Source organism: Xyrauchen texanus, chromosome 10 (assembly GCF_025860055.1).
Source record: "Xyrauchen texanus isolate HMW12.3.18 chromosome 10, RBS_HiC_50CHRs, whole genome shotgun sequence".
Taxonomy (NCBI): Eukaryota; Metazoa; Chordata; class Actinopteri; order Cypriniformes; family Catostomidae; genus Xyrauchen; species Xyrauchen texanus.
In genome coordinates, this window is record NC_068285.1 from 42,944,431 (window position 1) to 43,088,609 (window position 144,179).

The 144,179-nt window shown below is 39.8% G+C and overlaps 3 protein-coding genes and 1 pseudogene across 3 annotated transcripts; 2 read left to right on the forward strand and 2 right to left on the reverse strand.

Annotated features, from left to right (window-relative positions):
- Positions 1-6,519: 6,519 nt before the first annotated feature.
- On the reverse strand, positions 6,520-24,881 carry LOC127650214 (serine incorporator 1-like; annotated as a pseudogene).
- Positions 24,882-37,621: 12,740 nt separating this feature from the next.
- Positions 37,622-48,537, reverse strand: LOC127650216 (glycoprotein endo-alpha-1,2-mannosidase-like protein). Its single transcript, XM_052135511.1, has 4 exons — positions 47,489-48,537; positions 45,060-45,169; positions 41,617-41,693; positions 37,622-39,697 (listed from the first exon to the last, which is right to left on the reverse strand). Exons 1-4 carry the CDS (start codon positions 47,988-47,990, stop codon positions 39,061-39,063), a joined length of 1,326 nt encoding a protein of 441 aa, XP_051991471.1. The 5' UTR covers positions 47,991-48,537; the 3' UTR covers positions 37,622-39,060.
- A 3,382-nt stretch (positions 48,538-51,919) lies between these two features.
- On the forward strand, positions 51,920-79,002 carry LOC127650218 (cAMP-dependent protein kinase inhibitor beta-like). The gene is made up of 3 exons (XM_052135513.1): positions 51,920-52,034; positions 73,714-73,862; positions 75,933-79,002. Exons 2-3 carry the CDS (start codon positions 73,721-73,723, stop codon positions 76,013-76,015), a joined length of 225 nt encoding a protein of 74 aa, XP_051991473.1. The 5' UTR covers positions 51,920-52,034; positions 73,714-73,720; the 3' UTR covers positions 76,016-79,002.
- Positions 79,003-89,331: 10,329 nt separating this feature from the next.
- On the forward strand, positions 89,332-92,275 carry LOC127650217 (stathmin-like). Its single transcript, XM_052135512.1, has 5 exons — positions 89,332-89,403; positions 90,763-90,809; positions 90,941-91,113; positions 91,452-91,643; positions 91,724-92,275. The coding sequence occupies exons 2-5, from the start codon at positions 90,794-90,796 to the stop codon at positions 91,790-91,792; spliced, it is 450 nt and encodes a 149-aa protein (XP_051991472.1). The 5' UTR covers positions 89,332-89,403; positions 90,763-90,793; the 3' UTR covers positions 91,793-92,275.
- Positions 92,276-144,179: the final 51,904 nt, after the last annotated feature.

Consider the following 144,179-nt stretch of genomic DNA (forward strand, 5'->3'; position numbering starts at 1 on the left):
TTCTTGAGATAAGGGACAAAACATGTCTTACATACAAAAGTAATCTTTATTTAAAAAAAATCAATAACAATTAAATCATAACTATTAAAATGCTGGAAAAGTTTAATCTAAAGGAAATGTGTATACTCAGGTCATTTTTTACTTATATATTTTAAGTTTTATTTTTAAATGACACATACTTGGAAGCACATGTAACTTAACCTGTCCTCAGTAAGAGGTCACAATGTTAAACTGCTAAACAAAGTGTTAAAAAATGCAATTCATAAATATAAATATCAAATGAAAAGTAGGGATCTGTAAGACATCAAACAATACATTTTTATACAATAAAATTATACAAACAGTATATTTTTATACAATAAAATTATACAAACAGTATATTTTTATACAATAAAATTATACAAACAATACATTTTTTTTAAATATTTTAAAATAATAAAAAAAACTGCAACTGCATCAAAGTTGTGTCCTCAGTTTTTGAAAATGTCCTGACCAGCTTTATCTCCGAGTACCCCTTTCCCACTTCCTGCTCATGGTGGATGCAACAGTAGGACACGTGGTCCGGTATGTTTTATATTTTTCATATTTTAAACAAACCATGTCTAAGTCTCTGCAGTCACAGCTTCAACTTGTCAACTCCGTCATTCTCATTATTATAATTTCTAAGATTGTGGGATCAATTTTGGGATTTTAGTTTAGTTTATAGAGGCATCTTCAACTGAGGGGAAACAATAATGGCTCCAGTGTACAACACATGGTTAAGAATTCAAATGTTATATATAACATTTTGACAGTATTAAACAAATGATGTAAGATGCAAGTTATGAAGTGAATAAATGTCAATTTTCAGAAAGAAAAAGCATTTTTATAAAAACCTGTTCCCTTACATCATTCATTAGCTGAGACCTTTGTCTACAAATATATCCATTTAAAAATAAATTTTGTATTAAAAAAATAAAAACTCTTATCCCTTATCTCAAGAATCAGTAATTTACTAACAATAGTAAGCCAGTAATTAAGGATAATTAGTTTTGGCTTTACAAATTTGTTACTAATAAATTATTAAAATCATGACCACACATTCTAAAGTGAAAGCTTAACCTACTCAAATTATTGATTTATTTTGCATATAAACTTGGTATTCAAGTTTATTTAAATATATTAGAAAGATATTAGGAAGAGATAGTTCACCTAAATATTACAATTCTCTCATTATTTACTCACCCTCATGATATCCCAGGTGTGCATGACTTTATTTCTTCAGCAGATCACATTTGAAGAAAATTAGTCAAATATCTCAGCTCAGTCGGTCCTTAAAATACAAGTGAATGGAGATTTCTCTTTTAAAGCTCTAAAAATCACAGACAGTCAGCATAAATGTCAACCATACTACTCCAGCTGTTAAATTGATGTCTTCGAAAGCGACATAATCGCTTTAGGTGCGAAAAAGATCAATATTTAAGTACTTTTTAACTATAAAGCAATGCTTCCATTAAGCTTCAAGAGAGTGCTGAGCGTGTTGGCATGTTCCGGACATTATCTCAAGTTCTTCTCTCGGTTGACACATCTATGATGAGCACATAAACACAAAATTGTGAGTAAACAATCAGATACAAATACAGATCTAAACCAAAACCAACCAAGCTTCTGGTTAGTGTTCTTCCTTCTCACTTGTAAACAGCGCTGCTCTTCCGGCTGTGACTCATGTGCGTCAGTTCTCGCGTGTCTCACGTGCCAACGCAATTATGTTACACACGCATAACACTGCAGACCGGAAGCATTGGTTTATAATGAAAAATGATTGATCTTTTTCGCACCAAAAGTGATCGTGTCGCTTTAGAAGACATTAATTTAACAGCTGGAGTCGTATCGATGACGTTTATGCTGACTGTGTGTGATTTTTAGAGCTTAAAAAGAGAAATCTCCATTCACTTGTATTTTAAGGACCTACTGAGCTGAGATATTTCACTATTTTTCTTCAAATGTGTTTTGGTGAAAAAGGAAAGTCATACACACCTGGGATATCATGAGGGTGAGTAAATGATGAGAGGATCCCTTTAAGACAGTAATTATGATAAATTATGTGTTTTTACAAAAAAAAATACTTATCAATTGCTTAAAATAAAAACAATTACACTAAAGTGAAACATCTACTTACACAAGTTATTATTTGTATTATTTAGATATACAATATTTGGTGTTTACAGTATTTGCTGTAAATGTAAACATGTTCAGAGAGTTTTAGTGCAATTGAAATGTGTAAAACAAACAAACTTGAATAGGTAAAACTTCCACTTTAGAACAGAGGATCAAGTTGTCTTTAATAGAAGATGTTAGTCATTTATTAGTAACAGCTTTGTTAATTAACAATACTAATTAGCATTCATTACTGCCTTTGATTGTTTAGTAAACTTGATATATGATCTCTGAAATAGAGTATTCATTACATTACTTTCTACACAAAAACAAGACATTTCATTATGTTTATTTCATTTGCAAATTATGGCTATAATATCGTGGTCGTGGACCCTTAAAATAAAGTGTTGCCAATTTTATTATTATTGTTATTATTTATTTATTACATTGTGTGGACCAGTTTTGTTTGGCAACTAAAGTGGCCAAAATACGCTATCTTTATTTTAAAAAACAATTATTAAAAATCTATTACATGGAAATTTTAAACCTAACAAACATTTTATCAAATGTTTTGCTTGACAAGTGTGCTTGTGCTCTCTCTTTAAAATAATAATTATTACAAGTATGTAACTTTTTATGCAAGTGAAAACCATATGAATATATATATATCTGTGTGTGTGTGTGTGTTTTCATATATTTCCATATATCAGATTTCTGTATGGGTCATTGTTTATTCAGATGTTCTATTCCATCCCATGCTTTTTTATATATAAAATATAACAATATATGTCAAGTTGATAGTAACCTAATATAAAAAAGAAATGCATAAGGGACACTGAGTTTGAGTCTGTGTAAAAGAGGGCCACTAAACATCATTTATAAAACCATTTCCATGCCGAATGCTTTTTTCGTCTCTCCCCTGGTAGTCAAACCACACTGTAGAGCCTAAAATGAGTTCCAATGGACAACACAATGAACAACATTAGGAGCAATTACTGTTGTTATGGAGCAGGTGTAAACGGTTGCTGTTTTTCCAGTTATATAACCATGGCAGCCTCCCTAAACACCACGCTTGAATCTCAGAGGCAGGGCAGCTGAATCTTTAATTACCCTGACAGCTAATTCACGCATCTGAGGAGGGGTAATAGTGTCCCTAACCTGTGCATCACCCCCCCACCCCTGTCTGCTGTGTTGGGCCATCAAAATGGTTTTTTTTCCAAATCAAAATGATTTTTAGGATCTTCAGATATATTTACTGGAAACAAGATGAAAATACTGATAAAGAATTATGACTGTTTTTATGTTTGTTTGTTTTTTGCCACATATACACAATCTCTCTCTATTTAGACTATGTTGTGATGCAGTTACTTGTTATATAACAGAATTAGATGTGCCTTCTGCTCCCTGGAGAGAGGGAGAGAGCGAGAGAGAGAGAGAGAGAGAGAGAGAGAGAGAGAGAGAGAGAGAGGAGAGACCGAGACCGAGAGAGAGGTAGAGAGAGAGAGAGCACTGTTTACATGAACCCATCAGGAGTAACAACAAGGCAGAGAGTTAGTACCCACAGAGGGACAGCCAGCGGGTTGAAAGTGAGATAGACAGCATGAGGTCACCGTGAAATGATGCATAAATGAAAGAGGATTCCTTGGTGTAGAAGCAGAAGTGATACATGGGTTGGGAAACTCCATGGCAGCAGAGGCAGCTGAAGACTTGTGTTTGTACTTGCCAAATAATGAGCCATGTTAACTTACACTGCGTGCACAATTATACGCATGGAGAAGAAAAGGCGCAAATTAACTACAAAAGACTTGAGAAGAATTAAACGTGAATCTACCAGGAACCCATTATCCTCCAGTGCCACCATATTCCAGAACTGCAACCTACCTGGAGATCCAGAAGTACAAGGTGTCAAGTGCTCCGAGACATGGCCAAGGTCAAGATGGCTAAAACACGACCATCACTGAATATATTCACAAGATGAAGCGTCAAGATTGGGCAAAGAAACACAAAGACAGATATTTTCAAAGGTTTTATGGACAGATGAAATGAGAGTGACTCTTGATGGACCAGATGGATGGGCCCGTGGCTAGATCACTAATGGACACAAGGCACCACTTCGAGTCAGGTGCCAGCATGGTGGAGGAGGGATACTGGTATGGGCTGCTATCAATAAGGATGTTTTAAGGAGTTGAAGATGGACTGAAAATCAACTCTCAATCCTTCTGCCAGTTTCTGGAAAGTACTTTCTTCAAGCAGTGGTACAGGAAGACGTCCTCAGCATTCAAGAAGGCCATGATCTCTATGCAGGACAATGCTCCATCACATGCATCCAAGTACTCCTCTGCTTGGCTAGCCAGCAAGGACCTGAAAGATGCCCAAATAATGAGCTGGCCCCCTTCCTCACCTGACTTAAATCCTACTGAGATCTTGTGGGCCCTTCTTTACAGTGAGGGAAGACAATACACCTCTTTGAGCAGCATTTGGGAGGTTGTGGCTTCTGCTTCAATGAAAGTTGATTGAGAACAGATCGAGAAACTGACAGACTGCATGGATGAACTCATGGCAGTTATTGAAAAGAAGGGTGGCTATATTGGTCACTGAATATTTTTAAAAGGCCAAAATGGTTATTTAATTGTCATTTTGTGTTACTTATTTGTTGCACCAACTCTAAAAATTGAGAATAAACAATTGAGTTGGGAGAATTTAGTTTTGTAATTTAGTCGCCTAATAATTGTGCACATTTATATATTCCCCTGAGAAAGACAAAACTCACTTTTTCTTTGTTAAACTTTCAGGTTTGAGGTTCAATAACATTTTGGATTGACTGAGAGCATTGTGTCTGTTCAACAAAAAAATGAATCCTGAGGAATACAACTTGCCTAATAATTGTGCATGTAGTGTACTTGTTGTAAATGCTTAATAATCACTTATTTACATTATTATCAATCAAAAAATAAAATGTCCTAATTAATAATTCATATCACAATGAAGCAAAAATATATTATAGCTAGAATAAAAGGAGAGATTATGTCATTCTGTGTTTATATTCATGACTGTAATGTCTTGACTCACTTGTGTTGTCACTTTTCTTGTCACGTTGATGTCAAAAGAATGGTGCTACTCCGAGTGCTGTCCAAAATTAACTAGTTCTAGTGACCTAAAGTCCTCTATAAAAACACTTTTCAGATCTTCATTGTCATTCACAGCAGATATCATATAAGAAATCCTGATTAAACCTACTGAACTTTATGTATATAGGTTTTTAAAGTTGGCAACTCCTTAATTAATACTTTATATGTGTCCACTTTATATTATGGGATATTTGCATGGGTTTCTAATGTTGAATAATTGTCCTTATGCATTTATTACATGAAAGGTAAAACTTCTCAATATTTGGCAGAAATTACATGGAAGTCATCTTTTTATGCAAGTTGTTATAACTGCATATCAATGATTTATAATGCATTTGTATATTAATTATTACTCCTTATGAACCCCTTTATAAACTCTTAACGAAGGGAGCATTCATGTAGTGTTACTGTTTTATCCAACAGGATGAAATATACAATACTGTCACAACACAAACATTATTCACATTAACATGATTTTAGTGTGATAAAATGGCTCACAGGGTGATTTTATCACACTAAAATCATGTAAACAATATTATGTTTATGTCTTTTGAAACAGTGAGTATTTTAATGTTTATGGATTGGCCTCAATGAACTGTGATTGCTTCTTTATTTAATTTTGGTTTTACGAGGGACAAGTCAAAATATTATTATCAACATTTTGTGGTTATCAAAATTATGCCACAAATAATGTTGATTTTGCTAATCTTGTATTGAACATGGAACATTCCATTACAATATTAGATTTTATTTATTTATTTAAAGCTGGAAATAAAAAGCAAGCACTGATAATACAATACATTTATTTTTTCCATTAGAGCAATTCAACGTGTTTTTATGCTTCAAAGACTTTAGTCATGAATTTAGCTCCATACAGCTCATTGATCAGATCTGATTTTCCACAACTCGTGTTGTTTGGAGTTCTTTGTATAATTAATGTTCTTGGAAAGATAGTTTCAATGTTTTGTCTGGATTAAAAAAAACAAAACACAGAACAGCCCATTGAAGAGACTAGCGTCAATCCCTCACAGCCTCAGTGTCTTTACCGTAAAATAAATCAAAGATGGCGCTGTTGTGAATTCACTTCATTCACTTCCATTGCAAGTGCCTCACAGTCACTGTAACCCAGATTTGAGCTTTTTCTAAAGTAAATGAGGGACATGTTGTGGTCATCAACATTATGCCAAGTCCTTATAACAAGAAAAGTTTGATGCAACAATTAATGAATAAATAAAACGTAGCCACAAAACATGTTTAAAATGTTTAATAATCATTTTTAGAAGAATGAATAAAAGTACAAGTACAAAAGATTTACATTTTCTGATGCTAACAGATCAAACTAAAAAGTGTCAAAGTAAAGCTCCAAAAATAAAGCTTCAAAAAGGCAGTTCTATCTTTATCGAAATAAAAATATTGAGGATATGTATAAGCAAATCTTCATCAGTTTCCACTGAACAATTAATATTGATTTGATCAAACTTAGTGCAATTTGGAACAAATCTGGACCCCAGACAGTAATAAAATGCCATAAAATATCCAAAAACTGATGTGAACTTGATGTCAGCACATGTGAAGTAAAGTGCACTACATTACACAAAAGAAGTGTCCTGAATATACGTTGTCTAGTTTATTACATTGTATGTTGAAGGATTTCTGAGGTGAATTGCAGGTAGATCCAATGATGTCGGTTCAGAGTTTAAGACTATATAACAAAATAAAAAATATATTAAAAGTGTCTTGTGAAGGCTTACTAGGGTTCATAGAAGAATAACAATAACTGCTGTAATGTGCTGTATGAATAAGCTCAGCATATGACAGAAACTTGGGCTGCTTCCTTCAAAATAAGACTCCTTATGGAGGCTTATTGGCATTTAGCTGAAGTCTCGGTCAGTCAGGATTAGTGGAGCCACAAGAGTCCATAGGTACAGCCCCAGTCCCAGCCAGCTTGAGCAAATCTTCACCCACACTGATGGCATACTGGTTTTCATGGCAGCGTAGTCAATTTCAGGTCTGAGAGGGTGAGAGGAAAGGGGAGGGTAAAAAAGACATGTTTATGTTCATGGGGGAATAAAAACAACAACATTTTATTGGCCATTAGAGCAGCACAATTTATTGAAATGAATCAAATTACAATTACAACTGTCACATCTAACTAATTGTAACTAATTAGTGCTATTAACTAATAGCCTACATGAAGAATTTGGCATGAAGATGCTTCACACAAAATAAGTATTTTAATGTAAATCTATTCATCAAAATCAATCGCAATTACAATATAAAGGGACATAATTAACAGTTACGATGTTTGTCATAACCGTGTAAAAGTTAATGCCTGTAACAACAATAAAATGCCACATAACCTGCAAAAAACTACATTACCAATAATGCTGAAGAGAGATCCAATGATCAGAAAGTCACTGTTGCCAGAGAAAAATACTTGAAATCTTGTAAAAGTGTTCAATATTGTCGTTTTGGATTTGATTACATCACTTGCACTGCTTTATATTAGACTTTTTTATTTTCAAATAGTTTTATGCCTCAAATCAAATTTTGTCTGTAATTCTAATGTTTGGTCCTTAGATAGAAGAGCTTCTTTAAATCCCTATAGAGAAAATAGGGAAAAAAAACAAGAACCAATGTGGCTGAAAAATTGCACAGCCACTGTGGCGCTCGATTTGGACATTCAGACACTCACTGGTACCAGTTGGTCAGGGTCATCATGATGTAGAGGGAAGCAAGGAAGAGTGAGAAATGGAAGAATGAGTAGCTGTATGTCACTCCATCCTCTTCATTATCCACCGCTCGTCTCACGCCATCCTCCGAGAAGCCATCGTTGGGGTCATCAGCCATCAGACCCTGAACTTCCTCTGTCTGCATGAGCTTATTCACCTGACTGTTGTTAGAGGAGCGGATACTACAAAGAGAGAAGCAAAAGGTCTGAGCTGCTGTATATATATATATATATATATATATATATAGTTTACTTTATGAAATAATCTGAAGATATTTACTTACAGTACTCAATATTATTTTGTAATATAATACAAATATATGTATTAAACGACATTGTGAATATCTCGATTTTTGTGTTTTTTTATATCTTATAAACCATGGCAGTAGTCTCCCGAGTTTATGGGCACCAAAACAAATACATTTTAATAGTGTCTCTGATTTAAATCTCAGTTGCAAAATCTTTCAAACTATCGGTTTAAATAAATCGGCCCACTCGTTTCTCCTGTATACATGCGGTTCGGTCAGTAAGCTTTCTACACTTTATTATTATTTTGATAATAGATTAATCTAACGATTATTCTGCATATATTGCGATGATTATTCATTAGCTCTTAACCGATTATTCTTGTGCCCGATTTAAAAGGTTGCATTAAATGAGCTTGCTAACAATAAAGCAGACAAAACGATCTTTTAAAAATACCTCTAAATGACATTCACTGAATTAAAGGGGAAAACACTTTTTATTAAGTTTAATTCAGTCAAAAAACAATAAAAAAATCAATCACTGCAAAAGAATCCTATTGTTATCAAGTTTTTTTTGTTTTGTTTTCCATAAAAAAAAAAAAAAAAAGGTCTAAAAATCCTTAAAACAAGATACATTTCTTTGAGAAGCAACATATAAGATATATTTAGACTTGCTTTAAGAGAATGTTTCTTAAATGTAAAAGTGTTGTGGCAGCGGGGGCGTGGTCAAGCGCCCGTCCGGGAGAGAAAAGCGGTAAGGGCGCTCACACCTGAGCTAAATGATAACTAACACCTGTGTCTAATTTCAGTAACGTGAGGAGAGCGGCATAAAAGGGCAGGAGCGACGGAGCATGAGAGAGAACCAAGGAAGACTGTCTCTGATGTGTTATAAAAAACTTAAGAATTAAAAACTTACCCCTTAAGTTGGCGTTTGTTTCCGTCCGTCCTTGAGCTATTTCACAGTGGTGCAGAAACCGGGACTATTTTTTTTTTTGGTTACGTAATGGAACCAAGTAAGCCCATAGAGTCCTCCCAGCTGGCGGAAATCCTCCAGTCCTCAGCTAATCTCCATCAGGGCCACCAACAAACCCTGCTTGAGCTCCGGCAGGATCAAGATCGGCGGTTCTTCGAGGTCATGCGGGCTCAGGCAGAGGACCGACTTCGCTATCCGGAGCCTCCTCAGCCAGGAGGCTGCGTCAGCCCCAGCCGCGACCCCGGACACCACGCTACGCTGCCCCGCCCATGTTACAGAAGATGGGGGTGGCAGATGATCCTGAGGCCTTCCTCGACCTCTTTGAGAGGGCGGCTGAAATCTGGGGCTGGCCGCCTGAACAATGGGCAGCCCGGCTAATTCCTCTCCTGTCGGGGAAGCACAGCTCGCGGCACAACAACTGCCAGCGGCGAGCCTCCTGGCTTATTCTGACCTGAAGAGGGCCATTCTGCAGCGGGTTGGTCGGAGCCGGAAGAGAATCGCCAGCTCTTCCGGAGCATGAAGCTGGAAAAATCCGACCGCCCGTTTGCGTTTGTTCAGCGGCTCCGGGGCGCTTGTCGGCGGTGGCTGCTCGTGAGGGACCGCGACGTCGAGGAGTTATCGATCAGGTGGTACTGGAGCAATTTATGCAAAGACTGCCCAGGAGAGCGGCGGAATGGGTCCAGTGCCACCGCCCGGCGTCGCTGGAGGCAGCTGTGCAGCTTCATGGAGGACCACCTGGCGGCGATCCGAGGGCAGATGAGCCCTCCCCTCTCTCTCTCTCCCCTTCCCTGTGTCTTCCCCTGTTTCCCCCTGTTCCCTCTCGCTCTGCTCTCTCCCCAGGACCCGTTCCTGCCCCGCATGGCGTGGAGGATACAGTCGACCAGCTTCCGGTGCGTGGGAGAACCCGCCCAACCCTTCCCGTCTTTCAGTGGCTCTCCTCCTCAGGTGGTGGCGCCCGCCAGCGCAGGTGCGGCCGTGGCGCCTGGGCGGTCTGCTGGAGGTGCGGGGACCCGGACCACTTCGGGATCAGTGTCGCTGATGGAGGTGGGGGCGGTGGTCGTGGTCTCCGATGTCCCGCAGGCTGCCCCGGTCGGGCTGGGCGTGCGGATCCGGTAAGGATCAGGGGGTACATACCAAGCTTTGATGGATACCGGCTGTAATCAGACCACCATCCACCAGCGCTTGGTTCAACCGAGGCTTTGGGCACAGCTAAGCGGGTGAGGGTGAGGTGTGTGCATGGGGATATTCACAAGTATCCCATGGTGACTCTGGCAATTAAATTCGGGGAGAAAAGCATAGTGTGGAGGCAGCGGTTAGTTCCGCCTCACCCATCCGCTAATCTTGGGTACTGATTGGCCAAATTTTAGAAATGTATTAGAGGAGTCTGTGCGGATGGGTCCTGCATGAAAGTAAAGAGATGTGTGATGTCGCGATGCTTTGGCGGGAGGCGGGCAGGGGCCGTCCTCGGCTGCTCCAGGTGATGAGGGAAGGGCGAGGGGACACCCCTCCTCTCAGGGAGTTCCTTGAGGGGATTTTCCCTTGGAGCAGTCAGCGGGATGAAACCCTTAAGCACGCCTTTGACCAAGTGAGAGTGATCGATGGTCAACAACTCCGGCCGGTGTCGCCGTTTCATATCCGTATTTCTCAGTTATTAAAGATGGGTTGTATAGAGTGGCGCTGGGGCGGCTCAAACAAAGGAGGAGGTGACACAATTGTTGATTCCGCAGAGCGCCCGGAAATGGTTTTCCAAGCGGCTCACTATAATCCTATGGCGGTCACCTGGGGAGCGGAAAACACTTTTCCGTCTAATAGCCCGTTTCTATTGGCGGGCATTGGCGGCGATCCGCAGGTGGTGTCGCGGCGTGCGCGAATGTCAGCTGGTAAACCCACGGCCACCCCAAAAGCGCCTTTCGCCCCCTTCCATTGATCGAGGTTCCCTCGAGAGAGTGGAATGGACCTCGTCGGGCCATTAGAGCGGACGTCACGCGGACATCGCTTTGTGTTAGTCCTGGTGGATTACGCAGCGGTATCCGGAAGCAGTGCCTCTGAGCAACATCTCAGCGCGCGGTGTTGCAGGGGCACTCTTCAAGATAATCTCCGGGTGGGGGTTCGAAGGAAATCCTCACCGACCAAAGCACTACTTTTATGTCACGAACACTTGCGAACTTCACGAATTATTGGGCATTAAATCGATTAGCACTAGCGTGTACCACCCTCAGGCGGATGGACTGGTGGAGCGATTTAATAAAACACTCAAAAATATGATTAAGTAAATTAGGTACCGCAAGCGCTAGGAATTGGGATAAGTGGCTGGACCCCTGTTGTTACGCAGTGCGAGAGGTTCCATAAGCCTCCACAGGGTTTTCCCCATTTGAGCTACTGTCGCGGACGGCCCGCGAGGTCCTCGGCGTCATCCGTGAAACTTGGGAGGAGGGACCTTCTAGTGCCAAAAATGAAATTCAATCGTTCTTGATCTTGAGCAAAACTCCACACGCTGGGGCAATTAACACAGGAGAATTTGCTCCAGGCTCAAGAACATAGCGCCGGCTGTATGACAGGGGTGCTCAGCTCACGAGAATTTGCACGGGAGATAAAGTGCTTGTATTACTCCCAACATCAAGCTCAAAATTACTACGCCAAGTGGCAAGGACCGTTTGAGGTCACACGACGAGTAGGGGACCTCGATTATGAAGTCAAGCGTGCCGATAGAGGCGGCGTCAAATATATCACCTCAACCTCCTGAAATTGTGGAGGAAGAGGCGGCCTCTGTGGCGTTGGCAGCGGTAGTTCGAGAAGCGGAGCTTCGGACGGAGGTAAACAAAGCCTGCGATCCTAACACCCGGTTCTGTGTGGAGACCACCTCTCACTGCGCCAACTTCGCAGAGGTTTCCGAACTGCAAAAGGAGTTTCTTGGGCGTGTTCTCTCCTCTACCGGGCCGTACAGACCTCATACAACACCACATCGAGACCGAACGGGCGTGAGTGGTGCGTTGCCGCCCTTATCAGCTTGCCCGAACATAAAAAAAATAGTTCGGGAAGAATTGGACGCGATGCTGGACATGGGAGTAATAGAAGAATCTCACAGCGATTGGTCCAGTCCGGTCAGTCCTTGTTCCCAAAAGCGGCGGGTCTGTCCGTTTCTGTGTGGATTATAGAAAAGTCAATCGCGGTGTCTAAATTTGGCGCGTACCCAATGCCCGTGTTGATGAACTGCTTTCGATCGGTTAGGTTCTGCTTCGGTTTTATTCGACCTTGGATCTAACGAAGGGTTATTGGCAGATCCCTTGACACCAATATCCCGTGAAAAAGCGGCCTTCACCACGCCGTTCGGATTACACCAATTCGTGGCGCTTCCTTTCGGTTTGTTCGGGGCACCAGCCGCGTTTCAGCGCCTCATGGATAGGATCCTCAGACCGCATACTGCTTACGCGCTGCGTATCTAGATGATATCATCATTTATAGCAATGATTGGCAGCGGCACTTGCAACATCTGAGGGCCGTCCTGAGATCGCTGAGGCGGGCGAGGCTCCACGGCAAACCGAAAAAGTCTTGTGATTGGAGCGTGTGGAGATGCGGTATCTGGGGTTCCACTTGGGTCATGGCCAGGTGCGACCCCAAATTGACAAGACCACGGCGATTGCGACTTGCCCTAGACCCAAGACCAAAAAGGGGGTGAGGCAGTTCCTGGGGCTGGCTGGCTATTATAGGCGGTTTGTTCCTAATTATTCGGATGTCACCAGCCCGCTGACTGACCTTACTAAAAGGGAGCTCGGATCCGGTCCAGTGGTCGAGCAGTGCCAACAGGCGTTTACAGACATTAAAGCTGCACTTTGTGGGGGCGGCTTTTGCATGCACCTGACTTCTCTCTCCCTTTTGTTTTGCAGGCGGGCGCTTCAGACAGAGGGCTGGGGGCGTACTCTGCTAGGTGGTGGAGGGAGAGGCGCCGGTGCTGTACATTAGCCGGAAGCTCTCCTTGAGGGAGACTAAGTACAGCACCGTGGAGAAGGAGTGTCTGGCCATCAAGTGGGCGGTTCTCACCCTCCGATACTATCTGCTGGGGCGGGCCTTCACCCTCTGCTCGGATCATGCCCCACTGCAGTGGCTCCACCGCATGAAAGACACTAACGCCCGGATCACCCGTTGGTATCTGGCCCTCCAGCCTTTTAAGTTCAAGGTGGTCCACAGACCGGGGGTGCAGATGGCTGCCGCTGACTTCCTCTCCAGGAATGGGGGGGGAGTGGTAGGCAGGCCGGATGACGCCCCGGCCTGAGTCGGGCGGTGGGGGTATTAAAAGAATTAAAAACTTACCCCTTAAGTTGACGTTTGTTTCCGTCCCGTCCTTGAGCTATTTCACAAGTGTATTTTGTATATGTGTATTTTTTCACTTGGTTATAATTTTGCCAGTGCAGTAAAGACTGAATATATTCATATTCAAGATCTATTCTCTAAAAGCATTTATAAATATCTTATATGCTGCTTCTGAGGTGAATGAATCTTTTAATAAATGATTTTGATATATTTTAAATTATTTGTATTTTTTATATTATGTTCAACATTCTCAGATAATTTTTCCTTCTGCAGTATAGCTGCTAAAGTAAATGTACGTTGTTTTAAAGGAGTTTTAGATATTTATATTGGAAAACAAGCCAAAACAAAATCAATTCAAAAACGTATTTTGTTGCAGTGTATAAGGGGTTGAAGACTTCCTCTCTCACCTTTCTGTTTAATTTAATTTATCTTTAACTCACAACTACAAATTCTCTTTTATTAATAAGCTACGTATTGACAATTTTCTACACAATAAGAAATGCACAGTGACATACAGTATTGTGCGAAGTTTTAGGCACTCGTGAAAAATTTAGCATAGTGAGAATTGTTTTTAAAATAATAACATCAATTGTTGTCATTCATCAATTAACATCATACAAAGTTCAGTAAACATAAAAAAGTTAAACCAATATTTGGTGTGACCACCTTTGCCTTCAAACGGCATCAATTCTCTTAGGTGCACATTTTTCTTGGTTGTTGGCAGATAGGATGTTCCAAGTTTGTGGCATAAGGAAATCAGTGTTCTAGTTTACATGATGTTTCAGAATGCTGCTTTCTGCTAAAACCCTGGAATGAACCGTTTCTTAAGTGCATGTAAACGTGGTCACTGATTACATTTAGTGTTATAGACCTTATTCACATAAGCTGCCATCTTTGATTTTTGACAGTTATAACAACGAGGCTGTGAGGATAGACTTCTAGTCTCTTCAATGGGCTGTAATGCAGTTTAAAGGGTTTTTGGATCATTCCACTGAAAAACCTTTCAAGAACACTCCGTAGACAAAAACCTTGAGAGAACAAGAGTTTTCTTTACAGCTTTATACCTTTTGTGCTATTGAAGAGACTGTTGGTCTATCCCTCACAGCCTCGAATAAAAATCAAAGATGGCGTAACTGTGAATAAGGTCTATTAAGTAAGAATTTTTATAGAAAGAAGATTTTTTCACGCTTACATTTTCAACATTCAAATATTTTGCAATATATACTTTGTAATTATACTGTATGGTTGGACAATATGACGATATATATCATGGCGATGAAATAAAGTACCAACTGATAGAGATATATTGCTATATCGTGTATATCGCGTAAATGTCCATGTGCACAGCGGCGTGTATCTATCAGTGGCCGTGCTTCACGTGAGACTGAAACCAGACTTGAGTAGGGAATGAGTTGCAGCCGGTAAAATTTGCACGTTGGTTTAGGGGCAGATTCACTGAAGGAATTATGCAGATCAGGCAACGGCCCAAACGCGCCAACAAACTTGTTGCTGATTCTTTGCAATTCTGATTTTGCGGGCCGATTGTGAGCACTCTATAGCGGAGGATGCAGCAGTCCACCGAGACACACTCTCTGCGATTCCAGACACCTGAATCATCTCTTTCACATGTAGAGGTTCTCTTAACTACACTGCACATCTCCATCATTTGATGAATTATTGCTGATATGATCAATAGAAAAGTTAAGAAAATGAATATGACTGCATATATTTTTCTGGCCATCTGAGACAACTCTGGAGTCCTGTTCAAAGTGCAGATTTTAAGCTTCAAATAATACCACATTAGACTTTAGTTATTTCACACTCCTGGCTCCACTCACAGAGTTTATGGGGATAATTAATTTGCATTCATGGAAGTGTTTTGATATTAAATGTTAACACAGCTCACCTGGCATACAGAGTGCACAGGAAGAAGATAACCAACCCCACAATGCCCTGGGCGCCCCACCACTGAGTATGGATCCCGGGGCACTGGTGGGAGTGGGAGCGGTTGGCCCACTCTTGACAAGACTCAACAGACTGGGGTTACACTTACGATCTGTGTGCAAAGAGAGAGGTACCACACATGGGAAATATTTTATTCATGAGCACAACAATAGTGTAATTCACCAAAATAGGTACTGATTCTGTGAATTTTGATTTAACACACATTACAGGGTCTATAATGTGGTGGATGCGAGTGGCCTATAAATGGACACAGAACTTCCATACTGTGCTACACAGGAGAATGCTCCTTAAAAGTTTAATTGCATTACATCATATTGCAGTTGGCTTGGAGTTTACTGAAGTACAGTGAGGAAAATAAGTATTTGAACACCCTGAAATTTTGCAAGTTCTCCCACTTAGAAATCATGGAGGGGTCTGAAATTGTCATCGTAGGTGCATGTCCACTGTGAGAGACATAGTCTAAAAAAAAAAATCCAGAAATCACAATGTATGATTTTTTAACTATTTATTTGTATGATACAGCTGCAAATAAGTATTTGAACACCTGTCTATCAGCTAGAATTCTGACCCTCAAAGACCTGTTAGTCTGCCTTTAAAATGTCCACCTCCACTCCATTTATTATCCTAAATTAGATGCACCTGTTTGAGGTCGTTAGCTGCATAAAGACACCTGTCCACCCCATACAATCAGTAAGAATCCAACTACTAACATGGCCAAGACCAAAGAGCTGTCCAAAGACACTAGAGACAAAATTGTACACCTCCACAAGGCTGGAAAGGGCTACGGGGAAATTGCCAAGCAGCTTGGTGAAAAAAGGTCCACTGTTGGAGCAATCATTAGAAAATGGAAGAAGCTAAACATGACTGTCAATCTCCCTCGGACTGGGGCTCCATGCAAGATCTCACCTCGTGGGGTCTCAATGATCCTAAGAAAGGTGAGAAATCAGCCCAGAACTACACAGGAGGAGCTGGTCAATGACCTGAAAAGAGCTGGGACCACCGTTTCCAAGGTTACTGTTGGTAATACACTAAGGCGTCATGGTTTGAAATCATGCATGGCACGGAAGGTTCCCCTGCTTAAACCAGCACATGTCAAGGCCCGTCTTAAGTTTGCCAATGACCATTTGGATGATCCAGAGGAGTCATGGGAGAAAGTCATGTGGTCAGATGAGACCAAAATAGAACTTTTTGGTCATAATTCCACTAACCGTGTTTGGAGGAAGAAGAATGATGAGTACCATCCCAAGAACACCATCCCTACTGTGAAGCATGGGGGTGGTAGCATCATGCTTTAGGGGTGTTTTTCTGCACATGGGACAGGGCTGACTGCACTGTATTAAGGAGAGGATGACAGGGGCCATGTATTGCGAGATTTTGGGGAACAACCTCCTTCCCTCAGTTAGAGCATTGAAGATGGGTCGAGGCTGGGTCTTCCAACATGACAATGACCCGAAGCACACAGCCAGGATAACCAAGGAGTGGCTCTGTAAGAAGCATATCAAGGTTCTGGCGTGGCCTAGCCAGTCTCCAGACCTAAACCCAATAGAGAATCTTTGGAGGGAGCTCAAACTCCGTGTTTCTCAGTGACAGCCCAGAAACCTGACTGATCTAGAGAAGATCTGTGTGGAGGAGTGGGCCAAAATCCCTCCTGCAGTGTGTGCAAACCTGGTGAAAAACTACAGGAAACGTTTGACCTCTGTAATTGCAAACAAAGGCTACTGTACCAAATATTAACATTGATTTTCTCAGGTGTTCAAATACTTATTTGCAGCTGTATCATACAAATAAATAGTTAAAAATCATACATTGTGATTTCTGGATTTTTTTTTTAGATTATGTCTCTCACAGTGGACATGCACCTACGATGACAATTTCAGACCCCTCCATGATTTCTAAATGGGAGAACTTGCAAAATAGCAGGGTGTTCAAATACTTATTTTCCTCACTGTATGTCATTTGTTCAGTTCAACCAACTCGTCACCTCATTTCCCAGCATTACCTTATGTAAACAAACAACTGCCTTACGTGAATTTTCCAATGTCTTTCTGAGAATTACTTTGTTGCAGGACATTTTTTATGAAGCTTCACCTAAACAGTTTTGGTGATGATTGTGTAGTTTATTGCCAGACCAACTGATCAACTTAGGTAATACATAAAATTTTTGGTAAACAAACAATATGTTAGACAAGACCAATTGTTTGTTCTCATTTAGTCCGTTTACATGCACAATTATGCACTAATTATACACAGATGAGCCAAAACATTAAAACCACCCATCTAATATGCAGTTGGGCTTCCGTGTGCCTCCAGAACAGTACCGACCCATCGATGCATGGACTCTACAAGAAGGTGAAGGTTTCATGTGGTATCTGGCAGCAAGACATTAGCAGCAGAGTTTTCAAGCCCTGTAAGTTGCGAGGTGGAGCCGCCATGTATCGGACTTGTTAGTCCAGCACATCCAACATATACTCAGCTGAATTGAGATAAGGGGAATTTGGAGGCCAGGGCAACACCTTCAACTCTTTATGTTCCTCCAACCATTCCCCAACAATGTGTGTAGTGTGGCAGGGTGCATTATCCTGCTGAAAGAGGCCACTGCCATCAGGGAATACCATTGCCACGAAGGGGTGTACCTGGTCTGCAACAATGTTTAGGTAGGTGGCACGTGTCAAATTGACATCCACATGAATGGCCGCTCCTAGAGTTTCCCAGTCGAACATTGCCATGAGCATTATACTCCCTCCACTGGCTTGTCGTCTTTCCACAGTGCATCCTGGTGCCATCACTTCCCCAGCTAAACGGCACACACATACACGGCTGTCTACGTGATGTAAAAGGAAACGTGGTGACCTTCTTCCACTGCTCCAAGATCAAGTTCTGACACTCATGTGTAGGCACTTTCCACGGTGGACATGGGTCATTATGGGCACTCTGACCGGTCTCGCGGCTATGCAGCTCCATATGCAGCAGGCTGCGATGCACTGTGTGTTGTGACACATTCCTCCTGTAACATCATTAAAAATCTAAATTGCCTTTGTTACCCTCGTGCATCAATGAGCCTTGGCCGCCCAACAACCGGTCACTGGTTTGTGGTTTGTCCGTCTTCGGACCACTGTTGGTAGGTACTCACCACTACTGACCGGGAGCACCCCACAAGCCTTGCCATTTCAGAGATCCTCTGACCCAGTCGTCTTGCCCTAACAATTTGGCACTTAGGTCTTTACTCCTGGCCATTTCTCCTGCATCTAACACGTTGACTACGAAAACAGATTGTTCGCTTACCATCTAACTACCCAGACCTTAACATGTGGCCTTGTTGGGAGATAATCAATGTTATTCGCTTCACCTGTGAGAGGTCATAATGTTTTGGCTCCTCAGTGTATATAATGTCAGCATGGATGCGTAATCTGGTTGTTTGTTTGAGACTTACTAGGGTTGTTACTCATAGCAGACCATGTGAGATACATTGTGTAGAGAGAGATGAGAGATGCCTGCAGCAGACCAGAGCTTGGTTGAGCTTCCTGTAACAAAAACACATGCAATATATATACAAACATATGTTAATATATATATATATATATATATATATATATATATATATATATATATATATATATATATATATAATGTACATAATATTTAAAAGGGTTATGATGTTTTAATTGAGGTTTTAATCAGAATATAGTCATGACTAAAACTAAAGACCAACGCCGCCTTTTCACTGCATCCAGCAAACGACAGATGATAGACCATAAGTCAGTAGTTTCATAAGGTTGAAATACTTAAACTTGTGTGACAACAGAAGTCCTCCAGAATGGATGAGAGTGCATAGTAAGAGAAATCAGCAGTTTTTGTCCTGAAAGTTATTCTAAAGGCCTGCGACTTCGAAAACTCTTTTTTATAAAACAGTAATGTGTAATATGTAAGGTCATGCAAAAAACCTTAAACAATGCTCTTTTATTGGGGTAATGTCCACAAGCTCCGGTTTAAGCAAAAACCAATTGCCCAAATTTGTATTGCATGTCAGCTTAATCAGTGTGCACATGTCCGATGACACACAGATCTTTATGTTTGTAATCAAGACTAAAGAATACCTGATAATCTCACAGCTTCGTAAAGTTTTCTTGTTTTGCCGCTTGATGATTTACATATAGACCCTTAATACAGGTTTATCCTGTCCCTTGCGTGTTTGTTTAGCCTTCAGCAACGAGTAGGATACCACATTTAAATCCATCTCCCAGAATTGTTTCCCCAAAATCAGTCTGCAGATTCTGTCTGGGCCTGGTTATCAGTGTGTTGTTGAAGATGTAAAAGCACATGTTCTTTGAGAGTGCAAAAGATGAGCGCAGAGCATGAGTGTAGGAATAACCTGCACTTTGGGGAGTATGGCCACCACTGAGATGATGATGCAGAAGATGAGGTTGAGACTGATGAAGACCTTGTGCTCAGTGCAGTCATCCGGCTGTGTGTAGAATATGTAGAACAAAACCACAGCAGCAAAGGCACATATATAGTGCACAAACGTGAAAGAGAGCAGGGCTGTGGAAAAAACATGCTAATATTCAAGAGAAAGCATTCAATGAGCATTACAAACGATTGTCTGATCCTGAAAAATGTAATAACAATGAATGCCCCACATAAAAGGAATAATCTAGACACATTTCCAGAAAAAATATTCAAAACTATAGAGTGGCATGCTGAAAGTGAAAAAGTGATTTCATTTTTAATATACAGTGCCATCAGATTAACATGAGATAGCTTTCTTTGCATCACACCTAGTTAGGACCCTGATTAACAATCTTAAGAATCAATCATGATTTTCCAAATGACTTGCATGCTTCTGATGCAATCCGCTCTCACCTCTGTCAGTTTGAAAGTTTACGGTGCTGGTGGGATGTTCTTGAGCGTACCTGCATACCAACATTTATTGTTCCCGTTTTCTGCATTCTCCACCCACATCTGGTTCCAGGTGTGAGCTGAAGTCCACCAGCAGAATGAGCTGGATCAAGATGAAGATGAATGACCCAACCACACCAAAGTAGTACCACACTGCAATGGAAAACATTTAGACCAAGATTAGAAATGTATCAAATGTTGGAAGTGGCCATGCAGATTAGTGCCCGACCAATTCATTGTTCGGCCGATATTATCATTTCGCAGATATATCGGTATCGGCATATATGCACAGATAAGAAAACTTTTTTCATAAAATATAATGCAGAAAACAATGCTTGGGGTGATTTAGAATTGGTGTCATAACATAGTTATGCAGAGAGCAGAGTGCGCTACGACTCCACTGTTTACAGAGCTGACCTGACAGACAGTGCAGAGTTAAGCGGTGTCTTCACGGTAAGTTGCTAACTAGTTCAGTGAAATACATACTGGAAAGTTAAACAATGACCCCATCATTTTCCCTTTTCAATATTTACATTTTACATTTATGCATTTGGCAGACGCTTTTATCCAAAGCGACTTGCAGTGCACTTATTACAGGGACAATCCCCGGAGCAACCTGGAGTTAAGTGCCTTGCTCAAGGACACAATGGTGGTGGCTGTGGGGATCGAACCAGCGACCTTCTGATTAACAGTTTACTAGTTATGTACATTAGACCACTACACCACCACCACTCCATAGACAGTGGACATTAACCCTCTCCTGACAACCTTGTCACTCATGTTTATCCCATCTGTTTGCTGTTAGCCAGCTATAGTTTGTCAGTCAGTAATGTAGCAGATTGAAAGGTAAGCATTGGAGCATCTTTTTGCAGCTCAGCAGACAGCAATTCTGTAAAGTAAATAAACAACGTCCGTCTTTTACTCTCAGATGCAGATGTAGGAGCCTGTTTATATGTGGTTTTAAAGGGATAGTTCATTCATCAATTACTACTGCATGCAAAAAAAATCAGAAATTTCAAGCAGAATGCTATTTGTTATTAAAGGGATAGTTCACCCAAAAATGAAATTTCTCTCATCATTTATTCACCCTCGTGACATCCCAGATGTGTATGACTTGATGACAAAAATGACGATTTTTAGAAGAAAAGATCAGCTTTTTTGCTCAATGGTGAACAGAACTTTGAAGATCCAAAAATCACATAAATGCAGCATAAACGTTTTAATCCTTGTCTTCAGAAGCAATATGATAGGTGTGGGTGAGAAACCGAACAATATTTAAGTCCATTTTTACTATGAATCTACTTTCACACAACCTTCATATGCACGTTCAAGAGAGTTTTTCTTCTGTTTTTTGCGGATTCACATTCTTTGTGCATATCACTACCTACAAGGCTGTTACACAAATATGATTTATTTATTCATTTCCTTTCCCTTATCCCTTCCATTTTTTTATTTCTCCTCCCTGCCCAGCAGGTGGCGATATGCAAAAAGAATGTGAATTGGCAAAAAACAGAAGAACTCTTTTGAAAGTGCATATGAGAGCTGTGTGAAAGTAGATTTATAGTAAAAATGGTCTAAATATTTAACTATTTCTTACCCACACCTATCATATTGCTTCTGAAGACATAGATTTAACCACTGGAGTGTTATGGATTACTTTTATACTGCATTTATGTGCTTTTTGACCTTCAAATTTCTGATCACCATTCACTTGCTTTGTATGGACCTACAGAGCTGACATATTCTCCTAAAATCTCTGTTTGTGTTCTGCAGAAGAATGTCATACACATCTGGGATGGCCTGAGGGCGAGTAAATGATGAATTATTTTTCATTTTTGGGTGAACTATCGCTTTAAATGAAAATTGCATGTGCGTGCGGCACATGTTCTAAGATAATGTCAGGCATACTGATTAAGTTCCATTAAGTTATGTGTCTGTATATCAAGGATCTCACTCCTTTTGACCAAATCAAATTCCTTGCACTTTTCCAGTCATTCATGATAACTGACTGGACACACATTTTTCTACAGAGATTGCATTCATAAAGGACAACTTACTTCCATTTAAATATATTAGATGCATACTATAAAAACAAACTCTATTCACTAAAGACATTTCCATTGCTTTTAAGAATGCATTAATTTCCACAACTATTCCAGTTCTGAAAATCACAATTTTAAAAATCCATAAAGCAGTTTTCCATAATTGAGGGAAGCCTAGTGTCTGTATTAGTCATTAGTCTGCATTGAAGTTCATTAAAAAATATTTTTGTTTAATAGCAGCATTTCTGGTGAGGAACTCCACTACCCATGATCCTGAAGGGAAACAATCCACCAATCAGTGAATCACAGCAAACGTAGAACGGCAAAAATCTCTGCTGTGAATGATGCAACGGAGTGTCTTCCTACACTCTCAAACTACTTGTATATTTTGCTGTTAAACCTAAAATATACTTGTGACTTGAGGAGGGTGTGGCCGGGCCGTGATGATGCAAGGCTGGTGCTGAATCTGCTGATTAGCGGGATAGCGAGATAAACAGTTGTGGTCTGGTTGTTTTATGGCTTACAACTCTTATGAAGAGATAATGAAAACCTTATGAATGAAATTAATGGAAAAAATACTTCCGGAACCAAGACAGCTAAAAAAGTGGGCAGGTCCTGTTCCGCTCTATAACTTCTAAAGGTTTAAAGAAAATGTGTTGAAATTAGTAAACCAAAAGAAGATATCAAAATCAAAAATACATTTGATTTGATTGAGTTATTCCTTATTTTCATGACTTGCTGAAAGTACAGCAATGTACCTGAATTGAATGTTCCATCTGGAATGAAGAACGCTCCCACAGTGAGAGCGACCAGTACCAAGAACTTGAAGAACCAGAAACTGAAAAACACGCAGTCACATTGGCATGAGTCATTACATAAGGATTCATCTTATGACTTCTTTAGGACAACTTCTTGTGTGAAAACATTTTCCACATTTAGAAAACACTTCCAACTTCCACCAGCAGATGGCAGGACTGATGTAAAAAAACAGAACTAATGTAAGAGCCCATCTGTCCATGATTTCAGTAGAAAGGTGTTTTTTTTTATTTTTTACCTAAGATTACAGCTGTTACAGCTCCCAGTAAAAACACACACCCGTTTTGAATTGCAGCTCGTGGATCTTTGCTGCTCCTCACACGGATCATGATGATGGAGAACAGGAAGAAGAAACAGGCCATGGCTGAAACACATCCTGTAGACCGATTTATAGCCAACGATGACATCACAGTTCACTTTCCCCTTGATGCCAGGAATAGACGAACCTCCTTCACAGAAACCAGGAATCTGTTCACAAAATAGGCTGCTGTTTAACACTGAGGCCTAAACAAATATATATATATATATATACTTCATTACAAGTGACAAAAATGTCCCTGACATATAAAATATGGTGGCATTTTTTTTATTTTATTTTTTTTTTATGTTCATTAGGTGCTACTAGATACAAATCAAAAAGGGACATGGCAAATGCACACAGCTGTCATATTCGTGTCTCAGGAGGATCGTTTGTTCAATACCTGATCATTTTTATGGGGAAACAAGGTTGGTGGTATACATCCCAGGCCACAATAATGCCTGCACCCCATGAGAACCACCGCTGTTTAAATACCTTTTTCAGCTGTGTTTCCATGCCGGGCAGGATCATGATGATGGACACTATAGTGCCCAGCAGCAGGAAGAAGGAGAAGGCCAGGCGGGTCACAGTGGAGTTGAACGATGATGAGCAACATCTTGATAAAATACAGGGCGCAGATCCGCAGAGACAAGATGCCTGCAGGATGAGAAATTACATTAAACCACATACTAACACAGCAAATATACACATTTACCTGCCTTAAACGGGGAACAACCCGACTAGATCTGTAACTATAGTGACTTTAACCATCACTTAGCTTATACATAAACTAAGTTTTTGAGAATCCTAGAAGTAAATAATAATCAATAATAATTATAATCAACAGGAATATCTGTTAAACTGAACTGGTTAAAATAAATGTTTTCAGTTTCGAATAATCAGAAGCGTGAATTGTCGTCACAAAATACAGATACGATTTACAGATGGATATTGTTTACAAACACGACATTAATAATCACACATAGCATACTTCTACGCCTTAAACGTAGCAAAGTCATGCTTTAAATCATTTCCCTTGTGTTTTCTCAAAACGGTCTGTACATAACCAAAGTCACTACGTAAACAAAACGAGGAAACGCCCCCAATTCAAAGTTGTGAAAATGTATTGATGTTTTACAAGACTTTAACCAACATAAAGAGAGAAAAAAGTTCAGTGTAAAAGAATATTATTTTGGACTTACGCAGCTCGCCAGAGAGCACAAGGCCATACAAGCACCCATGATGACGGAGAAAACACCGAAACTAAAGTCAAAACACGGAAGTCAATCCACTGGCATGAAGCTGGTTTGACGTTGGACGTTCGATATTCGCGTATTTAGGGACCGTCTCTAAAGTTACATGCGACACTGGTATAAACGTTTTGTAACTTCAATAGCGTTTGAAGACAATGACCTACAGTCATAAAACCTACTGTACATTGTTCACCCAGGTCTCAGGTATGATGCACACCTTTTACATTTTTGATATGTATGACAATAAACTGTTAAATCATATGCAAATATTCATACGTATTTCACTACTGTATGGGATCATATACAAAATATGGCAATATTTAAAGCTCAATAGCGTTTGAAGACAATGACTTACAGTCATAAAACCTACTGTACATTGTTCACCCAGGTCTCAGGTATGATGCACACCTTTTACATTTTTGATATGTATGACAATAAACTGTTAAATCATATGCAAATATTCATATGTATTTCACTACTGTATGGGATCATATACAAAATATGGCAATATTTAAAGCTCAATAGCGTTTGAAGACAATGACCTACAGTCATAAAACCTACTGTACATTGTTCACCCAGGTCTCAAAAAATTATGATACAAAATATCTTAATATATCAAACATGTTTATTTGTATTTCTTCATTTTATGTCAGTCGGCTGCCAACAAGACTCTTTCTTGGCCTTTGACACTTTTTTGGTAATTGTAGGGAACTGTACAAATTACCAATGACCAATCCACAATTATTTGCATAGGCAGCACTTCCAGTCAACCTTATGAACTCTCTTGAACTCCTTTTGTGACATAGAAAGGCATGCCACATGGAACCACCTCTTGCAACGGTGACATTCAATCTGTCAAAATATAATAATAACCTTATCAAATTGCTCAGTAATCAAGTAGTTGATCACTCAATTCCAATTAAATTTTCCAGTGTTCTGTGACCTAATCTAAAGTGAACAATTTACTCCTAAATAATTATCAATTATTCTTTTTACTATGAGCTGATTAAACAATAATAATTGTGTAACAGTGACAACGAATCGAGAACTCACGATTTTGTATACAGCCTATTAAATATTAACAATGTAGTACTGTATACTCATTATAAAGTGTTACCAAAATTGTATAATCAGTGCTACGCTACCTACCCAAAATGTTTTTGCACCACCACTGGGGGTTTTGAGGCAGCACATAATGAGCAACAATGTCCCTCTTGAATACTGAAAACAGTTAGAGTTACAGTATATGTTAGCTGTGTTGACAAATGGTACATACTGTAAATAGCATAACATACATTACCATATGTTTACTACTTAAATTTTATTGATCTTGCATTCCTCATGTATGAAAGAATAGTATGGTGTTACAAAGTGTGTGGTTTAATGTGATAAAACAAATTACACTTTATGACAGGCGTTTTTGTACAATAAATAAAATACCTGAGCCTTTCAGAAGTTCCTCTGCCATCGTCAGTCGCAGATGTGTCATGTGCTCCCTGGCTGAGTTTATTGCAAAATGGCAAGGGATACTTGGAAAAGCACCAACAACTTCTTTTGCCATCTACATAATTCAAGATAAGTTAAGGTTTTTTTTTTTTCCAGGGAGATTGTTTCACCACATCAGCAATACATACAACAACAAAAAATACATACTGTACATCTAAGTCCATAAATCATATTCAGTAGACTATTTGGATCATCTTCATGTACAGTGACTAAATTACTAAATGTAAAAAAAATGACAAAATTTACAGTATTTAGCCTCAATTTACCATTTCCATTCTGCTTTATTGTCTTGGTGCACTCAATGGTTAATTTAAGACTGAACCAAATCAACATTTTGCACCACAAATTTATAAAAAATGTGTTAGAGTTTATTATAAGCATTTTTTTTCACAGTTTAATGAGGAAAACCAACCTGCATTACAAACACTCCACAGCTGTACCCGTCACGTTGTTTGGAATGGTTAATTAGTCCTCCATTCCATTTTATGTCCACCCAGTCATTTTTACTGAGACAGATTCGTCTCATCTTGAAGAACTCTCTAGGCAGTGTAAATAAAGACAATCATTAACATACTAAATGTAAACAATCTTTGAGTTTGTTACTACTTTGTTGAGTCTAAATGTAGAGAAAAGTTACAGTATATAACAAGCAAAAATCTAACCGAAATCTATTGGCTGCATGCATGGATTTTTCTTCTTCGTCATGTCCCTTTGGGTCTATCACAAACACCTGGCTGGATGCTGCATGGAGATACTGTGCAAGATAATAAAAAAAGATGAAACTAAATAGATAATAGATAATTAACAGATAATAGATAACTAAATAACTAAATTTCATACATTAAACTAAACTTGATTCCTTCCTTCATTCATTCATTCATTCATTCATTAATTCATTCATTCATTCAACTACACCAGACAGCCTTTGTTTGTTTATATTTGAATTTTGATGGTTGGTATTTGAAGTCTTGGTTCATTTGAATGTATCTGAATTATGAACATCATATATAGAATAGAGTAACTATATCTAATGTATTAAAAAGGACCATAAAATGTATTCACCAAAAACATCCAATGATTCTCGTTGACATTCAGGAAACTTGTAATTCCCTCAGTAGTCATGAAAGTCCACCTGCAATTTCATTGATACATTTCATTGTTATATAACTGTCTTAAATGATTAAAGATAATAAAAGATAAAGATTATGTTTACCTTTGAGAGAATGTTTCAGCCGTACTTTGTCTCTTTCGGTCATTAATTATGACATCTGCTGTGTATTGATCTAGTACATAAATCCTATGTCCCTGGTCACTGTTATTCACTAACACATGCAAATAACATTGCATTGTCTAAGATCAAAAGAGAAAAAATAAATGATAGTTGCTTCATTTAGTGTTTCATTGACATTGATAACATTGTCATCTTTACATTTCTATATTCCTGTATGTTCACAGATTATTTTTCAGTTGCAAAGCATTTCCCAAAGATATGAATATTTTTTTTCTTACCTCTCCCATCAGCCATTTATGTGGCTGGAGTGTTTTCAACTCTGAATGATGCAGGATATAAGACCTTTTTTTGTCTTTTGACTGTATGATGGCAACAACTATCTCACATGCTTTCTTAGACCACAGAGCTTTGACCTGAAATGAGATATTTGAATAAAATACAAAAGATGGTATGAGTTACTGTAATGTAAGCAAGTTTTATTTTAAAATATAGAATGAAAGATCCACACTCGCTTGTGTCTTTTTAATAAATTACAAATTAGTATTAACAAATCTTTCGTTCTTAATTTCGTTCTAAATTTAGATCAATTACAAAACAATTACAATTGCAAAAAGAAAAAGGTTAAGTGCAGTGATTTGATCTTTTTTTATTTGTTGAACAAAAGCTTTATGGCATGATTGAGAATTTCATAATACCTGGGCTGATGTGACCTCTGAATGACCCTCAGATGTTTTCTTTGTTTTGCGTCTTTTTGGTTGTGGCACTACTTCTGGTGGATCAAAATACTTTGAATGATGTTTGGCTGATCTTTCGGATAGGGATCTCTTGGCCCATTGCTCCTCTTGTTGGTCAATGGTCTGTTGCTTTGGAGATGCAACTTGGGACAAACTACCAAGATTATGCATCATCTGATGTTGTGTATACCTTCCTTGCAGAGAGTTAAACATCTTTGTAATGAAATCAGCTGGCCGCAGGAACCTCTTTCGATGTAATATGTGATTCTTCACGATTGAGAACCACTGCTCCACATGGCAATTTGGCTCCCTTGTTTTTATTTCTTTGGGTCTCTCTTTGGAGAATCTGCTCAGGTCCCCAAGCAACATGCCACTCCAAAGGGGAAAATGCCCATGTAGTTGCTCAGGAGGAAATTGATGATCCCTGGGCAGTAGAATTCATTCTTTGTGTCGCTCTCTGTCTGTGTGCACCTGGTCTTCTCTAGAACACCATTGAATAAATGTGTGAAGGGAGATGTGCCACATATCGTCTTGATGTTACTGCTCCTCTCCATGTCTTCTATGTATGGTGGAAGTGTTTCATCCATAGTAGTAGGCTTGGACTTCAGGATTTTTTGGTCTAGTGTGTTCTTTGCTGCCATAACTGCATTGGACTCGTTTGCTGACATGAACAACATAGCCATATCCTGAAAGTGGTTAAGTGCTTCTTGTAGGGTGGTGCTGTTAAGAAGAAGGCCAAAACAATAGGTGGCATATTCCTTTACAGCATACTCGCCAGTTTTCTTAGAAAATCCTTGAGTTACAGCCTTTATTATATGAGCAGAACAAAGATGGAGCAGTGTGAAATTGAATGAATCTGCACTTTTCACTTTTTGGCTGACAATTAAATGTGCTCTGTTTAAGTAGGATGAGACACTTTCTTTATTGAAGGCCAGGAGGACACTACCAATGAGTGCCCAGCTAAAATCAGTCTCAACCTGGTGGACCTTCCGTGTTGTTATCTGGCCCAGTTGTCTCAGTGTTTCCATCTGCCAAAACGTGAGAGTTGGTATGGAGTGCTCATTTGATATGAACTCAGACACAGGAAGAGGTGGCTTATCCTTACCCTTTCCAGGGAGAACAAGAGCATAATAGAGGATCCTTTTGGTTTGATTGGGGATGCGTGACATGACACTGCCTGTAGCATCTAGATGCAATGTGACTGGGGGTGAGTTTTTTAAATGATCTGCCAGTATTCAGTAGGCCACAATCTGTGTACAAGTGGACACCAAATGGGTCCACTTGTAAGTGTTGAATATAGCCTGCCACTTGAGAAGCAGTACCACTGCACTCCTTCATTATCTTCTGACAGAGCATCATCTCCATGATAACATCATCGTGGAGTCTGGTGCTTTTCCTGACTTCACTAGATATTACCCTTAAGACGTCCAAAGAAAGGCATCTGGAGATGTTGCCAGCCAAGATCTCGTCTGGTGGTGTGTTTCTCAGTGATTTATAGTAGTGCTGACTTACTCCTTTTTCTAATGCTGCAGCAATTTTTCCTCTTTTGGTGAATTTGGCATTTCTGAATTTTAAATCTTTTTCTTTGTGGGTGACTTCGCCAATTCAGTAAAACATGGATATCAATATGCTTCTGGCATGGTTTGGGCTTTGTATGAATGGTAAATTTGTATTTTGCTGAGCAATCTTCAAAAATACAGATGGCAAGTGCCTGGAAATAAGGTGCTCTTTTTTACGACTTTTCCTGCATTTTACATGCTGATACTTAAATGCCAATACACAGCAGGGATTTACTTTTGTGAATGCTTCATACAAGACATACATATGAATATTTGCATATGATTTAACAGTTTATTGTCATACATATCAAAAATGTAAAAGGTGTGCATCATACCTGAGACCTGGGTGAACAATGTACAGTAGGTTTTATGACTGTAAGTCATTGTCTTCAAACGCTATTGAGCTTTAAATATTGCCATATTTTGTATATGATCCCATACAGTAGTGAAATACATATGAATATTTGCATATGATTTAACAGTTTATTGTCATACATATCAAAAATGTAAAAGGTGTGCATCATACCTGAGACCTGGGTGAACAATGTACAGTAGGTTTTATGACTGTAGGTCATTGTCTTCAAACGCTATTGAAGTTACAAAACGTTTATACCAGTGTCGCATGTAACTTTAGAGACGGTCCCTAAATACGCGAATATCGAACGTCCAACGTCAAACCAACTTCCTCTTCCCTCTAGACGCTTACGAACTGAAACAACATTGACTGTGCAATGATTGGCTGAGAGACTAATCGCTGAATTCATACACCAATCATATGAAAGGAAAGACTAATCGCTGAATTCATACACCAATCATATGAAAGGAAAGACTAATCGCTGAATTCATACACCAATCAGACGAAGGAGCAGATTTCTCAAGCGTAAGGGTGGCGGTACAGACTGTTTATTTAAAAGTTTACCTGCGTCTGTTATCCACAGGTCGATTTCTATTGAAATACATTACATTAATGTTCTTATCAAAGCAAATTTTCAAACCAAGCGATCTGTGAAAACATTAAGCTTTTACTGTCATGAAGAACACTAGATGCCGCAAATCACCGGTATGTACCCTACTTAAAACTTAAAAATGTGTGGAGGCTATAAACATTTTCCTGGATTTTGTTTTCACAAATTGGTTCTAACTGAGACAAAAGCAAAGACTCATACAGCTTTCTTACTAATGTTATTGTGAATTGAAGACTAATTCTTACTATTATATTGCATAGTTCAAAGTAACACTTAATTATTTATTTTAATTAGAATTAAGAAAAATACATTAAGAAAATTATAATTTCTGAATATTTTATAGTGCAGGTAATGGTACATACAACATTTTAACTTTTCAAATATTTATCATGAATTAAATGCTGATATGTGAGTAAAAATGAACTATTTACAAAGCAATCAAAATAATGTATATATATATATATATATATATTATAAGCAAGGTTGGCCCTAGCATTTTGGGGGAACACATCTTAAACAGTGACTGGGTGGTGTTTTACATCAGCGTCTGTCTGATTTGGCAGCAAAGAGGATTTTCTGCTTGAGTCCAGTGATATTCTTTTAACCATCTACATATAAATTCTAGATTATATTCTAGAATTGAGATTATTTACCTTTAAATAGGTATTAACTTCCCATTAATATGCATATAATACATTTTAACACAAAATACTTCTGTATTAAACATTTCAGACAGTTCTATTAACTACACCACGTGACAGAAGGATTGTGCCAAACTGAGAACTCTTAATTAACTTCAATAACGAGCATACAGTATACAGATTGCAACATTGGCATGACAAAACATAGGGTTAGAAACCTCATCTAATGGCAACTGAAGCTTTATAAGTACACTGAAACATTTGGGAGTGCACACAAATCACCAATACCAAGAAAATTCACAAATAAAATGGTCTCTACACTTAATACAGTGATATATTTAAAGTATCCATCAGCTTTACATTGTTTTGTAAGTTATTTTTCACATTCATACTTGCAAAAACAGGAAAGGAGAGATTGCCTTACGTCTAATGAATATATAAGTTATATGACCATTACCCTGATGGGGTGGTTCCTCTTGAACGATCTGACCAGCTTAAAAACTGGCAAATCTCGTCTCATATTTATTCGATATGGCAAACTTAATTTCATTTTTAAATACAGGACAATCCCACATTTGACAGGAAAATCCCATATTTTACGGGACAGGTGTCCACCCTAATGTGGAGCCTTTACATTTGCAATTCTTTGAGTGGCAGTTATTTCTTCTTCCATTAGATTTGTACCTTTCTTGGAGAAAGTTTGAATTGACTTTTCTCTCAAACATCCCTTTTGGTGAACCTTATGTCTGCCAATTACTAAATCTCCGGATATGTAGAACTTCAAGATTCCCGAGTCCATGATAATGAATTTATCACTGCAGTGCCCACCGTATGCCGCAGAGAACAACACTTGGGGCCACAGCAACAAGATATTTTACTATAATAGCTGGATGACTCTCCTCTTTAATTCCTGTTCCTGGGATTTCATTTAATTTGTTGGATATTGGGACATTTAACAGTCAAAAAACAGTCTCAACACATTAACAGAAACCCTGATTTGAGTAGTCTTTTTACTAGTCAAACTTTTAAAGCTTAACGAGTACTAGATTAACCATTTACTCGGCAGCTCCATCCCTAATAATTTAATTAACAGCCCTAGTCCAAATATTTTCTGTAAATGCTGTGATATTCTGGAGTCATCCCTGTCTCTGTGATGTTTGTGTGGTGTCTCTCTTTTATGCTGTGATGTACTTTCATGACAGTTATTGTGTTTAGAGGTCATTTCAGTTTGTCCATTGACAGAGTCATCTCTATATTCAAGCTTTGCCTTTGTTAACAAGCATGTTTGGCCTTCACTATGTGTGGGTGTCTGTGTGTGGGAAATCAATGCAGGTAGAATGGGTTCCTTCAATTAGTTTTCTCCTTTTCTTGTAGGAAATCAAGCGCTTTCTTTAAAAAGAGATCTTGATTTGAAAAAGAACATTTCTGTGCCAAAAAGAAAGTCCAGGGGCCTCATCTTCATGTATAAAACTTGGCATAGATTTTATTCTAAAAGTGTGCGTACACACAGAAGTCAGATTTTGCATATGCACAAAAGCTTTCAGATGAAAAATGGTATGTACACCAGAAACTGTGCAAAATCCCTTTATAAATTGCGAATATTGTGTGTATATGCACATGCTTTATTCCCCACCCTGTCTCCTCCCTTATATAACCATATATGGAACATACACCTGTTTTTACTATGCATAACAGAGTTCACCACAGATTGGGTTGTCATTGCGTTTCGCAATCCCAATGGAATTGCATTGGGATTACTAGTAACTACTGCCCCAGTTAGTGTGAAACGCAGGACATGCTATGCCAATGCTGTCCAGTGCTGCACCTGTGTGTGGCTTTACAGCACCAGTCTTTGCAATGGTCGTGTTGACTTCTGAATACATCTGTTGTTCTAGGCCATTCTACCTGAATCAGAGTCAAGTGCGCATCAAAGATCATCTTTATCTGAATGTTGTCTTTTACCTCAAAAAGTGATTTCTGTAATACAACCCCTATTCCCAAAAAGTGGGACAGAATGCAAAATAACAGTAAAAACAAATATTTGATTAAATTCACCCTTTGCTATATGAAAAGCACTACAAATAAACATTATATGATGGTTTACCTTGTGAATTTCATTTTTTTTTATGTACAGTCAATTCAAATCAGATGATTGCAACATGATACAAAAAAGTTGAGACAGGGGCAATTTAAGACTAATAACAATTTGTCGAGTGAAAATGAAAAGGTGATGTGAAACAGGAGATGTTACAGTTGAGGCAATTGTGTAATAGTATATAAGGAGCCTCCAAAAACAGCCGAGATATTCAAGAGCAAGGATCATTCAAGACTTGTAAATAATCCAGCACTTTGAGAACAATGTTCCCCAAAAACAAATAGGAAGGAGTGTGGGCATTTCACCCTCTACAGTGCACAATATAGTTAAAAGATTCAAGGAATCTGGTCAAATCTGAGTGTGTAAAGGGCAAGATGAAACCCACTTCTGAATGTGCGTGATCTCTGATCCCTCAGACATCACTGTCTTAAAAAACATCATCTATCTGTAATGGATATCATCAACATGGGATTGGGATTACTTTAGTAAACCTTTGTTAGTCAACACCATTCATTGTTGCATCCACAGATGCAAGTTAAGACTTTACTATGTAAAGGAGAAGCCATACATCAACACTGTCCAGAAGTGCTGCTGACTTCTCTGGTCTCGGTCTCATCTTAGATGAAAAGTAGAACAGTGGAACCATGTTTTTCGATGAGTAAAAAAAAAAGTTGCAATGAAGACCCCGTACAGTTGTGCAGTGTAAGACCTGAATAAAGGATGAATGGGGAAAATTCCACTTTCTAAACTTATCAAACTTGTGTCTTCAGGTAAAACATCATATAATGTGTAGCTGTAGTGCTTTCAATATAGCAAAGGGTGAATAACATTTACAAATCACTAATTTATGTTTTTATTAGCATTTTTCATACTGTCCCAACTTTTTTGGAATTGGGGTTGTAGAACACAATTTCAAGCGGATGGTCTTATTCAAGTACTTATTCAGTACTTATTCAAGTGCTTAACTCCTTACTTTGGACATTGATTATGTGCAATGTTTTTAAAGTATAGCCAAAAGAATGAAACTTTATGAAATCCCAAACCTATGTTTGGGAGGAGCTTGTTCATATAGGTTTGCCAATCATATTTCAAGAATATATAGGCAGCTGCTTCCCTCACATCAGTGACAAATTTTCTGGTATTGCTTCCACTGACAATTTTACCCCACACACTTACCTGCTGCACGCTTTCATGGCTGTCTACTCAACGCTCAAACTGTTCCTTATCTCACGTAACATTGCTGTCGAAGCAGCTCAGAGTTCAAATTATTTCAGTTTTAGCGACCACTGATTTTGACATCTCAGTCTTTCTTATCCCAGAGCAGTCCATAGTTTAGGATTCCTCTGCACCTGCCAGCTCCTCTGGACTTTCTACCTGTGCTAGTTACTTTTCTCTGTTCAGCCTCTCTCCTCATAACTTTTCCCAGTGCAGTCTTGAGCTCAATGAGGCTGCCTCTGCAATGGTGTCTGCTCAAGCTTGACTCCACTCAATCCTTATTTTAACACAAGGATATCAATGATTATGGAATTCTAATTTAGATTTCTAGTCATTCTAAAACCTTATGTTCCCGAATCTAAACCCGGTTCTCCAGCACAAATGCCACTGAGATACATCGGGGACTCTTTCTCCAAACTATTTTATATCCTCTTACACTATGAACTCAACTCTCCCATCGCAGCTCTGAACAAACCCTTAAAGTGCAACCCTTTCGAAACCATCTTAATTCTGCTCGCACAGAACATTCTTCCTGTACTCGTATATTCAAAATAAGAGCAAAAAGCACACAAGGTCACCAAATTACATTACAATAAGTTGCCATACTTGACATGACCGATGAGATGCAGTATTTCATTTGAAGATGATTTGGTTTATTTCCATATCTGTTATGTTACTCAGACATAAGGACTTTTATGGTCTTGTTTCACATACTTTATAACCACAAACACTTACGCTGAGTTATAATGTAAGATACACCAAATAAAATGAGAATTCCTGTCAGAATATACACAACAAAATGAGTCCTCTCAGACTAAATCAGACCTTCAGGGTTCTTTTTTGCTTTCTTTATAGGTGTCTTTCCATAATGTTTTTGTTCCCTCCAAAAGGAGCCCACAGATGCCAGGCATTCTAATTGTTCCACATTGCATATGTATGCCCTTACACTGTATTCTGTTTTCTTATCAGATGTTTGCAGACGTTTTTTTGCCCCCTACTGGCATCAGTTTTACTCCCTGTATTCTTTAAAGTAGCCATTAATCCATCGAAACCTCCCTTTTTCAGGACACTGTATTTTAAAGATAATTTTGTAAAAATACAAATCCAATTAATGAACATGCACCTGTGGTGTTTTTCAGACTCTGAAAAACACCAAAAAAAGATGCCCAGGGTCCCTGCTCATCTGCGTGAACGTGCCTTAGGCATGCTGCATGGAGAAATGAGGACTGCAGATGTGGCCAGGGCAATAAATTGCAATGTATGTACTGTGAGATGCATGAGACAGCGCTACAGGGAGACAGGAAGGACAGCTGATCATCCTCGCAGTGGCAGACCACGTGTAACAACACCTGCACAGGATCAGTACATCCGAATATCACACCTGCGGGACAGGTACAGGATGACAACAACAACTGCCCGAGTTACACCAGGAATGCACAATCCCTCCATCAGTGCTCAGACTGCCCACAATAGGCTGAGAGAGGCTGGACTGAGGGCTTGTAGGCCTGTTGTAAGGCAGGTCCTTACCAGACATCACCGGCAACAACGTTGCCTGTGGGCACAAACCCACCTTCGCTGGACTAGACAGGACAGGCAAAAAGTGTTCTTCACTGAAGAGTCATGGTTTTGTCTCACCAGGGGTCATGGTCGGATTCGCATTTATCATTGAAGGAGTGAATGTTACATCGAGGCCTGTACTCTGGAGCAGGATCGATTTGGAGGTGGAGGGTCCGTCATGGTCTGGGGTGGTGTCTCACAGCATCATCGGCCTGAGCTTGTTGTCATTACAGGCAATCTCAACGCTGTGTGTTACAGGGAAATCATTCTCCTCCCTCGTGTGGTACCTTTCCTGCAGGCTCATCCTGACATGATCCTCCAGCATCACAATGCCACCAGCCATACTACTTGTTCTGTGCATGATTTCCTGCAAGACAGGAATGTCAGTGTTCTGCCATGGTCAGCGAAGAGCCCGGATCTCAATCCCATTGAGCACGTCTGGGACCTCTTGGGTCGGAGGGTGAGGGCTAGGGCCATTCCCCCCAGAAATGTCTGAGAACTTGTAAGTGTCTTGGTGTAAGTGTGGGGTAACATCTCACAGCAAGAACTGGCAAATCTGGTGCAGTCCATGAGGAAGAGATGCACTGCAGTACTTAATGCAGCTGGTGGCCACACCAGATACTGATTAATTTTGACCCATCTGCTCTCTGCTGGCATCACTGCAGTTCTTCTGTAGCCACAGAAAACCCCTCAGTCTGCTAATACTGCCGCAGGAGTATTTTACCATGCTTTTGCGGAAGCCCTTTTGTCTATGCTTCACCACAGCCTCAATGAGCCCCGACTGCAAATGCAAGTTCCTGCAAGTCCCATTCTTCTCACCAACGCATACATAATTCCCTGGTGCCACAACTGTGAAATCCTCAAGTCTCCTGGCATGGCAGCCATGGTGCTATTGGCAAAATACACTGTAAAAGTGCTGCAACTGTGGCGTGTCTTCTACTTAACCGTTCAATATTTTGACATCCCCTATGCCCCCAAGAGGTCAGGGAGTGTATTTCTTTAAATAGTTTTGTGTTTAATTCCCTTGCAATTAATTTGGGTTTTCCTATATTATTACTTTGGTTGTACAATGAATATCATGGTGAAAATATTATTACTAAATTAAAATTGTACATTTTGTGACTACTATTGTAGTCACCCTTTCACATAGAAGTCCCCCTTTCTGTTATGTATGCTATTTGCTTTCAATTTAGTTAGTAGCCTACCTCTAATCAAAGTTCAAAGTCAATTTAAAGGTAATTTTACTACATTCTATACTGCTCTACACAAATTTGTTCTGCTTGCTCTGTTAGTCTCTATATCAAAACACCATTATGTCAAAGTACTTTTTTATTTTATTTTATATATTAAACATGAATTACAATATGCATGATTCTCCAATAGGATTTACATAATATAATGAATCCAACCATTACCTAAACAAACCATATCCACCACCAACCACAAGAACATTTAAAAATGTTATTCAAACACAAAGTAAGACATAGTCTTTTAAAAACGGGCCATAAAACTCAAATTCAATGCCCAAAAGAAAAGGGATAGTTCACCCACAAATGAAAAATGAATCATTGTTTACTCACCCTCACCCTAAAGACTTTCGATCTTATGTCTTAAAATACCATTGGTTTTCGCATGTCTGGTTACCGATCTCGTTGCGCCAAGGTTTAAAAAGTGCCAATGGTTCTTGTGTGTCTCAGTAGTGACCCCAATGCATCAAGGTTTTCAAATGCCATTGGTCTTGCGTGTTATATTGCCAATCATGTTGCGGGCATAGTTTCTTAAAAATCAAAGTCTTGTTAAAAATCGCATTGCGCCACGTCCTAAATTGCCATTGGTTCTTTACTGTCTCGTTAACAGTTGAATTGCACCAAAATTCATAAATGCCATTGGTTCATATCTCATTGCCAATCACGTTGTGCCAGTGATTTAAAATGTCATTGTTCTTGCATGACATGTACGAATCGTGTTACGCTAAGGTTTCAAATGCCATTGGTTCTCGTGTATCTTGTTACCAATCATGTTATGCCAATGCTTTAAATACCATTAGTTCTTGTTATGCCAATGCTTTAAATACCATTAGTTCTTGTGTGTCTCATTACCAAATGCATTATGCCAAGGTTTAAAAATGCCATTGTTTTTTGCATGTCTTGGTTGCGATTGCAATGTGCAATGGTTTTAAAAAGCCAATGGTTCTTGTGTGTCTTGTTACCAATCGAGTTATGCCAAGGTTTTAAAATGCCATTGGTTCTCCTTACCAATCATATTGTGCCAGGGTTTTGAAATATCATTGGTTCTTTCATGTCTCGTTACTAGTCGTGTTACTGCATTTCAAAATGCCATTTGTTCTTACGTTTCGCTTTACCATGGTTTGAATTTGTGTAAGTTAGCTGCCGCAGAGGGATGTTCTGCGAATAATGGCTTTTTGGAGCTCAATAGTCCCCATTCACTTTCATTGTAAAGAAAAAAGCATTTTGACCTGATAAACTTCTGCTTATATGTTACACAAAATAAATACATAAAGTAACACAAGTTTAGAGCGACATGAGGAGGATGACAAAATAATAATCTTTTGGCAGAATTACCCCTTTAAATATTTCCACCGGGAAATCTGTCAGCATGGAAATGTATATCTAAATCAATAGCAAATAACAAAGAGAGAGAGAATGTTGCTAGTCCTTGCTGTTGTGCTGCCTTTATAAATTATGCATGAATTGAAGAATATTTCTAAAGCAAAACTCAACAATGCTGAGCTGTTATGAGGTACAATCACATAAGCCACTGCTCTTTTTCTTTACTAAAATGCTCCGCCCACTTCCTGGTGAGCTCCAGGTAATAGTCTGGCTGATGAGGTTTATAGTCCAAATACAGACGAGCCACAGTCTTCTTAGGTATGGCCCTTTCAATCTGAGTTCCCTCGTGCCACTCATTAAATGATGTTATTGTGATGATATCAGGCCTTACAGACATTGCCGCTAGCAAAGAGGTCTCGTAATATCGTCCATTCACTCTGTTGCGTGTGTTGTGGTTATTCCATGGCCGAATAGCGGTGTCCATATAACCAGGTCCAGCGCTTGGCACAAACAGCAAGTTGTTCTTGTCGCAGAAATCCTTGATTGCTTTCCAGTTCTGGTGAGAAGATCCAAAGGAGAAACCATTGGAAGCAAAGTAGGTGTACATGCCGTCAAAGCCACCGGACAGGATGTCGTGCTTATGAAGCTCTTCCACTATGAGAGCGATGAAGATGCCATCATACAAAGTTCCACGGAGACTGTGAGACCCTTGAGCTGTAAGTAGCTCAGCCCAGGCCTCAGGAGGTGTCAGGTATGAGTCGTACACGTAGAAGAGTGGAAGAACCTTGCCAGTGCTGGACTTGAATCTGTAGAAAGCACCATGTTTGCCATATCTATGAGGAGATTTCAGATATGATTAATTATACAGCGTTACTGAAACAGTTGTACACAATAAAACAATGTTATTGCCATTTGTTAAGTAAGGAAAGACAACATATTTGCTGCTGCTCAGGTGAAAGAGGATGAGTGTGGAGGACTGCGGGATGTTTACCAAAAGTTTTGTACCAAAAGAAATAAAAAGTAGGGGAGGCAGGGGGCAATGGACCCTTTTTTTCACTGTGATGATGTATTTTCACCTTAAACATCAGCATAAATCTAGCAAACTTTTTTATATTTGCAATTTTCAATTATTTATTGTAAATTTATAACATTACATGTTATATTACCCTGGAATTAGTAAAAAACCACAGATGCAATGAGGTTTCTAATACATCTGCTAAGGGAGTGACAGAATATTTGTCTTGTCTTACTGCTGTAATCCTGCGCTCTCTATTTTGTTTCTTCATTTGGAATGTTGCGGAAACTTAATAGTTGCGTTTTTATGTTGTTTTTGGAGCAAATGGGTAAGCAAAAATTATATTTAGCACGGACTCCTGTTTACTGCTATAGAAGTTTACCCTACAGTCTTTCCGTCCATGTTTTAAAACCTGTAAGTGTTCCAAAAGGGTCCATTGAAATATATATATATATATTGTTTCCTTAACATTTCACATGCTACTACAAATCTAACAGCTGTCTTTTGATATAAATAACATACTGTACATGGGTGTTTCTTCATATCCGTGCACTTTTAGCACTGTGGATTTCTAGAAGTAACAGTTATTTGTTATTTTTCTGCAAACAGTGTATGTACGTATATGCATCATAGAAGATTTATGGCATTCTTTTTCCAAAAGTCATGAAAATTCTCACCACAGTGTCATTTCCAGCACATCTTAAATTCTGTTTAGTGTTTTAAAGAAAGCTGTAGTGGAAATGACACTGTTAACGTTTAAAATAACAATAATAAAATGGCTGACTCTTTTATCTTACTAAAGCTAACTTCATAGCTAATATTTTGAGTATCCAAATACACACAATAAAATATTCTCAAACTTTTTGTGTAATTTGGCTAAATTTGAGCTTGATTGGAAATGACGGCCAATAAAAATATTCAGCTGACATATGATATTTACCTTCAAACAACCTTTATTATATATATATATATATATATATATATATATATATATATATATATATATATATATATATGAGCCAAAATTGTTTGGTGTGGTTGAAATGATGCCACAGAACTGACTGATAATTTTCATATTGAAATAGTTTTTTTATTATTTACATATCTATCTTTTACAAGATACTTGAATAAATAAAATAAAAATAATGCATACAAAGGATGTATTCTACATATGAGAGGACTCCTCAGAACATAATGGTTTGAACCACGGAGTGCAGTACAGCTGTCTGTATTACCTGATACTCAACCCATGTAAACCTACACTTTACTTCGCTTGTCCTTACATAACATCATTCTTCATTAGCCATTCCAACTGCTAGAAGAGAACAATTCAAGGCTAAACAACTTTAATGAGTCCTTTTATGATGCTTTCATTAACACTTAACTCAACACGTTACAGTCAAGAGGTTGTTCTAGTATTATAGATTAACATGTTTCATGTTAACATGCCATTGCTCTCATGAACCTGTATCCTGATTGGGTTAGCTGCAAGACCATCAGGTCATGTTATTCTTTCTGTTTCATGAATCATTTATGGAAGAAAAGTACTCTATTTTTAAAACACCACTCTCTCTTTTCTTCAGGCTGGGTTGAATTTCACCCGCAGCTCTTGAGTACAAAGCAAGCCTGTTCATCAATATGAAGAGAGGCTATGACTTTAGGTCAGCAGGAAGGAAGCCTCTTTAGCGTTGGAAAGATGTAAGAGGTATGGACACGGTTTGAGGAGGTGCTACCTACTTGTCAATGATGTATTTGATGTTATCATGCACGGTGAGGTCTGTCCGGCCTTTGTAGGGCTGAAGGTGGAACGCAACCTGGAAAAGATTGAAGGTTATGAAGTAGGGACTAAAACATTACTACAGCGGAATCAACTCTTCTGAATTTATCTTTCAGACACACAGCACCAGCATTATGTATGCCAGCAATACATCATACATATCTTGAACTGACACTGGGCATCTTTTCATAAACACTTGTTTACTATGCTGTAAACCAATTATTTTACATTTTAACAAAGCACAAGATAAATCCTTGTAGGGGCTCTTAGTGTTTAGCATAATCTCTTGGCTTTGATTAAGACTTCTCCATGGTTTAGTAGATTGCTCCAGTATTTTATGTTGCTTCTTAAAGCCTGTTTTATAAAATGTTGTGATGATAAATAGCTTTATAGTGCATTTCCAAAGTGTGAATTGTAAAAAGACTTATACTAAGCACTTGCTACATAGCACTGCTTCGCTTACACAGGCAGTGAATGTTGTAATCTGTTAATACTGGCTCCAATAACATTTATTCTATAATTTACTGAGGTAGCTGTTCCTTAAATACAGATGTGATGAATTAAGCAACCTTCTATCGCACTATAATCCATCATGTTCACTACTTTTCAAACTTCTGGCCTGTTGAAAGTACCTAGAATATTAAAATCCACTAAGGGGAGCAGATCTTTTCCTTTTTGTCTCCTAAACTATGGAATAGTCTTCCAAGCATTGTTCGGTACTCAGACACACTCTCTCAATTTAAGTCAAGACTAAAGACAAATCTCTTCTGTAATGACTGCAAACATGAGGTTTCAAAGATTTCAATATCAGTTATACATACTCCAACAATGAAAATTATTATAAATATATACTGTACAGCCTAATATACAGAGTGTCTATTTGCACCCTGGCCTAAGAGCAGTTTATTTGACACAAATTTGTACATTCCTCTGAGCAGGAGATGTCTTTAATATTTTTGGTCCAAGACTTGCATAAATCTGTTTAAACTAAGAAATTTGGTTAACTTTTAAGAGAACATTATCATAAAGATGGCCTTAAAACAAATGACTAAAAGCCAGAAAAAAGTCCCTGTGACGAGGAGGACGACGTGGGCAGGCTGTGTTCCATCAAGGCCTGACCATGCCCTCCTCCTCGTCACATTCCCATTTTGATTTCATGGGGTCTTTGGCAGGTTAAGATAATAATTTACGTGAGGGATAATTGACGATGGACCGAGGAGGTAATGCGGTCATGACATGCGGCGAATTGACCGTTGCACCTCGGTTATGCATTATTTTTAAACAATTCAACAGCCAGAGTCAATTATTCCACTTATACCACATTTAACACACATTAAGACATAGTTCAGGGTTTTATCTCATGACATTTTTGGGTTTTTGTCCCTAAAATGCTCTTATGAGGGGAACTACTTTCTATCGCCGCGGATTCAGCGTCTTGCTTTGATACAGTCTGAGCCTTCGTTGCTAGTTCGAAAACGTCACTTTAGAACTAGCAATGGAGGATAGTGAGGCTTGCTCTGCTTTACTCAAGGACTTACTGGATAATGCAGCAGTGCGTTTGTGCATATGTGTGTGTGAGTTTGTGTTTGAGGGATCGAAAGAGAGCAACTCACGAAATGAGAGAGCTCACTTCTGGGATTACCTTTTTTGTTGCAGCTCTCTTCAGAAGTAGTTATCGCTTCAAAATCACCAAGATGTAACTTTAAGCAATTTTCAGCAGCAGCGAATGTCGCCACATTTAAAAGGTGCTGACTTTGCTACCAAAAGAGTTTGTGTGAGAGTGAAAGAGAGGGGGAGAGGTAGCGCAGTGCTTTTTTCCACTATAGCTATGTGATGCTGTCTAGGGTAAAATACATTGAAACATTAAAATGTATTTATGACAATAGAAACTTTATTGATCAAGTCGCATGGATGCCCGAGTCTTAGTGTGTGTGTGTGTGTGTGTGTGTGTGTGTGTGTGTGTGTGTGTGTGTGTGTGTGTGTGTGCACCACCCTCCTCTATATCTGTGAAGCTTGGGCACTTCCATATCAGATGCCTTCAGCGCATTCTAGGAATTACATGGCGTGAGCGTATGCCTCAAACTGAAATACTTGTAAAGACCAACTGCAGAAGTATTGAGGCCATGATCACCCAGCGCCAGCTGCAGTGGCTGGGCCACGTAATAAGGATACCTCCATGCCGACTACCCCGCAGAGTGCTATATGGCCAGCTACATAATGGTCGACGCTCAGCTGGAGGGCCGAAGAAGCGCTATAAGGATCAAATGAAGATTGCTATGAGAAAGTGTAAGATCAGACCCGAGGACCTGGAGTATGTTGCTGTTGATCGTAACATCTGGCGATGGCTTTGTAGGGATGAGGCACATATGCTGGAGATGGAGAGGACAACCAAAAGACAACAGGAGAGAGCCAGGAGACACACAGCCATGGCTGCCATCAATACCACCACTACTACCGCATATATATGCCCCACCTGTAATAGAGCTTGTGGGTCCAGGATAGGACTGTTCAGCCATCAGAGATCTCACCGTTAAACGAGTGGACGTCATCGGATAACGATGGACAACCGAAGAAGAAGAAGAAGAAGTGTGTGCATACGTGTGCATACATGTATGTATGTGTGTGAGCGTGTTTAAGTGCAAAATGTATTACAATTTTAATAAATGTATTATATTTTAGACATTGTTTGACATTCTTACCTGATCTACTTTAACCAATGTCTTTGTTTTAATTGGTTATTTTGTTGTGGTGACCTGTAGGGCTCTTTGAAATAACTGAAATCATTTGCTGAAGTGGTATGGAACTGTTATGCGGTCAAGACCTGGAACTACTTTATAGCCATACCTTTATTTGAAAAATAATTGCACACCTTACCATGCGTTCAGACCAGAGGAGGCGAGAGCATCAAAATTCGCTCTGGCTGCCCTGCCAACAACGCTAATGAAGATTCGTGGATGCTCTGATGTAGTTGAAATAGGCGGCAACGTTCATTCAGAATGCTTGGTTTTGTGAACTATATTTAAAGGGGCCGCAAAACATCCAGACACATCGACCGGTATCTTTTTGCCGACCTATCACAAGTAGCGTATATCCTCATGAAATCTTTTAAATGTGAAAGTAAGAAATCGATCAATGGCAGAAAGTATGACGCTGGCTGTCATAGAAAACGAAAGACTTCCGGTCGATTTGACGCTCTCGATGCCTCTGGTCTGAACGCACTATTAGAATGTCTGTGAACCAATCAAAATCAAGCCGTGATATAATTTTCATTAACTAGTACAACCAAGAACTGTGAAATATTTACAAGTTTAGAACTAGTTTAAAAAACAATAAGATAACATGCAACTATATACCCAAAGTGTCTGTGTATGTAGATACGTTTTTGGAATCTCTCACCAGTTACCTTGATACTGTGTCTATGGGCAGCATCCATAACAGCTGGAACTAGATCTTCAGAGGGTTTGCCATGTTCATCTGCCACACCAGGAGGGTACCAGGACAGAACCACCACACCTGCCAGTGGAAATATACTTGTTTAAAAGCAGCAGAATGTGCCTCTTTTAATGACTCCTAATTCATTTGTTACAATTCTGATCCATTTGTTGCACATTATACAGTGACCTTGAAAAGTATGTGAACACTTATGTCATTTTATGAAATCAAGTGTCATTTATTTTAACATTTAAAAGCAAACTTTGGGTCTTTAGTGACCCGTGACCCGTGACCTCATTCCACCACCCTTTGGATGGTGTAACAATAAAAAATGATACAAATATATAAAAATATATTGCCAAAAGTGTATAAGGTTGTTAGTAACCAGTGATTTATAATAGTGTTACAATAAATATATTCACTTCCATAAATCACATTTTTATAATTGATTCATATATGCAATAACAGGATATCTTTTTTGCTTGTTTATTACAAGACAAATGAGTACTATATTCATAATAATGACTACTGTATAATATAAATTATACTTACTATTTGTTCCTCAAGGTGGCTCTGTGGTATCAGTGATTGATTTGATTTAAATTTGACATTGCTATTTGACGCAGAAGCAATGTGGTAGTAAACTATAGCAAGTACAACACATGAACAGCATAATATGGCTATTGACATTTGGGTGTACTGCTGCAATTCTGTTTTCAGTGGTGAATTGTACATCTATTTAGGCTCAATATGTGCCTGAGAAAATACATATACACCGATCAGCCACAACATTAAAACCACCTGCCTAATGTTGTGTAGTTCCCCCTCATGCAGCCAAAACAGCTCTGACCCATCGAAGCATGGACTCCACAAGACCTCTGAAGGTTTCATGTGTAATCTGGCACAAGACATTAGCAGCAGATCCTTCAAGTCCTGTAAGTTGCGAGGTGGGGCCTCCATGAATCAGACTTTTTGGTCCAGCACTTCCCATAGATTCTCAATTGGATTGATATCTGGGGAATTTGGAGGTCAAGTCAACACCTTGAACTCTTTGTCATGTTCCTCAAACCTTTCCCGAACAGTTTTTGCATTGTGGCAGGGTGCATTATCCTGCTGAAAGAGGCCACTGCCATCAGGGAATACCGTTGCTATGAAGGGGTGTACGTGGTCTGCAACAATCTTTAGGTAGGTGGTACGTGTCAAAGTAACACCCACGTGAATGCCAGGACACAAGGTTTCCCAGCAGAACTTTTCCCAGAGCATCATACTACATCCACCGGCCTGCCTTCATCCCATAGTGCATCCTGCTGCCATCTCTTCCCCAGATAAATGAAGCACACGCACCCGGCTGTCCACATGATCTAAAAGAAACGTGATTAATCAGATCAAGACACCTTCTTTCATAGCTACATAGTCCAGTTCTGATGCTCACATGCCCATTGTAGGTGCTTTCAGCAGTGGACAGAGGTCAGAATGGGCATTCTAACTGTTCTGCGGCTATGCAGCCCCATATGCAGCAAGCAATGCACTGTGTGTTCTGAGACCTTTCTGTCACGGCCAGCATTACGTTTTTTAGTAATGTGTACTACAGTCGCTCTTCTGTGGGATCGGACCAGATGGGCTAGCCTTCACTCCCCACACGCATCAATGAGCCTTGGACGCCCATGAACCTGTCGCTGGTTCACCGCTTGTCATGCCTTGGACCACAATTGGTAGGTACAAACCACCGCATACTTGGAACCCAGTCATCTAGCCATCACAATTTGACTCTTGTCAAAGTTGCTCAGATCCTTACACTTGTCCATTTTTCCTGCTTCCAACACGTGAAATTCAAGAACTGACTGTTCACTTGATGCCTAATATATCCCACCCCTTGACAGGTGCCATTGTAATGAGATAATAAATGTTATTCACTTCACCTGACAGTGATTTGAATGTCCTGGCTGATCAGTGTATGTAGCTTATGTGTTATGTGTAACTCAATACGGCTTACAAAATGTCAGACTAGAAGTAATGAATCCTGTTCTAATATTTGTTGCTTTATCTCTTTCACATATAAAAATAAATAAATAAAACATTACAGAATATGTTCTAGTCCACAATTTTGTCATGAAAATGCTTAGAAATTTTTTCAGTATCTGGGATTTTGTAGATTCTTTCCTGTTCGATATACATGCTGTAAAGTTCTTAGACATGTAAAAATGTTTGGCGAAGCACAAGTGCATTTAAGGGCTCAAGACAAATAGCATGCACACTTTTCAAACAGAACACTCACAAGATTGTAAGGGCTTGAAATGATCAAATAAACAGATATCTATCTATCCATCCATCTATATAATATATATGTTAGTGACACTAAAAGAATCAGCATGACTAATGATTTGTATTTTTGCTGTAAACCTGCAGCTGCAGCTTCGATTTGTGCCATGTGAGACTCAATAACATCTGGATCCTTGGAGCTATAGGGTCCAAGTTCAGGGAAATAACTGGACGCCATGTCGTCTGGCGGATTGTGTCGTCCTTTAGGGTGACTGGCAGCTATTTTGGGGTCCCAATGTGGTACCAGTACGTGGTCCCAGTGCACATAACTCCCGTCCATCTGTGGCGAGCCATACCATAAATAATAGAAGATGTGAATGTCATAGAATATGCTGTGGTCAGGACCAGAGTTGGAGAAGACTATCTTGGTGTCCCGCCCAACACCAATTTGACCTGCTGATTCGATTCCAGGTTTGGGTCTCTGGTCCATTCTGTCTCCCACTAAAGGCATCAACTCCATTCCTGGAGCAAGATCGGAAAATCCGTCAGTGGGCTTGAGGGTTCGTAGGCCCATCATGGTGCCAAAAATAAACAGGGTGAACAATAGAAGAGCCACGCACGCTTTCTTGCGTAACCTGTTCATGGTCGCTCTCCGTGGTGCTGGAAATGCAGTTCACATAGAGGATTACACGGCTCAGGCCGCCGAAAGTGGCCTGTGAAATTGTTTCTTGTATTCCATCTTGCACAGCCTATCAGACCTCATTTTGGCACTCGTGATAAGTCCTTTGTGGCAACCATTATTTCCACATTAGCAAATTATGAAGCATTTGCATTGATGATATTAAGCTTCACTCCTCATCATTCACGACCCAGCCAACATTATTTATAACTGCATTGTGACATTCTGACAGCACATGCTATATTTGCTTAAAAGAACTCAAATAAACCTCAAACAGCCTGTGAGCTGAAAGCTTCTGGTCCAGACGTCTGTCTGTTCCCCAATGTGATGTCGCACGCGTCCGCATTAAATCATGTAATTATGCACATGCACGAGTACTTCCGTCTCCATCATTTCAATTCTGTTGCGTCCGACTCTCCCACGTGTCCATCTTTACTCTACAATGTACAAAATATATTCACATCAGATGCACTGGCCTAACAAAAGATTCCTGCGTATCTGTCGCCAGTGTGCTCATGATAAATCATCTTGCTACTGGAAGGTGGAGCCTCGAGGGTGTCACTGTGCGCGCATGCTCAAGCAAGGACACTGGCTGTGTCTCATATGGCACACAAGCATACTGCATACCGAATAGTGTAAACTGAAAACTGTAATAGTAAGGGGCGTTCACACCGAACGTGTTAATTATTTTTATTTTTTTTTATTTTAGCACAAGAACACATGTGAAGAGCCCCTAAAACAGTTGCCTACGTCTTATGTAATGACAAAACTACATTACAAAAAGCAGTATGCTACAATGTTGTCACACAACCTCACTATCATTGTTTAATTCAGCATGTGGTGTCCAGTTATCAACTTTTGTTATTGTTAAACTATAACCATTTTATTTAAACTGCCTTAACTCTTGGCAGTCTGATCAAATAATGATTATAAAAATCATCAAAGAAAAAAGGTGTAAAAATGAAGTCAAAATGAATGAAAGTGCAAATGAATATTTTAACCAAAGTACTAACAAACCCAAAAAACAACGTGCCAACCAACCCCACTCACACTCTTTTCATAAATAATGTTAGCCAGCTAGCATACTGTACTTTTACAGGCTTGCAAACCTTATTTCTAAATATATCTGATATTCATCAATATGAACTAAATTAAGAGATATATATAAACTTGTCTTCATTTTAACATATTTTTACATTCAAAGGTCCAGAAAGAATCAGTCGGTGTGTGGTACAAGAAGGTGAACATTTAGATGTTACGCTTTGGTAAAATTCATCAAAAAAAATTACCAAAAATCAACTGTGCCAATCAACCTCTGCCATGCACAGAGTGTCACAGTATAGTGGTCTGGCTGTACACATAGGTGGAAATTGCGGGGGGGTCAGGACCCCCCCCATCTGAGGGTTGTCCCCCCCCCAAAAAAATATCATTAAAATATGTGTATTAAAAATAATATAATGATATATTCTTAAAATAATTGTTTAAGAAATAAAATAATACAAATGCAAACGGGGCAACAGCAAAAAAACCCTTGGTGTCCCCTTCAAAAATTGCTCTTGAGAATTGTTATGTTTATTGTCCCCCCCAACATTTTGATGAAATTTTTGCCCCTGGCTGTACACAGCAAATTTAGGCAAATATAGTAAGGCATCCATGTATTCTGTGCAATACACACACACACACACACACACAACTGTATAACACACTGTTTACACGCTGCAGAATTTGTGTAGCAGACCTGTGTGATTCTAAAATATACGTATATGTGCAAGATGTCGCTTTTTTGTGGTTATAATTATATGATTATTATTAACCCTGGATAATCTAGAGTGGTGTAACAATAATCAAATGTAACAGAAGAGTAAAGAGAGTTTGTAAATGCACAGGCTATATTCATGGCATGATCTTGGATGTATGTAAAACATCTCTTGACATTTGTTCAAATCAGCTGTGTTCCCCTCATAAAACGGGGAACACAGCATTATGATTAAAGTTATCAATATAAAATAGTTGTATTAAATAATAGGGCAAAGTAATCATCAGAATACACATTGCCATATGAAAGGTTTTTACAGGAACACATTGTTTAGTTTAACTGGAGTAAATGTAATGTCCTGCAGGGACATCTAGTGGAGATGAATGTAAAGATGAGTGCTGCTGTCCTGCAGGTGGTGAATTGGTTCAAACCCCCTTCATGCAACAAAATGTATTTTGATCTCTCAGTTAGCATGTTTGATGCTGATTCCTCAAGTGCCAAATTTGGACAGAGAAAAACAAAAGTGATAAGATGTTTATTTACAGTATATTAATTACCAGAAGTCTGGATGAAAGGTAGAAATCAAGGTGTAAATGTGTAAAATGTTGTTGGACACTCTTAAAGGAACATATCACCCAAAAAACAAAATACCATCATTATTTACCAACCCTAAATGTGTTCCAAACTCATATGTTGTTTCTGTGGTATAACAACTGGGGGCACTCTCTCAACGCAACCCATACAACTACAAGTTTTATTTTTATTATATTATTATTAATAAACATGAACATAAGCATGATTGCAAATACACTAAAATACACTATTTCCATTAAAATAGTGTACATAACTACACAGTAAATGAACACATGGAATGTTTGTTGGGACTGTGTTTCTAATGGACATATAATGTTTTCAACACAGTGATTCACTTTAACGCTTAATAAAGCACTCAAAAATGGCATTCAAATTAAACGTATAGTAAAAGCATAAAAGTGAACACTATTAATAATCCATGCATCATATTCAAAACGTATTGTTTCTTGCATACCTTTTGACCAAATGCCATGATGTCATGTCACAAGAACCAATGAGGTTTCTTGTTATTAACAAATTGCTATATGTGGGTCTGTATAGATAAGTTGATCACTCGTTTGCTTTGACGTGAATGTGAAAAACAACTTATCCGTTTATCATACAAAGTGAATAGATGCTTTCAGAAGACTTAGAATATGATGTATAAACTATTTACGACACTTCTGGGTGTATTATTATGTGTTAAAGTTAGTCATGTACTGCCATTGTATTAAATTCAGCCAACACTTCTGCACTATATTATCATTGAAAGATCTTATTATTATTCATATAATTACTGATATACCCTGCCTGGCCAAAAACTAATTTGTATACTCTATTATTTCGTTGGGACGCCTTTAGCTTTGTTTCCGGCTTGCATTCGTCAACCTTTTGCAACGTCACAACATTGATTTCCATCCAGAGTTGTATACATTTTGGGCCGAAATCTTGTATTGATGATGGGAGAGTCGAACCAATCCGTAAAGCCTTCTCCAGCACATCCCAAAGACTTTCAATGAGGTTAAGGTCAGGACACAGTGGAGGCCAATTCATGTATGAAAATGATTCCTCATGCTCCCTGAACCATTCTTTCACAATTTGTGCCCGATGAATCTTGGCATTGTCATCCTGGAATATGCCCAGGGATATGTCAGGGAAAAAAACAATCCATCGATGGGATAATCTGGTCATTTATTACATTCATGTAGTCAGCTGACTTCATTTTATTGCCGCATAACGTTGCTGAGCCTCGACCTGACCAATTAAAGCAACCCCAGATAAAAACACTGCCTTAAATCCAAACGGCAACTTTTTATGTATTTATTGGCCAGGCAGTGTATAATCCCTGTTACAAATTCCCCATATGAGAACAAGTCTCAGTCTCTCTACCACAGATCTGTACTCTGATTGGGTGCTGTTTGCACTTTGCTCAAGTAGGTGGAGCTCTGAGCATAATAAACCAATCTGATTTATTTCTGTCCTCCCCCTCATTGTGCTGAAGTTGGTGTAGTCTATTACTTGCCTCCATGCTGTGTGAACTGAATGACACACACACACACGCACACACACACATGCATGCGCGCACACTGTAGATTTCCTAATACACACCTGTTCTGTTCAAGAGAAACATGATGCATAGAAGCATGGAAACCATCTCTCTGTAGTGCTGTCCATTATTGGTAAGTGATGTGGGAATTGTAAATATTATATTGAATATATACATTGCTATGGATATGCTTTATGCACTTGAGAAGCAAACATATGAATTTGCTTTTGCTTTTCAAATATATTACAAACAAGTTTTATATTATTCGAAAATCAGTTGACACAAACAGACAACCATGTTAGAATGTCAAATATTACTGCAGTATTAGAGCCAGTTGACAAGTGTGTTTATTATTACATTCATAGACACTGTCATATGTCATTGTTTTTGAGAGTATGAAGTGAATTGATGCACATTAGGCGGAAAAGCTACCTTTAAAAAAATCATAATTTTCCTGTCGGTTTAACTATTGCACAATATTTTTTTTTATTATTAATTTAATAAGAAAATCTACACTGTAATTCTGATGTGCCAAAGTTCAGTCTGTTCAAGAGTGAGAGCACTTTATCAGTTGTAAAACCATTATCATTAACATTAAACTTGATCAGTAAACAAATATTACTTTGCTAACATTTCTTAACTGATGCATGAGATTCAATGTTTATTTGATCTATAAAACACTGTATACCTCATGGCATTAGACGCATTATCTATTATGCAAAGTAACTTTTTTTCAGCCATGCTATAAGGTCTGTTTGGTTTGCAGTGTACTTGCCTTATAGAAATGTCATCATGACTCATGACAGGATGCTGTTTGTATTTTGTCATGTTTGAGTACAGGAGACCTAAAATGGGGAAGTTGTCACAAGGCCTATATCTCAGTAAAGATAAGGTTTCGAGTTAAAAGTCCAGTCACTCAGATGTTTGTTTTCTCTAGCAGTGATCTTTTACCTTGGTTTAAAACACATATTTACAATTAGAGTAATCGTTTTTTAATTATAATTGTTACATTCCAATATCATGATATTTTTGTAAAAGAATAGCTGTTGGTCAAGTGAGCACATTAAAAGCACACTAGAATACATTGAGTCGAGCCAACTATATAATAAAGGTCGATTTTAACTGACATGTTAATCTGTGTTCAAAGAAGAAGTGCATGTTATCTCAGGTCGGGGCATGTTGTCACATTTTTCTTGGGTCAAGTTGTTACATGAGTTTTAAATGTTTATACTACCTATCAATGACCTGTTTTCCTTCACATTTGTGCTGTTTCATGAATTATTTGCATGAATGTTTAAATTGTAATGTCAGGGTCCCACTGTGACAATTTACTCCATGTAGTGTGACAACATGCCTCTCTATAGGTTAGCATGTGTCAGATGAACTGTAGCTTTTATTCCTGGGCAATAACAGAGGAAATATTCTGTAGCATATCTGTAGCCAGTATTTTAAGGTTTGTGTCTATTCTGAAACAGACTCTCAAAAATAAACCTACCTACATTGAATAATATTCACTCGAGCAAAATGTGTGACAAGTAACCCCGGTTTCCCATATTTTACATTATTGTTCTCTTTGTTAAGGGTTTATAAATGACTAATAAGTCATTTACAAATGCATTATAAATCATTGATATACAGTTATAACAACTTGCATAATAAGTGTGACTTTCATGCAATTTCTTTCCAGCAAGTAATCATTTTAACTTAACATGTTATAAATACTTAATAAATACACTTATTCATACATATATTAATCAAAAACATAAAAATCCCTAATTCATGATTTATGTCACAATGCAGCAAAAATAGACTTATAGTGAGATTAAAAGGAGGGATAATGTCATTTTATTTTTGTATTCATGACTGTAATGTCTTGATTCACTTGTGTTGTCACGTTACTAGTTAGCTGGTGTCTATGTAGTTATCAAAAGTCATCTGCAAGGGGGCCTGGGTAGCTCAGTGAATAAAGACGCTGTCTACCACCCCTGGAGTTGCAAGTTTGAATCCAGGGTGTGCTGAGTGACTCCGGCCAGATATCCTAAACAACCAAATTGGCCCGGTTGCTAGGGAGTGTAGAGTTACTTGAGATAACCTCCTTGTTGTCACCATAATGTGGTTCTCACTCTCGGTTGGGCATGTGGTGAGTTGTGTGTGGATGCCGCGTGAAACCTCTACGTGCGCTATGTCTCCGCCACCACACCACCACAAGGAATTAGAGTGCATTGGAATTGGGCGTTCCACATTGGGGAGAAAAGAGAGAGAAAAAAATGTAATCTGCAAAAATACAGATGACAGGTATTACATGAAAGTCACCTTTTTTTGCATTTGGTTGTAACTGCATATTATTGATTTATAATGCATTTGTAAATGAATAATTAGTCATTAATGAACCCTTTATAACCCCTTAACAAATGGAATCTTAATATAAGTATTACCTGATATTTAAATATTCCCTGGGAAAAATGTAAGCCTGGGATGATCTCCTTAACCTACAGAGTCACTGTAGAGCAAAATCCCATCATTTATTGGTTCAGTCTCATCTCATTACACCCCGCACTGTGTTCCAGGATGCATAGCTATTATGCTGTGCATTGGAGAGTAGCGAGATGCATAAATGTGTTGTTTGTACGTTAAATTCCCTGCAACATGGGCAGTTGTGTAAGATGTCTCAGAATGGTATTCTGGGTAATTCAGCTCAGTCAGCCCACGCTTTTCCCTGCTTTCGAGCTGACTAGAGTCACTCCATGTTTACTGGCTTTTGTGGTCACACTGACTAAACATTTAATAATATTTCAGTCAGGCTCTCTCGCTCTTTCTTCTTCAATTTGCTGTCAGCTAATGCACAGTGGCTTAAAGAGAGCAGCTGTATGTTGAATATCTTATGTGAATGTTTGTAATTATAAGCTATTTGTCGAATTTTCTCATCAGACTCATTTGGGCAGCAATCACTCTAAACAAACAAGCAAGAAGACGTCTACATGTGATTCATCATAGAACACAAAACCATGGCAACACAGGCAGATGTTTATATTTGATGAGTTACGTGCCATAGTTTAATTTGTAGGATAAGGGGTGTTTAAATCATGAGCAACAATGATTGTGAGCACCACAAATAGTAAATATATGTAAAGTTTGACTAGGTAAACTCTCATGTTGGCTTGACAAAAGCCTTGTCTGAAAGTTGAAACTACAGTATTTTTATCATTTTGAAGTTTGATGAAAAATATTACATTACAGTAAGACAAACAACCAGCTAGCTAGATTATCAGACAGACTGTCAAATAGATAGATAAACAAATAAACATTCAGATAGACAGACAGACAGACAGATGGAGAAAAAGTGGAAAAAATAGAATTAACATTCAGTTGACCTGTTTGAACATTCTGTCAATGTTAGTATATGGGATTTTTCAGATTTTTCATTGTCCACTGTGTGAAAACTATTAATCCGATCAGTTAGAAAAAACATAGCATGCTGCTCCAGAACATTCTGGAGGTCTGAACCAGGTTTTGTAGATAGAAAGCTCTAGGAGCTAAAGGTTGACCTGGGAAGGCAGCTCAAATTCCCAGAAAGCATCACCAACAACTACACTTAGGCCTGACATGGTCCTCCTTTCAGAATCATCAAGGCAAATGGTCCTACTGGAATTGACTGTACCCTGGGAAGACCGAATGGAAGAGGCGTTTGAACGGAAGAGGGCCAAGTATGAGGAATTGGCTGGTGAATGCTGTAGCAGGGGATGGAAGACCCGCTGCCTCCTCATCGAGGTTGGCTGCCGAGGGTTTACCAGCCAGTCACTCTACAGGGCCCTCAAGCTCCTGGGAATAAGGGGACTGCACAACAAGAAAGCCATCAGTAACATCACAGATGCTGCTGAGAAGGCATCTAGATGGCTGTTGATCAAAAGGGGTGATCCATGGATCACACATGCTACCTAGTCACAAGTCGGGGACTGATCACCCCTAGCTGGGTCGCCTGGGCGAGGGTGTATGATGTTGAAAGACCCAAAACACCCGATGACTTCAGGTTATATCACTGATTATTTGTCTAGGTCGCACCCGCAAGGTGTATGTTAAATAAATTAAGAGGAGTTAGTGGTAGAAATTTTGGTCTCAGATTAGGGATTTTGAAATAAATACATAATTATTTTACACATTTGCACATTTACACACAATCATAATCATATGCTCACATTATACACAAACTGTTCAAGTTTTTTTACACTGTCAGAATGGCAGACAGTCTTTAGAGCGACAGAGCCACTTTTAATTCACTAAAACATCTATCCACGGATCAATGGGTCACTCTTTTAGCATATTACACAAGATGAGATGTTTACTTATATGAAGGCTATGACAAACTAGAGATATCACAAGTTTATTATATAAGTGTCAGTAAAGTATATCATTATATAGGTTTTAAAAGGCTGATACTGATATCTAGGTGGCCAACTACAATATTATGAGCATGTTTACTTTCTCTTTGCAACGACAGGAAGCACATTGCTGCAGCAGCATGGGAGATACAGGTTTGAATCTTGTGATGGCCAAACAGGCATGACGAAGACTGGTGATCTATAGATGATCTGTACTGGCTGAAACAAAACAGGCTCCCATGACAGATGTACATATTTAGCAACAATTATAACACCAACCGCATATTTCCTTCTTATATTTCATAACAAACATTTATTGCTTGTAGACCCTATTAATCTACGAGGTGATTAATAGGTGCTTTTGGCAGTTTAACAATGGAAGAATAAAAATCTGCGTACAGTTCTGCTGACCAATCCTAATAATTTTTATTGAGAAAAATCAACATATATGATTATGATCATATATGGATATGAGAGTGTGATGTCCAGCCGAAGAGGTTGACCATCAATCACTTTCACTTGGTTGAAGGGTTTCATCTCAGGTCTGCTCCAGAGGGAAATCCCCTGCAGGGAATCCTCTAAGGGCTAGGGACACTGAGACTTCCCCCTCCCTTACGTCATCTTGCCCTGGAGCTGATGTAGACGGCACTAGCTCCACCTCCCCAGCCAATGCATCGCAAACCACACACCGAGGTGCTTTGTTACAAGATTATCGGATGCGTGAGGCGAGGACTTACCGCCACCTCAACACTATGCTTTTGTCCCTGGAATTGAATAGTCAGGGTCACCACAGGATAACTGTGGACATCACCATGCACACATCTCACATTCACCCTGTAACTAGTACCCAAAGCCTTGTCTTGAACCAGGCATTGATGGATGGAGGTTTGCTATATCCCGAATCCACCAAGGCCTGGTCTGTACCCCCCCAATACACACAGGTATGTGGCACATTCCTGCTTGATTGGGGGCGGCCTGTGGAACATCAGGAACCTAAACCAATGTCCCTAACTCCATCACCGAACATTGGTCCTGGAAATACCAGGGCTCCCCGCAGCTCCAGCATACTGGCCCAGACTTGCCGCCAGCACCTGTGGATTTACTGACCTGGGCGTGAGAGCAGAGAGGGACAGGAGAAACCTTGTTTACGTGTTAACAATGCCCTTGTGTATACATAACATGCCCTAACATCTCTGTAATTTCATCAATTATGCTATCAGTTCATTTTTAATCGATATTAATAGTCAAACAAATTGTTAATGCCAGTTAATCGATTAACCGTCTACATCTCTAACTCCACTAATGGTTAGGTTTAGGTCTGGGGATTGGATTGGGAGTACATTCTGTACAGCTTAAAACAACTTGCTTTTGTCAAATTATTTTCTCTCCACATGAATGCTTATTTCAAATCTTTTGCCCTTTGATTTTAGAAAAAGAGGCTCAAAGGGAAATTGTTTTTGTGCTACAGGGCAAGCACAGCCCTTCTGGCCATTACTGTGCATATTTCTGGAGCTGTGCCAGAGGCAGTGGCAGTGCTTTGAGCCAGATGGCCTCTGATTGCTGGCACACATATGATATCTGACCTTGTTGTTGATCAGGTTCACACACACTCGCTGTTTGTGTTTGGACTGAACTTTTGAAGACCTTGCAATTCTCAGTGAACTCTTTGAGCTATGTGTGTAGTATGAGTGTGTTTGTTTCCAGTTGCATAAACTTGTCTCTTTTGTGAGCTAATACTCATTTGTTCTACTGTGGTTAAAACAATTGTTGACATTTCGCTCCACAATTTGGGTGCAAATATTTGGGGAAACGAAAACAATAATAGCTGTATTACCATTTTTTCTTTGCTTGCGTGACCGCTTATCGTGGCCCATTCGGCCAGTTTTGTGGCCGACCCACCAGCCCGCTTGGTTCTCCCACTGTTAACAGCCAGTCCACCTGATCGGCCCCAAAGTGTGTCAGCCCACCGGGAAAATGCCCTTTATGCAAGTTTACCAGTCCAGCCCTATATCTGGTCTTCGTGAATACAATCAGAGACAATGGTAACTGACAGTAAGCATTTTCGGGTGTGCATTCTGAAGTGCTAATTATTAGAACAATTGAAAATGTTTGCGCTACCATGCAGAAATCAAAATTCTGTGGATTTTTCCCCATTTGTTGAGGTATTGAGTTCATACAATTTGCTTTACACTTGCAAGTCAAATTTATGGTATGAAAAATAGGCAAAAAGAAACACATTTCTCCTGAAATTCAATTTTCTCCTAAAGTTTATTGTTTTAGAGAGATGAAGGCTATTCAACACATTACTTTTTTGAATCTCGAACCAGGATAGAGAGGGAAGTGCACGGCCCGATGCACAACATAAAGACAAGTAAATCACAGTCTCTATTTGGATAAACAGACTCCTCACAGGTCCAATAGCAGCATCTAAATGCCAAAGTCCTGCATTGCTGCAAGATGATTCTTTGACAAACCAAACATTTTAATAATACAACATTTATTTAAATAGAAAAAGCCATTTGTAACTGTCACGAATGTGGAAAGGAGAAGGCAGACAGGGAATTCGGATCCAAAAGCGGTTTAATAGATAAACAATAGGATGAACACAAAACACTGGAACAAATAAAAGGGTCCACAATGGGAAAATTAAACTCAACACAAACTCACACACGGGTGAACACGAGTTGACAAACATCCATGAACAGCAGGGTAATCCTCGAACGAACACGAAAAGAGATAGCACACACTGACAAAGGCATGAACATGAAACGGTAACGATCGACAACGGAGAGAGGAAACGACGGGGTTTAAGTAGACAGACACAGTGATAACAAAATAAGCGACAGGTGCGGACAATAACGCTGTGACAGTGGTGATGAGGAGTGAGGAAGAAGGGAAGTGTAGTTTTAACAGAGACAGTGAAACACAGGCGGACAACAAGGAAGAAATGACAGGGAGCATGTTAGGAGAAACAGAAACCACGGGACGGATAACAAGGAAGAGTGACATGGAACGTGACTGGCGAGGGTGAAACAGAAAACACGGGACGGACCACATGGAAACGTGACATGAACGTGACTAGAGAAACAGAGGACACAGTGAGGACAACAGGGGATCGTGACAGAATCCCCCCTCAAAAGGACCGGATTCCAGACGGTCTTACGAAACAGAAAAGGAAAAATAGCAGGGATAAACAAATGTTCAAGGAGAGAGGGGCTAGAAAAGGGGAAAAACAGACAGACCAAAGGGGGCACAAGGGACACGGAGACAGACCAAGGGGGCACAAGGGACATGGAGACAGACCACGGGGGCACAAGGGGAAATTAGGCAGTCCAAGGAGGCAAAAGGGGCACACAGGCAGTCCAGGGGGCAACAAGGGACAGACAAGAGGTCCAGGGGGGCACAATGGGCAGGCAGGAAGTCCAGGGAGGCCGAGAGGGCAGGTAAGCAGTCTCTGGTGGTGTGTGCAGGGAACCGGGTCAGGTGGCCCGGGGAACGTCCACTGGGTAGGGACAGGTTTAGGAGGCCTGGGAGGTGGCCATAGAGCAGAGGCCTGTTCAGGGGGCCTGGGAGGTGGCCACAGGACAGAGGCCGGTTTAGATGGCCTGGGGGCTGGCCACTTGGCAAGGACCGGTTCAGGGGACCTGGGAGGTGGCCACAGGACATGGACAGTTCGAGGAGGCCTGGGAGGCGGCCACAAGACAGGGACAGGTCCAGGGGGCCTGGGAGGCGGCCTCAGGACAGGGACAGGTCCAGGAGGCCTGGGAGGCGGCCTCAGGACAGGGACAGTTCCCGGGGGCGAAGCTGCGAGGGGCTCTGGAGACGAAGCTGAGGGAGGCTCTGATGGCTCAGGAGGCAGAGCTGAGGGAGGCTCTGAAGGCTCAGGAGGCAGAGCTGAGGGAGGCTCTGAAGGCTCAGGAGGCGGAGCTGAGGGAGGCTCTTGAGGCTGAGCTGAGGGAGGCTCTTGAGGCTCAGGAGGCGGAGCTGAGGGAGGCGGAACCATGGACACCTCTGGAGGATCAGGAGGCGGAGCCGTGGGAGGCTCAGGAGGCAGAGCCGAGGGAGGCTCAGGAGAGGGAGCCGAGGCAGGTGGCGCCGTAGGAGGCTCTAGAGGCAAAGCTCTGGAAGGCTCTGGAGGCGGAGCCGATGGAGTTGGCGCCGTAGGAGGCTCTAGAGGCGGAGGCCTGGAAGGCTCTGGAGGTGGAGCCGAGGGAGGCTCAGGAGGTGGAGCCGAGGGAGGCTCAGGAGGTGGAGCCGAGGAAGGTGGCGCCGTAGGGGCCTTTAGGGGCGGAGCCGTAGGCGGCTCGGGAGGCAGAGCCGTAGGAGGCTCAGGAGTCTCTGGGAGCAGAGCTGGGGGAGGCTCGAGAGGTGGAGCCGTAGGTTGCTCGAGAGGCGGAGCCCTAGAAAGCTCTGGAGTCACTGGGAGCAGAGCCGTAGGAGGCACGGGAGGCGGAGCCGTATGAGGCTCGAGAGGTGGAGCCGTAGGAGGCTCGAGAGGCAGAGCCCTAGAAAGCTCTGGAGTCTCTGGGTGCAGAGCCGTAGGAGGCTCAGGAGGCGGAGCCGTAGGAGGCTCTGGAGGTGGAGCCGTAGGAGGCTCGGGGAGAAGGGCCGTGGAAGACTCGAGAGGCTCTGGAGGCGGAGCCCTGGAAGGCTCGAGAGGCGGAGCCCTGGAAGGCTTGAGAGGCTTGAGGGGCGGAGCCCTAGAAGACTCGAGTGACTTAAGGGGCGGAGCTCCGGGAGGCTCGGGAGGAGGAGCCTGGGAGGCTTGAGAGGAGGAGCCCTGGGAGGCTCGGCAGGCGGAGCCCTGGAAAGCTCGGGAGGCGGAGCCCTGGAAAGCTCGGGAGGCGGAGCCCTGGAAAGCTCGGGAGGCAGAGCTCTGGAAAGCTCGGGAGGCAGAGCTCTGGAAGCTCGAGGCGGCTTGGACGGTCATGGCTACAGACGCTGGCTCAGGGACGGTCGAGGCTACAGGCGCGGGCTCAGGGACGGTCGAGGCTACAGGCGCGGGCTCAGAGACGGTCGAGGCTACAGGCGCGGGCTCAGGGACGGTCGAGGCTACAGGCGCGGGCTCACTGACGTCTGAGGCTATCGGCACTGGCTCACTGACGTCTGAGGCTACAGGCATGGGCTGGTTGACTGTGGTATACGCGAGCTTGGGTTCGCTGGACGCTGGGGGCCGAGCCACGGGGGGTTCTGGGGACGGAGCTGCGGTAGACGGAGGCTGGAGAGCAGAGACCCTTCCTTTTCTCCTCTTCCTCCGGGCAGATGAGGCTGACAACGCTGGAACGCTGTTCGTGGTTGGCGTGGCCTCAGGCTCGCTGACCGGGGCTGGCGTGGGCTCAGGCTCGCTCACCGTGACAGGCGTGGGCTCAGGCTCGCTCACCGTGACAGGCGTGGGCACCGGCTCGCAGACCGGGGGAGGCGTATAGAGCCCAGAGGCGGGAGCCGGGATCGAGAGAGGAGGTTCCCCGGCAGCGAATTCCTCCACGACGAGACTCACGTATTCCTGCCAGGTGTAGTCTCCAATCTCCGGCAAAACACAACACCGGTGTGTAGGTACCCCAATCCTGTAGACGGTCTTCAGGAGGTTGTCATCCCAACCGGTGTAGCTGGCCATGCAGGAGAAAAAAATGGGAGAACTCACGGATGTTTAGCTCCATATGCGTCAGTCCCACGAAGAAAGCCGCTGGATCCATTGTGGTCGATCGTTCTGTCACGAATGTGGAAAGGAGAAGGCAGTCAGGGAATTCGGATCCAAAAGCGGTTTAATAGATAAACAATAGGATGAACACAAAACACTGGAACAAATAAAAGGGTCCACAATGGGAAAAGTAAACTCAACACAAACTCACACATGGGTGAACACGAGTTGACAAACATCCATGAACAGCAGGGTAATCCTCGAACGAACGAACACGAAAAGAGATAGCACACACTGACAAAGGCATGAACATGAAACGGTAACGATCGACAACGGAGAGAGGAAACGACGGGGTTTAAGTAGACAGACACAGTGATAACAAAATAAGCGACAGGTGCGGACAATAACGCTGTGACAGTGGTGATAAGGAGTGAGGAAGAAGGGAAGTGTAGTTTTAACAGAGACAGTGAAACACAGGCGGACAACAAGGAAGAAATGACAGGGAGCGTGTTAGGAGAAACAGAAACCACGGGACGGATAACAAGGAAGAGTGACATGGAACGTGACTGGCGAGGGTGAAACAGAAAACACGGGACGGCCCACATGGAAACGTGACATGAACGTGACTAGAGAAACAGAGGACACAGTGAGGACAACAGGGGATCGTGACAGTAACATTCTAAATGTCTCTAATCATCTCTAAACTACATAATGTTCATAGTGACTGAAACACATTCCTATTTCAGGTTTATTCTCATTCACATTTGTCAAAGTGTTTTGGCTATTATAGTTAACATACTGTACAAAACTAATATAACGCAAGATCATAGAGGAGGAAATGTATTCCTCTATTGCAGCAATTATCCAGATATGGAATGAGATGATTAAGCAATCTGTAATCAACTCCTTTATGCCAACTGCAAAAAATAAGGCAAAAAAAACAATTTCACACAATGTTTAGTGAGAGATTTGTTTCATTCAAACACTATTATTACTATATTGTATTACAGTTGTAATAATAAAGTCTTAATTAGCATTATGGTTATTTAACATTTTGAGATATTATTAATAAAACATGGGATCTTGTTGTGTGGGCATTCTTTTTGCCCCCATATTTTGAATTTTAGGGATATTTTTGTCAATTTGGGTGGCATTTTTGCGCAGAGTCCCCGTCAATTTCCGACACTATTGGCATTGTATCTTTCTAAGGAATTTAAAGTAGCATATAGTAGCAAGTAAACAAGATATCCCACACGTTTGTCAAACTACTGTACATTGTGTTTATGTTTGATACCGTTAAAGCATATCCTACCTTAAGTTTGTTCAGTGGTTAAACGTGTTCAGACATTTCCCTTGTACCTGAATGAAAGACTTTCCAGAATAAAATGACATATGCAGAAAATCACCGTATTACAGTTCTTGTATAGTGACAGAAAGTCTTGGAGAAGCTAGAGAAAAGAGGACACCGGCAGCAGTTTATGAGAGCTGCTGTGCTCATGATGTTGTGCCCTGCGGGCTTCCGTCCTGCCGCGCTCAGCGCAGTTTAGTTTATAAACAGATTTAGCGCTTATAACTTTCTTCTTCCCAAAAATGCAGAAATATGATGTATTTTTTGGTACTTTGTAATTGTGGTAAAAAACTATTGTAATGAAGTTGAATTCTTATTTTTAAATCAACTCAAGTAAAAGTAAAAGTACTATTAATCATATATACTTAAAAAGTAGTATTTTTTTTTTTTTTACAAATTTACTCAAGTACTGTAACGAGAGTAGTTGTAATTCGTTACTTTCCATCTTTGGTAATATGTAGAATTAGGTACGTAAAACTTTAACTATGAGACCGGTTTGAAAAAAGAGGGGAAAAAAATCCCCTCTGAAAATTCATAACTAAAACCATTTAATCATATAAACAGGTGTCCGTGAAGAAGTGCTAGTGATGCATCCAAGAATGAAAAAGATATCAGATAAAATCTGAAAGATAAAAGCAGAAAAAATAACAGCTATATGAATGGATATGAAATCCTCAAGCACAAAGCACATTTGTAAATGGTTAGCTGACCATAATCAGTAATATACAGTGTCCATTACTGTTTTATTATAATTATTATTATTATTATTAACATCAAGACTTTAAATTAAAATGTATGTGAATGTATAAGGGAAAATGTATTGGTGACTTTTCAACATTTTCTAACACTGTTTTGACCATTTTAAATGTTCAGTGTGACAATTTTTGTACAAGAAGTGCAAGTGTTGTCTCTCAATAAATATGAGCTCATAACCGTTTTAATACCAAATCTTCCCCAGCTAAATAGGCATTTGGAGCTTAATCCTTGGAATACCCAGTGAAACAAACTGCATTCGTTTCTGTTTTCTTTTTAAGTTAATAAAATATGTGCTTTATTCTTGGTCACAATTGTAACCAGTGGGAAAACCAAGTCAAATTTTGTACAGTTCCCAACAAGACCCAATAGAAAATTTGAAACAATAAAGTAACAATTATGAATCACTGCATGCATAATAAGAATTAAAGAACTAGCAAAATGCAGTTGGAATTTCATTTTAAGCCAACTACACAAAAGTATGTTTTGATTGTGATTGTTTTATCATTGTATGCATAAATTAAAATGCAAAGAAAGGAAGTTTTCATGTAAATGGCCAGTTAAGTCAGAGCTAAACATTTCCGCTCCTGTGGATGATAATGAGGCGGTTGCCATGGAAGTGGCAATGTCTATTAATAGAGAGACAGTAATTACCTTTCAATGAACCATTTTCACATCATGTAATTCTGAAGCAGTTAATAATCGAGTTACAATTAAATTCCTACATTTGAAATGCATTGGAATTATGGTAGCAAACAGGATGCAGAATTGCATCTATCTGATTTTTCATTTTGTTTGTTTTTTGGGGGATTAGACCACTGGACAATTTTACTTTGACTACAGTTTATAGATTAATAACACACTTTGCAAAATCAAAGCACAGACATTGTTACAATTTGGAACAAAAGGGGGGTCTAGTTGTCATCTGTCGAGAGAGTATCAGAACTGTTGTGACTGAATTTAATAATGTTACATCCTTGAATATCTGGTTTACAAGATTGTTGGTCAAACTCGATATTTATTTACCGACCTCCAAAATCTCAGTCCCATTTTTCCCTAAAATCTTTAAATTGATCACTCTTGCTTGTACCATGTCTTCCCATGTACTCCTGCTTGGTGATTTTAATATTCATGTTGACACTGACTGTACCAATGCAACTGAACTCATGTCTGTCCTTAATTGCTTCAATTTAATTCAGAATGTGTATTTTCCCACCCATAACCGTGGTCTTCACAATGTCTCTATAACAGGTTCAGATTGGCATTTCTGATCACAAACTCTTAGAAATTATTTTCAGTTTTCCAATCTGTAGGTCACACAAGAAACCCATGATATCATATTGCAACCTCAAAGCTGTTGATCCTTCATCTTTCTCTGCCTCCATCTGTCCTCTCACACTTTCTGAATCCATTCAAATTTCATGTCCTTCTGAGATTCTCTCGATTTATAATTCTGTCATCTCAGATGATGTTGAAGAGAACACCTCCACTAAGACTCAGCTGGTCCCCTCCTCTCACTCATTCCCTTGGTTCAATTCTTAGCTTCTTGCAATGAAGAGAAGTGGTCGTCGCCTTGAGCGACTTTGCAGAAAAACAGCTGTTGCTGTTCTCTCTTTAGCTCTTTCTGAACATCTGCTTAAATATAGAGCTACTCTTAATGCAGCACGTCCAATGTATCTTTCCTCTATCATAAATAATGCAAGCTGCAGACCTAAAGCTCTTTTAATTTTCCCACTGGAAGAAGTTTCAGGCTCTGATGAACTAATGTTGCTCCTTTTTGTTTTTATCTTCTCCCAATTTGGAAAACCCAATTCCCAATGCACTCTAAGGCCTCATGGTGGCATAGTGACTCACCTCAGTCTGGGTGGCGGAGGACGATTCTCAGTTGCCTCCGCATCTGAGACCGTGAATCCACAAATCTTATCACATGGCTTGTTGAGTGCGTTACCACGGAGACGTAGCACGTGTGGAGGCCCACGCTATTCTGTGGAGTGGTGGTGGCGTAGTAGGCTAAAGCACTAAACTGTTAAGCAGAAGGCTGTTGCTTCGATCCCCACAGCCACTATTGTGTCCTTGAGCTAGGCACTTAACTCCAGGTTGCTCCGGGGGGATTTGGTTGCTTAGGAGACCTGGCTGGAGTCACTCAGCTTTCATCTAGATTATTAAAAGTTTTCTCATTTTAACACCTTGGACAACCATATTTGTCAATGACCCCCATTCATAATAACAATTATTATACATTTATCACAAGGCTTTAACTTTAATAATATGTCCATCTTGGCCTCTGTGGTGAACACTAGTGCAGAAAAATCAAAAGGGTTCAAATATAAACAGTCTTTGAGAGTGCAGTTATGCTTTTAAAGTATATTTGACGCTCTGTGGTGCAGCATTACCATCCACAGCAGGCTTACAAGTGTCATGTGTGAGCAGCAGTCAAAATGAACAGACACTTTATTAAAGGTAACATTGAAAATACATAAGTGATTATGGAGAAGTTGAAAGTTTTAAGGTGGCTAATTTAAAACAATGAACGTGAACTATATACATTTACCTCAGATTTGAGCTCAGGCCGCCTCACGAAAAACTGCCAGTGAGAAAAATTATCAAATTACATTAATGTCAAATTACATTCAAAAAGTATCTTCCACTCACAAGGTAAAATAATAGGAATAATCACCATTTACTTAAGTAAAATAAAACAGAAAAATAATGTCCCACAAACATTGTGATTTAGACTGGTTGTATTTTGGTATTTTCATGATGTATTTAAAAAAAATTCTAAACGTATGTAGCCAAGTGAAGAAATGTCATGCCATTTATCTAGTATCATAATCTAGTTATAAATTGGACATGGCCCCTTTAAGACCAGAGGTTTGTGACACCTGCTTTCTGGCACTCTCTTGTGTTGGAGACGTGAGAACATAAGTTGTGTAAGAGAGCTCCCAGTTTTGTTCATCGTTTGATAATTCGAAAATAAATATAAACTTTTACACAAAATGCTTATAAATTGCATTAAATATGTGTTCACAAGAGTCGTAGGTTAAAATTTAAAGTGTTTGTTATGGGTTATTTTTGAAGGTTGCATATGGATTGCATGTGTGGAGTCTGACCTTGTTTTGTGCACATGCGAGGACGTCGATTTGGAGTTGATCTTGTCTTATTTTTGATTTAGCCCAAGGTGTTTTCCAATTAAGTGAGCATGTGTAATGAGAATTTAATTGTTTTAAATTTGTGTACATGTCCTTAAAGTCTGGTTAAAAAATAAGCTAAATGATTTGAGTGATTTAAGCATGTGTTAAATGCATAAAATACTGTGAGTGTTTGAGCATATAAAGCGCATGTGTTAAAGAATATGGGTAGGCTATGTTTGTATTTTCGTTTGACATTAGCCTCTACCGTATTTCATTTTCGTATTTCATTTTTTATTACATTTTAGTTTTCCATTGCACCGTATTTCTTTATACTGAATGTCATTGTGCCAAAATTCATTAAATATATAGTCTTGTGTATATTTTGTACATCTTAGAGAATCTCTTCAGGAAAAAATAAGCACACATTTTCTACAATGACTGCTCCATTACTGAAGAAAAGCCATGCTCTTGCCTCAAGAGCTCTTTTGCCAGACTTGGCTTTCTTAGCCTCCACAAGCTTAACATTTTACAACATGTGCAATTATGCAATTAGCAGATGCTTTTATTCAACATACATTCAAAAATATTCAAGAACACAAACGATTATCCTGAGAACAGTAAAAAGTTACAAAGTTAACTTAGTACAGAGATGAAGGACTAAGTTAAAGACTAAGGAATAGTTCACCCGAAATTGAAGATTTTAATTTACTCTCATTATCCTCATGTTGTTTCAAAATGGTATGACTTTTTCTTCCACAAAATAAGATGTTTAGCAGAAAATCAGCCCTTCCACCATAGGGCACATGAAGATGCCACGTCCGGTTTTAAATGCATGATGCCAAATGCTACTGGTTCTTGCGTGGCTTGTAAACAAAAGTAACAGGCCAGTTTCAATAAAGGGTGTGTGCACAAAGCTATCCAATTGTTTTTTTAAGACTTGGAATACAGCCAGTGGTCATATGGACTATGTTTATGACACTTTTATGGTGTTTTGTTGTCATTTTTGGAGCTTAACATCATGAGTTCACATTCACTTTGTTGTTTGGGAATGAGCAGTCTGAGCATTCTGCTTAACTTCTTTTTATGTGCGTGCGTGCCTTTTTAGAATGACACAAGGACAAGTAAATGATGACAGAATTGGGCAAACTAGTTCTTTAATGATTGTGAATCAAGTACTCATGGTAGAGTTGTGTTTTTAAATGTTTCTTCAGGATTGTGAGCTGCCCGGGTGAAGTTGTTTGGAAGATCATTCTACCATTGAAAGTTCTGGAAAGTGATTTTGTGCCTGCTTGTGCTTGTTTTTGTTTTGTTTTTTGTTTTTTTTATTCAGTCCATCCAGTCTGATATGATGCAGGTTTTGGCCCTACTGTCTGAAGCCGCTATAAATGTTAACAGTGGATAATTGCAACAAGTTTTGACTGATTCAACAGTCAAGACTATCAAGAGACATGAAATCTCTGCCTGCTCCTTACAATGCTAAATATAGCATCTCTCTCTCTAGCCTATGAACCAAACTGGAACTGCACTGTCAGTAATCCTTGAGGAAGTTTTGTCTGCTGATGTGCCACTGAGCTGTGGTGTGTGAAATCCCTTTTGCAATTAGAGGAAAAAAGAAAACATATTTCTGTTTGAGGGGTCAAGTCAGTAGCTTATCTTGGGTTTTAGGTGCTGGTCCTCCAGGTTGCTGGTGTCCCCACCAGGTATTTAAACTAGCTTAACCAGCTTCAACAGAAAGACCATGATAGTTACCACGCTTCACCAGCTAGAGTGAAAAGAATGGCTGCATTGGTTCACCATCAAAACCAGCACCAAACCAGCACCACCAAACATAAACCAGCCTAGGCTAGCATGGTAATTGCCAGCTGGTTTAGATAGTCTATTGTACCTAGTGATAATAGACTGTTATCATTTAGATAGTCATCATTTACTCAATGTTTACCAATTTACTCACTCAATGCAAGTGGATAGTGATCAGCACAGCACTATTAAAGCTATAAAAAGCACAGACAATCAAATTAAAAGTAATCCATTCGACTCCAGTGGTAAAATGAATGTCTTCTAGAGAAATATGATCAATTTGGGTGAGATCAAATCATTATTTAAGTCCTATAATTGCTTATTTCCAGTAGCTCTCCAATGCGTGTCCATGAGAGGAATCAGTTCACACTGCCGCTAGTGTAACTTATATTCAAATGAAAGCAAAACCAGTGAAGCTTCTGAACAGTGTTCTGTTGTAAACAAATAGAGCGGCACTTCCAGTTGTATTGCGTCAGTTCTCGCACGCACATGCCAACATACTCATGTCACTCGGGAGGCAGCATGAACTGATTCCACTCATGGACACACATTGGAGAGCAATCAGATGTCTGTGCTATTGTCTGTGCATTTGCTTTTGAATAAATGATGATAGAATTTTATTTTTGGGTGAACTATACCTTTAATTGCTACTAAGTGCAAATAAGTCAATGCCACAAACAGGACCAAAAACAGAACAACTGGATGCAGGAAAATCTCCCACCACTGATTTTCCTGCAATGGTGCATGCAGTCAAAGCTGTTAGAGTTAGGGACCACAGGCTATCACAGCACAGCTTGATTGATCAATTCCTTAAGGGTGCTAAAATATGCTGAACCTGCTGAATAAGACCTACTGTGCCCCAGTGGGACTTAAACAGGGTCCTGGGGGCACTGCATCACCCTCCCTTTGAACCCATAGAATCTATGGAACTGAAATGGCCATCCCTTCCTGGTATTGACCTTTGCTAAGAGAATCGTAGAACTCCAGGTTATTTCTGTAATCCAGCATTCCTGATTAAAGTTCTGTCTCAAATGTTGAACCAATCAACTGAGCTTTGTCTTTTCTCCTCTCACAATAAGGCGAAGGAGCTGAACAGCAGCAATCACTGCTTTGTTTTTGTCATTTATACAGTCTGGCCAGCTGTTTGTATGTTTTAAGACCACCACTAACAGAATTGAAGGCCCACTCAACAAGAGGGGTTGTAACCTTTGGGCTTTGCTGCATGTCTGAAGGAGATTTGTCAAGCTACCACGTGGTCAGTGGCGGCTGCTGGTCTTTCAAAGAGGGGAAGCTCATTTTCGGCCTACATTATAAACTTATTTACCCTATTTTTTGCACTAAATCAATCTTAGGTGTTGATCTGCCCTGCTGTTTAATTCTAATTTTTTCCTCGTAAGGAAGACTTTCAAATGGCTTTGCCAAAATCAGGTCGACAATATTAGCACCGTCTGCCATCGTGCGCAGTTTCACCCGTACGACGCTAGCCTAGCCTACTGTATGAATGAATGAATGAACGAACGAACGAACGAACGCTCTAAAACAAAATATATTAAACTTGGTAAAACTGAAACAAGGAATGTGGTGTATAATTGTGTGAAATGTATTATGCAAATTGACTAGCAATTTCAGCCAAACAAATATAAAGAAATAGGTTGCAGCAGTTTGTCTTTCGACTACACTTGAGAAATCAGCGATGGGACTGGCGAAATAGCTTCAGTGACTTCTTATAGTACAGATTCGCTGTCAATCAAAAGGAGATGCAGTCTTTCGACAGATCCTCCAATCATCACGCTGAAGCCCGGAGTCCGGGCCAGCCCACTCCTCATTCACCCCCAGAGACGCTGAGCGTCCGTGGGCGGGACATAATCGCAGCATTTATCCAATGACCGTCTATTTTCGAGCACTGAAAAAAACTGTTCAGAGCAGCCCCATTGAAGTCAATGGACGCTCGGCTTCAACAGGGAAATGCACTGACGCTACGGGAATGTATGAGAAGTAAATCGAGTCAGTCGACCTGCTATATGTAATGTTGCTGATTCTGAACGAACTCGTCTTCGAGATGAACGTGTTCTAACGCATTTTTAGTCAATAAATTGTTTACACAATAGTACATATTTGACCATTATTTTTTTGACATTATAGGGGAAGCTGAGCTTCCCTTGCAGTCTTAAAGAAATCCCCACTGCACGTGGTCATCTCCATCTAAATTCTATCAATTTATTGTTTCAGCCAGCCACATTTTTAGGGAATTTGTGCTGGGAGAAACTAGAATTTAGCTCAGTCATCCTGGTTGGGACTCATCCCGGCTGCTTTGTCTCTTGTCAGCTTTGCATCTGGTGGACTGATAATAGTCTCTCCATCTGATGAGCCCTTGATAGCATCTGGCGTCATGGCACAAGGCAGAAGTATTGCATCTGCCAGTATTGATAGCTGAGGGAAATGTAAATAGTGTACATAGTTTGGCTGGTTGGTACCTATTATTTTGTGTCTATCCCCGTTCATATGGAATATGTAACGGAATGGAGAGACAGTCTCTTTACAAAAGAGAATGTTCGGTTACAATGTAACCTTTGTTCCCTGTGTGAAGAACTATCTCTCCACCTTGAGGAGACATGTCCCAATCTGTAGATAGCAGTGACTCATGGGAAAATCAAAAGAAATCAGCTCAGAAAAACAATTCTGAGCTCCACAAGTCTGGTTCATCATTGGGAGCAATTTCCAAACACCTGAAGGTACCACATTAATCAGTTCAAACATAGTATGCAAGTATAACACCATGGGACCACACAGCCATCATATTGCTCAGGAAGTAGACACATTCTGTCTCCTAGAGATTAATTTATTTTGGTGCGAAAAGTGCAAATCAATCCCAGAACAACAGCAAAGGACCTTGTGAAGATGCTGGAGGAAACAGGTAGACAAGTATGTATATCCACAGTAAAAAAAAGTCCAATATCGACATCAACTGAAAGGCTTTTCAGCAAGAAAGAAGCCAGTGCTCCAAAACCGCCATAAAAAAAGCCAGACTACAGTTTGCAAGTGTGCATGGGTAAAAATATCGTACTTTACTTTTTGGCCATAATGACCATCCTTACGTTTGGAGGCCTGCAAGCCGAAGAACACCGTCCCAACTGTGAAGCATGATGGTGGCAGCATCATGATGTGGGGGGCTTTGCTGCAGGAGAGACTGGTGCACTTCACAAAATAGATGGCATCATGAGGAAGGAAAATTATGTGGATATATTGAAGCAACATCTCAAGACATCAGCCATGAAGTTAAAGCTTGGTCGCAAATGGGTTTTCCAAATGGACAATGAACCCAAGCATACCTCCTGAGTTTTGGCAACATGGCTAAAGGACAACAAAGTCAAAGTATTGGAGTGACCATCACAAAACCCTGACCTCAATCCTCAATCAGTTCTTCTTGGCATACCTGAAAAAGCTTGTGTGAGCTAGGAGGCCTACAAACCTGACTCATTTACACCATTTCTGTCTGGAAGAATGGGTAAAAATTCCAGCAACTTATTGTGAGAAGCTTGTGGAAGCCTTCCAAAAAATGTTTCACCCAAGTTAAACAATTTAAAGGCAATGCTACCAAATACTAACAAATTGTATGTAAACTTCTTACCCACTGTGAATGTGATGAAAGTAATTAAAGCTGAAATAAATAATTCTCTCTGCTATTATTCTGATATTTCACATTCTTAAAATACAATAGTAATCCTAACTGACCTAAGACAGGGAACATTTTCTACAATTAAATGTCAGGAATTGTGAAAAACTGAGTTTAAATGTATTTGGCTAAGGTGTATGTAAACTTCTGACTTCAAATGTAGTCTCTTCATTCCAAAAACAAAGGTTATATTATAACTGAACATTCTGCCCAAAGATTTGTTATTGCTACTAAGAAGGACATTTTGACAAAGGATGATGATGGGAATTATGCCCTCCAGACCTGAAACTCTTATGTGAGAGGCCAGAGCGGTAACAGATGGTTTGCTATCAAATTAGGTGTCGGAGTGTGTACTGTATGTGTTCATCTTTCTGCTCTTCTTAAAGGCGTATTATGTATTTTTATGTTAAAAACGTTCCCTATCCCAGCTATACAGCCAGAGATAATAATAACAATAATAATGATTGTTCCTAACATCCTGTAAATGTAGCACTTTTCAGGACACTTAAATCATGTACATGCTTTTACATGAATAACACCCTTCTCTATCATTTGGTTATTATTTAAAGAATTACTGCTGCCGTCATTGATTTCATGAGTGTTAATCGCAGTAGTGCATGAGGTGCTTCTGATTATGGAGAGTTAATAAAGATCACCAAACAGAAAGAGAGGAAAAGAACAGAATGACCACATATTTGTCCAGCAGTGGTTATTTTTACCCATTACCATAGAAACAGCATGGCTGCTTTGATTGTTTCTTCTATTATTCAAGTAAGAAATGCTCTCTAATACTATCTGTAGGGATTAGGGTGTGCACATTCTGATAACACCTTATGCAATTAAACATAAAACAAAAGTAAATCATTTCCATACGCACTTCACTTTGTGCACAGGCCTTACTACTACAATTGTTTGTCTAAGGAGTTTACATTTTTATTTACTTTATTTAATGCACCTTCTATTAATGGGTGTTGCTGAAAAAAACAACACCTGTTATTGTAGGGGGTTTCCACACACAGATGTCCTTCCTGTTGAAGTAGCTCTTTGTCTTTGTTTTATTTAATTATTAAATGTTTCTTTCTCGGTATCAATGCAGTGGTGAGATGACGGAGGTGGAGCCGGTTTTGGATTTTTCTTCATCGCGTCGATCAGGCCGACGGAATGCTCTGCCTGACATCCTGGGCTCTCCGGCTGGTGTGAACCCCTCCAACCTGCCACTCAAACTAGCTGAACTCTCCCTCACAGGTCTGTAAAGTACTAGTTTCACCGCTCACCACAGTCTGTTCACTGTGTAATGCATATTGTACACAAAACGTCTTCGTTTCTGTCGTAACCTCCGTTCCCTGACGGGGCTCTCAAGGTCACTCTTGAGAGCCCCGAACACCTCTATTAATTTGAGAAAAGGCCAATGAGAATTGGTTAGGAAATTTGCATGCCACTCCCACGAACATATGGGTATAAAAGGAGAAGGAATGCCCACACTCATTCAGGTTTTGTGCTGAGGAGCCGAGACAAGGTCCAGCCATTTCAGCGGCTAATACAGCGTTATGGCAAGAGGGACACAACATTTCATTCCCTCCATCAGGGAACAGGTTACGACAGTAACCAAAACATTTCCCTTCTGTCACTCACTCGACGCTGTGTCGATGTAGTGACACTAGGGGTCCCTATAGATAAACTCCACAAAAGCTGAACCATGTTACGTAAACTACTGATGTTGCGTGATAGCTATGCGATGTGTGCCGTGACACCATGCCTAGGCGTTCTCACCCTGCACTGAAGTGAATCAGATGCCGCTGAACCTTGGCGGGCACCTGGCGAACTGAATCGCGTAGCCGAGTCGGATGGTACTGGCCAGCCACCACGATGGGTTGGAAAGCGTTAGCCACACATCCAAGTTCCGGGCAAGGGGCACTAGAGGGACGATCGCGTCTGATGTACCTGGAGGTGGGGCCTCATGGCCGGGAAGATCTGGTGATGCCAAGTCGAGGAGCGTTGCTTTGTCCCGAGGTGGCTTCATTGAGGGGAACTCAAAGCACTTACCTTTCTCTGCGCATCCGGCATTAGTGACTGAGGAGGAGGACCTCTCTGGTCATTCTGGAGACTCGTCACAACCAGTCGGTCGTAGGCATGGCGCTGCCGTGAACACCATTATGTGACCCAAAAAGTAAGGAAACTGCTCTTTTTTGGACAATTTGGGTACCTTTTTTGGAGTGCTGCAAATAAAAAAGAGAAGGAAAAAATAGATCTACCTCCCAGCCCTCCTCCCGTTCTGGATACCAGCTCCATAGTGGACGTCTCGCTTCCGGGTCCTCATGCAGGCCCGTGAGATGGAGGGCGTCAGCTTCCTGCGGGGGACTACCCACATGCAGTTCTTTTAGTGTCATTGTGTACCTGCAGGAGGGCCATGGCATGCAGGGCCGAGGCTGCCTGTCCAGCGGCACTGTAGCCTTTGGTCGCCAGAGATGACATAGTCCTACAGGCTCTGGAGAGGAGCGTTGGACGATCCCGCCAGGTGGCGCTTTTTGCGGGCACAGGTGCATCGCAACCAACTTGTGCACCAGAGGGACCTCCGTGTACCCATGGATCGCCCCGCTGTCGAGGGTAGTGAGTGCGGACGAACCCGGAAGTCTGTTTTGGGCAGCAAAAGGTGCCCTCCACGACCTCGTCAGTTCGTTGTGCACCTCTGGGAAGAAAGGAACCGGGGGGTAAACCGGGAACCAATCAACAAGCGTGAGCGCTCAGGGGAGGGTGGAGGGTTCCAGCCCAACATGATACTCGCGGCGGCCCGGGCAAGCATGGTGGTCAGCTCTGCGTCATCCTCAGGCTGGGTGGGCAGACCCGAAGGTGGCAGCCCAGTCGAGTCCTCAGCATCCAACATCTGTAAAGACATGTCTTTAAAAAGACGCTTCATCGTCAATGTGTGTGCTCTAATAGAGAATATATACTCTTTAGCAGGAAAATACACTCTTTTAGCACCGTCGAAGTGCCCAGGGGTGAAATCTGCACTCGTCGTGCAGAAGGAGGGAAAGCTGCTGGAAATGCGCCGTATATCTAACAGAATACACTTCTTAAGAGGTGAATGGACAAGCAATAGTATTCAGCTTGTTGATTGTGCAACCACTCGGCTCCAAAAAAAAATCTGAAAGAGGTTTGTGGTTAGGGTCTGGATTGGGAGACGAGGTAAATTTATCATTAACAGCTAAAAACACAAATCACTCTTGGCACCACTCTGTAGACATTTCACCCAGAAACTAATGCTAACATGATCCCAGATGTTCTGTGTTACCCCTTGTCTCTGTTATATTTCTTCAGATGGTCCTGGAGAGGCACAGTCTCCAACAATACAGGAAGTCCCGTCCCATGCAGAAAGCTCAGAGGAGAACCAGGGAACCTGAAAACTCTCTCCACATCACAAAATGAACAGCTGCTTTGCATCACCGATGTACAGAAACAGAATGAGAAAGGGATGGAGAGAGAAATAGAAATGTAAAGGTGGCAGTTCAATTAGCCTGTGGTACTGAGATTGAACTTCAGTGATGGCTGTGCAGACTAACTTTGGCCTTTCACACACACACATTCTCTCTCTTCCTCTTTCACACACATGCATTCATAAACACATACTTACATTCATAAAGGCCACAGACTACGAATCTCTGAAGTGAAGGGACTAATAATCCCATTTATCTGCTGATTTACTCAAAAACTGTTAACACTGTCTCTTTGGCGCTACAAAAATAGCTTTGTTTGTTTGAGCTGCCCAACTGCCCAAAACAGCAGCACTGACAACCAATAGTGTGGGTTTGGAACGGGACTATCTGTTTGTTTGACCATTGGCAAACAGCTTTTCAAAGCTAATGGAACAATTTTGAAGTAATGAAAGTGCACATTTTTTTTTCAAGTGTGTTCATTTTTGTATTTTTATTTGTGTTAAAAAAAATTTGCCTTCATTTTCATTTTTTGCTTAAATTAACATTAATTGCACTCTTTGTTAGAGCAGCCCAAACAATGGAAGAAGCGGGGAGTGTTTGAAAGCTATATGAAAACAATCATTATTTCTGGTGCATAAAAGGGAATGAAGATAGAGAATGTAAGAATCGGACTGTCGTGTGAAAGAGGAGGGTTACCTCTAACATACAAGTCTTTAAAGTATTTGTGCAGTGATTGCTTCGTTTGGGGATATGGACTCATGTAATATATAATAATTCACAGCATCAGTAGCATGTGTTATTAGCATATGTTGGGGGAGCTGGCACTTTCACATGTGTTGCAAACACACAAGCACACTTCTGCAAACACAGCTTTCAATGTCACCTTCTGCCACCCAACAGCTTGAAATGCGTCATCTGTTCACAGCTATTAGCACATTGGCTGACATGCTACAGAGACAACAGCATCAAAGATTGCCAAAATGACCTCAGATGATTGAAAAAGATTGTGAGCTCCACACTTTTGACCACAAGTGTACTTCTAAATAGTACTGAAACTGTGGTTTGATGTGCATGTTATTTCAAGACTTGATATTTCTAAGTATTAAACTATGTTTAACTTGACACAGCGACCTATAAATAGTATGTTTGTGATGCGACGCAACCAAAGTGAGATGTTCCAAAAGCGTTGAAAGTAGGTTGAAAGCATTTGTTTCTAAAGGGGAAAATGTCAAAACATAAGTACAAAAGTACAAATTCGGATTTATGTATTTTTCAGAAAATGCATAAAACATCATTTATGTATGCAAACAGTTGAATCTATCAAAGATTCGGACTAAGTTTTATACTGTCCTTTATATTGAAATATTGTGATGTATTTAGTAATGTGAAGTTATAAGGTGAGCATCACTATTGTTATTGCTTATAATTAGGGCTAGTGATTTGAACAAAGCCTAACCAAAGACTTACTTTTGCCAGATTTTCTGTCGCCTTGCAGACAATAAAATGAGCAGGAAAACGTCCATCCATCCATCCATCCATCCATCCATCCATCGTCAACCGCTTATCCTGTGTACAGGGTCGCGGGGGGCTGGAGCCTATCCCAGCTAACATTGGGCGAAAGGCGGGGGAAACCCTGGACATGTCGCCAGTCCATCGCAGGGCCGGAAAACGTCCATAGACAGAAAAATGCAATAAGCAACTGATTAACAACACACTGGCAAACAACCGATTTATAATGACAAAATGTGATTGGTGTGGTGATGATGCCTTTATGTATTTCCCCTATTTGTACTCTAGATGGAGACTTTAGTCTTTCTAACGCACCAAACCATGTAAGCACATGCTAAATTAGCAGTGCAAGAAATGCTATGGAGGAGATAATGTGACAGCTTTATCAGTCAAATGAAATTTGCATAGATTAAAAAAATAACATTCTAACACACCCAGGAGTGTGTACTTTAATGTATTCTGAAGTGTGTGTGTGTGTGTGTGTGTGTGTGTTGGAACAGTGGATGATTCGGAGAGTCACTCCAGCTGTCTTTTTAGAATAGTCTTGTCTAGACATTAGTCTCTTGTGACATCTCAAAGACACTGAAATCCTGTTTCAGTAAGTGAATAATGCAAATCACAAATCAAATCACTGCTCATAGGAGGACTACCCTAAATCACAAATGCAATCACTTTGAAATAAAAAATCTCAGTACCAAGACTTAGAAGATGGAAATAATGTAAATGATAGCAAATGGAGAAAAATGGAGAAGTAATCTCACATGTCTCTTCTAGAGTTTCAGAAGAGATCTCAAACATTTCTCATCAAATTCTTTCAACACTAAAAGGCCTGATCTATCATATCCACATTAATTGTATCATTACACTCTCTGTGTTTCTCTTTGTCAACAAATTACCAATTTCAGACTATTTATAGTCATGTTTTCCATTTAATGAATAAACAGCTATATGCTCTGTCCCAATAGACTGCAGTCAGGCAACAGCAAAAAAGGAATAGTTCACGCAAAAATGAAAACTCTTTCATCATTTACTCCCCCTCTTGTCGCACTAACCCTGTATGTTTGTCTTTAGTAGTATGTTTACATATTACTGCTCTATTACAATGAGAACATGTAATGACTATGGTCTGTCAAGCTACAAAAAGGGGGAAAAAGCACCATAAACTTATCATAAATGTAGATCATACGGCTTGTGCGTAATATTCCAAGTCTTCTGAAGTCATATGATAGCTACTGTAAGAAACAGGCTGAAATTTAAAGGGATAGTTCACCCAAAAATGTGTTTGAATTATTAGAACGTTCTCTCATCATTTATTCACCATCATGACATCCAAGAGGCTATGACATTGTTTCTTCTGCAGAACACAAATGAAGATTTTTAGAATAATTTCTCAGCAGGCCCATAGTCTCCATACAATACAAGTGAATGGGTGCCGACATTTTAAAGCTCCAAAATCCACATAAGGGCAATATAATTGTATTCCAGATGATTCAAGTGGTTTAATCCATTTAATCCAATCTTCAGAATTGATATGATAGTTGTGGCTGAGAAAAGATATTTAAGTCCTTTTTTAATATAAATTTCCCTCCCTGCTTAGTCAATCTCCTTATCTCACTTTCACATGCTTCTTTTGTTTTTGGTGATTCACATTGTTCGTGCATATCGCCCGTTATTGGGCAGGGAGGAGAATTTATGATAGGTGTCTCTTTGAGAAAATTATCTGTAACACTTTACAATAAGTTTATATATACAACAGTTAGTTCAGGTCCTGGAGTCTGATTGGACGAGAGACGTTCCATGAGCACTGATGGTCTGACATCATCAGCACTCGGTCGATTCACTGTGTGTATCACTCCGCTTGTGTTCATGCTGTTCTAAACTAAAGCGTAAGAGCAGTGCATATGTGTTAAGAGTTACTGTATACTGTCTCTTACATGTATTTTTTATTTTATTTTTTGACATTACATATGTTAGCCAGCTTGTGGTGGCAAAAGATCATTTTTGTGTGAACGTATATGAGCAGTTGGTGACATGAAGTGAATCCATCAGTCATTGTTTACATAGAACTGTGCTCCGTGATCGCTGGTATTTCTACTACACGACTACAGCTACAAAATAGCTTTAAAGGGCTTTAAACTAACAACTTCAGCATTAAGGCTCATCACAGCTGAGAGACACAACAGACAGATTAATTACACAACTCATTACTTACCTTACTGGAGTTTCAACATAGGAGAAAAAGTACTGTTCAAAATGGCGGAGGACATTACGGTTTCAATAGTGAAAGACTCCTTTACCAGCTACCGTGAATTAGGGAGAATTACCCCCACTTGGACGGCTTTTTTTCCACTGAGAAAGCTGATCTTCAGAAAGCTGACAGCATCTCTGCTTGGGTGTGGCAAAAGGTGATCGCACACACTCGTGCACTCTCTCTCTCTCTCTCTCTCTCTCCCTCACACACAAACACACACATACACACACATACACACACACACACACACACACACACACGATATTGGTTAATTATTTACTTTTTTACATTTAAATAAATACATTAGATATCATGACATCATGCTTGATGCTAATTTCTAAATATGCAATTGTTTATTGTTGGTTCATGTTAATGCATGTACTAATGTTAACATAAATAAATATTTTTTTAATATTAAGAATGTGTTAGTTGAAATTAACATTAACCTCGACTATTAAATGCTGAATAAAGTATCATTGCAAAGTGTTTTTTTTTTTTTCATTTTAAAGCTGTAGTTAATGTCTGACCTAAATGTTCTGTACTAAAACTTGATAATTACTTTACAAATAAATAGTTGCAGCCTTATGCTAAAATGCTTAAAATGTTATTTTTTTCAATCTACACCCATATACCATAATGAAAAAGTATTTTTACATTTATTGAAAGTATTCACATTGACAAAGTATACAGACCCTTTGCTATGACACATGACATTTAGATCTGGTGCATCCCATTTCTCTGGACCATCTTTGAAATGTTTCTACACTTTGATTGGAGTCCACCTGTCGCAAATTCAATGTATTGGACATGATTTGTAAAGACACACACCTGTCTATATAAGGTCTAGGGGTGTAACGGCTGTTCGGTCTGTATCATGGTTTTAATGGTTACAGTTTCAGTATGGTTCTGTATTTGCTATGTTCAAGGGAAAAAAATATATTACTGCCAAACGCAAAGTAAGAGTACTGGTAAACACTTCAAAAGGTTTGCCCTTAAAAGAAAATATCAGGCTTCACGCTATTCTCCGCGGCATCCAAGCACAACTCACCACACGCCCCACCGAGAGCGAACCACTTATTAGCGACCATGAGGATGTTATTCCATGTGACTCTATCCTCCCTAGCAACTAATCATGAATTGGGGTTTTGCTTTGTCATTATGGTGTATGGAGTGTAGATTGATTAAAGCATTTTAGCATAAGGCTACAACCAAATAAATGTGAAAAAAATGAATGGGTCTGAATACTTTCTGAATGCAATGTATATGATGTTATATCTGTATTTTTTTTTCTTTACAGTAATGAGAAATCATTAAATAATAATGATGAAAACAATAGGCTTAATCTTCTTTCTAAATCTCAGATCTACATAGGCTTCATTTTATTTATGCAAATATGATTTATTTATGTTTATTTAGGGCTCAAACTTGACAAGTTTGAGGAAAGACAACACAATCTTTCCAGCAATGATAACCTTGCCATTCATCTCGCTTCTCTTCTTACTGGACAGTAATAATGCAATGCTGTGGTTTCCTCACCACTCCTCATCCTAATATCCCTCCATTTTGTTGGAGACATCATATTCCCAGGGTTGAGGTGTAATGGTAAAATTGCCAGATTCAGCAGCATCCATCCTCCTTGGCCCCACCCCATTGCTGACTGTTTGTATGATAGTATTGATTTGTTAACAACCTACTTTCATCAACTTCAAGAGGCATTCCAGGGAAATTCTGCCATACATTCTTCTTCATTAAATGTAGAACACAAGTAAAAATGAGAGTACATTACTTAAGGCCTTACTAGCATTTTTCAAAAAAGAAATATGCTAGCCCAATTTGAATTCTACAGACATAAATTGTGTAGCTATTTGCCCAATGTTTTGTGTTGTTCCAACTGAACAGGTCAGACTCTGCTTTTGGAAAGAAAAAGAAAACAAGATTCGTATTCACCCTGTCGAGCAGCACATAAGAAGATAGTGTTGCTGTGTTGATCTGACTGCACTGAGAGAACTCTGAGACAATGAGCAATTGCTAGGAAGCCAATGTGTTTCATAAATCCATGTGAAACAGCACTGCGGTTCATGCTCAGACAGTATATGTATCTACACCTGAGCTCTGAACATTACCAGCTGTATACGAGTAAAATATAGGAAACACTCATGAAAGTCAACTGTATTCACATATGCGTTTAAGAGCCCCCTTCATCACATCTGTTTAGATTCATGTAATTTGTGTAAAAACACCAGAAAATAATTGATACATGAAATGGCTCTTGCTTACATCCATTGACTTGAAGCAAATGTATTAAGCAAATAACAGGTGCTATTAGATGAGCATATTAAATATAATCGAGAGTGTGATGTATGACATGATAACTTTTTAGGAAAGCTGGAGAATTGTTTGACCAGTGACCAGGCCAGACAGGATGTGAAGACTGCAAAAATAATTTTACTAATAATTTGATGAATATTAAAATGTGTGCTGTCCAGCAGTGATCCAATTATTTTATACAGATTATAAATCTAATAAACCTTGAAAACACAAAGTTTGCCAGTGTTTCCCAACCACTAGTGTTCCGTGAATGATTGTCAGTTGTACTGTGGAAAATTATGAAATTCCACAATATAAATGAATAAATAAATAAATAATAAAAAACGTATTTGCTGTGGCATTGCAAGAATTAATTTGCAAGAAAAAATCTACAAAATAGAAAAAAAGCAAATAGTTATTTTTTTAATACAAATGTTGTTTTTTTAATTACACAATTAGCGCTCTTGCCACCTGTGTAGGGAAGGGAGATTCCGCCAATTTTAAATAAATTATTAAAAGCATAAAAATGAAAAAGAAAACCTGATTAACCATTTCATTATTAAAAAGTGTCCCCAAATTATGTGCAAAAATTGAAAATAAAATAATTTATTTTTCATTTTCACTTTAAAAATGTATCATCCGTCAAGTTAAGATATATATATATATATATTATTATTATTATTTATTTTTTTATTTTTTAAGATTTGACATTTGAGATTTTCATTACAATCTCTCTACACATTTAAAAATGAAAAGACAAATGTGAATAATATTTATTTTTTACAAACATTTTTTTTTTTTAATGCTCACGCAACAGTAATGACAGAATTTAAATTAAAATGCAAAGTCCAGTTATAATTGTATTTTTAATTTTGTCTTTTATTTTTCATTTTCATTCTATGTTAATGAGTGTGTGGTGCTCGAGAGAGGATATTTTAATACAGTGGTTCTCACACTAGAGGGCGCATCTAGCACATTAAAACCCCAGTACCCCCTCTACCACAGTATCAAACTTAGAGAAGGCATATGTAGAGAGTGATTTGTTTTATTGGTATAAAAGCAAGGTTAATAAGTAATATCTGTCTTTCCTAACACAGTAACATGAAAATTAAATGTTTGATCTGCTTGGATCTGGCATATCACTTACATGACAGTGGATATATGAAATACTGTGTTAACTTATCGTAAGGTTATGTCACCTAGATAATATTTATAAGCCAAGATGAGAAGGTTTAGAATTTGCTAGTCAATTTTGGGTTTTACTATCCTTATGGGGACATTTGGTCCCCACAAAGTGATAAATACACGCTCACACACACACACACACACACACACACACTAATTTTGGTGCGGCTATGGTGCGGCTATGACTCTCCATAGACATAATGATTTTTATACTGTACAAACTATAGATTCTGTTCCCTAACACTACCCCTAAACCTAACCCTCACAAAAAACTTTCTGCATTTTAAAAAGTTTTACATCATCATTTATGCATTATGCATTTATAAGCAATTTGAATTATGGGGACACTAGAAATGTCCTCATAAACCACGTTTATAGCATGTAAGAGTGCTGGGCAGGCTGGATGGCTGCCTGGCCTGAGTCTGGTGGTGGGGGTGTGGTTGATGCGGTGGCTTGTGAATGGAGAGTGAGCTCAGGAGATGAGAACTGTAAGGATAATCATCTGCCAATGATTGTCTCTAACAGCTGTTTGTCATTGCAGTGAGAGTTGGAGACGGATTTAAGAGCGAGCCAGATGCCAGTGAGGGAGAGAGAGAGAGATACCTCACACTCACCCCGAGACTGCGTTAAGCTGTGTGCGATGAAAAGTGTGATTAGTTAGCGAAGTGCAAAAATGCCAATTTTTGTATTATAAAATAAATATACCATTTGAGTTGGATTCGCTGTCTCCCACTTCCTCCTTGCAACCCCATTATGAACTTTGTTACAGCCCGCCTTGATTTGACCAGCAGTTTACCTCTAAGAAACCTGTCGTGGCTTTCTTCAGCTTGGTGTTGGCAAAGGTGGGCAGAGTTAGTGTAATTGTGATTTTTTATTATTATTACTCTACTGTATGTGTGTAAGATGATCTTTTACATTTAGGTATAAACAATGCAGGTAGCAGCCAAATCCTGCAGCAGTGTTTAACTCCATACCGCGCCACTTGAGCTACTGACATGAATGGTACCTCAAACCATGCACATTTTTGAGGAAAGGTGTGCTATTGGTTTTTTAAGTAATCAGATGATTTTTGCCTAGTGTACGATAAATCAGGCAAAATTAATAAATACAAATCCCATTAACTTACACTGAAAGGTGCACTTGAGCCATATCTAGAGATCAAAATGTCATGTAATAATAAAAATGACAGTGTAAGTTTAATAGTGGGAGCACTGGTCAATAATGACCGGAATGAGGATAGCACAAACACTCAGGATGCAATGCCACATGTTCAAATTAGTCAAAAAAAGGACATCGATAGACTGTAATTACAAAAATCAGTCAGATGAGACCACCTTTGGATATATACACCAGTGGGGATTGTGTTGGATTAGTTCTGTGAACAAAAGCAGGACCCAAATATAAATCAAGAGTTTTACAGTTTACAATTTTAAGAACTGACAATTATGGAATGATATTCCGGACATTATTCAAAAGGAATTGCAAATTGTATTTGCAATTGCGTTTTCAATTTGTGGACGCATAAAATGTGACATAATCCAAACGCAATTGCAAATCCCGCATTACGGTTTGCATTTTCGTTTAAGCGAACGCACAGTGACTGCCAGATTTCAAATGGAAAAGCAAAGTCCGTTTGCAACTGTGTTTCCCATATCTTACCAGTTTTGGCCCTGTCATATTTAAATAGCAATTTCAATTACCACGTCTGCTTTTTCACTTTCTCAGCGTCGCGTATGTAGCCAGCCAAAACTCAAATGGAATACTAATTCCCTTAGTATTTCCATTTCCGATACCTTACACAGAAACCTGTCAATCAGGGTCAAGGGTGGGATTATGCTATGGCGTGTTTGTCTTGGGAAGTGACATCACTCACAGTCTATCAGGATCAATAATTAGCACTGCACTTTATTCATCTATAATCTCACACTGGACTGTCAACATATTCTCCTAAATATACTACTTCATATATATATATATATATATTTCAAATACTCCTACTTATTGTATTGTATATTGTGTGTATTGTTTACTGTACATTGTATATAATTATTGTGTTGTGTAAGTATGTGTACATTTGATATGTAAATTGTTTTGTGTAAGTATGTTGTTTATTGTAATTGGTATATGTCTCGTCACTGTCATGACTGCTATGTTGCTCGGAACTGCACACAAGAATTTCACCTACTGTTGCACTTGTGTACATGGTAGTGTGACAAAGTGATTTGATTTGATAAACCGGCGTCTGTTCAGGGCATCACCTCTTGACCGTCGACTGTGAGTGACGTCACTTCCCAAGACAAACACGCCCCATAGCATAATCCCACCCTTGACCCTGATTGACAGGTTTCTGTGTAAGGTATCGGAAATGGAAATACTAAGGGAATTAGTATTCCATTTGAGTATTAGAAAATCAGTTATTTTGAATTCTTATAATAAAGGTGGCTTAAATTTCATTGATTTTGATTCTCTTAACAATACCTTAAAAATTAATTGGCTTAAACGTTTCCTTCACAATCAATCTTCTATTTGGAGTATAATCCCAAGATATATTTTTTCTCAATTAGGAGGTATACATTTTCTTTTAATGTGCAATTATTCAATAAGTAAACTTCCTGTCAAACTTTCCAATTATCATCAGCAGATGCTTATGGCTTGGAAACTTATTTACAAGCATAATTTCTCGCCACACAATTTTTTAATTTGGAACAACTGTAATATTCTTCATAAGAGGAAATCTTTATTTCTTGAAAACTGGTTCAATAATGGGGTGATATTAGTAAAGCAGCTATTTGATAGTGAAGGTAATTTATTTAATTATTCGATTTTGTTTCAGGATACCAATACCCAGTATCTAGTAAAGAACTGAATATAGTTTTCAAGGCCATCTCTTTGGAAATCTGTATGCTGTTTAGAAACAATAATAGAGCTACAGTGACTTCTGTTTCTCCCCCTAGCCCTGAATCTACTGTGGTTGGTTCTGTTTGTTTTTCAATACATAAATCCAATTATAAAATTAGGTCATTATTTTTGGACCCTGTTACTTCAATTCCTTCCTCCATTTCTTATTGGAATAACCTTTTGATGATATTAAATGGTCATATGTTTGGTCACATCCTCAGAAATTCTTTCTAACTAATAAAGTTAAAGAAATATCCTATAAAATTATTCATAGATTTTATCCAGTTAAATACTTTTTAAAGAAATTTAGAAATGATATTGATACTTCCTGCTCTTTTGTGAAGCCTCCTCTGAAACTGTTGATCATTTGTTTTGGGAATGTCTTTTTACTCGGTCTTTCTGGAACAATATTGATGCTCTGATTGTCCAAAAGGTTTTATGTAACTTTTCTTTATCATATAGACACATTCTTTTTGGATTTTATGTTAAAGACAAGAATCTAATTAATGCATGTTTTTGTATAAACCTTCTTTTATATATTGGAAAGTTTCATATCCATAAATGTAAATATATGAAAAGTAAACCCCACTTTAGCTTTTTCAAAGAAGAATTGAAGATGAATTTAAATACAATTTCAACTTCTGTTAACAAGAAAGCAATGAAAACATCCAGAATTAGTGCCATGTTTAATATTCTCTCTTAATGTTTTTTCTTTTGTGCCCTCTTCTTCTTCTTTTTTTTTTCTTTCTTCTCTTACTCTCTTTTCTTTTTAGACTATTGTTGAATATATTTAAATTTCTTTCACATTTCGTCTCTTAATGTATTCTGAACCATAATTTCTCTTTTGTTTTGAAAGATTGTTTATATTTCTTGTATGTATCGTCTTGTTCTGTTTGTTAATATTGCAATAAAAAAAATAAAAAATAAAAAATAAAAAAAAATTAGTATTCCATTTGAGTTTTGGCTGGCTACATACGCGACGCTGAGAAAGTGAAAAAGCAGACATGGTAATTGAAATTGCTATTTAAATATGACAGGGCCAAAACTGGTAAGATATGGGAAACACAGTTGCAAACGGACTTTGCTTTTCCATTTGAAATCTGGCAGTCACTGTGCGTTCGCTTAAACGAAAATGCAAACGGTAATGCGCGATTTGCAGTTGCGTTTGGATTATGTCACATTTTATGCATCCACAAATTGAAAACGCAATTGCAAATACAATTTGCAATTCCTTTTGAATAATGTCCGGAATATCATTCCATAGACAATGACAGCACAAGTGCATTATGTGCTGAGGCAGAGAACAGGAGTTGCTAAATTTATCCTCACATTAAATAACTTAGTCTAATAAAGCTGAAAAGCTCCTTTCATCCTTCACTCCCAAACTTTTAAGTAAGAACAGTCAGTCAGTTTGAAGGGAGTAAGAGTAATCTCAAGCTATTTGGCCGGTTTTCTGAAAAATGCAGTCGCAGAGGCCACACAGAGAACACAGTACTAACATTCAGAACCTCTTCATATGTGAATTCAGTTCAATTAGGATATATTTGAACAGTTTTTACAGTCGTGAATATTTCAAAATAGTTTGAGGTCCAGACCCCCATGTTAGGCGACTCTGATATTCTTTGATATTAATTCCGTTTATTTGTTCAAATGAAAGTGAATGGGAACTGATGCTGTTGAGCTTCAAAAATGACCAGAAAAAGAAATATAAATGTACCACGATACGTTCAAATGAATTGTGAGCTATATTCCAAGTCTACTGAAGCGATCTGATAGCTTTGAGTGACAAAATTTAAACTGTTATTCACTGAAAATCTTCCAATTTGCGGTAGCTTTCAAAAAATATATAAAAAAGATATTCAATATAAATGTGCATGAAAACAAAATTTGTATTTATTTATTTGTTATTTTTTGGAACTTAAGTCCCCATTTACTGTATGAAAAGAAGCAGCTGGGATACTCTGCTAAATTTTACCTTTTGAGTTCCATGGAAGAGAAAGTGCTACATGTTTGGAATGACATAACAGTGAGTAAATGATGACAGAAATTTTATTTCATTGGTTAACTACTCCTTTTAACTTTATGCTCAGGCAAAGGTTTTACGCTAAATCACTGTGCTGGAATTATTTCATGTTAATGTGATGAGTCATTTTCTCTTGCTCTGCGACATTGTGCTGTTCTAAATGTGGAAAATGGGGTAGCCAGTCATTGCTGAAGACACTGGCTGGAAAAACAGATGGTCGCATGTGACCTGTGACAAGACATGAAAGAAAAATTGTTTATTCGGTTTCAATGATAAGTTATCACATTTATTTATGTGTGATATATGAGTCTTCTGGCAATAAAGATGCTTATCGAATGATTGATAGTCTCTGCCATGACATTACTTTATCTGACCATATTGACTTGATATTGGAAATTACATTTGGATGGCATTAACCATGGAAATCACTGTCTGCTTGTAGTATTTTTGAAAGTGTCATATAGGCCAGTAAATGCAGAGACAGGTGTCTGGTTTGCAAAATGTCATGGCTTGCATTTTTTTATTTATTTATGAAACTATAGAGAACAATAGTGTGTAAATGTAGACATGGGTGGTAAAGCATGCTGTTGCCATGACATGTAAAGCAGTGACAGCAATGTGCTGTGCTGTGACATGCCAAATTACATGCCTAATGTTTATGTCTCATGGCTATACTTTTAAAACAACAAGTATTTTAATGTTTACAAATTGGCCATATTGACTTCCATTGTAAGTGCCTCACTGCAATCCGGATTTGTGCCTTTTATTTTTTTTAAAAAGAAAACATAAAAAAAAAAAAAAAAAAAATCTGTTGTTTCAACATTATACCATACATGTTGTCGATTGAGCATGACTTGTATTAAAACCTTACTGAATAATACTTTAATAATAATAATAATATATGTTTAGCGTTTCAGACTTGTTTCATTTTGTAATGGCTGTACTATTTAATACAACAGTCCAATAGTTATGTGGATGGCAATGAACAGTGATTTGGTTTACACACAAACAGAACTACATTCCCCAAAAGTTCGCGGGAACAATTGAGATGCAGCCAATGAGCGTCAAGAACACGATGTGACGACACAAATTTGATCCTTTTATGCGCGAACTTGACTTGCGTTGAGCTGAGTAATCGGCGCGAAGCGAGCTTTGTCAGCACCAGGATATTTTTGTTTGAAGGTGGGTGTCCCTGCATTGTTATCTCTTTAAGAAAACAAACAAACAAACAAACAAAAAAACCCGCGTATGATTCATTTTTGCTATGCATTCATATGCGCAAATATATTTTTGTATTGCCCGCAGATCATCGTTTAAGTCAAAATGGGTCTGTTATTGTTCGGAGAGCATGCATCAAAACACTCGCGACGACTTCCTCGCATGGATTAACAGATGTATATGCTTATTTCGTAACTTTTATTAAAAAAGATCCTTTAGGCTATCGAATGAACTCCCAATATTGAACATTGAATCTGTTAATATACTGCTTGAAAACAATAGCATGCAATTCTGATGAAATGGTGAAGGGTTTTTTTTTCATGCTCCTGTTAAACGACTAAAATTCCGTCTTGATTTGCCTGGGTTGTAATTCATATTGCATTGTTCTTGATGCACGTGCCGCCATGATCGTTGAAACAACCCGTAAACATGTTAGAGTACAGAAGTGATGGGTTGCATAATGGTTCCTTGATGTGTGTGTGTTTGGTTGAGTACATGTAGTGAGCAGGGCGGAGCTGAGCACGCGGTGACGCTTGACCGTCTTTGTTTGGATTTGTTCTCTTAAAAGCGCCTTTGTATCCCCATAAAATGCGTTTAGGAGTCCGTTTAAGATTGCCATTAATTCTAGTGGATGAACGCAAACCAATAACGACGTGTGTGTCATGCAATGGAATGCTTCCAATGTATTTGGGTTTCACATGTGCTTGGAGTATTTAGAGGAGGGGTACATTAGCGCGTGCTTTGAAGAAAACGCGCCAGTTTTTCCCCGCGAAGCTGTAGAGCTGCCTGTAAACCATTGCTCGCCAAATTCATAACATGTCAACACTTGTGCATTTCAAAAGAGATGCAAATTACTGGCACATCTCGTAATCCGTTGCATTTTAGATATTCTGGACTTGATCCACCTTTAGATTTTACTATGTAGTTTGGGGACATATGCTGCGTCCAAAACCGGGAAAATGATGCCTAAGGGGGCAGAATTAAATTAAGGTGCTTCTCAAAACTGGAGACCAGTTTCCTTAGAGTTCCATTCATTCAAAACGGATATCAATAAAGCCATTAAATGATTAGGCAGCATGTAGTCTGCTGCTTATGTTCAGATGCAGCCAGAATGTCCTTAGTAGTGAACTGTCAAAACTCTTAAATGTATTTATTAATGGGCGGACATGTATTTTTTTATTTTTTTTCCCCCTATTTCTCGCTGAGTTTTTCGAATAATAGGGTGGCATTTGTGGTTCTGTTAAAAAGCACCAGCTAGGATTGATGTACACTGCTGATTTGTGCTGCACTTTTCTGATTTGCTGCCCATTCCTTGTTTTTCAGGCTTACTTTGACCCTGTCCTCTTCTGCAACAATGGCCTCTCTGAGTGGTAAGAGAACTGCATTCATATGGTGGTGTAAAATAAGCAGATGTGTTGGATTGGTGATATACAACAAATCTGCACAAAGATGCTTTTAAATTGGGCAGTGTACAACCGTTTCAAGTACAGGTTGTTTTCAGGAATTCAGGTTAAGGAGTTGGATAAGCGTGCCTCGGGGCAAGCGTTTGAGGTCCTCCTCGGCAGTCCTGCTTCAGATGCTAAGAGCGAGTTCCCCCTCTCCCCTGCAAAGAAAAAGGACCTTTCCTTAGAGGAGATCCAGAGGAAACTTGAAGCCGCAGAGGAGAGACGCAAGGTTCATTTCGTTACATTTTCCCTACATTTTGAAAAGTCGGACTTATTGATCGTAGAAGACATTAGGCATCATTCATGAAACTTGATCGGAACCAATTTGTTTGTAGTGCGACTTATTTAAATCGGACGATTTGCATTTAATTTAGTAGTACGATTTTTAAGAATGCATTTGTGCACAAATTTGCTCTGCTCTTATTTTCTAATATATATTGGTCTGACCTACTTCTATCCATTCCTTTTCTAAATTAGGCCTGTTCCAGTTGTTTGTGCTCTTATAATATCATTTTATTTCTGTCTTCTGAAAGTCATCGACTAATACACATGGTCTTTTACCTCTAGTCTCATGAAGCAGAGGTTCTGAGGCACTTGGCTGAGAAGCGAGAGCATGAAAAGGAGGTGCTTCAGAAAGCTCTAGAAGAAAGCAACAACTTCAGCAAGATGGCAGAAGAGAAACTCAACCAGAAAATGGAGGCCAACAAAGAGAACCGCTCTGCAATAATGGCAGCAATGACCGAGAAATTCAAAGAAAAGGTAAATGATGATCTGGTGTCATTGCTGTTATTTTTTTATGTGTATTTAAAAAGTTAATTACATTTTGCTTTGATTTCCAGGACAAGAAATTGGAAGAAGTTCGAAAGAACAAGGAAACCAAAGAGGTCCCCTGTGATGCAGAAAACTGAAATTTACAATAACTGGGGATTCTGATGGGGATTTTATACATGACCAAAGATTTATTTTTCTTTATCTATTGATGGCCTGTTTGTTTTTCTTTTTGGGTGAAGAAATGATAATAATTAGATTAAAGTGACGTTCCATCATGGGTCTATATTCAGAAAACAAAAATGCAGCTCTTGGTTTGTATAACGCAGCGATCATAGGGTGTTCTTCACCCTATAGGGACATATGTGAGTGATCTGCTCAAGTCTTCACATGTCTGTAACCATATGCACTTATTGAGCTTCTGTTCCTGCTTTTCATGAGGTTGAATGCGCTTGATTCAGTTTTTCTGCTGTGAGCACAACATTTCTCTGCCTAGGACTGAAAATGTGTAGAGGTCTTTACACATGAAATGCAAAAATTGCAATACACTTTAGTGTCTTGATGGTGAACTTGTCAACTTTAAAACTGTATTAAAAATGAGAAATAAAAAGTAATTAAGCTAGTATGGGCTTTATGCTGTTTTTTTTTTTTAGTTTGTTAAACATTTACAAGATTGGATAAAGTTTATATAAGGTAAGAATTTTTTTTTTTTTTTTGCAAATGTAAAGTAGGCTTTGAGGGATAATTGCACAGTTTGTGCTTGTTTATCCACTTTAAAACTTGTGTTTTTCTTGAGTTATGTCAACTGGTTCCGTTAGCATGATTTTTTTTTTTTTTAATCTGCTCCATGATTGACGATGTTTAACATTTACAACCCATTGAACTGTCTGCACACATATATATATATATATATGCCTCATTTTCAATTGCAAAATATTATCTGGACTAGATGCCATATTGTAAAGTTGAATTACTGTTTTGAGCATCCCTAAAATTGTCCTTTCAAAGCTGTACCAAAAAACAAAACAAAAACAAAGTCAGTTGGTGACTACAATATAGGGAGCTTGATCTGGTAAAAGTTGAAGTAATACACATGTTTGAAGAAAAACATCTTCGGTATATCGTTGATTGGCTCTCTGGTGTACAAAGTTGTTTTTCTATGACATGCTTCAGCAGTTTAAATTGATTAGATGTTTAGAACCACAGTTTGATATAAGAAACCGTAGGCCCATGGTCTAGACTCACATGTACATGTGATTTATTTAAAATGTATTTATAAAATTCAAAGATTTCAAACAGACTTTCACGTTGTCATTATGGGGTATTGTTTGTAGAATTGAGAAATAATTAATATAATCCATATTGGAATAAGGCTGTAACATAACAAAATGTGGAAAAAGTTAAGCGCTGTGAATACTTTCTGGATGCACTGAATATACACCCACACTATATATACTACTTTTTCCGATGAGATTCTCAGTTACCATTGCATTCAGTTGTGTTCTGTGGGTCATCGCAACACGTCAGCCCCAATGAGGTGACCTGTCCTGTCCTGCTTCATGTAAGATAATATATATTATATATACACTTAACTAATTTCTTTTCTTTTTGAGCATACATAATTATTCATTTTTGTCCCCCCTTTATCACAAGTAATAGCCTATTCTGTCATATTTGTGAAAAGGCACCATGGTATTACATTTATTAGTCTGTGAAACCCCATGTTTATGACACGTGTCATAATAAAACTTGGAGTACCATGACGGTAGTATCAATTAATATAATCATTCAGTACCATGGTATTACCCTGGTAACAACACTGTCTTTATTTGTTATAGGGCTTTAATGCATTTGTCTCATCTCTGCTCCCTCACTTAATCCAGTCATCAAAAGGGCACCTTTAGATTTGTGAACAGCATTATAGTGTCTTTTTCTTTAAAAAATGGTCAAAAAGAAACATTTCTCCAGAAATACATCAGTCTCTTTTTGTAAGAGATGGAGCAATGCACTACTGTTTTGAAAGAAGAAATACAACTGGATCAACCAGGGTAGAGAGAGAAGTGGATGGCCCAGATACACAACAACAAGAAGTCAAGTACATTAGAGTCTCTAGTTTGAGAAACAGACTCCTCACAGTTCCTGAACTAGCAGCTTCAATGACCAGTACATGCCAAACACCAGTTTCCTTTGGGATCCAAAAATGATTCCTCTGTTGGCGATGTTCTTTTGTGCATCTACTCACTCCGCACCTTGCGTTTCTTTCCAGTTAAATCACAATCTACGTTTATTAAATAAAAAATCTATATCAAGGTGGAATAGAACCCAGAACTCCTTGAACGAGACAACGGAGTCACACGTCGAAGTCGTATTAATGTATACGAATTAACCAAGTGGCTAAATCATAATATTATGATTTAGTACAAAAACTATGAATAGTACGAAAACTTATGATTGTTACTCTCATTCAAGAAGCGTGACAAAATACTTGGCAACAGTTTACCTGTGTCCGTTATTGGTAAGTAGTCATTCCAGCCAGTGCTGTCTTAACTGTTGCTAAATATCACAATGTATTCTATATCTGTACGAGAGTTGCGTCATGCTTTTTTAATTCGAGTAGCAAACATATTTTTTCATATGACCCAGCTCATACAATATCTATGATTTAGCCACTTGGTTAGTTTGTGTTAGTATGACTTCGAAGTGAGACTGTGTTGAACAAGATGCAAAAACTTTACTATGAGTCCAATCAGTCATTCTGGTGCATGTCTTAGCCTACTGATTTGGGGCGGCTGTGGCTCAGTTGGTAGAGCGGGTCGGCCACTAATTGCAGGGTTGGTGGTTCAAATCCCGGCCCACACGACTCCACATGCCGAAGTGTCCTTGGGCAAGACACTGAACCCCAAGTTGCTCCCAATGGCAGGCTAGCACCTTACATAGCAGCTCTGCTGCCATTGGTGTATGAATGTGTGTGTGAATGGGTGAACGAGTCAACAGCGTAAAGCGCTTTGAATACCGAAAAGGTTAAAAAGGCGCTATATAAGTGCAGACCATTTACTGATCTTATCCTCTGACTAACAAAATCCCAGTACCGACAGTATGGATCTAGTTAGTTATAAAATTAATTTGCAATATTTATTAGAGCACTTGAATAAGTCATTAAGAATGACGCTTTATCAAAACACATAACCTAATTAATATTCATGAGTTTTGCCACTTTGTCCAAGTGTATCTCTCTGCACCCACTTCATGCGCACTACATGTAACGCCCCCTTTGGATCATCAAGCGATTCTATTGGCTACAAGAACTTTTTGAATCCTATGCAATCACTATGATTAATTTTCTCTTAACTCTTTAAATGTGACAAAGAACAACTTTGAAATTATATGTCACTTAAACAGAAGATATAAATGGTAAACTGAACCAAATCATCTCAGACTGAGCTTGATTTATATGACATTTTGTGGAAGTGCTCTTTACTCTAGTCCTGAATGTGCTAGTACAATAATAAAAAATTACATTAATATATATAAAAATGTTTATCTGTTCTGTTTTGTCCAGTTAGCTTATAGGCTAATTGGTTGGTCTATTAGCTTAGCATACCGCTAGCTTCTTCTCCTCTTCTCTTTATTACATTTCTCCTCACTGTTTCCACCTACTGATACGGCGGTATACATTTTTATTTGCTGTATATTTAATGATTTTACAAACTTTGTGGTTATGGTTAGGTTTAGATTTATGGATAGGTTGTAACGCTTTTACCCAGAGAAAGTTGAGTGTTAAACCTGTTGGTCAACTTAAGAAACAGAGAGCCAGGCGGCAGGTATTCATATTCCACACATTTACTGGCTGATTCGTAGTCACAACCTCTCTTCATACATGAAAATGAAAAGACAGAGTAAAGTAAATGGCACTCACTGAGCATCACAAATAAAATAAAGAAATAAAAGGGGTTGCATCAGTAAAGCAGAGAAGATTTGTCGCCATTACTCTTCACCTGTACACATGTTCTGGGAACACACACACACACACACACACACACACACACACACACACACATACACGTAGTGTTTCCATGTTTTATGGGGACTTTCCATAGACATAATGGTTTTTATACTGTACAAACTTTATATTCTATCCCCTAAACCTAACCCTACCCCTAAACCTAACCCTCACAGAAAACATTCTGCATTTTTACATTTTCAAAAAACATAATTTAGTATGATTTATAAGCTGTTTTCCTCATGGGGACCGACAAAATGTCCCCACAAGGTCAAAAATTTCGGGTTTTACTATCCTTATGGGTACATTTGGTCCCCACAAAGTGATAAATACACGCTCACACACACACACACACACACACACACACACACACACACACGCACAGCATTACAATACCCTGCATGTAATGTATGCAAATGAGAAAGGCTAGAGTCTTAAAGGTGCCGTGCATACACAAATGCGAGTCACATTACCAACTGTTACATAATCCCCCCAGGTAAACAAAGGCTGTCCCCAGCCAACACAGGAACAGATACAACTTTCCAGCTCCCACACATGGTCAGTAGAAATTTGTTAGAATCACAGAAGAAATGTATTAATCAGGTACAGACAGTGGTGTAGTGGTGCCTGGAGAAATGGGTATACTCTTAATTTATGCCCCCCATTTTTTTTTTAAACCGGCCCAGCAAAGGATGAACGCCCTGTGTTATAAACAGTGACATGGAAGACTAGTCTTGCATATTTAGTTCACCCCAAAATGGGCCAGTAGTAGTTGCACATTGTCACTTAACTTCTGCTGCTTGACTTCACAGAGTATGGATCATTATGAAATTAATATTAGCTACAGAAGAGGTGCAGATTTTACCATCAATACTGGCCCAAAGACTATAGGAAGAAACAACTACATAATTATGAATTTTGAGTGAACTATTCCTTATTCCTTACTCCATACGCACATGAAAATTGGACAACTATTCTCTAACTTTGAAAGTAGTCTGTGCCATTTGTTTCTTTTGTAAACTATCTCTTGGAACAGCTGATTTGCAACAGAGAGTGGTGCAATGTGCCACCATTAAAAGTTTAAGGGGCATTTTGCAAATATTACTGGTCCTACACAGGCCTAATGCATGAATATAAGATATTTTCAAGATGATGCAAGCATGGTGTTTCAGTCATAGATTAGTTTATTTTTAACAAACATTGAAATATCATCATCATTCAAAGAAGTCAACAATATATTCAAAATAATATGTTAAAATAACAATATTTAGTTAAATATAATGAACAAAACTATATACATTTTACAACATATTTATGAAAACCACAGTGAAATACTCTCTCAACCCACTGTAGGGTTTCTAAATAAGTCCTCATGTTTTTGGCTCAAGGGTCTTAACTTCAGGTAGGTAAGTATAAATACGAAATAAAAATAACTGATTTTGAACACAATATTTATTGCCAGGGCAGGTTTTGAAACCTGTCAACAGCCTGTCTACCCCTGTACTACAGTTTATTCCAGACAGACTTGCTCTCTGCAGGGGTTTTCACACTGCATTGTCTAGAACGCACAGAGGAGGCAGCCCGGTGACTCTTCAACCAGGTCCTTGTATACTTTCTAGGATCAAACTTTGAAGTAGAGGGTCCGTTGATATTAATCATCATTAAGTTTGATATGTTTGAGGCCAGTAGGACAGCCATTTTTTCTGTGCTGATATTGTTCATAAGGCTAAAGTAACCTTTTACACTCTTCTGTGCTGACAGGGAGTTTTGAGGAGATTTTGATTATCCATTAAGTTAATGAGGTCATTAGGTCATTGGGCTCACTGTTGGGGTCTTCCAGTAGGTCCTGCATCCCATTCAGTGCTTGGTCTGTACACAAGTTAAATCGCTTGCACAGTCGCTTAACTTGATAGCCATTTACTCTGAGCAAGGATGCTGAGGTCCTTGATGGTCTCGTATTCGAAAGACCAGCGTGGCTCAAGATTGTTAACAAGGCTTTGTAAGAACTGGCCTGGAATGATAGACTTGAGCATTGAATTTCTTTTCAAGGCTATAGATCGATACACTCCACTCTCTTTTGCTTCTAAGGCCTCACTGTTTTTCACACCTGGACTCTCTTTAAATTAATGTATTAATCTGATTGTGCATTTCAGCTGACGATCTGCTCTGAGGAGAGTTATAGAATGAGCCTGAAGCTCCTGTGACAGGACATTTAGATTATGCAGTGTGTCATAAATGAGCCCAAGGTCACAAAGAAATTCATGACTTTGAACACGGTCCAATAAACCTCTGTATATTTGCTTCTCATTGTTGGACCTCCTCTCATCAGAACAATCATTCTTAAAGTGCTGCACAAGTGCTCCCACTGATGTCCAAACAGCATGAACAGTCCGAAAGCTACTGGCCACCCAGCGTACATCCAAGACTCTGCCAATGCGAAGAAGTTGTGAGCCTACTTCATCTTTGAGTTCATGCTCATTTTTATTTGACGTACTATACAGAGAATATAGCTTTTGCATAAAAGCTTTAAAGTGATTGACAGAGTTTACCTAATCAACTGCATCCTATAAGAAACTCAAGGTCAACCTGGCTAACATGACGCTGGCGCCATCAGTGACAAATGTTACCCAGTTTTCAAGAAGCAATTCTTCTGAAAAGCCAGCATTAGTTAAACAGTGAGTAAACCCTCTACTATGCCATCTGCACTCTGATTTTCCAGTTCAATAAGCTCAAGGAATATTAATTCAAGGCTTTCTTCGTCTTGAACTGATGCTTTAACTGAAAATGTCATGACAGCTTTGTGACTTAAAGAAGAGGCCTTGTCAATTAGGATGGCTAACTTACTCGATGATGCTATTATGCTACTGACGATTGTGCTCTGCATCTCAATGCAACATGTTTAGTTATTTGTGTTGCGAGTCATTCTACAAAACGGGTGCGATTTCCACTGCAATTTTCAAAATTTTCATTAAGAACAAACTTTTTTTTTTAAAGCTTACAACTTGAAAGATACACTAATCCTCCAAAAAAACATATTTTCCCACCTCAGGCACAAAATCCTTATTAATATTATCCTTTTTATTCAGGCAAGGGAGCCTTTCTTGTACCACACCGTTACGGACAAAATGTACGCCATTAGAGTAGTAAAACAAGAAATAGATTTTTAAATCTAATAGTAAAATGTCCCTTTTTTGGAAACCATCACTAGAAAGTCTGTAATTTAATAATTTTTTTCATTCATAGATTTTTAATCTTGAAATAGTAATTCGACATTTCAATGGCCTCATTGTTTGTACAAAAAACCAAATTCACTTAAAAAATATAAATAAAGTTACATTTATTTTATTAGTCCACACAACAAGAACATCATTCAACATTAATTTATGTAACATTTCATTTCCTTTCCATAAAATTTGCCTTTCCAACAAAATTACCCTGTGACGGGGTGGTCACTGATGTGACAGGGTGGTTAACTGTGACAGGCTGGTATGGACAATGTGTTTCTCTGTATGATCTGCTGGTTTTAAACTTTATAAAACTGGGGGAGGGGAAACATTCAAATTGGAGATGTAATGGAAATCTTTGGTTATGCTCTGAAAAACTGAAAAGAGCATCATAACAGTGACTGGGAGAGTCGCATTCACAAATCCCTCTGGATTTCCATGTGGCGGTATGCCACAGGCTGTGGTGCTTGAATAATTTGAGCACATCACCAAAGAGTTACCACAGGAAGTCATCTCTTAGAGGCCAGAAGAACCTGTTGGCACCAACACAGTGCATACATTTGACAAGGGCATGTGTTTCATCTGTATCCATGATGATCCCAGGATAAGCACACACCACTTTCCAATGAGATGTCCACTTTCCCAAGCAATTGTTTCTGTTGGCACGTTTTGGGTCTTGTTAAAATTGAAATGCTGTGTGGTGAAGGACTGACATCTCAGCTGCTTTTGCATGGAGCACACGCAACTAACTTCCTGGTAAAGGATTTCTTCTGGAGTGAATGTGACCACTTGGTTATATAGGTATTTTATTTAGTTGTGTAGTCTCATGTGGTTCTGTGTTTGTCCTATGTTGTTTTTATGTAGCACCATGGTCCTGGAGGAACGTTGTCTCGTTTCGCTGTGTACTGTACTAACTGTATATGGTTGAAACGACAATAAAACCCACTTGACTTGACTTGGTGGGTTTTCATTGTGGATGGCACTGGTGGAATCTGGCCAGTCATCTTTTCCATTGCCAGCTCCACTGATTCAGATGCTACATAAAACAAGTTAACAGTTGTAGATGTTTCCGTGAGGGCCTTATATAGCTCATGGGCATTGGGTATGTCACGGCCATTGGGCACCAGCTTGTCTGCTGTTCTTTTCCAGGTTCCCCCAACACCGTCAGTTGCCCCCTTGCCATGGCTTGCCTCCTTACCACCTTTCAGACCTCGTTTTGCGAGCTCTGTGCTGAAAAGGAAGAAATTACCTTTCTGTTTGTATTGTGTCCATCATTCAGAAAGTGTAGAAAAGATACATGTGGGTATGTGGCTTGTAGATAATTCAGCACCGGATTCATGTGTTCCCATATAGCTGGGGGGCTTTTGTGTTTGGAGGGTGACACTGTGCTAAAACAGATGGGCTCTTTTTCACCACCTACAGTATGTACAAAACACCAGTGTGCAGAGTAGCTAAAGTGGACAGCTTGAATCTCTGAGCTCTATTTGCATGTGTAATTTTCAGAGAAGTCAATGTGGATCACTGCCTCCTCTTTTGACAGGATCTTTTTCAACTCTCTGCAGTAGGAGCACTGTTGATTTATGTTGAATGTGTGTCTTTTGAATTTATGAAGAAGAGTGTGGAATAACTCCATTAAGATTGTTTTGTGTGTCCTCCATTGTTTTCTTCACTGTGATCTTAACAGTGGTAGGACCCTCCCTCGCATCTTCCCTTGCTTTCTCTGCTGTGGCCCATTGAGTGAATGCAACCTTTACTGAGCCATCAAATCTGGATAGCTGAACAGTCTTGTCTTTGCATTCCTCGCACTCATCATACATGCACATTTTCCTGGAGATGTCACAGGTTATCATTTTAGTCAAACTCTTGAGATCTGCAGTATCTATGAGCCTCAAATTATGCAACTTCTCAATGACAAATCTGAGATTGTCATGGATCTTGCACAGACATGTGTTCCCTTCAGGGAGAGTGGGATGTACAACCCAAAATGGGCGAAGCTTACAGAAAAGGGAGTATGATGTGTTGTTTGTGTTTGTGAAGATTTTTAATTGTGTCAACCAGAAACCTTTTCTGCTTCTTCACCTTGTTCCTGGTTATTGTTTGATTTCGTCCAGTCGTTATCTGACTGTTGTCATCTTGGGTGAAGAAGGTTTTGACTTTGGACTTGAAAGCAGCATTGAACCTGTTTGTGGGATTTCTGTTGGTGGAACAGAGGTCTTCACTCTGAACACTGCGACGCTTCTTTGAAAATCCGAGGGGATTTACTGCAAATCCTTGTAGCCTGTACTTCTTTACAATCCTCCCCTCTGTTACCTTTACTATTAGTTGTTTTTCTTTTTCTTTTCTTGCTTTACAGTACTTATTCTTTATGCCTTCAATCAAGGCTTCATGATAGAGTATTGTTTTTCTGATTTTGAAGCTTACTCTGCCTGTTTTAGTTCATTTATTTATATTTGAATGAGGAAAGTCATTCTTATTTAAGCACTTATATCTTTTTCTGTATTTGTCAGCACGTTTTCTTTCCTTCTCAAGGGATTTCTTTAGTTTTTCAATTTCTTAGCGTAGTGTATCCCTGTTCTTCCTGGAAATACGCTTTCCTTCTTTATGTTGCTTGAAAAAAAACAAAAATCTACTGGTAACTTGGGGTTTAAGTCATGTACACCATATGTAAAAACAATTACTCATCAACGATAGGCCTGCTTCTTATTCTCTACATGTGTCCATTTATTTATAATCCTAACTGCGCACTACCCTGACATTGAAGATCCTAATTGCTGCTTTGACTGTTGGACAGGATCTGGACTCAGAGGAAAGGTGTCCAGACTGTGTCGCTCACTTAGATCACTAATCTCCTTTTTTTCTTCCATTGCTCTACATCCCGTCTCCATCTCTGATGCTCACTCTCTAGATATTTTTGCCTACTCTCAGGATCAGCATTCCGACGTGCATGGCATCGCCGTTGTCTCTCAGCAGCGCTTAATGGAGCCATGATGGAGCTAAAGTGATGTGAGTGAGTGAGTGACATAGTGAGTGACTGAAAGTGATAGTGAGTGAGTGAGAGAGAGAGTGTGAGTGATATAGTGAGTGAGTGAGTGAGTGAATGAACCAAACAGGGTTAAGTTAACGGAAAATAAATTGATTAGCCTATATTAGAATCTTTGATTTCACACATCCTCACATTCAAATGGGAAGCAGAACCACCCCATCACATCCCTTACCACCATGTCACAATAAAATATGTGACGGGGTAGTAAATTTCACCCCAAAATTGCTGCAAATCTCACTTGTGATCAAGTTTCTCAACTAGCATAAATGCATTCAATCAGAAATATAATTTTCTTTGCATTAATAATGTAATATGTTTTATAAAAAATATTTGCCCTATCTATTTTGCATGACGGGGTGGTTGGTTTGAGCTTGACGGACCCTGCCTAACATGAAAAAGCAACAAATAAACAATGTGAAAGAATGTCAGTACTTGCCTGCTTTTGTTCTTGGTGGCTACAAGGCTCAAATGATGTCACTTCTGCTTTGTGATGTCATTTAAAGCAACAGTACATTATTTATAGATAAAACAAGTTAGTATGACGGGGAGGTAAGTCAAACTGAGGGACGCACACAAATCATAAAATATTTACCAAAAATAAGGTTTATTTTGAATAAATATATCTTATGTAAACAGGGACACACATATAAACCATAAAAATAATAAATGTTTGAAAAAAATCTATAACTTATTTGGTGATATTTTGGATGCAAATGTTATGTTGGTCAACACGGACATGTGATATTGGCTATATACTAATGAAAAATGATTACAAATAAAATGTTACTCTTTAAGAATCATATCATATCATTTATGATGTTAACCAGAACATTATAATTAATAACTTTAAGCTTTGGAAGCACACTTTGGGACATTTTTTGTGCCTTATGCATCTCATCAAACGTTGCAGATCCAAATGGCACCCGTTTCATAGAATGACTCTTGCACTGTAACGTGAAAGAAGTATTGAGCCCATCTTTATAACGTTCAATTCCTGCAGCTCAATGAGGCTCTCATTGTCAGAAAAGGGTCTATTCTTTTTGGCCAAATGGTAGGCTGTTCGAAACACAGCTTCGGTTTCCTTCATGTAGGACTCAGTCATAGCCTCCACCACATTCTCAGTGACCGCTTCTTTCTGTTGTTCTGCCATCTTCACAACTTGAGTGTGGGTCTTAGGCAAAGCACGTTTCCTCACCTTATTTCTCAAGACTGACAGACTTGTCTCTCTACTTCCCTGGCCAGACACTTGAATTTCCAAGTTCATCCATTCGCTCTCGAGAGCTACACCTTGCTCCTTGATGATTCCAATGGAGTTCACACTGCTACAGACCAGACATCCTGTGAAGCATAAACAAACAATGTAACTACTCTATTCATATTTGTATGTGTGTAGTGTCCATTTAACCTACATACTTACAAGCACACAAACACACACACTGTATATTTCTCTGTGTTCACTGATTTGGAAGCTGCCAAAACTAACAATCTACCTAAACTTACCCAATCTTTTTGTTTTTGTATCCTAACCAGGGGTTCTTGGATTTAAAATCATCTTTTTGTTTGGCTGTCCACAGGTCTGGCCAGTCATTATTGGTGTCTATAAAAATAAACAAACAACAACAACAACATGAGTGATTGAATTAAGGGCTATAAATGTAACAATGGAAACAATTACCATAACCTGAACATTACTGAATTTAGTTCACTGACACAAGAATTTACAAATAATGCTAAATCTAAATGTGTTTGTCATTGAATCATTCATTCAAGAGATTCGTTCAAAAACACTAAATCATCCAGTAATGAAACAAGTGAAGTCTCTATGAGTGAGTCATTGAATCATTCATTAAAACCGATGTTTTAAATAATTCAAATAAAAAAAATTAAATAGACTGCCGCAATTAACATTTTGTCAGAACCTTTTGTGAATTACATGCTATTTTGATTAGTTGTCTGTAGTGATGTTACATATGACACTGAAGATTGAAAGCATGTATCGAGTTTGCAGCGCAATTTCTCATGAAGCTCTGTGCCGAAGCGTGTATCATTTTCAGAGAAACATGTGATCAATGAAAAAGAAGCATCACTTTCTTTCCAGTCACGTGAATGCTTCACTTTGTGTGTTGAAATGTTTAACACAAGACCACTACTCTATGGGTTTATGGAAGTTCAAGTCATATATATTACATTATCATACTGTACATTCTGCCATACAAACCCCATAAATATAAATATAAGTACATAAGTATAAAAACCTTATAATAAGCCATATAGGCTACTTGCCTCTGTTGGTCTTATTATTATTGTTGTTGTTGTTGTTGTTGTTAACACATTTATCAGATAAAATTGATAAAACATCGGAGCTGCGATCTCGATTTTATGGCTGCTATAAATTTAACCTGCCACAAGATGGCACTGTTTTTGACACTCCTGATTCTTTTAATCTTTTCCCAAAACAATCAGAGAAAACGTTCAAGAGACTTAATTTTTCCATCCCTTGTTGTCTGTTCAGAATCGTGATCTCTATTTGAAACAAAAACAAATTGTGATTCTCAATTTATCCTACTCCTATGTGTGACTGACTTTTTCTCCCATGACATACAGTGATGGGCAAACGACTGCCCTGAAGGTCAATATCACTGTCAATTACGTCAGTGTTCTGGGTAGATATGTCAAACTTTATGTCAGGTAGTTTAACAAAACCATCTCTGTCATTGTCAGGTAAACACTTTCAGCAAAAGTCTCTGCAGATCCATAAATGGCAGAAGTTTAATTTGCTTTATCCTGTGGCAAACTGTCCTTCCATCTTTCATCAATGCTCTCATTTTCTTCCATAGGCTCATTTTGTATGTGCCCACTGCTTGAGTTCCATGTGTGGAAAGGCTGCCTGTTTACTACATGGAAGACACCAGCATCCTCTCCTGTATCCAGATTCACAAGTCTGTAATTCACATCCGATAGCTTTTGAGTGACACGATATGGATCCGTGTACAGCGGTGCCAGCTTGGCTGTGAAATTGGCCAGAGCATCTGATTTTGGATGGGTTTTTACTCTGATGAGGTCATCTAATTCGTAGGAAACTGAACAATGTCTTGTGTCATAGTAAAGTTTCTGTGTGTCGTGACAAGAACTGCCCTTGCGTGATCATGTGCTTCCTTCAGTGATAACCTCAGGTTTTCAGGGTAGGGAATGCCAGGCTTGTCAGTGTTATTATAGGAAGGCTGAGAGATCAAATCCAGTGCGGGGTGTTCATCTCTTGTCCATACAACATGGATGGGCTTACAGTAGACTTTCATGTGGTGCCATTCTCAATGCAATGCAGATTTGTGGGATGTACCAGTCCAAAGCAGTGTGTTTATCACTGACATATGCACGAATGGCAGTTTTCAGAGTTCAAGCCCCAGCACCACCAAGATGCCACTGTTGGGCCTTGAGCAAGGCACTTAACTCCAGGTTGCTCCAGGGGGATTGTCCCTGTAATAACTGCACTGTAAGTTGCTTTGGATAAAAGCATCTGCCAAATGCATAAAATGTAAAAAAATGCTGTCCGCAACTTGGGCTTTAGCTTCTTAAAGTACAGTAGCCCATCATGAATGGAGTGCTGAAAAGAGTAAATTTTTCTCTTCCTCAGTTGTGTCCTCAATTTTACGGATGAGTTGTGACTGTGACTGTGTTACATTGTTGCAACTGCCTTAAGTGAGATCCATCTGCAATCACAGTATAGTCTGGAAGGAGGTCCACTGGGAGCTCTGTACTATTGAGGGAGTTTCAAGACAGAGCATCGGGTACCATGTTTTGCACCCCAGGTTTGTGAACAATGTCTAAATCAAAGTCCTGAAAGCGGAGAGACCATCGAGCCAGCTGGGTAGTAGGATTTGCATTGGGCATTTGCCAATTAAGGCCACTATGGTCTGTGAAGATGGTCACAGACCTTCAAGGCTGGAAGTGTTTGACGACCCAAAAAATGGCCAAACGCTCCATGTTCCAGAGTGGAACATGGGTTCTCAGCCTTATACAGGGCTAGACTTGCATACGCCACCATTTTTTTTTTTTTTTGCCTTCTTTATCTCTCTGCATCAAACCAGCTCCAAGTCCTGCATCACAGGCATCAGCATGGATAAAGAAAAGGAGTGTGAATTCAGAGAATCATAGAACATGTGCTGGTGTCAAACTGTTTTTGAGGAGATCTGTGGCATATTGGCAGGCACTATCTTACACAAATGCAACATCATTCTTTTAAGTATGAACAGGGTTTGGATGTAAAATGTAATTTTAAATGTAGGCAACACAATGTCTATGTGCAGCACAACAACAACAACAAAAATATTTTCTGTATAAATATGCAATAATCTTCATGGTCTTCGAAAAACGTAGGCTACTCACAATAATATTGCTACAATTAGTTTGAAGTTCACGCGATGTGACCCCCTCCTCTTTCTACTAGAGAGGGGCAGCTTGGGTCACTCTGGAGGAGAAAAAATCAATGCAGCTTTTTGGACTTTATCGAAAAGAAGAGTAATGGTAAGGATTTATTTTACCTACATGTTTAGCTTAATGTTTTTAAACTTGTGGGCTTGTCAAGGACGTCCAAATGTCCAAAATTTTGAAATAAGTGTAAATGTTGTAGAGAAATAGCCTACATTTTAATCATAATTCCCATAGCCAGTGGGTGACACCTGTCTCTCATTGTGGTTTATCCAGGTGTTCCTCAAAAAAGTAAATCAAATCAGTTGAAAAAATGGTCTGCATGGGGTGTGCTAGTCCACGTATGCTAGTAACTAGCAAACTAACATTACCCTTAAAGTAGGCAGCTTATTGTTATAAGGTTAAGTAGGTATAAGTAGATAGCCTACAGTACAATCTACTAACTCAGTCATTAACCAGAAATATGTATTAGGTTATTTGCAAGGATCTAGGACGTTAGTTTCTATTGCCAAGCTAACTAACGTTAACTACAAACTGGGCAGCTGAAATGAACATACCCAAGCTGGGCAAGCTAATCGCCGTTTTGTGAACTTAATTTGACTTCATGGTTTTGCAGAGGGTAGCAATGTTGAACGTGAGGATCCAGCTGCAGCTGAATCAGGCATGGAAACTGGTAACAATTATTTGGTGTCACTTTGTGTGTCAGAGAAAGTCAATGAATGAACTTTTGAATAACTAAAATTTGAATCCTCCTCATGTTTGTAGACTGCATTGGAATGGATTTAGCTAAATGCATTGTCAATATTAAACAGGTTAATTTTGTGGAGTGTAGGCTACCTGCAGTTAGACTATAATGATACATATTTTCACTTTAACTTATTTTGGCATATCATTTATCAACCATCATTCAATTGGTCAAAATACATTTAGGCTATATTGAAATACCACTATTTTGCCTTCCTGAAAAATATATAAAAAGATTAACTATGTATTGCAATCTGTATGCCAAAATAAAAGAAAATTCCAGCCAAAAATCATCAAAACATCATCACAGATGGTTACACATATCTAGTCTTCCTTCAGTTTAAATGGGCTTTTATGCTAATTGAATTTTTGAAGTTACTGCTTTTAAACTTCCCTCCCTTTCTAGTGTTTATTTTAAAGCATAATCCTGTGATACTTGAGATTTTCTTTTAAACTTTTGTTTTAAAACTTACTTGTCCAGACCTGTCCTTTTTGCATCACAAATGAGTTTGAGTGGAGAGAGGACGATTTATTGGAGGACAGCAGAGTAGAGGATTTAGGGACTTTGCAGACAGGCCCTGAAAGGTCAAAACTTAAATAACATCCACTCACTAGCTTTGGACTGCAAAGAAGGTCTTTCCAGCAGAAATGGTTTGATTCATTAGAGTGGCTAGAATATTCTGTAAGCAGACATTCTGCATTCTGCTCCTCATGCAGGCTGTTTGGGAAGCAAGTGTCTAGAGTTAACAAGGATACTATTGCCACCACTGGATTTTCCAATTTGAAATGAGCATTAAACAGCTTCAGAGACCATGAAAAACTTCAGTACACAAAGCTTCAATGGTTAATTGGAAGTCTTACAAAGCCAGATTGATACAAGGCAGTGTCATTGAGAAAATGAATGTGGCACAAGCTGGACAGATTACTGAAAGGCGAGAATACCTCTGTTGATTTGTAGCTGTCAATAGATTCTTGGAACAGCAAGGCATTGTTTTCCGTGGTCATAATGAAACAGAGTCCTGTGAAAATCAGGGAAACTTCATTGAAATGATGAAACTCCTGCAGGAATTTGACCCTTTTCTCCAAAACTACAAAGCTCCATCTCATTCCACTTATCGCTCTCCTTCCTCACAGAATGAGATGATTCAATGGTGTCCAGAGGAAGTTACTGCAAGCATTATTAATGAGATTAAGAAGTCAAAAATGTATGCAGGGAAAGCCATGTTTAACAGCTTGCAGTTTGTGTGCGCTATGTTGGAGCCGATAGCACAGTCAAAGAGCGTTTCCTTGAATTTTGCAGCCTCAATGGTTTTGATGTGATGTCAATCACAGATACAATTGAACATGTGCTAGAATCCAACGGCCTTAATGACCTTTGATGTGTGGCTCAAGCCTATGATGGGGCATCAGTTATGAGTGGTTCAGTTGGTGGAGTTCAGGCTCGTTTCCATAACAAACTCCTAGAAGCAGTTTACATGCAGCATTTTCTTGTCAATCATCAGGCTTTCACTGACATGCAGACAGTCCTTGGCTTAGTGGAGAGTGAACTTTTTCAGTTGACGAGGGCATGCCAGCTGCGATCAGTCAATGCTGTGATTGTCAATCTCACAGCAGTTTTAAGGTGCCTAGAAGAAATTGAAACATCCACAGCAGTTGGACTGCTGTCAAAACTGCTGTCAAGATTTTTAAGTGTTTATATGCTTGTGATGTTTAAGAGAATGCTGTCCACCACAGAAATGTCCCATAAATACCTTCAGAAAAATTATCTAGACTTGGCACAAGCAACACTTTACAAAGATGCTGTCCTTGAAACGCTAAAATCATTGCATAGTGAGCAAAGAGCACAGAACATTTACGAAGAGCCAAAAGCCATTACTGAGGCCAACAATCTGTCAGAGACCCAAACTGTTAACAGGCGCAAGTATAGGCGATTGGAAGACTATGTTGTGGAGTCCTCTCCAGGCACAAGGGCTAATATGAGCCTTAGATTAGATTTAGATTTGAAACAGTAGGTCTCTTTGTCAGGAGTTGGTTTAGCAATGTAGATGGGTACTGGCCGCTCAGTCCCAGAACCACATGAAGCTCATAAGCCCTCAAGAGAAGATCCATTAATAAGGAGACAGAAGACACATAAAGTGCAACTCTATATTTCTCAAGAGCATGTTTACATATAAGCTCTATTTGTTCCTGCTCAGGAGGAGGGGTTTTCAGCTATTTGAACTCATTCAGCATAAGGGCCACATAGGTAGGGAGAGGTTCTTTGGGCATTTTAATGTGGTCCAGGATTCCTCTCAGTATCTGTTCTTGGTTGTCAGAAGGCAGGAAGACCTTCTTGAAGAGATCACAGAACCCATCACAGAGCCCATGTATGCATCAAGAACAGTAAACCACTTTTTAGGTTCCTTCGCCAGAAAACGTGGCAATTTAAGAAGAATTTGGGCATCTATCAAGTCCAGAGATGTTCTATAAATATTCACTGACTGAAGGCAGTCGTCAGGGTTTATTTTCCTGTCTCCTGCAAACACAGGTGGTTCAAGCCAAGACTGGTGAAGCACAAATGCAAGGACTCTGGTTGTGCTACTCATGTCAACAGAATTAGGTTGCATGAACTAGTAGCCATACCTCTCATTGGTGCATGTGATCTTGAGCATACACTTTGTATCTTTTCCAGTTTAGAAAATTCTTTCTTTTTTTTTCTTTTGTTTTACCTACTCCCACAGAATGTCTCTGGTTACTTAACTGTAACCCCTGTTCCCTGAAAAAGCGGAACGAGATGTTGCAATGATTTAGCGCTTTGGGAACGTCTTTAGGAGTGACCAGCTGTGAATATGTGTGCAAAACATCAATGAAATTGACTAGAATGTACAGCCTCTGCCGGTGACATCATCAGGATGTGCCAGTACCAGGGGCTATAAATAGATGCGCCAAAGGTGCATCGTCAGGTATTTTGTCTGGAGAGCAGTGCTGGGGCAACCAAAGCTACACTTTAATGCTGCGCTGATTTAGCGTTTTGGGAACGACAATACCCACGCCGCCGCACTGCGGATGTTTGGACTCCTTACAGTTGTGTAGTCAATTTTGAGAGTCAGAAATGTATCAGACGCCAACTCTAGAGGTTCAAAGGAGGTCTCAACCAGACCCTCAAGGACTATTGCTTAGTCCCATGAAGGGATCCTGGTCCTAGCAGGAGGTCTCAGTTGCATGGCTCCATGAACGAAGCGAGCGATCAGAGGATGTTTCTCCAATGGCATCCCATCAATCAAGGCGTGGCAAGCCGATAGAGTGGCCACATAAACCCTGAGAGTGGCGGGGCATGTACCTGCTGATAATTTTTCCTTCAGAAAGCCCAGAACTGAAGCAATCTGGCAGTTAACTGGATCTGCATTATGTGCATTGCACCATCTTTCAAAGACACCCCATTTATTGGCATAACTTCTTCTAGTAGAGGGAGCCCTAGCGCTCAGAATGGTCTCGATGACTTCAAGTGAAAGACCGGAGTCCCTCAGTTGGTACCTTTCAGGGGCCAAACATGAAGGTTCCACAGTTTGGGCCGGGGATGAAGTATCATGGTTGTGGCAGGGCAGAGGGCGGGTATGATCCTACACACCCGGTCCCGTATTAAGCTAATTATGCCTCCGTGAGGGATAAAGGTCAACTGCAGGGGATCGTGCGGGAGAGAGAGATCGTTAACGGACTTGTCCGTCATGTGTGTGTTTATGTTGTCTTTTAAGTTTATCATTAAACTATTATTTATATCGTCAAGCCGGCTCTCGCCTCCTCCTTCCCGGGTTTCGGCACCAGTGTAAAGTTATTCAATGGAAAGGAGGAGGCCTAATACGGTAACTGGGTGTGTAGGATCACGACCCGGCCCCGCCCTCCACCCTGCCATTATTTATATTGACAAGCCGGTTCTCGCCTCCTCCTTTCCATTGACTGCTTTACACACATCTATTTATAGCCCCTGGTACCGGCGCATCCTGATGATGTCACCGGCAGAGGCTATAAATTCTAGACAATTGACGTGTTGCACACATATTCACAGCTGGTCACTCCTAAAGATGTTCCCAAAGCGCTAAATCAGCGCAGCATCAAAGTGTAGATTTGATAGGGAACACAGTTTTGTGAATCGTATAGAAAATTTGTAAAATAATTACACTTAATTTAACACTTAAATCCATTCAATCTAATTAGGTTTTACTTCACAAGTTTCTTAAGTTCAATTTCAGTCCTCAGTTAGAGCGAAGAGAGAAAAACTAGGCCCACATGTGTCACGTTTGATTTTTCTTTTCTTTTTTAAGAAAGAAGAGTTAACTAAAAGTCGGTTCAAATTGTAGAAAAACAGAAACAAATCCTCAGTAGCGTTCTTCCCCGTGAAATCAGTTAGTTTCATCCATACTCAAATTGTCTTTGAATATAAAGTTAATACACAACAATCTTCTGTCCTGATCAAGGTTTACTTCACAAACTCTGTTTAGTTCACTAGTAATCCACTCAGACACTGTCAGAGGATCTGTTGAAGAAATGTTGAAAAGTCAGAATTTCAAAGCAATCCACCCTACAGTGATTTGAACGCCAGACAACTCTTAAGTAATTTTACGCGAGCAGTTCTCTGACTCAATTTACTCATGCCTCCACCACGTGTTCCCCAGTGTTAGCAAGCTAGTCACCAAATCAGGTCCGGCAGGAGCGATTAAACAGTCACAAAACAAAGTTGAATTACCGTATACGATCCAGGCATGGTCTGCTGCAAATTCTTGTAGGTGACAGGTCCTGATCCAATTGTTTGGGCGCCTGGTGGCAGGTTTTGGTAATCCATACATTTACCTTTCTTCATACATGAAAAGACAGAATAAAGTAAAAGGCTCTCTCTGAGCGTTACTAGTAAAATAAAGAAATAATAGGGGGTGCATCAGTATAGCAGAGCAGATCTATCGCCATCACTCTTCACCTGTGCGTGCGTTCTGGGCACACAAATACACAAAGCATTACAATTCCGTGCATATAATATGCAAATGTGAAGGGTCTTAAAAGGCGCCATGAATCAAGAACCAACGGTTACATGGTGTAGGTGTTTATGGTTGCTGTGGGACTCAACACAACAAACAGTCTAGGAATGTGGCATCTAACTGTTCCAAGACTTCAGGATTACGCTGGTTATTTGGAGGAGGTGTAACTTGTAGTGGGCATGCCGGGTAGTGGTCTTGCAGGACGCTTGATGTCACTGCCCATATAGTCTTCTAGATCCGGGCCTGTCTGGGATGTTGGAGTTTCAAAGAAAAAGTCACCTCTGAAATTGGCTAATAAGAAGAAATGTGTAGAGTGTGCAAAAGAACTTAAAATATTGAGTGGTGAATGGTTAAAAATCAGTATTACGGATGGATGAGACTAAGTTTACTGTGTTGAACTGTTGTTAGAAAAGTTTGATTGTGAGGTCAGTGAAAAGTGTCCTACAAACATATCTTAGGAAGTGCTGCAGAAACCATGAGATTAAAAAGTACCTGACAATCTAGAATAAACTGAATGCTGGAATGCAGGAATGCATAAGGTGTCATTGCTGCAGGTGGAGGATTCTTGGATGAGCAGAAAGTTTGAAGAATACAGCATTTATTCAAATAGAAATAGTAATTTTTAATATTTTAAATGACTTTACAGTAGTTCTTGATCAATTTAAAGCTTCCTCAGAGAATAAAGGATGGGCAGACGGAAGGACAGATAGACAGATAGATTCTGAGAACATTCTGAAGGTTTTAAAGAGGATAATAATGTCAGCATTGTCCACTAGGGAGAGCACTGCACAAACACTTCTAATTCATGGTTGAAATCTGCACATGATGTTCTGTTGAAACTGCATCTCTTAACAGCAGAACAAGATGACAAGATGACTGAATGTGTCAATGTGCTTCCTGACAAGTCTGTCAATTCTCTGTTCATTTACAGCTGAGATTAGTGATTCACAGTCATTATGTCTAAATTTAGAGTGAATTGTTCTTCTAAGGCTGTCCTCTACAGACTAGGACACATTTCTCACTCCATTTCTGCATCCGAAAGCTGGAAAATGCTGCCTTTGGAGGTAGGATGAAAATTAGGTGCCTTTCAAACTCTTCAGAGGCCATTGTGCTGTTGGTAAAGCCATTACCTTATTAGGCAGCAAGACAACTGCTTAGTAGGTTTTGGAATAGTGAGCTATATACAGCATCCAAAAGCTGAGCTGCCTTGCTGCCTACTTAAACAGTTTTCTTTAACATCCTAGACATCATGGAAACTAATAACTACCCCCACTGTTACCCCGAGTAAAGCAACATTTCTCACTTGTAATTTTGAAAGGGGGGATAGCCCCGTTTTTTCCCAGGGTTATGAAACCCTGGCAAACACACAGGCTTCTTGTGCGGCAAACACACAGGCACCACTCTCCTCTGCCACTCTCTGACGTATTTGTGTTCTTTTTTAAAGTCTCCCTCTGCCATCACTGTAACAAGAAACAGCTGTTAGAGATAATGAAACCCAGGTGCTGACCCTCAAGCTCGCACTCATTAAAACAAGGTAATGCAATACAATATTGATTTCAAAGAGTCTTGTTTTTTCTGTTTATTCAAAGAATCACACTACTAGTACTCAAACTATACAGTTTATTAAACTGAGACTGTATGTCTAACTTAAATTGAGATCATAGTTTGGATGCGATCTGTTTGACTGAAACCTGGCTTAAATCAAATGAATATATTAGTTTAAATGAATCTACTACCCAAGGTTATTGTTATAAACATGAGCCTCATCTGAAGGGTCGAGGATGAGGAGGTGTTGCTACAATTTACGGTGTAGTTTTTGGTGTTACTCAGAGGACAGGATATAAATGTAAGTCTTTTGAACTAATAATGCTTAATGTGTTACCGTCAGATATAAATAAAAAAAACTCTGTCGTCTTTTACCCTTGCTACAGTAGGCTACATAGATCACCCGGACCTCATTCTGACTTCCTTGGTGAATTTGCAAATTGTTTTATCAGATCTTGTAGTTACTGTAGATAGAGCTTTAATTGTTGGTGACCTCTTCTTAATATTACTAACTCCTTGTTATCCTTAGGACATGTCCCAAGAAACTTTAAAATATCAGTTATCAAACAGCTTATTCAGAAGCCACAACTTGATCCTGGAGAACTGGCTGATTATAGACCGATTTCAAATCTCCCGTTTATGTTGAAAATACTAGAAAAGGTAGTATCCTCCCAAATATGATCATTTCTACAAAGAAATAGTATATATTAACAATTTCAGTCAGGATTTAGGCCTCATCACAGTACAGAGACTGCACTTATCAGAGTTACAAATTACTTGCTCTTATCATCTGATTGCGGCTTCATTTAAATTCTAGTGCTTTTAGATCTTAGTGCTGCATTCGACCCGATAGGTCACAACATTCTATTGAATAGACTAGATAATAATGTTGGCATTTGTGGAGTTGCATTAGCATGGTTTAGGTCATATTTCACAGGCTGCTATCACTTTGTCTTTGTAAATGAGGAATTGTCAAGCCAAACAAAAGTAAAGTATGGAGTGCCACAGGGAACAGTTTTAGGGCCTCTGCTTTTCTCCTTGTATAAGCTTCCCCTGGGAGATATTATAAGGAATCGTGGAATAAGTTTCCACTGTTATGCCGATGATACTCAACTTTATATTTCTTCAAAACGTGATGATATTTCACAATTCTCCAAATTAGCAGTGTATCAATGAAATAAAAAATTGGATAGCCAGATATTTCCTTCAAAACAGATGTACCATTTATTGCACCAAAAACCTCTAAAAATAAGCCACTAAAATATAATTTGACTCTCAATGGATGTACTGTTACATCATCTTCAAGAGCGAAAAACTTAGGTGTTATATTTGATACCAATCTGTCCTTTGAAAATCTAATTACCTTTGTTTGTAGAACAGCGTTCTTCTACCTAAGAAATATTGCTAAATTATGACACATGCTCTCTGTTGCTGATGCCCAAAAACTAATTCATGCAATCATGACCTCAAGACTATTGAGATTATTGTAATGCATTACTGGGAGGATGTCCAGCAAGATCAATAAATAAACTTCAATTGGTTCAAAATGCAGCAGCCAGAGTGCTAACAAGAACCAAGAAATATGATCACATTAGCAACATTTTATCATCGTTACATTGGCTACCTGTTAAATTTCCTATTAATTTTAAAATTCTGTTAACTACATACAAAGCTTTGACTGGTCTAGCTCTGCAGTACTTAAGTGACCTTCTACTACGCTACATTCTATCACGTTCATTAAGATCGCAAGATTCTGGCCTGTTAATAGTTCCTAGAATATCAAAATCCACAAAAGGAGGTAGATCATTTTCATATATGGCTCCTAAACTATGGAATATTCTCCCTAACACTGTTCGAGACACAGACTCCCTCAGATTAAGTCTAGACTAAAGACTCATTCATTTAGCCTGGCATTCACCTAATTTGTCCTTCAACTCACAATTAGGCTGCTTTAGTTAGGTCTGCCGGAATCAGAAACAATGATCATGATCTATAACTCTGCAATAGATTGAATGGCATCTATGCTAATATTATTTTATTTGTTTCCCTGTCTCAACCTCGGGACTCCTATCCTGAGGTCACCAGTCACAGCCAAACATCACTTCAGTCTATTACGATGGGCTTCAGAGGATGAATTGATTCCAACTCCAACCATAAGACATGGGATACTTCATATGCCATTGCCTGAATCTTGGACTTAGGATAGATAATTTTAAAACATGACATAAGTAACATTGCTTTCTCTGTATAGTCACTTTAAAGGGGACCTGTTATGCAAAATTCCCTTTTACATGGAGTTTGCACATAAATGTGAGTCGGCAGTGTCGACACAACCACCCTACAATGTTCACTCATTCCTCTTTCTTATATTTCTATTAATCAAAAACAGTGTGTCAAAATAAATGGTTTTCGTTTCTGCTCTAACGTGACATCACCTTAGAGCAGACCTCGCCCACGACTGGTGACAGACTCCACCCTATTATCATAGATCCTCCCCAGAGTGATCTACACACATTCCTCCATTTTTCCATGCTGGAGCAGATACAGTGAGAAGAAGAATGTCTCAGCTTCGGAAGTATCACACTTTATATTTTGTGAATGTTTACAAATCGTCTTTCCGAATGTGCTTATTAGCTGATTCCACAGCTAATGCAGCTAAAGTTACCATTGTCTCTGATTGTATTCAAGGATGCCAGAGCTATGTCCTGGTGGGAGCAGCAGCTCATTTGTATTTAAAGAGACACACACGAAAACATCTTGTTTTTGATTCCACCCAAAAAGAGGCATTTACAACATGGTATAGTAAATGATCCATGGGGTATTTTGAGCTGAAACTTCACAGACAGATTCTGGGGACACCTGAGACTTACATTGCATCTTGTAAAAAGGTGCATACTAGGTCTACTTTAAGATTTAGCATGCAGCTGCGAAGGACTTCAACATGAGGATAGACTAAAATTCATACTCCTCTCTCTCACTGTACAGCCACGTACAACCGATGCCTCTGATTGATTTTACAAATGTCCATCATGGAAGAATACTGGTCATCTAACATTCTAACTAATGTCTTCTGGACCTCAGGTGCCTTGAAGCCGATGCCTCCTCAGACAGAATTTTGACATATGTCATCCTTCATTGAGAGATGAATACTCAGAATAACAAATCTAGCATTCTGATTCTATATGTCCTTTCTGGACATACAGAGCTGCACTTGAAGATCTAAGTAACCTGTTTCCATTGAGGTATTAGAACTTCTTGAAATTGCTGAGACTCCTTCAGTTTAGTGGATGCAGCCTCTGAATAGGAATACAATAAGAAAGAAAAATAAAAGCAAAAACAATATAAAATAGAACAAAATTATGTTACATGATTAGACTTTTATCACGTCCCTTCTGAAATACTGAACTACACACTCTTCAATAAATTACCCTGATTTTCACCTCAGCAAACTGCAGCATCCACACTTTATTTAAATCAGCTATCTAACCTTGCATCATGTCTTAATCAATCATTATCACAGTGATAAAACATAATGAACATTGATGCAAACCACTTATAATAATAACAAAATATTCATCATCATTAGAATAAAAAAAAATAAACATAGACATTTGATATACTGTGTAATAATATAGCAGGCTAGTTAATTGATTTAAAATGATGACTAGCATTACTCACTTGTACTGTATGTGTGTCCTTAAATTTGTGCTTGCAATCTTCAACATGGACAACATTTTAATCTTTGGTTTGCAGAGATTACTTACAAATGTGTAACCTTTTCTGTTTGATACTTTAAGAGACATAAACTTGGACAAATAAGGCCATGTTAAGGAAGTTGGTTTCTCCATCATTGGATTCTGTCGCAATCTCCTGTTCCATCATGAATAATGAGGAACGGGTGTGTTGATTGTCGAACTTGAAATATAGATACTTCCGATTATGGATGGCTCCAGGGCTGGGCAACCAGGGCTTAAGCCACAAATGTTTTCCGTAAAGCCCTGAATGTTTTGATCATCTCTTTGTATTGATGTCAGAAGTACCAGTGCTTAGGTATCAAGCTGATATGAAAACATATTACATTTTATTATTTTAACATTACATTTTAAAGTTAGGGTCATATACAGATATATATATATATATATATATATATATATATATATATATATATATATATACAGTATATATATATATATGTATATATATATATATATATATATATATATATATATATGTATGTATATGTCTGGGGAGCGCAACCAATGGCTGAACATGGTTGAGATGCGTGATGTTGACAAGGCACGCTTTCTCAACGCCCCCGTCTCCCAGCTTGGCCTATGGTTCGTGAGTGGTGGTGGCGTAGTGGGCTAAAGCACATAACTGTTAATTAGAAGGTCGCTGGTTCGATCACCATGGCCACCACCATTGTGTCCTTGGGCATGGCACTTAACTCCAGGTTGCTCCGGGGATCGTCCCTGTTATAAATGCACTGTAAGTCGCTTTGGATAAAAGTGTCTGCCAAATGAATAAATGTAAATGTAAATGAATAAATGGTTCCAACGATTCGTGTTCGACAGCCCGGCGTATCAGTACAAGGTCTTCGGCCTGTCCCTGTCCCCTCGTGTCTTCACGAAGGTTGCCAAAGCAGCCCTTGCCCCACTACGGGAAGTGGGCATCCACATACTCAACATCTGGCTCATCCTGGCTCAATCTTGAGAGTTACTATGCGCTCACAGGGACCAGGTGCTCAGGCACCTCAGCTGTCTAGGGCTTCAGGTCAACTGGGAAAAGAGCAAGCTCGTCCCGGTTCAGAGCATCTCTTTTCTTGGCATGGAGTTAGATTCAATCTCAATGACAGTACGCCTTACGAATGAGTGTGTGCAGTCAGTGCTCAGGTGTCTCGCTCTCTTCGAGCTGCACGGCGGTTCCTCTAAAACAATTCCAGAGGCTCCTGGGGCATATGGCATCCTCGGTCGTGGTCGCACCACTCAGGTTGATGCATATGAGACCTATCAGCACTGGCTTCAGACTTGAGTCCTGAGATGGGCATGGGGCCACGGCACATACCATGTGATAATCACTCCTTCCTGTCATCAGACCTTCAACACTTGGACAGACCTCTGTTTACTGCGGACTGGAGTCCCCCTACAGCACGTGTCCAGACATGCCGTGGTCACCAAAGATGCTTATCAAATGGGTGCAATGGGCAATGCAGCCGCTGGCTCCTTGCCCTGCGGATGTTTTATGTCTTGATCCATTCAGACAGCACCACGACGGTAGCGTACATAAATCGCCAAATTTCACAACTCGCCCATCATCTCATCCTTTGTAGTCAGCAGTGTTTCAGGTCACTGCACACCACTCATATCCCCGGCAAACTCAACACCACATCGGACGCGCTGTCACGACAGGTTTCGCCCAGCGGAGAGTGGAGGCTCCACCCCCAGGTGGAGATCACTTCAGTCTATTATGATGGACTTCAGAGGATGAACTGATGCCAACTCCAACCATAAGACATGGGATAATTCATGTGCCATTGTCTGAACCTTAGATTTAGGATGGGCCACACAGAACCTCACCGAAATTACCGGCCAGGTTGAACTGCGATCCACCTCACTGATTTCTGCCTGCATCACCTCGGTCTATTGATGGATCATGCTCTTGAAATGGAATACATAGACTAACAATTGCCAACAAAAGCCTTCATGAGTCAATTAACAAGGACAATTGCACCTATGTGAACATCTGCATTTAATCCAGGATGGACTTCATAGACATCTGTCATTAATCTTACAGTTCAAACAAAATCGATGTTTAAACACTGACCCTTAACACTTACTTAGTTTAATAATTTTAAACCATGACTGAACTATACATAAGTAATATTTACATTATATTCATGATGTTAGCCAGAGGGGAACTGGCCCCCACAGTGAGTCTGGATTCTCCCAAGGTTATTTTTCTCCATTAATCAACATCTTATGAAGTTTTGAATTCCTTGCCATAGTCGCCTTCAGCTTGCACACTGGGGTTATTAAGACAATTATTATTTAATGACTTCTTTTTTAAACACGAGTAAAAATCTTATTTTATCTAATTATACAATTATGATTCATCAACATTATATAAATTACAGTTTTATCTTCTGTTAATGCCTGATCTTCTGTAAAGCTGCTTTGAAACGATGTGTGTTGTGAAAGGTGCTATACAAACTGAATTGAATTGAATTTGAGCTCTACAAACATGGTGACCAGTGGCAGAGACGAACTCTGCCCAAGGAAGACGTGGGTTTACCAACGGGGAAACCGTCTTGTGGAAGATACACAGGGTTACAAGAAGGCAACTAGTGCATGTGGAGCATGTACCCCAGTACATGGCCTAATAGCACACTTACTGAGCCGGCATCGAGTTTCTCCATGAATTCGTCTGCCACAGGGCTAAGGAGGAAGGACATCCAGGGTCTACGACCTCGTGAACACAGCTGGGGTGTAAAAAGTGCACATCTCCCCCTCCAGGAGGGGAAAGGCGCTGTATGCAAGCGGTACACCCGGCCAGGAACATCGGCCACGTACATCTTCAAGGTGGAGGTGGACAGCCACCCCTACAGCCTTTCCTGCAGATGCCACTTCAAGGCATACAGGCACCTCATAGAGGGTGCCCTAGCCTGAGTGATAGTGTCTACCACTGTGGGTGGTAGGCCACTTAGGTCTTCTGTGTCATCCCAGGTCCAGACATGGGGATTCCAGAGGTCTGGTCGTGGGTGCCAAATGGTGCCCCGTCCCTGAGATTGGAGATCCCTCTTCAGGGGAATTCACCAGGGGGCTGTTGTGAGGAGTGTGAGGTCTGAGAACCAAGTCTGGGTGGGCCAGTAGGGTGCTACTAAGATGAGCTGCTCCTCATCCTCCCTAATCTTGCACAGGCTCACTGGGGGGGAGTGCATACTTGTGCAGCCCCTGGGGCCAGCAGTGGGAAGATTCCTGGGATGTGAGTGGCTTGCAATGACTTGAGTCATTGCTGGCTCCAGGAGGAGATGGCGGGCGAGTAGCGACATGCAATGCGAATGTAAACCACCATGGCGAATTATATACACTACCGTCGCCACTTTGTCCGTCCAGACCAACACATGCTTAACACTGCCGAAGCCTCCACAGGGTGAGAAATACTGCCAGCAACTTGAGGCACTTGATATGCCAAAGCAGTCACGGCCCTGTCCAGGAGCTCGCAGCAGCATGACCATGGCACATGGCGTGTCATCATAGAGACTAACTCCCACCGTAGAAAAGAGATGCTCTGTACCGGGGAGAGCTTGATCTTTTCCCAGTTGACCCGAAGCCCCAACTGGCTGATGTGCCAGAGCACCAGGTACCTGTGCGCACACAACAAGTCTCAAAAGTGAGCTAGGATAAGCCAGTAGTCGAGATAGTTCAGGATGTGGATGCCCACCTCCCTTAGTGTGGTAAGGGCTGCCTCTGTGACTTTCTTGAAGACGCAAGGTGACAGGGACAGACCGAAGGGGAGGACCTTGTACTTGTAAGCCCTGCCTTTGAAGGCAAACCACAGTAAGAGCCTGTGCAGAGGTAAAATCGAGATGCGGAATTACGCATCCTTCAGGTCTACAGCTACAAACCAATCTTGATGCCGGACACTCGCTAAAATGCGTTTCTGCAACAGCATCTTGAATTGGGGTCTATGCAAGGCCCAGTTCAGTACTCACGGGTCCAAGATTGGCCGCAGCCCACTGCAATTCTTGAATACGATGAAGCAGGGGCTGTAGAACCCCTTAATAGTAATGGTTTCTGTGTCAGCATCTTGAACGGGAGTTTATACAAGGCCCGGTTCAGTACTCGCAGGTCCAAGATTGCCCGTAGCCCACTGCCATTCTTGGGTACGATGAGTCGGGAGACATTGAAGCACTTACCTGCCTCCGGGTACCCACCATAGGACCGGTCAGTGACAGGGGAGGAGGGGAACTGTCCTCGTAATCCATCACAACCACACGGGCTTGGGTGTGTTTGTACCATAGCTGGGTGCGCAGGGGCAGGGGGCTCTGCCTCTGCAGTGCCGTGCCTACCGTAAATGTGTGGTGTCCGGCGATCGTGACAACAACGGCCGTATACACCGGTTGTGTGACTCAGGGAGTGAGGAAAACCGCTCTGTTTCTGAGAATGTGGGTACCGCAGCCCCTCGGACATGCAGCAAAATTAGAAGAAAAGGGGAACAAAAGATTCACCTTCAGGCCAAGTCTGCAGCAGGTCTCCAAGTCCCTGGATCGCCCATCTTAGGGGTACTTAGATGCCTTCCTCGGGTTGGCTATATGCCTGTGCTAGGCCGCTGGCCCGGGCTATGGCAGAACTGGTGTCGTTGCCACAGATGGGGTGCGGGATCTTGATCTGTGCCAGAACAGGATATGCTGAATAGCCTACATCTGCTTTTTATCTGCTGAGAACTGATGCCGCTGGGGTGGATTTCCCTCTGAGGAAGGAAAGCTGCGACCGCAACGTAGCCATATTCATGCTCTCGCAGTGAAAACATGACCCATCCACAAACGCTGTCTCCACATGGACAGTGCCAAAGCATGTGAGATAGCGATCATGGCTGGTGGAAACGGAGAGGTAACGAACGCAACCAGGAATTACACACAGATGGAAAGGCAACTTTAAAAAGATGCTCTCCGCTAGCACTCTTTTAGAGAAAAAATACTGTTTATTAACAAGAATATATACTCTCTTAGTCTGTCAAAATGCCCAGGGGTGTTCTCTGCTCTCAACCGTTGCATGAGGGGGAGAATCCACTGTAATGCACTGTAAATCCAACAGCATGCAGAGGTGAATGGACCGGCAGAGGAATTCAGCTTGCTGAAATACAATTGCTCAGTTCTGAAGAAAAAATCTATTTGATGTGGGTGACATTCAGCAGATGTCTTTGAAATTGATATGATTTACAGTGTTTGTAAATCTGATCTTTTTAAGATGTTTAGCAGATTTCATTTAGAATGTGATGCTTTCCAGATGAAAAGATCTAAAACAGACATCTCGGAGATGTGCGTGTGCTGTCTTGGTCTGCTCTCAGGTAAATAGCTTTAAAAGCCATTGTTGGTTAATTAAGATCTACTGAATGAAGTCACGCCTCAATTGAACTTGTTAGTTTATTAACGAGGAGTCAAATGTATTTACATTTTCAGCTGTTAGGACGTTGCCATTTTTTTATATTTCCTCTAGTTACTGTCACTATGGCTACAGGTGATTTTCAAGGCTATCATGAGGATATGAATATAACTTTGGTTATTCGTTCATACAGACAGTATTTTTTTTTTGTGATCAACATTTTTATTGTTTTCTGGGGGCTTACGACATCTCCAAAATCATATGTGACTATATAAGGAGAAAAATAAATAAATAAATAACTAAAGGATAAGAAAAGAAAAGAAAAACATCACAGTGGTAATGAATGGATGAATGAGACAATACATTATGATAAGACAATACATAAAACAACAGAAATATGTACGGCAGGTATAGTTCACAACAAAGATTGCCTAGCTGTTGTCCCTGGACCAAGAGATTATCCTAGATGAGAAAGAGTTCCAAGCTTGTACAGTCGCTGGTCACGCCTTATTGAGTCGTGCAGTTGTATATTCAAGGTTGACAATGTTGACAAGGCTATGGATCCAGAATGATTCCATACACATATCCGGAAAGAACCAGTTTTTCGAAATTGTTTTCTTTGCAGAGGTAAACCCTGCGAATAACATTTTGAACTGAATTTGCTTAAGATTTATATCAGAATTATCATTATCATGAGACAGAAACCAGGATTAGGCACATAAAAAATGTCAAGTATACCCGCTAAAGATGAGTTTACATGCAACCAGAACTTAGAGATAACTGGACAATCCCAAAACATGTGTAAAAACGTTCCAGGTGAAGCAGTGTTACATATATGACAATTGTGAGTAGGTTGTAATTTCATCTGGAATCTCTTATAAGGTGTGATGTAGGCTCTATGTATTGTTTTGAAGTGAATTAGTTGGTGAGCTAAGTTCTTAGAGGTCCTACTTAGATTGTACCATATTCTCTCCCAATCTAGGTTTATATTTAAACTCCCCAACTCCCTGTTCCATATGGACTCAATTGGTAAAGCCTTGGCACTATGCTGAATCAGTGCACTATATATTAAAGAGACAGAAGGTCTGCCCAGTAATGGTGCAATCCATTGCAACATGGGATGTGAGGGGAGAGGAGAATTCCAGGGAACTCCATACGTTTTTAATGCTGATCTTAGCTGAAAGTAAACAAAATAAGAGGACCCAGGAAGATAAAAGCGTGATCTTAAATCTTGAATGGAGCAGAGACCTTGAGTATCATATATATCACCTAATGTATTCACCCCAAGGGATGACCAAGATGGCTGATTAAATGGTTTGTTGCCCCATAATAATCTCTGGTTATGCCATAGTGGCGTGTTCCGACAGAATTTAGGTGGGCCGCCCATCCACCGTTCTGCTTTCTTCCACACTTGTATAGAGTTAGCAATGATGGGCCCAAAATTCTCTTTTATTGTTTTGTTTGTTACACTAGAGAATAGGATGTCTTGCAGTTTGTGTGGTAATATTTTAGCAGATTCAATCAATCTCCATGCCGTGGTAGACTGTGGGTCTACCCATGAGCTGAGTGCTCTGATCTGAAATGACCAATAATAAAGTTCAACGCTTGGTACTGCCAGACCACCCAGCAGTTTGGGTCGTTGCAGTGTATTCAAACGAACCCTGGGCCTTCTACCATCCCAAATAAAACTGGAAATCATAGAGTGAATGTCTTTAAAGTAATTTGGAGGGGGCAGAGTGGTAACATAAAGAAAAGGAAATTAAAACGGGGCAATATGTTCATTTTGACTGTATTAATTCTACCTTGAAGAGACGTTTTTAGATTCCTCCATCTATGAATGTCTGATTTTATTTTGCTTAACATAGTGTTGAAGCTATCTCTGGTAATTTTATGTATGTTTTTATAGATCGTAATGCCCAGATATGTAAAAGAGCTTTTGGTCTGAATATAGCTGGGAATAGGAACACTTGTGTGTATATTATTTAGAGGCATGAGTGCCGATTTTGTCCAATTAATTTTGTAGCCTGACAGGCTGCTAAAATTATCAAATTCTTTAATAACTGGGTGAATAGAGGTGTCAAAGTTATCTAAGAACAAAATTATATCATCCGCGTACAGAGATATAATATGATTATGATGACCAATTTCCATAGGGGAAGCTGTAGATTGCCTGATGGCTTGTGCTAGAGGTTCAAGAGAAAGACAAAATAAAAGTGGCGAGAGTGGACACCCCTGTCTTGTACCACGCTGCAGGGTAAAAGGAGAAGAGATTATGTCACCTGTTAGAACACTTGCTAAAGGTGAGTGGTATAGCGCCTTGATCATTGCTATGAAATTATTCCTGAAACCGAAACGTTGTAGGACTGCCCACATATATTTCCACTCTATCCTATCGAAGGCTTTCTCTGCGTCCAATGAAAACACAGCACAAGGATTTGGGTGTGTCTCTGCCACCTCTATAATGTGTAGCAGCCTTCTCATGTTATCAGATGCATAGCGTCCCTTGATAAAGCCTGTTTGGTCTTCATTGACTAGAGATTGAATAACTTTTTCCAGGCGTAGAGCGAGTACTTTGGCATATATCTTCAGATCACTTGTAAGTAAAGATATTGGTCTAAAGCTAGAACACTCAAAAGGATCTTTTCCCTTTTTCAAGAGTAAGGTGATGAGTGCTGTTTTTTGGTCTCTATGGAAGGTCCCACTTTGGATTGCAAAATTAAACGAATCCAGCATGAGTGTGCCCACCATGTCCCATAGTTCTAAATAAAGCTCTGGAGGGAGGCCATCCAAGCCAGGCGATTTGCCTTTGTTGAGACATTTCGCAGCTTTATGTAGTTCGTCCAGCTCTAATACAGCTTCCAGATCATCATGATCAGTTTGCTTGAGGCAGGGAAGCTCTAGTTTGTCAAGAAAATGTTTACTGGTAGCATCGTCATAAGAAATCTCTGATTTGTATAAGTTTTCATAAAATTTTAAGAATGTATTATTAATGGCTTGCGGATTGGTAGTAATTTTGCCCTCAGGTGTCTTTATTGCTGGGATGTGAGCTTTTGTTTCACATTCCTTAAGCATAAGAGCGAGTAGGTGACTGGGCCTCTCTGCTTCAAAATAGTACTTTTGTCTGGTTCTATGCAAGATAAATTCCGCCTTTGATACGGCCAGTGTCTTGTATTCATCTTTCAAAGATGCCAGGAATTTAGACTGATCATCTGAGAAGCTAAGTTTTTGCAAATTCTCTAATGATTCTATTTTGTTTTCAAGATTTGTGATCTGGGAAACTTTTGTTTTATCTAAAGTTGAGGAGAATGAAATACAGAAACCACGTAAAAAACACTTTTTAACCTCCCATAGAACTTGAGGATTAGGACAATCCTTTGTGTTAATATCTAAAAAATCTTTTAATTGTGCTTTGAGTGAACTAAGAAATCCAGCATTAGTTAGTAAAGATGTGTTTAAACGCCACCTGGGGGCCTTGGACTTGATGTTGGGCAGATCGATGTTGCATATAAGTCGGAGTGATCAGATAGTAGAATTGGTAAAATAGTAATGGACGTATGTCCTGCAATTAGGGTTGGGCTAAGAAAAATATAATCTATCCGGGAAAATGATTTATGTCTATTGGAGAAAAATGTGTAATCTCTAGAAGTAATGTTCTGTATACGCCAAACATCCACAAGATTTAAATCTTTGAGAAGTGTATTCAATAAGGTAGATGAAGGATTGGCCATTACATCTGAATTAGATTTATCAAGAGACGGATTAAGGACTGCATTGAAGTCACCTCCCACCACTAAAGAACAATCATTTTGTTCTAACAATGTGTTTCCTATGTAAGAAAAAAAAACTCTGTCAGGCTCATTTGGGCAGTATGTGGACGTGAAAGCTAATTTATGATTGAGTATACAGACCCGGGCAAAAGCAAGTCTTCCATTCTCATCATTTCCAGTAACATTTACATTGCATGATATTTTCCGGTTAAGAAGGATGCATACTCCCTTGGTTTTATTTAGGGCGCACGATGATGCAATTAATCTATAATGTTTATTTTGAAATCGTGCCACGTCACATTGTTTTAGGTGTGTTTCTTGAATAAGGGCTGATGTCTACCTTTTTACGATATAGATACTCAAGAACACGAGTGCGTTTGATAGGGAGTTTAGGCCATTCACATTGAGTGATAATACATTCAATGACTGCATCGACATATTATATCGCTAAGATCTGTCTTAAAATATGAGCGTGTTAGTATATAACAGAAGCGTGTAAACATCCTGCCAGTTATCGTACAGATGTCCCACTGCTGATGTTCTGTCAAAGAGTAGGAATATGTCTGTGGGGGAACTATATACAAAACAAACACAGACCGCACGGGCAAAAAGCCGTAGGTCTGTAAGAACATAAACATTGTCTGATACGTGACCAATCCAGCCCAACGCTATAGTATCAGATAAACCCACACAATCGTAACACATTAAATGAATACATTCGTCACCTCTCGAACTGGTAAAGCAAGGTTAAATTAGCATACTAACTTTAGATCATTTCTAAAAAACAATATTGTCAGAAGACGTAGTCTAACTACACTTACATTCCAAAATGCCTTGAGGTGAGGATCCTAAGATTGACCATGCAAGATAACTTGTTAGGTGATCTGAGTTCATTCCTCCATGTCCACTAAATTGCCTTCTCTAGCGCGAGGAGGATCCCCATCTTTCTTTTCTTTGGTCGGGTTTGAGGCTGCGTCAGTAACACCACCGTCGCGCCGTACCGGTGTAGAAGTGGACCTCCGTGGAAGAGAGTTGATAAAATCTTCGGCGGCCTGGGGGAAGTCGAACATCTTCCTCTCGCCTTTATACTGCAGTTTAATCCGCGCAGGATAAATGAGGAATGGCTCCAGGCCCATGTCTTTAGCCTTCTTCATGGTAGAACTGAAGCTCTTTCTCTTTGCTGTTGTCGCTGGACTGTAGTCGGGAAAGAACAGAATAGTGCCGGCTGTTGACGCCGAAGTATGAGCAGGAGGCGTGAGCAGGTGAGCGGATGCGCGTGAGCGAGTGGCTCCATTGGCTGCGTATTTCACTGGATAAACTTGACGTGCACCATTCAGGATAGCCGTTCTGTCTTGCCAACGCAGTAATCTGAAGATAAGGGTGCGCGGCTTGTTGGATTTAGCCTCTCCTCCATCATACACACGATGTGCCCGTTCGATGTCAATGTCTCGGCCCACCAATGAGGGGATCCACCTGGGAAGATTTTCTTTCAGGTAGCCGATTGCATCCGAACCCTCCAAAGCTTCTGGTAAGCCAACCAGCCTTACATTATTCCTTCGTCCCCTGTCCTCCAGGTCTGTCAACTTTGTGGTGAGCTGGTCCAGCTGGGTCTTTAGTTCGATAACCGATCGCCTGTCCTCTCGTGCAGCCGTCTGAACAGAGTCCACTCGGTCTTGAATCCGTTTAGTGGATTTGGCTACATTCTCAAGTTCACTGCTGATCTCCTTTACGGTTTCATTAGTCTTTTGGATTTCGGTTCGTAAATCACGTAGTGCTGGGACCAGGATAGAGTCCACAGCTTCCCTGACAGCGGAAGCTATGACCACATCTAGACCACGTTGTTGTTCTTGGAGGGCTAGCTTTATGCCATTAGCAATAGCTGCATCGAGTTCTTCCTTGGAAATGGCAGAATCCTTAAATTTTTTCTTCATAGGCGATTGTTCATTTTCCCTTTTCCGTGCTTCTTTGGTTGGGGAAGGATTCATGATGAGATAGGTGTCGAAGTATTTAAAGTATGTGATAGGATAATTGAAAAAATAAGATTATGCGAGCAGAGCTGAAAACTATGCTGGCATCGCTGTCGATGGGTCACGTGATCCCCATACAGACAGTATTTTAGACTGTAAGCTGTTGTATGGACATGACATTTTGAGACTAACACCTGTTAATAAATACGATTGATACTCAGGATGCGCAATGTTTCAAAGGCTTATGCAAAAAGTCCTGGCAGGGGTGACAAATTGCAAAGTTTATTTAGATGATGCAGTTGTCTGTTCAAAAAGGTGGAAAGAGCATGTACAAATGCTTGAGTTGGTGTTCAGCTGGTTGGCTGAGGCTTCATTAACTCTGAATCTCACTAAATGTGAGTTTTTAAAGGCCGTAGTCACATACCTGGGTAAGCAAGCTGGAAGCTATTTGTGAGTTCCCTACTCCACGTAACAAGCATGAGATTTCTTGGGATGACTGGTTACTTCTGGGGGTTTTGTAAAAATGTCTCCATGGTAGTCTCTCCTGAGTTCTTCCAAATGATTCAAATGGAATGTTGAGTTTGCCTGGTCATTTATAGCTGCAAAGGATCTACTCTAGTACTGTCTGCCCCTAATTATGATCTGCCATTCAAGTTACAGTTGGATGCATGTGCAACAGGGGCTGGTGCGGTTTTGTTGCAGGAGGACAGCCAAGGTGTTGACCATACTATATACTACTTCTCTAAGTTCACTACTTGTCAACAGCGCTACAGTATCATCGAGAAGGAGGCTCTTGCTCTTCTGTTGGTGCTGAAGGATTTTGATGTCTATGTAGGCGATGTTCTGCTTCCATCCACAGATGTTTAACTCAAACCAGCGGTTGAAGCGTTGGGCTCTTGTTGTTCAGGAGTATTATCTTGGCCTCTGTCATATAAAAGGCTCTGAGAACATTATGGCTGATGATGATGATATACTGAGATGTTCAAAAATGTTAATTGTGGTTCACATAATAGGGTTTACAACCTATGGTTGTACTTATGGTTGTAAACTTAACGGTGGGGGTGTTATGTTCCTAGGATGTATATTTAATATTATTGTTGGTGTTATGTTTATGAATGTCTATTATTGTTTTTGTATATTCTACTATTGTTGTTGAAGAGTGTGGTGAATGTTGTATTGTTGTTATGCTGATTACTTGGTCTTAGTGGCTAAATAAGTGTATATCGTAATATTACCCGATATTGTGGGATAACTTGTAGGGAGGTGGAAGCCATTTTCTTTGAGTAAATACTTATCACCTGTTTTTGGACAGAAAGGGAGTCAGGAAAGTTAATTGTTGTTCTCTTTTTTTTTTTGCATTTCTGTAGGTAAGTTACTACTCTCCTTCCAAGGAAGATTGTCTTTTGTTTGTTAGTTTGCCTTCTCCCCTTCTGAAGCCTATCTTTTTTAATCCCACTGTTATGTAATAAAAATACTTTTCGTTTGCTAAACTTTTGTGGACATGTGCTTGTTACAGTTATGGGCACCTGTGTTCTCTCCACTACTTAGTTACTCGCTTTTTGCCAACCCCTAGATTAGAAGAGGCCGCAGGCGCTGGCTCAGGGACGGTCGAGGCTACAGGCGCTGGCTCAGGGACGGTCGAGGCTACAGGCGCTGGCTCAGGGACGGTCGAGGCTACAGGCGCTGGCTCATTGACATTCAAGGCTACAGGCGCTGGCTCGCTGACGGTAGAGGCCGCAGGCGCTGGCTTGCTGACCGTGGCTGGCGTGAGCTGGGGAGCGAAAGCCTTTCTTCTCCTCCTCCTCCTTCGGGCGGACGAAGTTGGCAGCGCTGGTTCGTTGCTCAAGGCAGGCATGGGGGTTGGCTTGCTGGCAGGTGGGGCAGGCGACACAGGACGAGCCAAGGACGACTGGAGGGTCACCACTGTGGGAGGAGGGGCAGGATCCTCCTCAACCACACCCACAGTGAACGGCGAGCCGCATGCCAGCAGTGTCTCTTCCACTAAATCGCGGAGCGTCCAGCCGCACATTGCCGGTGGCAACCGCCCATGGAGCGAACCGGTCAGGCTAGCCTTGAAAAACACCACCAGGGAGGAGTCAGGGAAGTCGTGGCACTCGCTAGGTCCCGGGCGGCTTCCTTGCCTCAAATCAAGGAGGTGGCAGCTTGCCCGGAGAACCGCTAGATCCATTGTGGTCGGTTGTTCTGTTACGTTCGTAGGTGAGGCAGACGAGGAACAGGGATCAACATGCAGGTTCTTTATTGAACGAAATGAAAATAAACAAGACAGGAACAAAGGAAACAACCACGAGGGGAAAAAGGAAACCAAAACATGAGGACATCAAGGGAACATGAACTGGGAGAACAGGGCAAAGCATCTACATCAAGCATCACAAACAACGACCGACAAAGACTGAACAAACAACCAGGGTTTAAATACAGAATGGAACAAACAAAGGAATGAGGGACAGCTGGGGAAACAATCAGGGGAAAACCAATCATAAAAAGGAACTACAGAGGACTACAAAAAACAAACAGGAAACAGGAACTAAATTAAACTTCAACATAAAAGCACAAAAACAAAAGACAACAGTGGACATGACAGACCAAACAGGAAACAGGAACTAAACTAAACTTCAACATAAAAGCACACAAAAAAAAGACAACAGTGGACATGACATAACTTTAGTGAGCTTCTAGTCTTCAAGCTGATTGTCTTTGAAAGGGAAATACTTCAGTAAACAAAACCAAAAACATCAGAGCTAGAGTACAAAAGTGAATAAAAACGATTCTTTCACTTACAAGATCAATCCTAAAATCCAAATTCAATCATGCATAAAACCCCACTAAAACAACATTATGACTGTTCTGCTAAAAAAAAAAAAAAATAAGAGGAATTTGTGGCACAAATTCGATGTCTAGCACCCCTGACATCATGATCCCATATTCAAGTCATGTCACAGTGCAGATGGTTGGCAGGAATTGTATTTCTGAAAGGTTCAGAGGGAAAAGCATGGTTTCATGCTTGTGGACCGATGATGTGCTTCTGAGTCTTTTGTGAAATGGCCCCATGTCAGATGTGCATGATGAATCTTAAATTCTAGGGTCAAAATGAGCAAAGGAGAGATGTATCATAGCATAAATGACTAAGGCAGAAACATATACGCCCACAGAGGCTGTGGAGAGACCCCTGTGAATTTCAACATCCAAACACTCATAATTTGGCTGTAAGAGACTGCTGAACTGGAGGAGAGACATTGTTTCCAATGATGAACATCAGAGCAGAGGTTACTTCTCACAAACATAAACCTTCACCATCTCAGAATTGTGAGTTCCTTAAGTGTTACTGCCTACATAACCTTTTAATGCACATATAAGATGTATTTAGTTTTATTGTACTTGTATTATTTTAATCCAAAGTGTAGTGAGCCCAAAAATTTACACTTCAAAAATGTCTGAAAATCATTGGATTAGATAACATATCAAAGCAAGTGGCACCTATTTTAAAGGCCCCAGCACACTTACAGAGAAGTTCAATTAGGACATCTCTCAGAGTAGTATAACATATATTTTATTCTATATATGACATGTTATGGACTTGGTCTTGGTGGACTAGAGCTGCTCTACTGAACCTGTGTGCTGCTGCTGCTGCTGACAGAGAAGTGTGCTGCTTCTACTGAAAAAAAAAAAAACATTAAATAAAATCCTAGTAGAGATCTAGACAAGTTGTGCTTGGGAGGTGGAGGGAGAAACACTGCATTTTACCATGCTGCTGAAGCAGTGCTGCTACATATTGGGGGTGTGTTATATATAATTTGATGAGGAAAAAAGGGGTTCTGATTGGTTAGTGTTGCAAGGCGTGCCAGGGTGACCTTTCAGCCTGCACCACAGAGTAAACTGTTACTGTAGGACAACTCTTGGAGTAGTATAGCACACATTTTAGTATAAATATGGCATGTTATGGGCTTGGTCTTGGTGGAGATCTGTATAGAATCAATTCCATGCCACATATATTTGCAAAAATATAAAGTATTGCAAAATAAAATAAAGTTTTGCAAAAGAAAAAAAGTATTGAGCAAACAAAAAAAAAAAAAGTAAAACAAAAATGAAGTATCACAAACGTAAAATAAAGTATCGAGAGAAAAAAATAACGTTTTGCAACCAAAAATAAAGAATTGCAAAATATAAATAAAATATAGCAAAAACCAATATATAATTAATTGCAAAAATCAATGACTGTTGTAAAAGAAACTAAATAACTTTTATCCTTTTTTATCTCTGCATCTGATTTTTAGGCAGCAATGATTTTGCCACACATCATTTTCTTTGCAATGCCTACTAATTATTTTGCAATGCTCCTTTTAATCTGCATTTCCATCACGTGTGAGCTCGTGATACCGTTTTGCCTTTGCGCTTCACTTTTCTCTGCGTTTCACTTTATGGCACTGTTTTGACGTGGGGGTGGAGTCAGGGGATTGGGGCGTGTACAACGGGCTTATATAAAGTTGGTGACGATTTTTTTTTTTGCTCTATACTTTTTTTCTTTTGCAAAACTTTATATTTTTGCAAATATATGTGGCATGGAATTGATCCCATAGATCTGCTCTATTTATGCTGCTGCTTGACATAAGTAAATATTCTAAAATACGGAATATAAAATTGATCTCATTACCTGCTAAAATCTCTTACGAAGTATGGTGGTATGCTGCTGCAGAAGGAATCTTACAGAGCTGTAGATAAAATATTTGAAAAGTTAGCTGAATTAGAAGAGCTATCTGGTGATAGCTGACTGTAATAACATTCTAGCTCTAAAATAATGCTGTCTTGCTCATCTATGAAGTCTTTCGATAACATTATCTCTTTCGTGACAGGGTCGTCAGCTGCAGTTTATATTTTACATTTAGCAGCAGTGTAGGTAGATCTTCATCTCCGTTGTTAACACTTGGCCTTGTAGGCTCGGGCATGCCCGGAAGATGACGTTTCCTTTGGTGTTTTTCTGGATGGGATTCCAAGATCTCATAAGAGATCTTTCTGGGTCTGAAGCTCAAGATGAGGCATGGGAAAACAAGGAGTAATAGCGAAAATTATGACTGTGGGAGTCTTGAGAAATGCTGCGTGTTACCATGCTGCTGCAGCCGTGACGCTACATTGTGTTGGCGGGTTATATATAATTTGATCAGTAAAGAAATGGGTTCTGATTGGTTAGTGTAGCAAGGTGTGCCAGGGTGACCTTTCAGCCTGCTCCACAGAGTTTCCTAACTGAACTTAATTTGTCATTTCTTTGTTCTTCATTAAGAGTTAAAAAAAAAAAGAAAGTTTGAAACAGCTGAGCAATGACATACTGTTTGCAAAGATACCAGCTGCACCACTGGGGGAGGCATTTAGAGGAACATTTAAATAATAGTACACACAAACCAACATATAAAACATCAACTAATGTTACATTAAAATGTGTTATCAATGACTTCATGAGATCAGTAATAGAAGCTGTTTTAACTAATTAATGATGGTTTAAAGCAGTATACGCAGTTGATGATGTGCTATTTGTCTTTTTTCCATCATTTTTTTCTCCCCTTTTTTCCCCAATTTGGAATGCCCTCTTCCCAATGCGCTCAAAGTCCTCATGGTGGCGTAGTGACTCGCCTCAATCTGGGTGGCAGAGGACGAATCTCAGTTGCCTCCGCATCTGAGACTGTCACTCAGCGCATCATATCATGTACAGTAGCTTGTTGAGCACGTTACCACGGATATGTAGTGCTTGTGGAGGCTTCAAGCTATTCTCTGCAGCATCCATGCACCTCACCACCTGTTCTTGTCACATAAAATGAGTGACAAGTGTGGATAATATGTAAATAAAGACTCAGGGCTTGTTTCTACCCTCACTTGTGATCATGCTCATTGTATAATTATTATTTTTTTTTTACTTTTTTGCCATTTAACATGCAAATTGTCAGCTTTACAGTTCACATAGAGAGGTTGATCTACAAATATTTGTTCACTTTGTTAAGGTCCAAATTGTTGCATAATACATGCCATAAATTATTTCTTTTACCAATAATTGTATTTATTTTACATGAAAATAATAGTTAATAAAATGCTAAGAAATTAAGAAATCAAACAGTTCTGCATTATAGTAATTGTTATAATAATATATACTGTTTATTTATAAATATTATATAATAATTCACTCGCTGCTCCCAACGATGAGAAGCGAAATAAACATGTTTAGAACAGAAACAAAATCCCTCAAAAGGCAATAATAACATTTAGAATTATTTTATTTAAAATAGTAAAAGTAAATATGCTGTTGTGTGTTCTATTAAGAAAAGTGTCTGGAAAATATTTTGTTACATAGAAGAATAAAACGGTGTTCTTTTATCATTTTCAGATTTACCTGCTCTCAGTAGATGGCGGTAATTCACTATTTTCATTTGTGATCTGCCATTACAAAAGAAGAAGACGATGCTGCCTGATTCTGCTCTGCAAACAGAAATATGCTGCCAGATTGTTAGAAGTTTTGCCAGTAAAAGTTTGGCTTCTACGCAATTAGGAAGGCTATTAGTTATAATCTGACCAACATGATGTAGAGTTTTCTCACGCTACACCGCTACTTGCTGGAAAAAGTAGTTCACTACTGGAAAAGCTACTCTGTTTTAAAAGCAGCTGAGCTACTGTCAAGATACTGGAAAATGTAAAGTTAATAGTGTCACTACATATTGTTAGCTACTCCCCAACACGGCACATACTTGTATTGTAAGAAATGTATTTATTAATCAAGTTTGAATATCAGAACGTCAGATCTCAGTTGCAGTATATTTTACAGTATGTGTACTTTTCAGGATACTTACAGTGTACTTACCCAAGAAAGTACTAAGCAACATTAGGAAATTACTTGTTCTTAATATGGGTTAAGGTTAGGGTTGGGGTTCGGTTTAGGGTTAGTACCTAGTAATTACTATAGTTGTTGTAATTATATAGTATGTAAATTTAGATCAGTACTGTAAAATAAAGTGCTACCCAGATCTCAAACACAGTGAGGTAATGCATCTGTGCTTGCTTTGATTCCTCTGTCTTTGCATTTCATCCTCACATCCTTTCCTCATCTTAAGAGGCGCTAAGATGCAAGGAAATTATTCAAGCAAAGGAAACAATGATGCACAATATATATCCACCAAAAGGGTACATTTACATTTGTACATTTACATGTATTAATTTAGCAGAGGCTTTTATCCAAAGCGACTTAAGAAGAGGAATACATTATAAGCTAATCATCTTTAGGAGATAGTGGCACGAAAAGTGCCGTATTACAAAGTTTCACTAGCATCAGAATAGTAGTATTCAAGACAGATTAAATTGCAACAAGAATTGTTTTTTTTAGAGACTAGATAAGTGCTCATGGAAAAGATGTGTTTTTAGAAAAAAATTTAAAGACAGAGAGTGAGTCTGCTTCACGGATTGAGTTGGGAAGGTCATTCCACCAATGTGGTATGATGAAACCGAAAGTCCAGGAAAGTGTTTTGGTGCCTCTTTGTGTTGGTACAACAAGGTGCCATTCCTTAGCCGACTGCAGGCTTCTGGTGGGTGTGTTGCTCTGCAGAAATTATTTTAGGTATGCTGGAGCAGACCCAGTGACTGTTTTGTATGCCAGCATCAGAGCCTTGAATTTCATACATGCATCAACCAGCAGCCAGTGAAAAGAGACAAAGAGTGGTGTAACATGTGCTCTCTTTGGTTTATTAAAGACCAGATGTGCTGCTACATTCTGGATCATTTGCAGAGGTCTAATTGCACAAGCAGGGAGGCCTGTAATGAGAGAGTTACAGTAGTCCAGTCTAGTTATGACAAGTGACTGTGTAAATCTACATGATCATGCTGTCTTTGTGATGTGGTCTGTGAAATTTAGTTAGTTATCTATGGTTAACCCTAGATTTCTGACCGTTTTGGAAGGCGATACTTTAGTTGAACCCAGCTGCATGGTGATGTTGTGTTCAACAGCAGGATTGGCTGGAAAGACAAGGAGTTTAGTCTTGGCAGGGTTAAGTTGCAGTTGGTGTTCATTCACATGTACATGGGGTGATTACAGATTTAAAGAATAACAAAAATAGACTGTTGAGATATAACCTATGTTTTCTATTTGTTGTTGGCTTCCTCAGAATTGGTGTCCACAGCTGTATAGCCAACATACCTGAATCATACAGGAGATAATAGTAAATCACAGTTAAAATAGGTGCAATTCTGAGATTGCTCAGTAAACATGCCATCAATTTTGACTTCCTTCTCTCTTTCATCAATGCCATCACACACAAAGGGCTGGAGACAAGGGCGGGAGAGGACAATATTTCAAAGAATTCTGGGAAAATCAATTTCAGGGGTGGACATGCAAAGAACGTGTCCCATAAACATGCTGCCTACACACAAACAGCAGTGTAAAGCCAGATGAAAAATTGGCAGAAGCTTTTAGTAATCATGAATTCCACTTGTGGCGGAGTTGGAAAAAACAAAACAAACAAGCTTTTGTTGTTGCCGCCCCTCGGATAAAAGGATGTGAGGTAATGGTGTGTGTGTATATATAAGGTGAAGTCCTCAAAGGAAGGGTGTTGGGAAGTAAGAAGGTGAAAGAGTGCAAAGCGAGTTCCTGAGTGAAGGAAGACGCCATCTCATCAGCAGAGCGCATGCTGTGTTTAGGGCTGGAGCGATTTCGGGAGTGTTCCGAGGAATTGTGCTCGAGCTTCGAATTCCAGTGCAGAGCGTGGGTGAACTCAAGAGCTGAATGGGTTTCAGTCCAGATATCTTCCTTTCCTTGGTAATCTTTACATACGATTCCCCGATCAAAGCTGTTTCCCCGAGTTATCAAGAGTAGCGGTTCGGCGGTATGGCTTGCTTCACATTGTAATGAAGACTCAGGTTGGTTGGGATCCATATGCGGCTTTTATTGAAACAGCAAAACTCAGGTCGTACAGGCAAGGTCGTGGGCAGGCAAACAGAGTGTAGTAGAGAGACAGGGGCGAAACGAGAACAGGCTAGAGATCGGGGCAGGCAGCAAACAGTCGAGGTAGTTTATCAGGCTAGAGTAACTGGGTAGGAAGCTAACAAACGTGGTCAGGGAAATGCTAGGTCGGTACACGGATAAACTAGATTGGTTTCAAACTTGCTTAGAAATGTCGCCGGAGCTAAACAAGACTTCGCAAGGAAGGAACAAACAGACACGGTTAAATAGGGTGAGGTAACGAGAAACAGCTGGGCGAGTAATCAGACCTAGGTGTGTGGGCTAGAGGGAAATGTAGACTACGAGATCAGTACTCGGGTGAATGCGATCTCCGGAGGCTCGAGGAGGAGGCGCCTTCACCGGTGTTCGTGACACACATACACCCCCGCACACACAAACACCAGCGCCACTTCCTCGCATTCATTCATGCACCTCATCAATAGATGTGTGAGTATATGAATGTCCTTCCTTTTCCTTTTTTTTTATTCTACTAGAGGGAATATTATTTGACATTAATATTGTTGTATTTTTTCTTTTGTTGTTTGGTTATCGATGAGAACTAGACTATTGAATCTGCCTATTTAAATGCGGGATTAGAGCGGCTCCACGGCCATATCACTATTTATATTCATATGTATTTTTTCCGTTTGTTTTTTGTTTTCCTTTTTCCTCAAGTGTTTTGAGTCAAGGTATAAAAAGGTAAATGTAATAGGTTGATTGTTGTGAAAATATAACTTGAAAATGAACTTGAATCCTCTTTCTCTTGTCTTATTATTTTATGTTGGTGTAGAGAGTCAAAAGGTTAAAGGAAAGATATTTTTTATGTATGTAACTGGTGGCTTTTAGAGCTTATCTGTGGCATCATTTTGTATTTTGACAGGCTTACTCCTGTCTGGCACCCAAAAAACTTTATTTAGATCAAATTATTGAATTATTGATTTAAATTGTGCTTCCTGGGAGCTGCCACCATTATAAACTGAATTACACATGCAAGCTTGTACAGAACACAGCTTGTTTGGTGAGGAAATGTGTGAGTTATGGGGAGAGTATAGAGGGTAATTTCTGTTATGCGGAGCATATTTCTGCACCTTTGGAATTTAGGAACTTCAAAATGTATACCAGACTTTCAGAAATATGCTCTGGTCAAGAACAGGCAAATTTCTATAATATCATAGCATTTTTGTAATTTTAACAACAGACTGATCTCACAGTGAAATCGGAAACAGTAGGTAGATTTTTCTTTAGATAAAATCGGTCCGTGCTCAACAAAATACGAAACACTGCCCCCAATGCCCCAAGCGGTAAATGTTTGAGCATTTATGAGTTCCATTTACCGGGTGTAATGTCCACAAAGGGCACCAAAAGTGAGTTATTAAGCAAGTTGTTTTCAGCTGTACAGGGTTTAATACAGTGTTAAAGAATGCATATTTTACAAACTGAACCCCAAACCTAAACCTAACCATCAGTGGAGTACACATGTTATGTAAGAGGAAAAATGCTACCTCCAAATCGTGCATGCAAATGCTATTCCTTCTTGGTTTCAATGTGGGATCTGATCCTGGGTCTCCTAAGCTGCTTATTAGTCATTTCAAATGTACTGGTACTTTGTACCAAGTTGATACTAAAATGTAAAAGATGTAAGGATACCAATATTTGTAGTACCGAGCACAGACACAATTTGGTCCCCACATGCCATCGTATTGACAGATGGCTGCTTACAAATGCTCACATGCTCATTTGAGCATATGTTCTAATACTCCTTATATATCCTAGTGTGATTATTAAACTGCAAACGGATGCAATTTAATTAAATTAATTTAATTTAATCTAATTTATTTAGTCAGTCTGCATGTGATGCATGCTGCAAAGTGAATGTGTGAAGCTGCTCGTATGCTGAAAACTTTTTGTTGAAAAGAAATGGTTCTATTTTTAATTTGATTGAAGTTTGGAATAATTTGATTAGACACATGTTTATTATTTATTTAAATTAATGGAACATTGGTTAGAATTAGAACTAGCTTATTGATCCTTTAAATTCAACAATCATCAAAGATAATTGTCAATTATCAAAATCAATAGAATATTAATAAAGATTACACCACCCTGGAATCAGGGACTAATACCCAGATAGTATAACAGTCTCAATATTACATTGTTCTCTTAGGAAAATCGACGTCCGGAGAGCATCACTATTCAAAAGGAAACAACGAAGGCTTGAATCCGAGCACTGGCATCCCCTGCCAGCCTTTGACACAGGTGAAAGCAAAACAAACAAAAACACTTCTCTTAGAAATATAACAAGTTTATTGATGAAGCAATATCAATTAATAATCAAAACAATGCAGTCAATAAGCAGACTTACAACTAAAAACAGTGACATGATTAGATATGGTAACCAAAATAAGCCTATAACATATGACGTGTGTGTGTGTGTGTGTGTGTGTGTGTGTGTGTGTGAGAGAGAGAGAGAAAGCACAAAATGGTGGAAATGACTGTGGTGGAGAGTACATCATGCAAGATATCTGGCCAGAGAATATGGCCGCGAATGTGGGTGGAGAGAAGCCGGTTAATGAAGTCTGCCCCTTTACCGAGTGTCTCTGCTTGTACGATAATTTGGGGACAAAGCTGAGCTTTATCACCAAGTTATCAACTAGCCAAATGTTTGTGAATGGTCACATGTGTGTGTTGTTAGTACAACAGAGAGAGAGAGTAAAGTGGCATCACCGAAGCCGGTTTCGCGATCGTGGGAGGGAAGGCAGCTGTTAGTTTATCAGTCAGAGATGCGGTGAACGGCTCGTAACTCGTCCCATGGTCTTTGATTCTTTGACAGATAAACTCATTGTGCCGGTCTCATCCGTGATGGTGTAAATACACAACAACCTGTCTCTGAATGTGGACAAAACAAAAGAGATGGTTGTTGACTTTAGGAGAGCACAGAGTGAGCACTCTCCTCTGAACATCGACGTCTCCTCTGTGGAGATCGTCAAGAGCACAAAATTCCTTGGTGTTCAAGTCAAGTCAAGTGGATTTATTGTCTTTCAACCATATACAGTTAGTACAGTACACCATGAATCGAGACAACGTTCCTCCAGGACCATGGTGCTACATAAAACAACATAGGACAAACACAGAACCACATGACATTACACAGACTAAATAAAATACCTATATATCTATATAAAGTGCACGTGCAAACGTGTGCAAAAAGTACGGGACAGTACAATAAATTACTAAAAATGAACAGGACAATAGGCACAGTGAGAGACAGTGCAGCGCCAACCAGTACAAAATAGTGCAAAAAGATGACAGTTTTTAAAAATGCCAAATGTAAACATAACATACTATGAGATAGTGTTCTATGGACATAGCAATTATTGAGGTAGCAGGCAGGAATAAAGTGACAATAATTAAACTGCAACTCAGGACATGTGTGTGTGTCAGACCAGTCTCTGAGTATTGAGGAGTCTGATGGCTTGGGGAATGAAGCTGTTACACAGTCTGGCCTTGAGGGCCCGAATGCTTCGGTAGCTCTTGCCAGATGGGAGGAGGGTGAAGAGTTTGTGTGGGGTCATCCACAATGCTGGTTGCTTTGCGGATGCAGTGTTTTTTGTAAATATCTTTGATGGAGGGAAGAGAGACACCGATGATCTTCTCAGCTGTCCTCACTATACTCTGCAGGGCTTTGTAGTCTGAAACGGTGCAAGTCCCAAACCAGGCAGTGATGCAGCTGCTCAGGATGCTCTCAATAGTCCCTCTGTAGAATGTAGTGAGGATGGGGGGTGAGAGATGTGCTTTCCTCAGCCTTCGAAGAAAGTAGAGACGCTGCTGGGCTTTCTTGGCAATAGAGCTGGTGTTGAGGGACCAGGTGAGGTTCTCCGCCAGGTGAACACCAAGGAATTTGGTGCTCTTGACGATCTCCACAGAGGAGTCGTTGATGTTCAGCAGAGAGCGGTCACTCTGTGCTCTCCTAAAGTCAACAACCATCTCTTTTGTTTTGTCCACATTCAGAGACAGGTTGTTGGCTCTACACCAGTCTGTTAGCCGCTGCACCTCCTCTCTGTATGCTGACTTGTCATTCTTGCTGATGAGACCCACCACGGTTGTGTCATCGGCAAACTTAATTATGTGGTTTGAGCTGTGCATTGCTGCACAGTTGTGAGTCAGCAGAGTGAACAGCAGTGGACTGAGCACACAGCCCTGGGGGGCCCCAGTGCTCAGTGTGGTGGTGGTGGTGGAGATGCTGTTCCTGATCCGGACTGACTGAGGTCTCCCAGTCAGGAAGTCCAGGATCCAGTTGCAGAGGGAGGTGTCCAGGCCCAGCAGGTTCAGCTTTCAAATCAGGTACTGAGGAATGATTGTGTTGAAGTCTATGAACAGCATTCGAACATATGAGTCCTTTTTATCTAGGTGGGAGAGGGCCAGATGGAGGGTGGTGACGATGGTGTCATCTGTTGAACGGTTGGGACGATACGCAAACTGCAGTGGGTCTAGTGAGGGGGGCAGCTGGGTCTTAATGTGCCTCATGACGAGCCTCTTGAAGCACTTCATGATGATGTGTGTGAGTGTGACGGGACTGTAGTCATTGAGGTAGGACACTGAAGACTTCTTTGGCATGGGGACGATGGTGGTGGCCTTGAAGCACGTTGGTGGAGAACCTCACCTGTTCCCTCAACACCAGCTCTATTACTAAGAAAGCCTAGCAGAGTCTCTACTTTCTTTGAAGGCTGAGAAAAGCACATCTCCCACCCCCCATCCTCACTACATTCTACAGAGGGACTATTGAGAGCATCCTGAGATTATAGAGTATATTTATATAGATGTATATAGATTATACAGTATATTTAGAAATAAGGCTTGCATAATAAAACCTTTGTGCCTCTGATGCAGAAAAGCTGCACCTCCGTGAGAGAAAATAGAAAGAGTTTGTTACGTATCTGATGAACTTGAGCACGAACAACAGGTAAAAGTCATATTGCAAACTGACAGTTAATGCAAGTTGGGCTCACTGATCGGAATTCATTTACATTTGAAGCCAGAATTGCAGCCTGCCTTATTGCTTTTGTACTCTGATGTGATTAACATTAAGCCTTACTTATTTTACAAAAAAAACATTTGGTTATTAACAAAAGATCCAGGGCTTCAGCCCTATCAGCCAGGGTCTAGCTACGATGCTGAATGAGACCAAAATGAGAAACGCTTGTGACAGGGCAGAGGGCGGGGCCAGGTCATGATTTTACACACCCTGTCCCTTATCAGGCAAATAAAGCCTCAGAGAGGGATAAAGACGGTGGTGCGAGCAGCTGTCCGTCCTATGTATGTGTTTGTGACTTTTCGTTTTGTTTTATATTAAAATATTATTTATATTGTCAAGCCGGTTCTCGCCTCCTCCTTTCCATTGAACTCCTTTACACTGGTGCCGAAACCCGGGAATGAGGAGGGATACGCCGTAGTAGAGTTATCGCCGCTACCATGCACCCCAATGGAGCAGACATGGACATTTTCTTTCTCTCTCTCTCCTCTCTACACTCCCACAGTTGCTCTGCATTGGCCTTTTCCCTCTCTTTTCAATTTTACAGTTTTTTTTGTTGGGGGGCACTTCATTGTTACAGGGAGTACCCCCCTATTTTTCATTATTGCTTCCCTCCCCCTGTCCCCTCCCAGATTCAGGAAGGCAGGGATGACCTGCCAGCAGATGGAAATAGAGGGGGTGTACGTCAGTTTATTAAATGCCCGACCAGAGAGGAGAACATTCTGGATCACTGTTACACCACATTCAGGAATGCTTATCATGCGGTCAAACTCTGACCACGTCATGGTCCACCTGATTCCTGCATACAGGCAGAAACTAAAGCTCTGCAAACCTGGGAATGCTTATTGGTTATCCTTAGAGAAAACAACACCTGATAAATAAGGAAAGTACGCTCCGAACGGGACTCAAACCAACGTCTCCGGCATGGGAGGCGGGTGCACTAACAAGGAAGCTAGAGATTACAACATGTATTAACAGTCGGTAGTGCACCTCTTCACGTTTAGCCTACTGTGGGTGAAAGCCAGTCAGATGATAATATTCAGACTTAAAGGACAAAAACAAATGTGAATTCTTACCCACTGACTTCTTTCGGAAAAATCTCCAAAGCCTCATTTGCTTCATTTTTGCTGTCTTTCCTGCTAACTGCTGTTAACTCGCCACTAAGTAACGTTAGTTGATGTCTACGACTGTGCAAGCTCCTCCCCTACCTGCTGCATATTCAACAGAGAGGAAGAAACGGAGTCGCCCATAAGCTACCGACAGCAAAGAAACTTATTCTATAGGCTAGATTATGCCTATGTCTATTTTACAGGCTGTATGCAGTATGTGCAAAGCCAAAGCACAATGAAATAATGCAACTTATGATTTCGGGGGTTTACATAGGCTATTGTCCGGTTTCATATTTGTCAGTCAACTTTTCAAAATACATTCGGGGCTACACTCAAAACATTCGGGGCTGAAGAACCTGCAAAATCGGCTGCCGCCACCTCTGTGTGTGTTTGTGTCTTTTCGTTTAGTTTTATATTCAAATATGATTTATATTGTCAAGCCGGTTCTCGCCTCCTCCTTTCCATTGAACTCCTTTACAACGCTCACTGAAGAAGTACAACAGAATACAGGAATCTTGAGGAATCATTTTTAAAACTTTTAACTTTACACAATGTCCTAAAATTGCATCATTTGTGATGCTGAA

Excerpts from the sequence above, each read along its gene's own strand:
- LOC127650216 (XM_052135511.1), bottom strand. The coding sequence starts at position 47,990 with ATGAACAGGTTACGCAAGAAAGCGTGCGTGGCTCTTCTATTGTTCACC. Across the intron at positions 45,170-47,488 it reads AATCGAAGCTGCAGCTGCAG|GTGTGGTGGTTCTGTCCTGG; the intron begins GTTTACAGCAAA and ends TTCCACTGGCAG. Across the intron at positions 39,698-41,616 it reads ATCAAATACATCATTGACAA|ATATGGCAAACATGGTGCTT; the intron begins GTAGGTAGCACC and ends ATCTCCTCATAG.
- LOC127650218 (XM_052135513.1), top strand. The coding sequence starts at position 73,721 with ATGACGGAGGTGGAGCCGGTTTTGGATTTTTCTTCATCGCGTCGATCA. Across the intron at positions 73,863-75,932 it reads AGCTGAACTCTCCCTCACAG|ATGGTCCTGGAGAGGCACAG; the intron begins GTCTGTAAAGTA and ends ATATTTCTTCAG.
- LOC127650217 (XM_052135512.1), top strand. Across the intron at positions 91,114-91,451 it reads CCGCAGAGGAGAGACGCAAG|TCTCATGAAGCAGAGGTTCT; the intron begins GTTCATTTCGTT and ends TTTTACCTCTAG. Across the intron at positions 91,644-91,723 it reads CCGAGAAATTCAAAGAAAAG|GACAAGAAATTGGAAGAAGT; the intron begins GTAAATGATGAT and ends TTTGATTTCCAG.